The sequence below is a fragment of the Sphaeramia orbicularis genome, chromosome 6, assembly GCF_902148855.1.
Source record: "Sphaeramia orbicularis chromosome 6, fSphaOr1.1, whole genome shotgun sequence".
Classification (NCBI taxonomy): Eukaryota; Metazoa; Chordata; class Actinopteri; order Kurtiformes; family Apogonidae; genus Sphaeramia; species Sphaeramia orbicularis.
In genome coordinates this window covers 53,191,374-53,335,552 of record NC_043962.1, presented here as the reverse complement: position 1 = coordinate 53,335,552, position 144,179 = coordinate 53,191,374, and the positions used below count along the sequence as shown (strand labels likewise).

At 37.7% G+C, this 144,179-nt stretch overlaps 1 protein-coding gene and 1 long non-coding RNA gene across 2 annotated transcripts; one reads left to right on the top strand and one right to left on the bottom strand.

Moving 5' to 3' along the window:
* Positions 1-24,991: 24,991 nt before the first annotated feature.
* Positions 24,992-29,501, top strand: LOC115420619 (uncharacterized). The gene is made up of 2 exons (XR_003935573.1): positions 24,992-25,042; positions 26,334-29,501. It is a non-coding gene; the product is annotated as an uncharacterized LOC115420619 (long non-coding RNA).
* A 719-nt stretch (positions 29,502-30,220) lies between these two features.
* Positions 30,221-95,155, bottom strand: kitlga (kit ligand a). Its single transcript, XM_030135994.1, has 10 exons — positions 94,770-95,155; positions 48,975-49,085; positions 44,824-44,880; positions 43,838-43,990; positions 42,531-42,711; positions 37,743-37,802; positions 35,227-35,318; positions 34,920-35,029; positions 33,034-33,098; positions 30,221-30,980 (listed from the first exon to the last, which is right to left on the bottom strand). The coding sequence occupies exons 1-9, from the start codon at positions 94,782-94,784 to the stop codon at positions 33,068-33,070; spliced, it is 810 nt and encodes a 269-aa protein (XP_029991854.1). The 5' UTR covers positions 94,785-95,155; the 3' UTR covers positions 30,221-30,980; positions 33,034-33,067.
* Between the last annotated feature and the right edge of the window lie 49,024 nt (positions 95,156-144,179).

The following is a 144,179-nucleotide window of genomic DNA, read 5'->3' as shown; positions in this document are numbered from 1 at the left end:
ATTTATCGTAACACGTCTAAGAACAATAGACTTTTTACAGCCTTCCTGTTGTTTCTTGATAGCAAAGGCATAATCATAACACCACTCACAATAATGTATGTCCTCAGCATCCACAAAAAATGATGAACTGGTTTGTGAAAGTCCCAAACCAAATATAGACCTAACTCCTGACTAATGCAGATAAAGTATGGAAGTAAAGCATGAAAATTAAAAGCCAAAAGTTTGAAGATTTTAATACTCTCAGTACTGTTGAAAGGAAAAGTGGAAGCTGGAGATATTTTTCTTCCAAATGCAATCGTGGAAACTTAAAGATGCTATGAATCCCTTAAAACATCAATTCCAGAGGGCTATAAATGAATCAAAGAGAGCAATACAACAGTTTCTTTCTATTGCAATACAGACCTGATCAAAATCTTAAGACCAGTTGAAAAATAGCTAGAATTTACCTTTATCTACAATCTAAATGAGTTTCCATTGAAGGTCTGTGGCTGTGAATGAGGGACTGACTGACTTTCTGAAGATGCTGTAGAAGTGTAACCCAGGCTTGTGCCCGCATCTGTCACTTCATCTGAGCGCATTAGCTACACCCTTGGTTTGCCTCCAGGTAAGTGTTACTTTGATCATGTGACATTATGTGAAGAAAAAGGACCAATGGCCCTGTATCTCATCGGTATGTTCTTTCAAGAATCAATAACAACTTGAATTTGTGAGGTTGTCAGGTTCTGCTGCTATGTTAGAGTCCTGTGGTCTTGATGCAATGCAGGAGATCAACCTCCCAATAGAAGTGGGTGGTACTTTCACTGGAGGAAAACTCAGCTAATTAAATGAAAGTCCATATATTACTTCTTATCAGTGCTCAATAGTAACTATAATGATATATAGTTAATGGTATTTATTAGATATATACAACTTCCACGTTATAAGCCATCAAAATATTGCCCATTATAAGTAAAGGCAATTTTTTTAATATTTAAAAAAACTCATCAACAATTTAAAATTCTAAATTTCTCTAAACTGTGTGCAAACTTTGTAAACATTGTCCCCAGGAAGGTACATATAAAGTTTGAGAGGAGTCCGACTAGTAGTTTCACCAGAGAAGATGTTTGAAGACATTACTAATGAAGATGAAGATGATGCCGGGCACAGTCCCTTCACAATAACTCATGGCCTATCGGACAGTGAGCTTAAAAAAACAAACAAAAAAAAAGCCATGAATATGGAAGATAAAGAGTGTGACCATGTGCTCACCTGAAGTTTGTTGAAGTCTGCATTGTACTGGGAGCCAGTTGTTTTTAATAGCAGCCACCAACTGTTACCACTGTAGAAGACAAAAGAGGCCCAAAAGAACTCTGGAAATCAATGAATTGTGGCCAGTAGCATGGATGTAGGCAACTGGGATGTTTGGATTAGGTTAGACATGAAGTTAGCTAATATTAAATAACTGGATTCCAACATAAAACTGAATCTAATACAAACTTAAAGTAATAACCATATGCTAATCATCTATTCTGACCTCTATATCTCACCTCTCGTAGGATGATGGGCTCTTACAGGCATGCAAAACCAGACTGGAAAAACTGCAGAAAATGCTTAGAACTTCAGAAAACTGTTGATGAAAATACATTGTGAATTTGCACCTTATCTTCAAACTAAACCCTTTTTCATTTCAGTTCAGATTTATTTGCATTGTGTCCAAAATTCACTGATAACTTGAAAGGCTTGTAATGAGGCTATAGTAATAATTCAAAATTAAAGGAAAAATATGTCAATAATAAGGATGTGCATGTTGATCAATGCGGCCGATGCAATTCACATCTCAATGATTGCATAAATTAAAAATATACATAAAGCAATATGATATAACTCTCCTCTTTTGTGATGTTGTATGATTAAAGTTAAATTTCACTTCATTTTTACCTCACGTTTCTTTGGTACTGTTACTCAGTAGCTGACCTATTTCTGTTTGACTTCACCAACACATTACCTTTTAACAAACTTTGTCCACAAAAAGGTCTCTGATAAAAGATCAATTGAGGCCTGGACCTCACTTGAAACCACTTTTTCTATCTCCAGTTGTACTTTTATGTCACACCTCAGCCTCTGTATCCCCCACAGCTTTGTTTATACTCAGGCAAGTCTTGGTGATACTGTTCACTGACAAGCAGAGATGACATTTTAGAGATCAAGCATCAATCTGTTGATTTAACATTAAATTACTGCTCTCAAATGAAAAAGCATTTCTAATTTAGAAAGGTTCACTGTTCAAGGTACTTCATTATCCCCTGGGGGTAAATCATTATAGCCATCAAAAACAAAAGTCATATAATACAAAAGCATAAATCACACACTATTGAGAAACCTCATAACCAGGATAAAAGAGTTGTTATGTCTATCGGTTCTACTACATGGTTAGCCTGGCCAGCCATCTGGTTTTCTTAGTGAATGAAATACTGAGAAAACAGTCTGGAATTCAATCACTGTGAAATATGCAGTCACTATCCTATACCGGCCAATCACAAGTCTGGGGGTCAGGTGTTTTGCAATGCATCATACTCACCAACTTCTTTTTGTCGTAAATCAAAGTCAGTTCCAAGTCTACAAATCTCTTTACAACTGTTGTCGCTTGTTTACTTGATTCAAAAATAAGGACTGAATTAGAGATTTGATTTGATTCCATTTGAGATTACACCCTGTAGTCTCAAGTTTCTCTGACAAAAGCGAAAATCATTCACTGAAGTTTCTACTCCACCACCACCACCACATGCCATGATGGAAACATGCTGAGGTTTACTGACATTAGGGATCTGCTCATCGCATAAATATGTCACATCCATTTGATCTGTGATTGGTTTACTCTGTGCCTGTTAGTCCCACCTTCATATTTGGATTCAAGCCCCACGATTCCAGACGGATTTCTCATTTAGAAAGATGGACGGCTGGCCAGGCTACTATGTGGTAGGGCGTATGTGAGACCAGACTGAAGCAGCGTGAACGCCGACCTTAGAGCGTGGCCGGGGTCATTCGACCGACCTAATGGAGGAGTATGATCATTCAAGTTCACACTTGCTGCACACCTTCACAATACCCAGGAATCCGTTTTTATTTGAACATTTTTATATAAAAAATCTTTATAAAAGTCCTGGCAACATTAAAACTCCAGAGCTCCTGATAAAAGCACATACATTGATGTACTTTTTTGCAAACAGCATCCACATTGGCCTCAAAAGACAGTTTGTCATCAATGACTGTGCCGAGATATTTATACTGTTCTACATGTTTCAACTGTTTGATCTTCGATCAGGGCAGGAGAGGTGACTAGGAGTCTTCTTAAAGTCCACTGTCATCTCCTTGGTTTTTTGACACATTTATGTCCAGAAAGGACGCTTTACACCAGTCAGCAAATTCATCGACCACCAGGCCATGATCAGGGACCTCATTCTGTCTAATGTAAATATGTTCAAAATAATGCATCTGGATTAAATCTGAAGATGAATCAGGTGCATGCCTTTTCAGTCAGGACAGTTACAGACATGCATTGATGGAAATCGGTGAATTTTACCCTCCCTAATACATATCCAAACCATTTACATGTCAGGATCTATGGGGGGGGGCTAAAGATGCAAATCCATTTAAGCATGATGAATTCTGCCTGTCTACAATGAAGTCCATATTAATGACAATTGTAATTGATCCCTTTATTATACCATATAAAAGCACATTCATTATCATTCATTATACCTACTCCAATCCAAGAGTCAGTCATTTTTGTAAAAATCCCATTTTTGATAATAAAGAAAAGGTATAGGTTCATTATAGCTCTGGCTACTGACTGAAGAAGCATTTCAAACTTTGAGAAATGCCAACTAAACTATTAGTGTTTCATTATCAACCCATGTTTTCTACAGCTAGAAATGTGTGAGAAGGGTAATGTTTTTCCAGCAACAACAGGGAAAAAAAAAACTCAGCAAAAATGTGAACTGTGGCCCTTATCAGACCAGTTTTAAAGCCATATGTTTCCATTTTACAAAAGGAAAGATTTAAAAATGATATTAAACATATGTTTGTAGTAGGTCATTATTTATTTGGAGGCTTTCAAGTCTCCCATGAACATCAGCACTGAATGGACCTAACACAAAACCTACAGTAGTCAAAAAGATTTGTGGCTTGAAATGTACCACCGTACCTACAAACAAAGAAGTTCTAAGTTCATTATTTTGTGCCAACTGTAATTTCAGGTACAAACAAATAGCTAAACTGCTAAGGAAGCAGGTTCAGTCATGTCCTGAAATGAACTCTCAACCTTCTTAGCAGCTTTGAAATGCCAACTGTCAAGATAACAATGAAACATTGGGACAGAATCAAAACACAAATCAGTCATTTGTTGCTCAACTGCAAATCTCTTCATTCCATCTCATTATGTTTTAAAACGATATAAAATGAACTGGATTATTTTAACTCTGTTCTATCAGATGGAATAGTTTCAATCAGAAATGAATACAGTGTGTACATGCCTGGCCGATCAGGTTGGATAAGTTCTAGTGACAAAATACAGTAAAATCCAATGTGAAAAGGAAGAAAAAAATACATACTGGTCTTAAGTTGATAAGTGACCAGGAACAATCAAACAAAGATACAGCGGAGTCATAAAATTTAAAGATCTAAACAATGCAAGTCACGCCATGTAACATTGTAGGTCTTAATAGAAGGCCATGATGTGTATTTATTAGCTCACACAAATATGATCAAATCTGCCTACAAAAAGTCAAGATGGCAAGAGCTAAAATACATACATGGAGCTGAAAATGGAACTTTGGGTCTATGATTGTAACAAAGAGACAGGACGGAGCAAAGGCCGGTCTATTCTATAAACTGTTCAGTTCAATTTTATTTGTAGAGCCCTATATTACAACAATATGGAAATGTATTGCATCCACATGAAAAAATAAAATTCAGCTGTTTTTCTGAATTAACGAGATAATTATCTTGTAATTACAAGAAAAGGTAAGTTCTAAAAAAAAATGTGCCCTGTTTTTCTGAATTAACGAGATAGTTATCTTGTAATTATGAGAAAAAATAAGTTATAAAAAAATTTTTTTGCTCTGTTTTTCTGAATTAACAAGATAATTTTCTCGTAATTACGAGATACTGTTTTATGAAAAAATTTGTGCAGTGATCTACACCTGACTTTTCTGCCTCCATCCAGAATAATATACATTATATAGATGAAATGTTGCCTGAAATGAATGTTTATTTTCAACATAGTACAGCAAACTATTACATGATCAAAAACAAATTAATTTTAGCAAAAAAAAAAAAAAAAAAGTCTCTGTTTTGAAGGTCTGAGGTCACCAGAAATAGTTAAAATGGGGTCATGAGCCTGAAAAGGTTGGAAACCACTGACTTAACCCTTTCATACTACCCCTGGCCTCAGTAAATGATCTGGTTTAAATCTGAACAAACCCCCAAAAAAAACAAACCTCAAAACAAGTATCAATACCAAACTATCACAATATTTGTTTGTATTGATATGTTTTGATCTCTTCATTTCATAGAAATTTAAGTCCCACTCCTTTTGCGCTAATATATATATATATATATATATATATATATATATATATATATATATGTGTGTGTGTGTGTGTGTATACAGACCTGATCAAAATCTTAAGACCAGTTGAAAAATAGCTAGAATTTACCGTTTGCACATTTGGATCTTAATGAGGTTTTAAGTAGAGCTACAATATACAAAAGCAAGAAGGGGGAGTGAGACAAAAAGCACTTTGAAAAAGTAATTTATTGAAAACAACAAGTAAACTGAAATAGGCTGTTTATCAGCTGATCAAAAGTTTAAGACCGCAGGCTATAAAAGCCAAAATCTGCTCAAAATTCTCATTTTCTGTCGGGCATTCACACGGTCATGCCCTCCTGATGGCTAAAGCTAAGAAGCTTTCTCTTCTTGAACGAGGTCGCATCGTCGAGCTGCATAAGCAAGGCCTCTGGCAGCGTGCCACTGCTGCTGAGGTTGGACGCAGTAAGACAGTCATTCTAAATTTTTTGACAGATCCTGAGCATTATGGAACAAAATAGTCAAGTGGTAGACCCAAAAAAATTACACCTGCGCTGAGCCAGAGGATCCCACTGACTGTCCGTCAAGACACAGGGCGGTCCTCGACCCAAATGAAGGCCCTTACTGGTGCCGACTGCAGCGCAATAACCATCAGACGGCATCTGCGAGAAAAGGGTTTCAAAAACAAAAAACGAATTCAAAGACCTCGTCTCCTACAACGCCACAAAACTGCCCGTTTAGACTTTGCCAGGAGCATCAAACATGGGACATTGAAAGGTGGAAAAAAGTTTAATTCTCTGATGAGAAAAAATTTAACCTTGACGGTCCAGATGGCTTCCAACGTTACTGGCATGACAAGGAGATCCCACCTGAGATGTTTTCTACCCGGCACAGCGGAGGGGGGTCCATCATGATCTGGGGTGCTTTTTCATTCAGTGGAACACTGGAGCTTCAGGTGGTGCAGGGTGGTCAAACGGCGGCTGGTTACGTGCAGATGTTGCAGTGGGCGTCCCTCATGACTGAGGGCCCTGGTCTGTGTGGTAACAGCTGGGTTTAAAAACAGGACAACGCTGCAGTTCCCAATGCTCGCTTGACCAAGGACTTCTTCAGGGAGAATAACATCACTCTTTTGGACCATCCCGCATGTTCCCCTGATTTAAATCCCATAGAGAACATTTAGGGATGGATGGCAAGGGAAGTTTATAAAAATGGCCATCAGTTCCAGACAGTTGATGCCCTTCGTGAAGCCATCTTCACCACTTGGAGTAATGTTCCCACCAGCCTCCTGGAAACACTCGCATCAAGCATGCCCAAACGAATTTTTGAAGTGATTAACAAGAACGGTGGAGCTACTCATTACTGAGTCCTACTGAGAACATTTTTTGTTCTGGTTTGGAGAGTTTTCTGTAATCTTTTGAGTGATGGTCTTAAACTTTTGATCAGCTGATAAACAGCCTATTTCAGTTTACTTGTTGTTTTCAATAAACTACGTTTTCAAAGTGCTTTTTGTCTCACTCCCCCTTCTTGCTTTTGTATATTGTAGCTCTACTTAAAACCTCATTAAGATCCAAATGTGCAAAAGGTAAATTCTAGCTATTTTTCAACTGGTCTTAAGATTTTGATCAGGTCTGTATGTTAAGTAGAACATTATGTAGATTATAAAAGCCAAGTGGCTTCTGTGTGCATGTGTGCATATGTGTCCGGGATTCACATAAACTTCAGAAAGAGCTGACTGCTGCAGTTTGGCACGCTTGTGTAGTTTTGGTCAAGGAAGACAGTAGTGAAAATGGCAAACTGATAAGACCAATATTTTGGGAGATATTAGTAATTTTGGAATACAATAGCCTAACAATCATGTTGGGCAGAACGCTTTGGCAGTGGGTGATGGACAAATGCAGTACAGCATGCATGAATACACAACAGCATAAAAACTACCACATTTAGAACCTGTGGATCCCCACGGGTCAATGCGCTAGTGATTTTTATAATTTTTTATACATACATATATATATATATATATATATATATATATATATATATATATACATATATATATATATATACACATATATATATATATATATATTTGAGCATGACACATCACTACACTTCATCATGACTGAAAATGCCATGCAGCATGTTGTGTGAAGCAGTAAAACTCAGAAAAGTTGAAGAAAAGCCACAACATGTGCAGGAGGAGCGTCTCTCTGAAAGACCTACTGCTTTTAATCAGTAAGTGAGCCAATAATTTGCTCAAACTCTGTTGTTTATATCAAAGGTTACAATTGCTGAGTGAGTTTAATGCCCAATCCATGCTGATGCTGTCACAGTCTGCTTCACTGCTGTCTCCTCCCTCACCTTAATCGGCCACAAGTAGTTCGACTGGGTGCTCCCAGCGGTGCCTAGTCAGCTGGCCAGTATATCAGCAGCTCTGGTCCGCTCACTCATTGCCAGATTGTCTTCGCAGTACGCCTGACTCTTCAGCATTCTGCTCTTGCCTGAATTCCCGGTTCCCACTTTGATTGATCCTGACAACATCTCCTTGTCTTTTCCCCCCGTTAAACCAAACAGCCGTCTGTCTCAGACCACAAAATCTGCCTCTGTGAATCCTGCTTCTCATCTGTCTGTGACGATGTGGTGTTTGTCGGCCCTGGTTTCCCCAAGCTCTGCTTCTCTTGTTAGTGTCTGTGCTCCAGTTCAAGCTAGAGCCCAGTTCCCTTGGTTCAGTTTCCTTGTACCACTTGTTGACTTGAGCTCTTCCTCAACTCAGTTTGCTTCTGCTTAATTCCTAATAGAGACCATTTTTGATTGTTACCTGTGAGTCTGAGTTGTTGGGTCCAAATACACAACCCGTTACAGATACAGATATTTTGCGTTCTTTATATTTGAGCCTCTTGGCCACAAGGTGTTTTGAGTCACGACTAAGATTTGTAACAATCCATTTTTTGTGAAGAAAGAGATATTTTATAAAATTAAGTATGAAGAAACTGAGGCATAACATAACAGAGAAAAATATGTGTCTAAGCGACATAAAACAGAATAATGTCAGTTACAGAAGTAAGTGTCAAACACTGGTTAAATAAATGTCTGTCTCCTGTAGTGTCCTGTAGGTCGACTTGGTTCTGATTGATTGCAGTTTATTGGCGGCACTGTGAACCTAACAGCTTTCTACAAGGTCCGGCTGTGGCGCATTATGACAGCACCATGGCCTCCAGAGCTGATCACAGCCACTTTACACCATGCTCCAGTTTCTGGCAATGCAGGTTAGAAGTGTCTCAAAACCAGTTCAGCACTGTGCTACCTGCCAAGGCTTTTTTTATTATTATTATTTTTCTTTTTTACACACTTTCTTCATCAACAAACACAAAGCAGATGAGACAGATAAGAAGCCTGATACACAAAAGGCAGAGAGGAACAATCAATTGTCAAAATAAAACACATGACAGCATCAACAGAAATTTATCAAAAGTTGTTTTGCCAAAGTTCAATAGATACAGGAGCAATTATTACCTTTAAAGCTGAAAAAGTAGTTATAACAACTATTACCAGCAGTGGCAGAGCTAGAACATGGATAATGCGTAGGCCTGGAAAAATCAGGCTGGGCCTGATTATTTTTAAAGCTGATATGAAATGTGAGTACAAGTTTTATCATTTAACAAAATCTGTTGGGCCACTTTAAATTAGTCTACAGTATGAAGAATGTCTAGACCTGTTAAAATTTCACTGTTAAGACGTGAAGGGGAAAAAGTGGGAGAACGAGAGAGATCGAGTTTATGTCAGCTATTTGATGAAGCTTTATTGTTTTGCTGCTATTCAATGAGAGACATGTTTTGTCTGTTTACTTAATAGCACAAAACTTCACACTTCTGTACATGGGAGACAGAGAGCTGCTCCACTCCAGACACAACTTTAGCACCTTGGACAGTTCAGTGAGCACAATCCTGATACAGCACAGCTCTTGAAATTGAATAAGTTTAAGTTCAGAACTTCCTTACACAACCACAATCATAACATTCCATGGCGGGCCAGAATAAATAAAATAAAACCTCTGTCTTACCGGCAGTTTTTACACAAGGTGGAGTCTTCTGGGATTTGAGTTAAACACATTGATTATGTCATCATAATTCCAGCTGTCAATCATTTCTTTTTCAAATGACAAAAGTGTCAAGTTAGTGAGGCCTCCAGCCAGCATGGATGATCTCAGGCACATGTGGATCCTGTTTGTTGCAGAGAAAAATCTCTTGACGCTGCAGGAGATCGAAGGGAGCATTATGATGGCCCTCAAAAGACTGTTCATTTTGGGAAAAATGTCCGAAGGGCAGCTGTCCATTTTCCTTCTGATATGCTGAGTGAACACAGTATGTTCGGCATCAGTTATTTCAATTAATACAAGTTGCAAGGAGCCTTTGAAATATCTGTCACCAAAAATGGCAGATCCAGGTGCAAAAGAAGCTGATGCTCTCATAACTCTGTATGTGTCCTCTTTAAATCGGCAGTTTAACTCTGATATCTGCCCATCCAGAACACAGTTCCAGAGTTTTTAAATCATTGTTACTTTTGATAGCCGATGTTTTGTTGTGGTGACATAAAGTATTAAACTTTGAAGACAGCTTGCGCTCATGAGAGGCAGCCACATCCCACTTAGCTATCTCATGCTTTTCCATTAATTCTGTGGTCTGTCTTAGGACATTTTCAAAGTCACTATCTGAATCATCCCGGAAAGTCGTATAGCTTTCAGTGTTTCTATAAGGGATACGCAGTCTGTTACAGTGTTGAGCTCTGCATCACCTTTATGGCAAAATCACTGCAGCAAAATACGAGCAGCATAAAAACAAACTTTTTCATTTGCATTAGTTGCAACAGTTGTTCTTCTTCTCTTTTAGCTTGTCCACTCATTTCTGCACATTCAGCTACAGTCTCCAGTTAATACATCCTACAATTTCAGTATCCTGTGCACTGACCCAGATTTTGAGCTCCATCTGATGTTTGCTCCTGAAGGATTCTGTTGGGTTTCTGTAAATTAGCTTGAGAGTCTGGTTTCAACTGGCTCAATATGTAAAGTGTCATGAGATAACTTTTGTTCTGATTTGGCACTATATAAATAAAATTAGATTTTGATTTAGTGTCATTTGGTCACTCCAGTTCCATGCTCCGACGGTCAGGGTGCTTTTCCTTCTGGATCTCAGTAAGTTGAGCGTGCCAGTGAGCCCCCATGAAGAAACAGTGTATTCGATTCACAACGTCAAAAAAGGTGTTTACATGCCTGGATTCTTTGGCTGCACTGCACAACACTAAGTTAAGCTGATGAGACTTACAATGAACATAAATGGTTTTCGGGAAAGTTTCTCTCAGGATAACCTGAAACCAGTGGCGATTTCTCACAGACTGCAAGGGAAGCCCGGCTTCCCCTAAAATTACGAAAATTAAATGGTTAAATATGTACGGTTGTGTTGACATTTTATTGACTACAAATATGTTAGAACACGTTCATCTCAAAGATGAGTTTGTTCAGAATCAGCTTTATCACAAACTAACGGACTCGATGTTGTTCACTTCTCATCCATTCCCGTTGCGCTGTTTTCTCATACAATCTCTGCTCAGTGCATTTGTCCGTAGACTGCGGGCGTCTCTGGGCTTCAATGGGACTGAATGGAACATTTTTTTTCATTGCGTCAAAACTGGACGGTAATTGGATTAAATGCCACGATGTTGTCCCGCCCCCGGACGCTGGGCGTCTCTGGGGGTGAATGGAGCTGTGGGCGGAGCTCGGCCTGGCTGGACGCCAGAATCCCACGTGCTGATTGGAGGATCGGTCGAAAGGCTGAATCCTGTTTGATTGACAGCTGTTTCCAGATCTACTCCTTCACTGACACAGTTCAGGTTAATAACATTGCGCATTCTGCTGTGAAATCAAGAGAGAAACTACTACGAAATTACTCGTTCATTTCTTGCACTGTATATAAAACACACTCATTGTACTTCCTTGTTTCAATTTAACATAATTTCAGCGTTTTCTTGTTCTTGTTTCTTGTTACATAATTTAATCATTTCTTGTTCAGTTTAATATCGTTTTGTAGATAGTTAAATCAATCAAACTGTCGGCTAGGTCGGAGTGAAAGGAGCATCTGTAGTTTAAAAAGGCTGAAGTCTTTCACCCACAACACAATGGGCCAAGGCAATCTAAGCAGCGCAGCTCTGCTGGACATTGAGAGGACACTGGTCCAGTCCCTGGGAAAGACGCCTACTTGGTACGATAAGGTCACTGAGCATTTTCTTAATTTTTTTTTTTTTTTTTTTTAACGTAAGCCGACAATGAGCTTCCCCTGTCTGAAAGATGAGCAGCCGCCACTGCCTGAAACCCCCCTGTGCCCCGACATAACAGATGCTCCATCAAAACAGAACCCGACACAGACAGTAGGATCCAGTTGAAGTAGATGAAGGATATCCAGGATCTTCTGTGATAGTCAGTGGGTCAGAGCTGGTTCATTAGCACAAAAGCTAGCATGACTCACCTGGGATGGCGATGACGACATTTTTCCCTCATTTCCTGAGCTAATAAACACCTTGTGATGACCACCATCTTTGAGCACAGCCTGGTCCGAATTTTCTTCAGTCTGTTGATGTAGTTTTTTTATAAAGTGGCTCAAAGGTAACTGTTTAGCCATTGTTCAACAGCTGTATCCACCTGCTCCACTACCATAGTAACCTGCCTTCTGATCGCTGGTGAAATTAAGTGTTGTGCGACAGCAGTCAATCACATGAGAGATGAAGTTTGCTTTTATTTTTTGTGTAGATTAAATTCTAAATGTTCAAGAAAAAAAAAACACAATGAAATTTTAAATCAATTTTTTCTTTTTTTTCATGAATCTCACTGGGGGACAAGCTGTCAATCTATCAATCATAGCTCCGCCCCCAATTGCCAATCTCTTTTAAGACTCCTCTTTGTCCAAAACTGATGGAAACTAACACATTTCTCAGAACCAAATTTGACTTGATCATATCATATCATTTTACATACTCATGTCTATCTTTATTAAACCTTGACACTGTGCTGCTAGAAATGGCTAGGATTGTGCAAACATTTTTATACTGTTTTACTAATGGGTGTGTGCAATATGGATTGTGCTCAGTGTTTTTTGTTATTTTTTTCTATGGGTTTGTGCAATCGCTGTGAAGCATATTGATATGATTGGCACAGCTGCTGCAATTTTGCGAAAATATTTGTTGAAATTACTCTTAAGCTCAGTATTAGAGTACAAGACAAATTTCCCTAAGGGGACAATAAAGTATATTGCATTGTATCACATCAATCACCCCAGAAAACCCCAAAGACTTCAGTGTGAGGTCAAAAAAAATAAATAAGGAAAGTCGCAGTGAGAGGGTCTGTAAGGAAGGAAAGACCAAACAGACCATTGTATTGGCAGATATCTTAAAAATCCTACTGATTGCAACATTTCAGAGCTGTTGACACTGACAGGGAGCCAACAGTATATAACAGCTTGAAATCTGTTTTTACATTGTCTTTACTAAGAGTTTAACAGCACCACAGTTACAGCATGAAGAGTAATGCTACAATTGTATTAAACATTTTAAGCACAAATCTGACAAATAATTAAATGTAAAACAACTTTTATTTCCGTAAGATTCATACCAAGATGCATTGTCAGGCTTGTGATGAACCGGCGAACTGAGGAAAAGGGAGATTTGGGGGATATACTATACTATATTGCTGTCGGCCCCCGACATCGTTAGCCTTGTTTGTGTTTGTAAATTTGTCATATCTGTTTTAAATTATAGTTTATTCTTGTGAGAAACATGCAACTCTAGACCTGTCCATGTTTAGTATCAGTCCCCTCGCACCAGTTCAAGCTCCTTTTCAAACACAACCTGGCTGAAAAAAAAGTACCTACATGGATTCAATGAAGCAAATACCTCAGATCCTTCCATTGGATAATTATTATGTTTCATCTGCAACAAGTTTCTTTAACCCTGACTGTTAAAGTGCATAATTTCTTATTTCTTTAAAAGAATATTGATTTGCCCGACAGCATCAAGTTTGGACAATGCCAGGATTCATCATGAATGTGGCACTTAGAGAATGTTTTCTTCGTTAAATCAGGAAACAGATACTAGCTGGGGATACTAGCCCATGGCCCATGGTGTGTCAGACACCAGTGCCAATGAATATAGTTTTACCCCTAAAACAACATCTTCCATCATGCAGGAAAGCTGACTCTCCTAAACACCTGTCATGGGTGTGTACGTTATACATTACATTGTGCACATATTAAGTGCTGAAGCTGAAGGTCAGTTGGACACAAATATTCAAATTTTTTAAAACTCTTTCTTTTTCACGTGTGGTCATTGGCAGAACTGTCTGCAGGCCTTCAGGTAAGTTAGAGCTGACACAGTTTTCTTGCCTCTTCTTTTATATTTCCAAAATGTTGATTTTAACAACCCAACTGAAAATAGTTGTGAATTACAGAAGTCTTCAGATTGTATGGGCAAAGTCAGTACAATAGAAAAATATGGAGCAAATTTGTCTTTGGCAGATAGAGGAATTCACATGTCATGTATGTGATTAAACAAAATAGAACTGCAAAAGTCGTAAAATGTAAAAGTTTAATGGTGCAAACAAAAAGAATTTGGCCAATTATTGAGCCTTGTGGTACACCACATTTATTCAGTATCTAAGAATGGACTGTTGAGAATTCCCTGTCCAGTAAAATGAACTCAGGACTGTCTTTGAAGTAAAAACTAAATTACAAAATTCTATTTGTTCTATTTTATTTCTTAATGCATAATGATCCATCTTTGTATCTATTGTTTGTATAATGTTCCTTAGTGAGTTATTTTGTGTAAGTAGTTGGTTCTGCTTTTACAAAAATGTTATAGATGAAGGTTTCCACATTGAAATCAACAAATATTAGGTGTTAAGCCTAACAACAAAATGTCTCTGACCTCAGACTATTTGCCAAATATGACTGTATGATTTAAATCAATTGAGCAACAAAGCTTTACAGCTACACAGGTAACTGTAAAACCTAAACAACTGCCCTCAACCAAAGGCATCTACTTTTGAACCACTAATCCTATCATCAATATATGTGCTGGCGTATCATGCACAAAGTTGCCGACCAAACCCACGCTCGACAGTTGTATGGACACAGACCAAGACCAATAGTAGATGTCACAGCTTTCTAAAGGTGTTTTTGAAAAAGTGCCGCAAAGATAACTGTTTAGCTATTGTTCAACAGCTGTATCCACCTGCTCCACTACCATAGTGACCCGTCTTTTGATCGCTGGTGAAATTAAGTGTCGCGCGACAGCAATCACTAGAAGGATGAAGTTTGTTTTAATTTTTTGTGTATATTAAATTAAATGTTCAAGAAAATAAAAACCACAATGAAACTTTTAAAGCAACTTCTATAAAAAAATAAAATAATTTTTTTTCTTCTTTAATCTCACCGGGTGGGCAAGCTGTCAATCATAGCTCCACTCCCTGATTGCTAATCTTTTTTAAGACTCATCTTTGTCCAAAACTGATGGAAACTACAATATTTCTCAGAACCAAATTTGACTTGATCATATCATAGAGTTGAATAATTGTTTTAAGGATCATGGGAACATAAGATATCTACACTGAGAAGATTAAGACTGGAAATCATCCCACTGAATGTTCTGTGTGGGCAAAAAAAATCAGTATCATGCCTCAGCCTTCTAATGAAACATATGAGGTCAAAGTGTTGTTGCTTTGTAGTCAACATTGGAGTCTATGGGTGGCTTGAGTGTTTGTTCTCAGCATCCCATACTGCTGCAGATGGATTAACATTGTTACTGTTCTATATTTTTCACTGCATATTTTACTGTAAAGCACTTAGTGAATTCTTTCTGTGAAAAGTGCTATATAAATATACTTCACTTACTTATATTTCATGTGGCCTGGGAGGGGTAGGGGATCCCCCAGGAAAAGCTGGAGGAAGTTGATGGAGACATAGAGGCCTGGGCGTGTCGGCTCCCCCTTTAAGCATGCAGTGTGTAGAGTGGATGGACAGTGGAGTCATTGAAAACCAGGAGCCTGTATCAGAAAGCAGGACATAAGGGGCTTGTAGTTCAAGGTAAATTGGTTTAATCTTAGTTGGTGCTGGTTTACATCTGATTGGGGCAAATCTTCACAGAACTTAGCTTGCAGACATAGCCTACACCGGAGGAAATGATGATCAAGATATTGGTTGAAATCATCTAAAAGCACCATTTACAGATCAATTAATCACAGCCCCAATAGTTAAAGGTGGGGTCTGAGATGTTTTCCTGGAGCATTTTTTACTATATTCTGTAAAATTCCCTTCACACCCCGTTTACAACTAATTAATTAAATACTATAACACACACACACAAAAAAAAAACAAAAAACTAGAAGCACTCGGAGAGCGCAGACCTCTGCCAAGGCTGATCAGTGGCCCCCCCCCATGTGGCCCCCCCACCCCCGATCACCACCAAAATTTAATCATTTCTTCCTTATCCCATTTCCAACAAACCCTGAAAATTTCATCCAAATCTGTCCATAACTTTTTGAGTTATGTTGCACACTAACAGACAGACAAACAGACAAACAAACAAACAAACAAACCCTGGCAAAAACATAACCTCCTTGGCGGAGGTAATAATTAGTCAGCTGTGGAATGGACAGGACTGATTGAATGAAATGATTGAACAGTGATATGTCTATCAAACTCAACTGCCATTCACCCCTCCTCCCTTCCCCCTCTTCAAGCATGAATCATGCGTTCCCAGAGGCTGGAAGTGCTTGTACAGGAAGCAAAGCCAGAACCTGGCTATATTAGTTATATTAGGATGGAAAGTTCACCGGCAAACTGTTTTGTCACTAACATGAATCACTAGGAAATGTAACGTTAGTCAGATAAATCTGAACTGGGGCTGTTCTGTAAGAGCGGGGGTGTTAGAGGAAACTGAATGAGGTATGCATGGTTACGCGAGCCAGAGCCTAAGCCAGGGCCGTAGTTGGCGTTGGAGCCTGAGGCGGGGCTGTATGGGACCAGAGCCGGGGACGGAGCCTCAGGTGGGGTCGAAGCCGGGGTTGGGGCCGTAGTCGGAGCCTCAGTCAGTGTTGGAGATGGAGCTGGGGCTGGGGCTGCGGCAGGGCCGGACCGTAGACTACATCAGGACCCAAGCCAGAGCCGGAGCCAGGGATGGAGCAGAGCCTCAGCCGGCGAATTGTTGCTGTGCAGCGCTCGTGAACCCTCGGGAACAAGCTTTGCGTGTGCCAGTACTCTGGAGGCGTGGCTTCGGAGGGACATCTGAAGAAAGGGGCTCGGACTTTTGAACTGAGTATTTTCAAAATGTAGCTTGCTCAAACCATTTTTCTAAGATCTCATACCCCACCTTTAAGAAAGCTTGTCCAAATATAAAGGGTAACAAGCCGACTGGGTCTGCCTGGTTACCACTAAATCTATTACGTTAGCAGAGGGTTTCCCCTGTTGTAAACGACAGGTAGGTCTGGTCACAAAAGGAACAAATCCAGTAGTGGTGGCAACCGTGTACATTCTTTAACAATTTGAATAAAAGACATTTTTCTACTTTAAAAGCTTAAGGGGAAAAAAGGCTAGTCTAGTAAAAAACAAACTGGTATAATTTGGCTACAATAAACGTGAATTTAAGTAGATAGAAGTAACTAAACAACAACCACCACAAACCAAAGTTATGCTGTGTTCCAGGCAACCCGTAACTCGTGTTTTTCCAACCTTCTTCTGGTGAAAATGCACTGGAATGGCAGTCAAACCTGTGACTTCCCACCCGTGAACTCGTACTAGATCGATATTCTCCCAGTTCTGAGTTCTCATGTCACATAGCAATGGCGCCCCCCCCATGGATGCTGTGTTTATGCAGATTGTTTATTAAAACAAGGCATTGCTCTGATATTATTTATCTGCAAACGTTCTGCATCATTAGCAGCTACTCTAGTGTTTGCTAGTTTTCAGTCCAAAGAGTGCAAGAATAAATTCATACCAAATACGTATCCAAATATACAAATAATATAACATAAAAGGTATAACAGCTTCTCTTGCCTTATGCGCCATTTTTCCTCCTCTGTTTCACTCAAATAAGCAAAGAGCAAGCACCTTTGGCAATAGAAATGATTGTAAATGAGCCTAATATACGGTCCACCATACTGGTTTGTTTACATCTAGCTACCACAATTCCTTGCGCTCAGGCAGTTTGGAGTGACTTGCCTGGAACATTACAAATAAAAGTTGTGAGTCATGGTTTGAAGTCGTGTCTTATGGGCTCAAAAACCGGCCTGGAACGCAGCATTAGTAACAAAACCAAACATTAGTAGAGAAAAAGACTTAAGCTCAAATCCACATTAAACTGCCCACCAAAAAAAAAAATTGAAAAAAACATATTGCTTTGACCAGGAATCAAACCCCTCTCCAACATGTCAACAGTTGGATGCATTAGTTATTGAGCTAAACCCCAGTCATCTCTGTGGTCCACCTATGTACAATCTGTTTGTCTTGGTACTTTTCGGGATGTGACGTTTATTCCTGTGGGTGGTGCTTGGACACTAACTTTTGCGCTCTATGGTTCTCCTATCTCTTGTTGTTTATAACAAGTGTTTTTTATGGTAAAGGGAGTTAAATTTGAAATAGACTAGCGTTTAATAATCATGAAGAGACAACTGTCTATTCAAGTAGCATTTGGGTCTGCGTGAAAAACAAACGGGCAGCCACAGAAGGTGTGAATGTATTATTATACAGTCAGAACTATAGAACTGCATGGCACAGAGCACAGCCAGTGACTGAGTCACACAAAGCTGTCAAACATAAGCCTGTATCTAACTGGTGTGTGTAGTTCAGTTTGACTACATGTACTGGCTGTTGGACATGTGTCAGCATTTTGTGAATCATTACAGTGTTTTGCTTGACAGATAGTGAAGTGCTCTACATTCCCACACACATATTTCTGTATGAACTACTAGTAGGCCTACTACCAAGTAGAAAAAGCCTCAGGGTCAGTTAAGATTAAAATGTATATTGTGCTGTAAGCAGTGCTGTTGAGCAGGAATATGACAAGTCGGAGAAAGATATTATGTACAGTGTGTGTGTATATATATATATAGTATAGTATTAGTATAGTATTATAGTATTCAGGGTATGTGTTACATGTAATCCTGGTTACTGACTGTTGCAACGCTGCACAGGTACAAAATGATGAAACAGAAATACCAACATGGAGGCAAAGAAATCTCTCTTCTGGAGATAAAGAGACATAAAGTGTTGTCTGTCAGTCAATTATATCAAATGGAAAAAAGCATCAAAAGATGTTACAAGTCAATAGTAAAAGAACAAACAGATTGTTGACTTCACCAAGATGAACAGTGGAACAAGTAAGGTCACAATGGAAAATACTGCAGAAACACAAGTATGTAGACGAACATTAAAACCAGTGCGTAAACATGCATCAGCCATGGCTGCAGATCTTCATCCTCCTTCTTTTTCTATGTAGTGATAGTGGCAGAATAACTGCTGGGGACAATAAAGTATATCGCACTGTATCACATCAATCACCCCAGAAGACCCCAAAGACTTCAGCATGAGGTAAAAAAAAACAAAAACAAAAAACAAACAAACAAGGAAAGTAGCAGTGAGAGGGTCTGAAAGGAAGGAAAAAACCAAAAAGACCATTGTATTGTCAGATAATATCTTAAAAAACATACTGATTGCAACATTTCAAAGCTGTTGACCATCTGACAGGGAGCCAACAGTATATAACAGCTTGAAATCTGTTTTTACATTGTCTTTACTAAGAGTTTAACAGCACCACAGTTACAGCATGAAGAGTAACGCTACAATTGTATTAAACATTTTAAGCATAAATCTGACTAATAATTAAATGTAAAACACAACTTTTATTACAGTAAGATTCATACAATGATGCATTGTCAGGTCTGTGATGAACTGGCGATACGTCCAGGGTGTACCCCGCCTTTGCCCACAGGTAGCTGGGATAGGCTCCTGCACCCCAGCGACCCTCTCAAGAATAAAGCTGTTTAAAAGATGGATGGATGACATTGATACCATACAATTCTAATGAGAATATTAACTGTCATGTTCACACTGCATGTTGTCAGCTTCTGCCCTCAGCTTTGGCTGCAGCAGTGGTTTCTCATAGCTATATCCCTGAAATGGAGTTTTAGGGATATAATGGTTTGACCCTTCGTATGAATGCAATAGGACAGATTTGGTTGGATTTCTTCTCCCTTGATAATCAACATAGTGGACCCCTGGCGGAAGAACCCTATTGATTTCAGCTCCTCTATGAGTATTATAAGTCATCCACATGGGGGTGCTTTAGCTCAAAATGTGTTTTTTGGACATTAATCAAGCAATAATAGGCCGATTGAGATAAAATTTGGTTCATATTGATCGTCTTACAAATGTCCATTTTCTGTCTACCATCCAGCGTTCACATGGGGTAATTTTCATTCACTAGGTGGAGTTTTGTGGGGAAAAATTGGTTCTCTGACCATTATTCTGCCACTATCAGGTCAATGTAGCTCAAATTTAGTTCATATTGATTGTCTAACAATTATCCTTCTTCATGCCACTACCTTGAGTTTACATGATATCATATTTTGATACCAAGTGGTGTGTTTTTTCCAAATGGTTGGGCGAACTGAGGATTGGGGGATTTGGAGGATATACTATACTATATTGCTGTCGGCCCCCAACAGTGTTAGCCTCAGTTGTGTTTGTAAATTTGTCACATTTGTTTTAAATTATAGTTTATTTTTGTGAGAAATATGCAACTCTAGACCTGTCCATGTTTAGTATCAGTCCCCTCGCACCAGTTCAGCACCTTTTCAAACACAACCAGGCTGAAAAAAAACAGTCCCTACATGGATTCAAGGAAGCAAATACTTCCAATCCTTCCATTGGATAATTACTGCAGTGATTAATATGTTTCATCTGCAACAAGTTTCTTTATCCCTGACTGATAAAGTGAGTAACTTCTTATTTCTTAAAAAAATATTAATTTGCCCGACAGCATCAAGTTTGGACAATACCAGGATTCATCATGCATGTGGAAAAATATGAGAATATTTTCTTTGTTAAATCAGGAAACAGATACTAGCTGGGAATACTAGTCCATGGCCCATGGTGTGTCAGACACCTATGCCAATGAATATAGTTTGCCCCTAAAACAACATCCTCCATCATCCAGGAAAGCTGACTCTCCTAAACACCTGTCATGGTTGTGTACGTTATGTATTACATTGCGCACATATTAAGTGTTGAAGCTGAAGGTCAGTTGGACACAAATAGTCAAATTTTTTAAAAAAACTCTTATTCTTTTTTCACGTGTGGTCATTGGCAGAACTTAGAAGGCCTGCAGACTTAACTGTCTGCAGGCAGTTGAATTAAGCAAAAAAAAAAAAATCTTGAATTCAGCAAAAAATCTGCCAATGGAACAAGTGAAAATTATCTTGGTAAGATTTCTTGAAATAAGATTTTAAATATCTACTGTCTAAAAATAAGTTCTTATATCTCACTTACAAGTTACTCTTTATGTGATAATGTCTTATTTTAAATGTGATGAGATATTTTGACTAGAAATGAGAAAAATACACTTGGTAAGATTTTGATTTTTGCAGTGCAAGGACTGAAGTTGGTAAATGCGTTGTTCCTGTTTTTAACTTCATTTCCCATCATGCACTTTGGTACTGCACTTCTTGTCAACCGAGCAACTTCATTATAAAGCTATTGTATTCCAAAATGAATAATATCTCCTAAAATATTGGTCCTATCAACTTACTGACATATTTAATGTGGAGATTGGACTATTCCTCAGATGTAGGTACCAAACTGACCAGTTAAAAACATCTCAGTTTCTCAGAACTATGCAGATACACACACACACGCATGCGCACACACACACGCGCGCGCACACACACACACTCTGAGACCTTCCAGTATTATGATCTAGATTTTACGTTCTCTGAATTCTCACTGTGAGATTAATGATTTTCCTTTATTGTCATTGATTTGAACAAATGCATAAAATGAATGTGATCGTACTGACTTTGGTCTGCTTACTGTTTGGTCTACTTTCTTAGAATAACTGTCTGACATAAGGCTGAAAATCACCCCATCAGAATGAGATAATATGGGTAAATTATACATTTCCTGCATCCTTAGAGTAATGCCAGTACTGCAGTGTTTGTATTTTGTATCTCTAATGCTTCCTGATGCCACAGGACTAAAATAAAAGAGATGATTTAGGTGAAAATGGATTAAAGTTTGAAGGGCTCCAGTGCCTACTGTATGTGTCAAAAGTATTCACAAAAGAGCTTGAATGAAAGCTCAGCATGTCTCCTTTAAAATGATACCAAACATATTCATATAAAAGATTGAAACATGTCCATCACAAGGGCCAATACCAAGATATGCACCAGTGTCAAAAATGCATTTTTTTGTGTGTGGGGTAACTTTAACAGCAGATAACGCCAATTTAGCTGTTACTCCAGAAAGGTTCTCATACCAAAATGTTGACTACAGACATGTATCTTTTCAAAAAGTATAAGCAAACTTTGCCACCTTGAGTGGTACCGACATCTCGTCTGGCCCATGGACTAATTATTACAAGGTGGAGAAGCTAATTTTCTCTCATTTTTCAGAGTTTGGTAGTAGCCTCTGGAACAAATTACAAAAACAAGTGGTGCCAGGCACAACAGACCCCGCCCCTTGCATGTATTGTAGCTTATTTTGGCATCGATCTAGCTGATGTCATCATGTCTATTGAAACTGAAACAAAACTGATGTTTTTATAAACATTTGAAATTTCACCCATTATAAGTAAATGGTAGAAAAAAAATTTACAAATTTCTTTAAAAATTTTAACTTTGACCTACTTTTCCTAAAATGTAACCACATCTGTTCTGTGTCACTGGCAACCTATAAACCCAATTTGGTATGAATTCAACCAATAGTTTTGCTGCTAAAGAAAGAAAGAAAGAAAGAAAGAAAGAAAGAAAGAAGAAGGAAAGAAAGAAAGAAAGAAAGAAAGAAAGAAAGAAAGAAAGAAAGAAAGAAAGAAACAAACAAACAAACAAACAAACAAACAAACAAAATCAACACCCTTTTCCTCCCCCTCAGGGGTCGGGGTAATAAATGGGGAACTAAAGATGGTAAATACCTGTAGTTCACATTTCTGGGCGTCCCATTTCACACTGACCTGTTAAAATTCATCAGATCCGGGTTAAGGTTAAGTACAAACTAATTAGTTCACGTAAACTTTGGCCCACAGGTCTAAAGTTGTACAGATCGGCTCATTTTAGGCATAACGATTTTGGAAAATAGAAAAGTGAGCATGGCCGTATACATGCTATTCAGAGATACAGACCTTGAGAAGATGGGGACCAATAACAGAATCCATCATGCCTGACAAAACAGAATATGTTGCATGTATGCAACATATGCAACATATGCAACATATGCAACATGTATTTTGATCATATACTGCTTCTACTGTCCTTGCATGTTGACTTAATCGTTTGATTGGAATGGACTTTCCTTAAAAACAGACAAAAGGACAAAAAAACATGCAAATTCCACTCAAAAAGACAGATGGGAATATTCAAAAGTTTGGTGGCAGTAACTGGGGATTATTTTTGATTTTTGTTTATTTTCTATTTTATTTTATTTTATTTCTCTCTAGTACTACTCTTCTTTGTCTTAATGTGCTAAGATGTTGATATACACCTATTCATACAACTTTTCTGTGACAACTTAACACCTCTGCACTATGTTCTGAAAAACAAATAAAAAAAGATTTTGATTTAAAAAAAATGTATAGGATGTAAGTGCTGCACCACTGTGCCTTACATTAAAACTAAACTAAAAACTACAGTGCCTTCAGAAAAATAGCATGTGTGCTTCCTTTCAAAGCCACTGCTGGTGTGGTGGTGAAACTGCTCTTCAAAGAGTTCACATTTTAGCCTTTGAGGCATGAAAGCAATTACAGTCATTCTTCTTGTCTGCACCTCAGCTACTTTGCGTAAAGCAAGGTTTCAGAGTCAGTGTGATCAGTGGTGATTCTAGCGTTTGAAGCCTGAGGTTAAAATTCCAGAATGTCTCAACATTTATCATTATCATGTGACAAATATTAAAACACCATAATCCAACAACTATTTTCCAACTCTGACGTTGACTTTGAAAATGTGAAAGAAACCATGTAAATAAGTAAATTCAAGTTGTCCAGGATGTTTTCCATTTCTTGCTAGAATTTGAAGTTATGATGACCTCCAATAGTCCCCAACGGCCCCCAATGGTCACAAGCTGAAACATGTCATGCAACCATGTACAAGTGCTGCTGGAGTTCATGGTTTGCTTGAGTGTCCTAACCAAAGCGCTTTTATTGCTTGAACCTGAAAAATTTTATTATTTTGTTATTTTCATCTTGGGAGATCATGGATTATATTTTTTCCCAGTTCTCCAGAGGAACATGTGATGTGAGGGGGCGTTCATGTGCAATTTTCAAGGTTGTAACTAGTATTTACTTTAATTCTCATATCATGTGAAGGCAGGATTAGTGTAACATATTAACCACAACAGTTGAGCTAGCTATAAAAAAATAAAAAATAAAAAATAAAAAGTTTTATTCAATAAACAGAATCTGAGAAAGTTTGACTCAGCTGATGAACAAACTGTCAATCACATCTGTCAATCAAAACCTGACGCATGACCATCTTCTATTTGATGTGACAGAGGACCAGAACATGCATTAAGGGGCTGAAAAGGAAATGAATGAGACTGGAATCATTTAGTACTTTTTTTTATTAGAACTTCACTGGAAGTCAGATTCAGGACTTTCTGGTCAAGCATCCAGTGGCCATGTCTTTTCATCTACTCTTCATCTACTCCTCTCAGTTGTGTTGTCAATACCACTTAAATCAAAACCAAGCAGTATCAAGATCTAGACACGACAAAGATTTTGAAGGACCGAGACCAAGTTGAGAGCAACACCAAGGCAGGGCAGGTCCAAGACCAAACCACATAAATGACAAATGTGTTTAAATATAACCCTGAGTTTACCATAACACTGAAATAACAATCATTTTAAAGGTGCTAGGATTGCAGTTTTTTCTTTTTAGGTATCTGGTGCGTAGCCAAGTTAAGAGATGGCAAAATGTTTTGCACTTCAAAGAAATGTTTGTTTTTCATTGTTTTATTGATGTTTTTCATTTTAATTTTGTTAAATAACAAATAAATGCGAAATAAATGTCGTTTCAGTAGATGTTGTCTTGACCAGTCTTGAAATAAAACCCTGTCTTCTTTTTTCTAAGACTAACACCTTTAAAATGTAGTGTTATGGCTGTTCTGAAAACCCAACCCAGACATACTATATCCTGAGTACTGTTCAAGTCCAGGGACGAAACAAAAAAGACTATTGAAGGTCCTGTACATCTGCGTGATCTTAAAAAAGTCTCATTTTTAGATATATACCTGACTGTAGTTCGCAATTTAAAATGAGATCATTAGCACCGAAATAGGTTATTTCCAAAAGCTATTTCCAGCTTCCCTGGTCGGGTCGGACAAGACTGGACTGCTTTACAGCAGACTTACGTCACCGTGACAACACCACACCAACTGGCAGAGTTTAGCAGTAAGAAGTAAGGTGGACGAATGAGGAGTAAGATCTGTCCTTTTTCCTAAAGAAAGGGATTTCTTGGATTTATTTAGTTGTGATGGTGGACTCTGGAACTGGAGCTGGACTGACAGATAGAAAAAGAAAACTAAACGGGAGAGTGATAAAGCACAGACTAAAATACTGGTAAACCTCTGCATTGAATGGATGGATAGAATTAAGGGAGTTAAAGGCATGAAAACAGCTGGAGTTGTCCCTCTTCCTTCTCCACAGGTATAGAATGCTTCTGTTCTTTCTCCATACGCATTGGAACATTGGATTGGACTACAGTGGTACAGTTGGTAGCTCAGTCAAACACTTAGTAAACACTTGTGTGTTAGCCACAGGGCTAGCTCTGTGACGTGGGTAATCTGTTTTATCTGGAGCATTGTTTCAGTCCAAACTAAGGGCTTTGGAAGGTCAGACTGAAATGGTTCTGTATGGGGTTGAATGTTCATGCTGGGGCCTGGATACTAAACTGTCCTTCAGGAACGAGGCAGTTCTAACAGTAGAATACTGTGAATGCAGAAGGCAGAAGCAGCTAGCGCCGAACTGCTAATGCAGAATGATGAAGATGTTGAATGACTGAAGTCATTTATGAAAATGACTGAATACTTTGTGGAAAAGCTAGTGCAAATATATATTACTGGGACATGTCTTAAACACCGGTCTGTGTGTAACACTACGAAGCTCCGGAGGAAAAGAGACATAGAAGCAGGAGTTGGACTTTCAAAGTTTGGTTTCACTCATTTTTATGTTTTCACACCAGTTACTAAACTATGATACAAACGGACTTTATGAAGTTTGCTTGTTGTCTCGTTTCAAATGTTACTTTGCACCTGCAAGTTACTGTCTTGAAAAGAGAAATGCAGAGTTGTAAAGAGGATCTGCTCTTCAGTCATTAGCTTCAAAACGCCTTGGCCACAGTTATGCCCTCACGACAGTAGGTGCTAGTACGCATGGGAAGTGGAGTCTTTGTCCCTTAAAAATACCAACGATTCTGGCCAAAGGTATCGTTGCAATCCACTTTAAACAAATTCTCTGTACAGGACCTTTAAAGTAGTTCTAAACATCAAAATAGAAAGAAGTACAGAACTGTTGGATACGTGTACTTTATTCATATCTCATATGTTTGTTTACATTTATACAAAAATACAGAATACAGTAGAGTTTTCACCCAGAATACCAACCGGGCAATAATTATATTTGCTTTTTTGGCACCCAGACTTATTTCCTGCCTAGAGCCATTTGATCCACTCTCTCTGAACTATAATGGATTGGATCACTCAGGCCCAAAAGCACTGTTCATAATCCCCTCTGACCATAATCCAGACCCCTCACAGGAACAGTGTTTAAGGGCAGTCATTCTCTCCACTAATGCATGAACATACTCATCTTCTATGCATCAGATTAACTGACTGTTTGTGGCTCTCAAATAGACAGGAAAATGGGAGACCATGTTATTTTATTCTTCACAGCTTAGACCTGTTGCAGCTCATGATACTCATAGACTAGGTATAAAACGCATTTTATTTATTTTTTCATTTTTTACTTTAACTTGTTTGTGGCTAGACTGTCTCTGTCAGGATACTGGGCACTGCACATAATCTTCATGTAGAAACCTAAAGGTGATCGAAGAGAAGTCTCAGGTCTAAACTGCCGTAGATAGTATATTCCAATATTGCTCAAAAATGCACTTTTGAATGAAAAGACTTGTAGAAATGCTTACTTTACCGCACCACTAATTTCAGGTATTTATGCTAAAGGTACGATTTCTGACTACATGAACACCAATGTGGTTTACGTTTTCCAACACAGATTCAGCTTTAAACAGCCATAGCGATTATGGTGCACAAAATATGTCATTATTGATTTAGTGTTGTTCAAAAATGCATTTTTGACTGAATAACATTATCTTGCAGTTCAACACAACAAACAATACTTTACCACACCAAGAATTCCAGCTATTGATGCTGAAAGGTACTGTTGCTCTGAACTATATGAACACCAATGTGGTATACTTTTTTCAAACACAGATTCAATTTTGCACAATATACTCTCATCTCCTATTAGAAAAAAATCCCAACATGAAGTCCCAAATACACATGAAACAAGCAGAGATACCTGGTGAACTGTTTCCTAAAGGTTACAAAAGCTAAAGTGTGGACATAAATGTCGCAACCACTGCAGTTTAATCTGCCAGTAAAGGTTCACATACTGAAGCACTGAAGTTTCAGAGAGCTATTTTCCAAATCATGACTGGGCACAGGTCAAGCCAGCTAAACTGTTTCAACAACAAGAGAGATCTGGCTGCGTAGGGATTAGTATCTGCTGGGTTTTTTTAGGTTTGGTAAGTTTGTTGTCATTTTGGTAATGATTTCTCCACTTTCTGCTACCACACAAAATCACAGACAGGCTTTACGCATGGAACCAGTTGCGCTAATCAAACAAGGCACAAAACCCAGAATGGACATGGTACAATGTAAGACCACAAACATGATAGAAATACTCACACTAGATATAGAAATAAATGTTTGTGTCCTGCCACTCTCACTGTCAGCTATTCGCAGCAGGGCGGCCTGATGGGAAAGGTCACAGCCAGCGTGCCTTGTTCAAGCTCCTAACTCTTCAATGATTGTCAATAATAACCATAAAAATGTTCCTATTAACACTATTTGAGCAACCTTTTTAAATCTACTTTACTTTTTACTTAGGCAAGGCCTTTTGGAAACAAACCTGTTTAGATACTTCCATTTCTGAACAGGTTTTTTTTCTTTTCGCTCCAAGTCAGATAAGATCTGATATATCTGAAACAAAGAGCACCTCCAGCTCTTAACTTATCAGATTTGAGGGTGCATAACAGAAAGGAGGCTGGGACGAGGGCCTTTGCTTAACATTTGATGGGGCCTGAGGTTAGATACACGAGGAGTGGAAAAAAAACTGGTTAACTATGTCATTTCCATTACCTTTATGTGGATCTTCATACACCGAAGAGAAACAACTATAAATCTTACCACAGAAAAAAAGAAAAAACAGAAAACTTTCTGAAAGTTACACCACCACGCTACAGTTCAGTACATGGAGGAGATGACAGTGCACTTCCATTAACAGCGAATTTTAAGGCAAAATTAACATTTAGGTTTGCATGGCATTACCCTGTGGCGTGTTTAATGGACTGTGAAAATACCTGTGAATTTCAAAAGCAGTGGTATCGTCCTTCAGCATTTTATCAGCATTTACTTCTTAATAAATCCACTAACTAGCTTTATCAGGTTGTCCAAAAGGTATTTTCTTTATTGAGTAGATTTTGATTTGCAATCACAAGACTAACACTAAACAAAGGCAAGTCAGGAAAAAGTCAGTAATGACAAACTCAGCCTGATGAGTGAAGAGCCGAGGCTGATCGCTTTTTACTTGCGAGTATATCTGGTTGATAAACAGTCAGATGATAATTTAATTTAAAAATAACTATATAGCATTTGTTTATTTAATGGTATTAAGTCTTTATATTCTCTCTTTTACTAATTTTTAAAGTAGTTTGTTTCCTTTCAACGTACAGTGACCGTCAGTAATCTCTCCTATAACAGTATCTGCCTTCCTTGCAAGCATAGAGGTGAGATAAGTAAAAAATAAAGGCAATGATTAGCTACCATTTACTCTGGTAGGCCCATTGGTGTCCTATGTGTGTCTGATCAACCCAGTAGCCACAACAAAACACTGCCATTGTATGTGCTTGCAAAGTACGGATATGTATAGTCAACATTTCTGAACCAAAAATACCTTTCCTATCAATATTTCTAGAGACATAAGGTCTTTAACCACCCATGGGCTTGTAGTCTTGTTGGTTTAATACAATAAAAAGTCCACAAAGATGATGGAAAATCGGCTCTGAATTTATTTATTAGTATGTAAACCAAACCACAGCCCTTTCCTAACCCTAACCAAAGTACTTTTATTGCTTGAACTTAAAAACTCCCTTGAGTCGGGATGCACCTCTATTTAGGATTTCACACTTTGTCCCCCCACTTCCTGCCAGCTGAGGTAAAAGGCAAAAAAATCGCAGATACTTCAACAGCCAAGGCTCCATGTAAGTCATCTCAATTTGTAGCGATGTTGACCCCAGTGAAACTCCCAAGCCAAAAAAATGTCACGCAACAATGTACAATTGCTGCGCAAAGAGCTCCTGGCTTGTTTAAATGGTTTTGAAGGGAAATTTCTGGAAAAAAAATAAAAAAACAAATGGAAAGTGCAAGCTAGGGTGGGTGGTGTCAGCAGAAAATGGCACCACTGGCTATGTTTCACATGGCTGTCATAAATAGAGCAGAGGACAAAGTATTAATTATTTGGCTTCATCTAAAACTGTGGTCAGTTTCTTTAGTCTCCTCCTCTTCTGCTGTACTACCAGCCATGTTACAAAGACGGGCATCAGATGATCATTCACATGTGCTAAATGGCATTTTTGCCTTCTGTTATGGATAGTTCTTTTGCTGTATTTCACCATTTCTATCAACCTTTTCTAATGCAATGCCTCAAAATACACATAAACTATGTTACTAAAACATAGATAAAGAAAATTTACGTTGACATTATACATATCTTTTTGCAAAAACCCACAATGGCAACATTTCATTTTAGCGACTGGGTTTATCTGACATCGTTGATCTGAATTGACCTTTTGTAAAAGTTTCTGGATCCACAGAAGTCATCCCTGATACTCAATAACAGAATGTCACTGCAGATTTTAATGGTCTACATGTAAGTTAGTCAAAGCAGCATAATTTGTTTGTATAGGTGTTTTTTTTTTCTTTTTCTTTTTTTCTCCATGTAATCCATTCACACAACCTAATCACCCAAGTCACTTATACCAAAAGCAACAAAAACAAGATACATGGAAACAAACATCACTTGTCCAGGAATGTTTTTTTTTTTTTTTTTTTTTTTTTGGGGGGGGGGGGGGGGTACGATGTGTAAGTATACAGATTGTTCATTAAATGTGACCCATTAGTAAAGGTGCTCTTAAATGATTGCTTGAAACATCATATCAGCGGCAACAGCTCTGTGCTGCCACCAAATAAATAAATACATCACACACCCCCACGCGTACACGGCTAAACCAGACAATGTGACGACACCTTTGAACTACAATGTTAAACATTATTTTCTTTGAGAAACCCTGGACTAAGAGGAAACAAGAGCTGTTGAGATTGTGGTCAACGTTAGGGTCACCGGAGGTAGTAAATCATGCCTCAGTTCATATGAGATAACCAGTGTCAGTCACTCTCTGCTTTGCGGTGTAAGGATGAACTGGTGGGCCCAAAAACAAAGGCAGACTGTAGCAATGTGCTGATGGGGATGCAGTTTTCCCCAAAGAGTCTGTGATGCAGCAGGTTTGGATGGAATAATTTGCAGAAGCCGGAAAATCCAGTGGAGTTTGGTGATGTGTGTGGGGTTCCTCTCTGCAAAATTTTCACTTTCTCTCTGTCTTTTTCAAAAGCATGGGGTTAACGCAGTCTTACAAGAAAGGCAAGCTTATCCATATGGTAGCAGGCATGGTTTAACCAGGAAAAATCGTGGTCATGGCAAATGTGAAGCCATTGTGGAGTCAAAGCAGTCAAAAACAGGCCTTTCATCTGTGAGATCTCTCTGTGGAATTCAGCTTCTTTGTTTTTCATCACCTTGGACACCAACAGGAGAAAAGGGTAGAGCCCTGCAGGGAAGAGAAAAAGGAGGAGAGGTTTTAAATTCTACTTTCTCTTTTCTTACATAACGTGGTTGCATCCTCACCAATATGTTTTCAAGAACATTTCACAATGTCAGAAACAAGCCATGTCCAGTCTAAGTTCAGTTCAGACCAATCAGTCCCAGTGAAAATGCATCTATGTGCAACGTCATGAAAACCTGTCAGTTTAACCATTGCACATAAATGAGATGAAGGATCATTTCCATAGCAATAACTGTATAATTCTGTTTGAACTTTATGCTTTTAAGGCTTTTTGTAGCTATATATAGTAGTGATGATGAGTTACCTGTTGTTAAATGATAACAATTTTTAAAAAAAACCCAAAAAACAGGAGGAACAATAATTTCCCCCATCTACTTATGGAGAATAGTCAATTTGTCAGTTTCACCGAAATCACATTGCAATCAATGTACAGGCTGTTATTGTGGATGTAGGCAACAAAGACAGTCATTGGTGAAGACTGTGTATGTTTTGTGCTGGGTTATCCAACTCCATTTCTAAATCTAAATTCTGATGCTCTGTGATAAGGAAAGCCACCCACTGAGGACCCCTCCTATCACTGAGGACCCCTCCCATCCCCTCCACCACTCCTTCATGCTGCTGCCATCAGGCAGACACTACAGAACCCCACTGGCCAGGAAAAACATCTACAAAAAATCTTTCATTCCTTCTGCAAAAGATGCTCTTAACACAAAATAGACTGTACTGTGTTTTTAGCCTTTTATAGATTTGTTTATATGTTTTACTTGTTTTGATCTGTTGTACTGTGTTTTCGATGTGTGGGGGTGTTTTTAATGCCTGAGAGAGTGTGGTTTTTTTAAACTTTGTCTTACAGCTGTGACAAAAGAGGAATATCTGTTTTTACTTGCAACAGACAATAAAAGTCATCTGTTCATATGTCTATCTGTCCGCCCACCCACCCACATCTGTCTGTCTGAGGGTAATGACGTTCATTTTGTCCTCTGTTTATGCAATTATACTTTTCTTTTTTTCTTTTGTTCAGACAAGGTATAGTTTTTAGATGTTACCTGCTTGACAGTTTCAGGTAACATCTAAAAACTCTGCCTTGTCTGAACAAAAGAAAAAAAGAAGAGTATAATTGTCTGTCTATCGTAGAGACAGGAACTTGTACCATGTTGTTTGAGTGACCTGACAAAGGAAAGTATGTAAATGAATACAGTTTACTCAGAGTCAATGTAAGGTCAGTTACAGTGTCTATGTCCACTGGTTTCACTTTTAAAGATAAAAAATGACTGTGGTGGATTGTGTCAAGCACTGAAAAATGTGTGTCTCTGTCACATATTACTTTGGTGTCATTATTTCATAACTACAGACACAGTTAATAATCCACATAAACACTGGCCTCTGAAGCGCTGTGCATGATACTAACAACTTACACTCACATTTCTAAGAAAGGAAGTCTGACGAAAGACTAAAGATTCTAAGCTCCAGTTCTAACCATATCACAACGTTGAGGTCCTTAAAGAGAGACCAGAGTATGATCTGTTTGAATGGAGTACTATGGGAGAAGTGATTCACTTCCAACAACCCAATCTGATGTTTTCACAACATTTAAATGACCTTAGTGATGACCTTGAACATCTTATCCAAAGATCAGCAGATCTAACATGAAATAATTATCATTTTCTAAAACAAGTAACAGTTTTTTTTTTTTTTTTGTGACAGCCAAGGTCCATCAGCTCTACAGTCAGTCATGAAGCCAAACAATGGACCAAACACAAATCAAATCAAATTAATAAAGCAAATCATAACAAAAGTTATCTCATGACACTATCTATCTATCTATCTATCTATCTATCTATCTATCTATCTATCTATCTATCTATCTATCTATCTATCTATCTATCTATCTATCTATCTATCTATCTATCTATCTATCTATCTATCTATCTATCTATCTATACTACACCATCACTTGAATCTTACACATTGAACCTTTACAAGGACATATCACTGCAGACCAGGCCTTAATAGATGAATATAACATGAAAAATCTCACCAACTGTGCTGATGAACATGAATAGGTTGAAGCATTACACTGTTTCAATGACGTTCAACTTGTTTCTGTGAATGAAAAGAAAGATAAATGTTAAACATGGAGAACAAATGAACTTTCACATAACTTTCACTGGCAGCTCATTCAACAGTCTGTAGCAACACACCAGAGCTCTGGTTTGTCTGAAAAGTCAAACAAGGCCTGAGTTCACTGCTTAAACGCTTTTTTGCTTCTCCTTGAATAAGGCTGCACTGGTGCTTGTTGCATAAAAAATGAATAGTTTTGCACTGAGTAATGCGCTTTGATGCTGATCATGTGAAAGTAGCTTGACACTGTGAAGTATTTTAACTTTCAACACAGATGATTGATCAGTCAGGACTGGCCTGTGTGTGCACTGCCAACAAGCAGGCTGCTGTGGTTAAACCTCGGATTTAACCTTTTAACGTCCGCCCTTTTCATGGAAGCTTGACTTATGTGAAATTTCTGTGAATGGTTGAAATTATGAACGCAAAGACATGAAGGCTTTACTTTTAGAATTAATAGGTTTTGACCTGATAGATGTTCAGAGGCTTAATCAGAGCATCCACAGCTGCACAAAAATAGTAATATTAATGGAAAATCCATTTTCATTAAGCCTGTAAAAAGTTTTGCGGCTATGACAGGAGTCACAACCAAGGATTTATTACTGCACATTTGTACTTCAAATAAGCATCCAAATCTGAGTGTTGGAAGAAATGAATCTTTTTGAAATCGCATTTTCCCAGAACTCAAGAGGGTTTTTGTACAGTTTTGACAAATGAATGAATGAATAAATGAATGACCCTGAACTTACACTGACATATGTGAACATCCGTGACTGGCTGTTTCTAACTTCAGGAGTTGTAGATTCTACCTCAAAAATTTTGACCTATCTTCAAGATTATATTTATCTTATCTTCTATTTTGGTCATCCTATCAGATTAATACACTATGATAATGTGCATTATACAGCACATTCCTGTTTAGCTTTTATTAATGGCTGATTACATGACAAGAATGCTCTATAAAAACTACTGTGTAAATATTCCATACTACATTCATAAAACACATTTTTCTAATCTACTCTAGTCTAACTCAGAGCAGTTATTACCTAATTAATATTCATTAAATAATTAACAAATCTGCTCTGTGAAGAGGCAATGAAATACACAAACTCCAGCCATAAAGAGCCATAAAGTCATATGTATCTTGTTGAGAGGATAGATAGATAGATAGATAGATAGATAGATAGATAGATAGATAGATAGATAGATAGATAGATAGATAGATAGATAGATAGATAGATAGATAGATAGATAGATAGATAGATAGATAGATAGATAGATAGATAGACAGACACTTTATTGATCCTTTGCAGGAAATTATTTGGTTATGACAGCAGTAAAAAACAAAACAAAACAAAACAAAAAACACACTGACCCATCCCCACAGACAACCAACATTAGAAACACAAGGTAAGAAGTAATAAAAAAAAGAATAAAAGATATATGAAATATATAGCATGTACAGTAAAAGTAAGGTTAAAAAAAATATAGGATAAAACACCTGTAAGAATGCACAGCATTCAATAATTTATTGCTCAGCAATATTAAAAAGTCTGATGTCTGCTGGCAGGAAGGACCTCCTGCTGCGTTTGGTCCTGGGGGGAATCAGGCTGAAGGTGCTCTCCCTGAACACCTCAAGATGGTGAGGCGTGTGAGACGCATTACTTAAAATACAGTTCAGCTTCCTATTCCATAGAATACTATGCAATGCAAGAATCTGTGTCAATAATTGTCATTTTACACTATCAAACTAAAATACAGTCAGAGACACCAGTTCCTTTAATTTAAAGAGAAAAAAGTTCTCACTTTTCTGATATTTCAGCATCTAGTGGAGGTGCAGTCCCTTCTGTTGCCGTGAAGAATAGATCTTCTCCAGGATTTGGTTGAAGATCCTCCTCATTTCTACGTGATCTGAGCTGTTTGGAGTCGGGGAATAATCTTTAACAAAGTTCAACCACAAAAGTCTGTAGACACTTAAAAGCCAGATGCCGGCTGTCATAAATTCGATGCAACAAAGCACTATCTTCTGACAATAAAAAACAGGCCAGTAACAGTCATATCTCATCCTTGAGATGTTGAACAGTCTAGTGCTGTGGGTTAAGGGTCAACTCACCTTCCACACAAGCAGGAATATGATGGCTAGGAGCGGAATGAACAGTAAGGAGAGGAGGCTTCGCTCCACAACCTCAGACATGAACCTCGTTTCTAAATTTGGGGATAAAAGAAAGAAAACAAAAATCAATTTTCATCCAACGTTATGAATAAAGAAAGAAATACATAAGAAATATAATGTGTGGGATTAGATAACTTTCCATTGTGAATTTTGGTAATATAACATGTTCAATGAAGAGATAATATACAGTTATCCTTTATTAACATCAGCTTTTTAAAACGAAGTGTTAACAAATATTCTCAAACATTCTTGAAATTACCATGTTGATATTAATCTGTGCTGACAGTCGCATAAAACTCTGTTCTGTGAGCCAAAAAGAGTTAACAACAAGCAATGTAAACTCACTACACACGCTCCTACAAGCTTTTAAAATCTTCCATACCTCCAGGCTTTAAAGCATGAACGACAGAACCTTCACACGCCTTCACTAACAAAAGCAATTTACACTGATCTCTCTACAACAACACTCTGTCTGGGTACGAACACACAGCTTAAAGCATTTGTAGAATGTGAAAACAAATTCTCCTCAGGACAGTAAAGACACACATTAAAGCATACTTTTTGGACTGTAATCAAGTTGTTTTATTGAAGCATTGCACTTTGAAGTACTTTATACTTAGAGCTTACACTTCGCTAGTACATCCAAATGTGTTGAGTTTAAACGTTTGATGATGATGATATAGAAAAGGATACATTGCTTAAACCAGATAAGGTAGTGCTCATGAGCTCAATCATTAACATGAGCAGCAGTAAAATGAAAGATACACATTCATGCAGCAGTAAAATTAATCCCAAAAACATCATGTTTAATACTAAAATACTGAAAGGCTGTTTAAAGGCAGTTTACTGCATGATAGTGATTTCCATTTTTCATAATTTTCTTTCGTTGATGTTAGCTAAGTCCATTTCCAAGCTAATGGCATCTATTTTTGCACACTGTTGCAGCTTTAGATACACTGGAGATCTTCAGTGCAAGCATAAGGATTTTTGCAGAGAAAACAACCTCTACATAGAAATTAGTGAACAGGGATGTCATTATCTTAGAAAATGAGCTGTCAACAAATGACAGGCTATTAGCGCACAAAGCAATCGACTCCAACATAAAGTTGACTTAAGCAGTGAATGACGTGAGTCTCACAAACTGAACCTTTGAGGACATTTAAATAGATTGGCTTGGTTTATTAATCTTTGCAAAATTACCTTTTACAAGCTGTTAATATTGGTAGAATTCATCTCTGAAAGTAGTTGTTAGCTACTATGGAACTTCTCCACTGGAATTACAATCTTTTCTGGTTTGATGGGTGATGGAGCTTCAGGGTGGGAAGGGAGGGTTTAACTGATATTTAACTGATTTAACTGAGGGTTTATATGGGCTTTTTTCTTACTCCAAAATGCCATTATTACAGTGTTTTTCAACCTTGGGGTCGATTCAAATGGAGTCACTTGAAATTTCTAGTAATTGATAAAAATAAAAACTTACTAATAAAAAACATATGGTGAGTTTAGACTGACAATCCCAATCCATAAAAGACATGACAAACTGTGAAGCTGAAACTGAAGCTCTGTGGTACTGTTTATCTTTCAAATGTTCATTGTGGTTGGTTTCAGATGCTGCAGCTCTTTCATAATTTGTAGTTTGGAATATTGTTTGTTCAGTACTAATTGTCAGCCTTGTAAATCCAAGCTGGACTGACTGTACATATCCTGACCGAGGAAAAATAAAATTCTCACTTTGTGCAGTAATCTACACCTGACTTTTCTGCCTTTGTCCATAATAATATACATTATATAGACTAAATGTCATCTAAAATTAACATTTATTTGCAACATAGTAGAGCAAACTATTACATGACTAAAAAATTAATTTTAGCAAAAAAAAACGTCTTGTTTTGAATGTCTGGGGTCGCCAGAAATTTATGATTTTAAAATGGGGTCACGAGCCAAAAAAGGTTGGGAACCACTGTTTTATTATGTCACTCTTATGTAAGGTTCAGCTTTTACTTACTTACTGTAACTTAAATCAAACATATGAATAGTTCTTCCAGCACTGTCATATTGTTGCATGCAGACTTTGCAAGTATTTCCCCACAGAAAAATAAACCCCAAAAAACTATAAAAACACTGTAGTTCAAGCAACATGGTTGGCACATTGAATAACTGACAAAGACATGAAGAATAACTCTGAAAATGTAGAAGCGTGCAGTGTTTTCAGAGAGGAGCAGAAACGGTATAGGAAAAGAAAGGCGTCTTTGCAACCAAACAAGATGAGAAATGAAGAGGAATTTGCCCTGCAGAGCATTAACTGAAGCCTGTCTGAGGAAACTGGACAGATTGCTTTAGAACGTGGTGGAATACTGTTGCTGACAAAAGTTGCCATTTTGACACTCCAGCTGGACTGGTTTTGCAATCATACTCCCAAATCTGACACTTGCTTTCGGCCAGAGCTACAAACTTACGTGTTTGACAGTTTCTCTGCAAGTCACAGGTCGTGCCTTTACTGCTGGACATGGTGGAGCCTAAAGGAGGGAAAAGAAGAGAGATTTATGAGTTTGTGGACACTGTGGGATGAAAGAAGGAAAAGGGTGGAGTGTTACTATCCAAAGATGAAAACATTTCATTGTCAGGTGCTAAAATGTCACCTCAACGCAGCCTTTTTTTTTAACCTACACCCCCCCCCCTCACACATACAAAAGATCTGATCCGACCACTCTGGCAAAGAAAAGCAAAGCGCTTGGGAAGATTGCTCTGTAATCAACACGTATACAATCAGGTTTCGGGCCTTTTCTTCCTTTTCACATGCGCTACCTGGGGACATCTTCCCTCGATCCTGTGACTCAGCCAGGTCTCAATGGGCCGTCTACGCACTGAGACCGTTTGAGTTTTTATCTCTGCAAAGCTCTTGTGAAGAATTAAAAGGATTAAAAGCTTCTCAAATCTGCCACAAGAGATCTGTCCTACATGTTCACAATGGTCCAAAGAGGGTGGCGGTGGTTTTACAAGCAGATATGCGCTTGTGACTGGAATGCTGCTGGTTGGAGTCTGTAGAATAGCTGAGAAAATGAGTGTGGGAAGTGTGATCTGTATCATCAACTGCTACAAATGGTTTCTAGACTGAGATGCTAATAAATCGTGAAGGCTTGGTTAAGTTAAACCACAAAACCACATACTTTCTGGCCATATTAAGAAGATGGAGACACTTTGGATTGGTTTGCTGAGGTTTTATCAAACCTACATCAAAGATTTCAATTCTTCCAACCCAGTCAAATAGTTGTGTATGGAAATATGATTGTGGTGCTGGAGAATCAAACTGGTATGTGTTTTCACAGAAACTGTTTCTCAAGTATTTCATATTATCTATAGACTTTGATATTTTCTGCCAAGGAAAACCTCTAAAAGCCTATTGATGGTGTGGAAACTGAAACACTGTGCACTAGTAATAATAATATTCATCATGTGATGTCAAAAAACAACAAAGCATGTTTCTATTTAACGTTTTTCTTTAGACACACACATTTAGTTCTTTTTTTTTGTTTGTTTGTTTTTTAAATGCTGCTGAACAATTGGCTTAAACGCCTGCAGTTGAAGAAGAATAATGATCAGTGACTGGCTACTGACCACCTTAACACACTCAAGTCATAATCAAGACCAGATTCTGTTGAAATCACACAGACCAGAAACACAACAAGGGTGTTAAGGCAGTATTAAGGGTATCTGACATATTCTTTCCATTACCATGACAAATCAATTACCTTTAAGGTTATTAAAAACAAGGTAGATGTGGATTTTTCTGTCAAATATCTACCACCCAGTGGACCCAGTCTGGGGCGCTGATGGGGGTGGGGGGTGGGGGTGGACATGACAAATTCATGGGGCCCAGCATTTGTGGGGGGCCCATAGAGCAGTGGAGGGGGTGCAGTGGATACAGGCTACAAGTTGTAAAGAAGTTTATTTAAGATCTGCTGCATAAGAGAGGCACAGAAGTCGGTTTCATTTTCACGCTAGCGTAAGTGATGTTATGTATGGACAGCAACACCCCCCCCCCCCCCCCCCCAACTCTGAAAGCTCAACAAGATACTGACTTTTATGAAAGGGTCCACAACGTTTACCTTTCATGGGGCCCAAAATTCGTAGCAGCGCCCCTACGAGTTCAGTATTTGAGTGAGCCACAGCTGACATTAGCTAACATCAGTTTAATATCCTGTAATGTTGGGTCTGTGCTGTCATTGTTTAACATATTCCAAAATGTAATTTAGGAACAACAGTTTGTCACATGTCCAATCCCCTAAACCTCTCACAAAGCTAACGATGCCTCAGTTACATCTCTGTGTGTGCTAACTACATTTAAGCACCTAGCTAAGTGAAAAATAATGAAGGCAAAAAATCAGTGGTTGCAGCCATTTTGAAAATGAAAGTTTTATCACAAATTTCAATAATCAGACAGTTGTGGTCCTGACTGATCTTGAACTAAAATCTCAAATCCTCTGTAGGTGAGGTCAAGACAAGACTGGAAAAAAAAAAAAAAAAATACAGTTTCAACTCAGACCTTCAAACAGAAGTTGGTCTAGAAACAGTTGCAAAGACTAATCACTGTCAAGAACTTGTGGGAGGAAAGAATCAGGTAAAAGTTCCAACATGGCAACTCAATATTTCTACAAAGGCATCACATCAGCACTTTTAAGTTGTTGAGGATGTAATTCACAGTTAAATAAGAAATAGGCTTTTCCATGCATACTAATATGTGACTTTATTGTGATGTGCTTTATCTGAATATGCAATTAAATTAATTGGGATTTTTGTGTGTTTTCACAACACTTAAAGAAACATATCTCACAAGCTTGACATTAAAACAAAATTTGTTGCACAGCCATACACAAGTAGATCCAATTAACTGAGCATATAAAAATAAGTAGACCTCTGACTGCTTTACTTAAGGGTCTCTCTGCTTCACAGTAAATTACACACTTTACTTGAAATGTGAAAGAAAATGCTGTGCAATTTTTATCAGAATTATCTAAAAATAAATAAATAAATAAAAAATCCATAAATCACATGTGGTGTCTGGCTGGCAGACATTCAGATGATGTTATCATCCTCCTGACAGAATGATGGGCCAGCTTCATTCCAGAATGATTTCAGCGGTGAAAATGAAACTTACTGACATGATCATCAAACCCACTGTTAAATGAATCACATTTCTTTAGCTCTGTATTGTGGAAATGTGTTAATGTAGAATGGTGTTGTTCATCATCTTAGTTGGTTTTTACTGTAAAATGGCACCTGTTTATTACAAAGTAGGGCTCCTTTCCCACTTTTCAACACCCTGCCGATACAGTAAATGTGCCAGTATAAATGTTGGTGATAAGTCTTGACCCTTCCCATGCCACATGAAGAGTGAAACCCAAACTGAGAGTGTGAAATCCAGACAGACTTGAAAACATCGGCTTGGTCCAGAGAAAGCTGGACTGACTGTTAGATGTTCCGCCAGGTTTGCCCTTTTATTGGCGTATCCTCTGGCTTGAAGCATCACAGACCAGATGGGACGAACAGGAGTGCACAGCACGCAGCTCATTGTGGTGATGTGCGTTAACGAATGAACCATTTAATATCAATAAGCTGAGGTTAATGTGTGAGGTATAGTATGTCAGTTCACACAGTTAACCTCAAAGCTTTGCTCAACGAGAGGCAGAAAGCACACCGGGGAGTGATTGTTGTTTTAACTTTTACCCATTTTAAAAGAATTTCTCCTGTGGTGAGGAAATATGCAGCCTGATGACCCATAAATCACCACTGACAGGTTTTATAGAGATATGGTGAGTTTGATAAATGCACACATTCTGTATTGGCAATTGGCAGTAAAAATATTTAAGTATTATAAATGATGTATGCTCTAAGAACCACCCGCTTAGAAAGAACGTCATCCAAAAAATGGTCTGATGCATGTCCTTCTTCACTTCAGGTTCGTATCAGGAGATCCTCTCTGAAAGCAACATATTCTTTTTTATTTCTATCAGCAACTGATGGACTGACAATGCAAAGAAATTACTGGGGCCAGAAGTGATATCGTCAGGCTGCCGATTGTATCTAACCCTAAGTATACTGATTTTGATCATATTCAGACTATGACTTTTACATTGAATGTAGTAATATCTGCTTCTCCATATATGCATGATAAATATTACCTGTGAACTGCTCTGATCTAGCAACTTTGAACAATCCCACTCAAAGTTACTAGATCAGAGCGACATATTAATATTTCTTCAGTTTTGTGCGCTCACCTGACTTACTTTGGTGTACATATAAAATAAAAATACATTTCAATATTTGTAGATATACTTGAACCACCAATGATGCTTTTCAATCATGTCTAGTCAGAAATGATGTTTATACCTAACCATATATGCACATTTTTAAAGGGAAAATTTGATGACTTTCAATATGTTATGATGGAAAAACTACAGAGTCCAGGGAAATTAACAAACTAGTATTTAGAAGGCAGAGTCTATGAGGTGCCCCTAAATGTGACACTGCATCCAAAAACCTTTCATTCCTTCAATGGTAGAATGCCCCCCCCCAAACAAAAAATACAAAAAAAAAAAAACAAAACACTGACATTTTAACTTAACCTTTCAGCCACAGATCAAATTAAATAACTGCTCCTGCAATTTTTAAGGCACTGACAATCAAAATATATGTAATGTATTATCTTGGATCCCCTGGTTAAGAGTTAGGAGGCAATATTAAGGATTAGTTAAATTTTGACTATTAAATTCTACTGATGCATGAATTAATACATACCTACAGTATTAAACCACAATGTAGTCAGGTAAAAACCAGGAAAATATGAGTGATTTACAAAGAGTTTTAAATTAGCTTCTTTTTTTTAAGAGATCAAAACTTTATAGATGCTTCCTCTATCACAGTTAACTGAATATCTTTGGGCTGTGGACCAAACAAGACATTTGAGGATGTTGTGTTTGCAATGTTCAACAACTAATCAGTAAATTGACATTGAAAACAATCATTAATTGTTGCACTAATTTGCAGACTTTTATCAGGTTTCTGTCAGAGTACTGAAGCTACCATCATTAGGTTTCTCAAAACCAGGACAAGGGGAATACAAGATATTATATTCACATGTGAAAATGGGTTTCTTCAAAAACATGATAACTCTCTTACTCTTAACACTGTCACCATGCAAAGTTGGCCAAACAATCAATGAACAAACCTACTGTTTAAATATTCACCTGTTAAATATTCTTCTGTTGTTATCATTTCCTCTGTGGTGGGACAGGGAGGAGGGTCACAGTCATCTGAATCTTCTTTATGCTGCGCAGCTATAAGGAAGTCTTTGACAAAGTCGAAGTATCGTGCTGTTGGCCACCTCTCTTCCCTGTAGTGGCACTGAAAATCATACATGATCGACTCCTGCAAGTACACAAATACAACAGAACTTAATTACAAGGGTGTGTTTGGTCATTAAAGCTGAAATCTATCGCTAAACGTTAGGGGAAAAAAAAAAAAAAAGATCCCTCTGGTTAGATATAAGTAGTACTTTTTGATCTGTTATCTGTACTTTTACTGTGAATAGACCTGCTCTGTACGTCAGTGATGTGTTGTGTTTTAATGGCAAATACAATTCCAGATCCCTGAATCACCACTAACATTTTGCTTTTGTGCAGATACTCAAGAAGCTGCAACGTTTTGTTTTTTTCACCAGAAACAGAATCACCAGGACAATCAGAGCTTTGAGATTAAAAGGAGAAATGTTATCCTCTGAGTTGGATTCATGAAAATAAATAATAAAAAAGTAAATAAATAAAAAAAAAAAAGTCGCACTGAGTGGAGAGCTCAGAATTGACACATTTAGATCTCTACAAGTTGGGTATGTATGTTTTAAAGGTTAATGAAATGGTTTTTTTTTTAACCACAGTTTTTTCACACGGTGATGACAAATCAGAAAATGAAGGAAACATTTCAGCTGCTATACTCACAACTGGTCCTGATAGAAAATACTGGACTGGGATCATTTGTTTTTAGATATTTTAACCATGTCAAAAACAAATTTATCTCAAACTTTTGTTTTTTAAATCACTTACTGTTCATTGTTGTTTTCTATTATGTGCAGCCCAGACATATTTTGTGATATCAGAGTATAATAAACTTTGACTTGACCTTGTTCAAATATGATGAACGGAAAGAAAGCCTTTTGATAGAAGTAAAATGAAATCAAATGCCACGTCCTGACATGACCAGTACAAACTCAGCGTTAGGTTTATGAAATCCAAGAAAAATTATAATGAAACATTCAGTCTGATGATCAAGTCATGCACTGAAAACAAGTTGTTCTTTTGTCTGAGTCTACACTATGTGATCATTTTTCTACAGTTTCATAATGAATTCAGCAGCCTTTCACTACGGTAAATAAATACAATACAATAAAATCAGATTTCACTAAAAAATCCAAATTGTGCATTAGGACCTGCTGTCTGAACATCGTCTAAAAAGACCTTTTCTCATTTTTCCATTTTGCTTGATCACAAAATGTACTTACCAGAGACCCCATGTTGAGCCGCAACTCTTGGAGCATTTGAATGAAAATGCTAATATCTTTTCTGTTGGATGAAATGTTGCCAAACTTATGCGCTAAATCTTGTAAACTCTCCTCCAAGTAGAAGACATTTAATTTTACCCAACACATCCCACCCTGGAATGAAGAGAAAACAAGAGAAAAGATTTAAAGACACAAATTTAACAAGACTGCTCACAACAAAGATAGAAAAGAAGTCAACCAAAGTATAATCCATAGTAAACTGCTGCTTTCAGAGTGAACACAGATGACATAATATTTGCACATTCCACTTCTGATAAGGTTAGCCAGAGTTTGGTCTGTAGGTATAACTCAGGAACAGGTCAATAAACTCAATGAATTTCTTCCTCTTTTGAGGTTGAATACGCACACTCACAATGTTTGTGACACTCATGCTGATAAGAACACATTTCAGTATACCAATATGAATGTTAATGTTAAGTTTCATCCAAATCTGGTGATCCACTTTGGAGAACAATGATCCCAAAATGATCAGGAGCTGATGGCTGTTTGCCAAAAGCAGATAAAGGTAGGGTAGGAGATCCTGGAAAAACGGTTTGAGCAAGCTACGTTTTGAAAATACACAATTCAAAATTCCAAACCCTTTTCGTCAGACTTTCCCTGAAGCCACGCCTCCAGAGTACTGGATTGTACTGGTAGAGGGAGGAGGGGGGAAGACGAATTGCAGTTGAGTTTGATAGACACATCACCGTTCAGTTATTTCGATGGGTCGGATAAAATTATTGGATAGTGTTTTTTCAGTCCTGTCCGTTCCACAGGTGACTAAAATTTTTCATTTTTGTATTTGAGCATTTAATTAATTGGTTGCAATCAGTATCTGAAGGGGATTTTAAGCAATATAGTAAAAAATGCACCAGGAAAAAAATCTCCTACCCCACCTTTAAGACTCAGTATTATACTGTAGGAAGTTCGAAGCACACTAATCTTACCTCTTCTCTTGGAACAAAATGCACAGGAATTCTGTAATCTTTAGGAATATTTTGTCTCTGTAAAAACAGGAGATAAATAAAGTAAATAACAAGAAAATTACTTTGAACTTGCTTGTTAACCCTTTATAGGGCCCTCATAGACATAGAATATACATTTCAACCTTAGTGTGTTATTGGAAGACATAAAACGTTATTACTGTTGGGAAATTTTTCAATGTTTTTTTTTTTATTGTCGTAGAAAATGATGGTCAGTGAAGTTACCATTTTTGGTTCTTTGCCCATAAGTGGCAAAAAAAAAAAAAGTCCAAGAAGTATGTTTATAAAATACAAGAAAAACACATGAAAGGTGAAAGGAACATGTATTTTAGAACATTAGAGCATCCCTTTTAGAACATTAGACCAACATAAGTGCTGATCCAGACACCTGCCAACATCCACATTATCCCTGTGAACATCACTCATTTCATTCATTTATTTCTTTGGAGCAGAAGACAAAATTAAACATTTTTTGTGTATGAGGAACTAATATCGGAGCAAATACATTAATAAATAAAGGTGATCAAGACAAAAGAGCAATTGCCATGTACACTAGTAATAACAAAATAAATTCAGTATGTACTGCTCAAAAAGGAGTGGGAAGAAGAAAACTTATTAAATCCCACCCACACATCGTTCCTTACATAAGTACCATTACTTTATGGTACCTAACAAAGCAGGTCCACTCACTGTTCATGCAGAGGTGGACCTTACAGACCCTGGAGACCACATTGGACCTGAGATTGTTGAATCACTGTCATCACTGAAACTGTTGCTGTCACTGTCTTGTAATGTGTACGGAAATTACCAAAAATAGTCACTTGCCTGCTAAAGGGTTAATATGAGCATTGCACAAATGAAATTAGACCCTAATAAAGTAGATTATAGAAGGAATTTACACACGTATTCAGTACATGGAAGGTCATATCTGCTTGAAAAAAGTAAATCTTGACCTAGCATCTTGCTCAGTTGTCCTATCATTATTAGAAAGAAGAGCTGCTATGATTCATTGACTCATTATTGTTGACTTAGAGTAACTGGCATCATTTAAAAAAAAAATCAATACTAAGCCTGAATCATATTTTTAAAGAAGAAAAGACTCTGATTCCATCTTTTTAAGCTTGAATTATTATTTTTTTCACTTATAGCAAACTGAATAACCTAAGGTCTTGGGTTGAACAAGAACTTTAAGGATATCTTTTGGATTTATGGGAAAGATTTTTTCACCCCCTTCTAACATTTTGTACATACAACTGATCAATCATGAAGCAAACTGACAGATAGGTCAACAATAAAATAATTGCCTGTTTAAGTCATAATTGAACTCTTATCTTAAGAAAGAAGATTGCAGAATACTTTTTTTTCATCCTAGTGATGTAAATAGTTTTCCATAGTTACATGTTACCCTAAGTTACAGCATTTAATCAAAAGAACTAAACATTTATTATCATGTATGGATTGTGATCAAAACTATGTTGATAATGATGATAATCTTTTGACATTTCCCACCGACAAAATAAACAAGAGCCCTGGAAGGCACCATATGTACACTGCAAGCCTGGATAAGTTGAGTTGACTTATAAAAAACTGAGAAAAGTGGTTGCCTTAGAAAAATTAAGTAATGATTAATGAACATTTTAAGTACATTTACCTTAAAATCTTTTAATATTTTTCGTTAAATCAACTTGGAATTTAGTGCATTGAACTTAATTATTTAAGTGTAATAACTATGCAAAGCAGTTGATATTACAAAAGATTTTAAGTTAAATGTACTTAAAAAGTTCATTAATCATTCAAAATTTTTTTTTAAAGTAACCTCAATTTGTCCGGGCGTACAGTGTAGTGGCATTTTTGATTATGCAGGTTATTTTTTATTTAACTATCTATTTATCTATTTAACACAGTTTCATCTAATAAGTCTACATCAAAGGTTTCCACTGAGAACAGTAGAGGGCCAAGTATTGAGCCCTGCAGTACTCCATCATTCATAGTTTTTGGGGATGTTATTTGTGATCACTGAATACATTTTATTGCAATGTGGCTAGGTTGTTTCTTTCTCCCTTGAACTGAGGGTTAAAAGACAGATAGCGTAGTATTTTCTGTCGATGGTAAAATCTAATTTTAAAGCAAACCTCTGATTTGTGATAAAGGGCTGAGCTGAAAAGATGTTTTTGTGTGGAAAAACTCTGCCATGAGTCTGGCCTGTGCTTCATCTCATTTACAGATGAGCTGCTGCTGTGTGTGTCCACCTTGGAAATTATAAAACTTCAAACATTTTCTTATATTGCTTTGTGAATATATATTGTAGTGCATCTGTTATTGTAGTGAGAGTATTAAAATGTTTCACCTTGTAATATTTAAAAATTTAGCCAAACAACTTTAAATCTACGTTCTTCAGATATTATCAATATTCTTACAACTTATAAAAAAAAAAAAAAAGTTGCACATGCAATATTTGACAGCACCACCTTTGGTTTTGATTCTAGGAGACATTCACTGTCACATCTTTTTTGCCACATAATGCTTATGTGGTGTCACAATAAGATTCATAATATTTTTTCCATCCATTGTTTCATTTTTTTTTTTTTTATTATTGATGATGGAGATTCAGAGAATGCAACAAGTCTTCATCACATCCCAAATTAGAGTCTGGACTTTATGGAGGATAATCCATATATGAAAATGATGCCTGAACCATTCTGTCTCCAGCCTGATGACCCTGATGAGTCCTAGCACTGTCCAATCTTTTTGATGTTAAAGAAATGAGAGGCTACTTACTGCATCAGTTAGAGTTAAATAAACAGCCTGGCCAAAAAAAACAAAACAAACAAACAAAAAAAAACCCTGCCTGGATTTAACTAAGCAAATAATTCAGATCCTTCCATCGCTACGTACTGCAATGGTTAAGATAAGATAAGATAAGATAGGATAAGTTAAGATAAAATAAGATAAGATATGCCTTGATTTGTCCCACAAGGGGTAATTCCAGGTTACAGCAGCAAAGCACACGAGAGCAGAAGAAGTGCAAAATCAAAGAACAAAAACAAATCGATAAAACTATATATATTATTGACAATTGTGCGTATGTTGATCATGCTACAGGTTGAACAGGGATATGATTTTTTGCACGGTTTACCACACAGACTTATTTGGAGCAGTTTTAATAATGTTTCAGCTGTAGCAAGTTATTTAACTCTGATGCAACTAGAGGTGGTGCAGTCAAATATTGCAGGTGCGCCTTTTTTTTTGGCCAGGCAGTGTATAATGCAAGGATTTTCTTCTTTAATGTAATGTTCTTTTGTTGGTTGTTTTAATCTTGTTGACCTCTCCTCTGCATTTCACATAGCTTTGATGCAGTCAACGTGTATAAATTCTTCTATCTTAATTTGGAGAATGAATATACGTATCATATTATTCTCATTGCATTTCTCTCTGACAGTTGACAACCTAATAAAAACAGCTCCACTGTGCATTTTGGGTGATGCTTGGGAAAGGCATATGTAATGTTTTCTTTTGGTTATGTTGTAATAGTGCTGACATACCAAGTTTAGATCACTTGTGAGCATCCTATTATCTTGTCAAAGCTAGAGGTGTATGTTTATCACTTCCACCCATGGCTGCACGAACCACAACTATCAAATATCATCACATATAATTACTGTAGACTGAGTCAAGCAGGATGCAGCATTCTACCAGAGTTCAAATAAGCACATGTAATCACAGGCAGGTTATCAGGAATGGGGATTATGTTTGGAAGCAACCTAACACTGCTTCTATTTCTAAAAGGTCATAAAGTTATTGATAAAACAGATGAACCTGATAAGAGCAATAAGAACTTCATTGTTGGTAGGATTAAAGATGTCATTGTATTTTCACTTCCGCCTTTATATAATATAACAGTGTAAGAGTTTAATCACACAGCTTATAAGGAAAAGAGACACTTATTGGGGCATTTTTGTTTTTCATTTTAGTTTTGTAACCATAAAAGAAGAAATTTGACATGATGATGGCAGAAAAAGTTACCTCCATGAAATGACTGAAACATAGCATTTCAGAGTATTATCTCTTCTAAAATCAGGTACATTTTTATGACTTGACGCCACATTTGTTCTTACCAAAATCGAGAGTTTAGAGATGTCATCCGTCACTGGGTTGACGTCAAATTTACTTGAATGTACCCCAAGCGTGATGAACAGCAGTAAATGGACACAGAGGCGTATCCAAATCTGTAGATTAAATAGAAGCAAACACAACATTAGAGTCACATCCTTTGTACCAACACCTCTACAGGGCTTTAGAAGAAGGAAAACATCACAATAATGAACTTCAAAAGACACCATGGCACAGAAATAAACCTTTGTCCAGAAATAATATTAAGTAATCGGATACAGTATTAGCCTTCTCACCTCCATGAAAACACAAACAGCCTTATGTTATAATCATATTGCATTCCCTCCTCTTATGCAACAAACAACCATGTGGTTTTTATAAGATTAAAAAGTGAAGTAGAAAAGACAAATTGTCAGATATCATGAGGGATTGTTTTTCCCGACCGTTTAAAAAAAAAAAGTATTCAACTTAATTTAAATTTTCACCTGTGTCCTGTCTTTGTTACAGCAAAGAAAATGTCATGAACTGTCCTTCCAAATTTGTTAATTGAAAACATTTTGGAGTGTGTAAGATAAGGTTCTTCGACAGGGAAAAATAACATTGTATTCACAGAGGTTGTCCACTGAAACTGAACCCAATTACCAATTATTTCTGAGAAATTCAAAACAGCAGCCTTTTTTTTTTTAGATGTTTATGTCCAGTAAACCCACACAATTAGCTGTCAGAACAAATGTACAGCCCGGAAACCCTGACTGACTAAACAACCCATCTATGTTGTGTTAATTTATAAGTGTTCAGAGCATTTTGAGACCAAGGATTACTAGGTTTTTTCTTGATCTGAAGCTTGTGGAGTTGTGGGCAAGTCATATTCCATGGGTTGGGTAAGAGGAAGTCTGAGAGGTTGGTAGAAAGAAAGAATGTGCACTGGGCAGAGAAACAAAACCCAGTGCTTGGTGGTGGTGGTGGTGGTGGTGGTGGTGTCTTTTGAGTTTCAGGAAAGGCAAAGACAAGAATGACACAAAACGAAAATGGATGAGAAGGAGTCAGCTTTATAATAAACGAGTTTGGTTACACTGACAAACATGAAAGCAACAAGCTGAAACAACTTCAGAACTAGCACAGAAACTAAAGAAGTAGTTGCCCAGTGAGGTAATGTGAACTGATGTGCATTGCATTGTGCAACACTCTATTAATGGCTGGAAACTGGTAAAACACCAGCTGGATGACACCAAGGACTGACAATTCCTGAACAGAACTGGTTCAAGATAACTTCATCATTTTGCAATAAACTGGTGTTTTCCTGCTTTAAGGAAATGAGCTACATTTATTACCTTGTAATGTTAAAGTACGGTATGAAAATTTCATAATCTCCTGACGCCCAGTAAGTAAACATTTTCGCCATTTTACATTAAATAATTGCCCTAATTGGAAACAGCATGATACAACAGTTTTTTCAGATACATTTTTTTTAAAATATAATGTCCTTATAGGAGGTTATGTTTTTGCCAGGGTTTGTTTGTCTGTCTGTTTGTTTGTCTGTCCGTTAGTGTGCAACATAACTCAAAAAGTTATGGACAGATTTTGATGAAATTTTCAGGGTTTGTTGGAAATGGGATAAGGAAGAAATGATTAACTTTTGGGGGTGATTGGGGGTGGGGGGGCCCACGGGGGGGCCCACTCATCAGCCTTGGCGGAGGTCTGCGCTCTCCGAGTGCTTCTAGTTTTTTATTTTAAAGTAAAGCTGTGAAACTCTTGTTCACTACAGAGGACAAATATGCATTGCTGGGTCTCAGGAGGATATCACGGTTAATGTGGCCAAAATTATCACGATTATCATTATTATCGCGGTATTGTTGAAATGTGCTCAGAATGTTCAAAAAGTATGTATACACACACTGAAATAATATAACCAAGTTTAATTTAAAAAACCAAACAAATAAAATAACATGCACAATCATCATCATATCTTATCGCACCAATGTCGAATCCATTCCTGGGCAGTGCTATTTGCTTCCCAAAGGTCTTGGTCAGAGCAATGAGGGCCCAACGGGCACATATGCAATATGTGTTCCATTGATTGGACCGCTGCACCTCAGGGGCATTCAGGCCTGGTGGTGAATCCCCACTTGTGGCAGTTGTCATTAGTTTGGCCAACTTTTACTCTTGCCCTATTCAGTGCGACCCAATCCCTCCTGGAGAGGAATATTCCACTGAACAAGTTTTCTTAGATGCTTGGTACTGCCTCACTTTGTGGCCACTGGTCATTTTCACGCCACTTCTCAAACCTGTAAGGTGCTGCTTGTGATAGCTCTAGCCCCTCCACTGTTGAAAAGCTTTTCTGAGACTTGAGTTGTCATCTTACTTCCTGATGGCCATGGAGTGAGTGTCTTGGGTCAATAGTTTGTTTGAACTTTTTATTTGTTTCTATGGCTTCTCGGTGGATATGAGGTGGTGCTATACTGACTACTCTACATAAGGATGGTAACGGGGTCAGTTTTAGGGTGCCAGTAATTATCCAACATGACCTGTTTAGCTCTGGGTCCATTTTATGAGCATGGCATGGCCTTGACCATACTGGTGCACAGTATTCTGCGATGGAATAACAGAGTGCTATAGCGGTCTGCCTTAGAGTCTCTGGGTCGCACAGTTAGAACAACACGCACATGGCCAATTTCCTTCATCAAGTTGATTTTGATTCATAAGGTTCTGAAGCGATTGATCATGATTCGATTTGATCCGATCTAATATCCATTCGATTCAGTATTCACTGATTGATTCAGATTCATTTAGTGATACCAAAGTACAATTTGAGCCATAACCTGATTATTTGATTACCGCAGCCATGCAACACATCAATACTGGTGTCAATATTGACATTTGGGGGGCGGGGGGGTTTCCTCTAACTCTCTAGGCCCACTCCACTGCTGTATGGGCCCCCTGGGAATGCTGGGCCCCATGAATTTGTCAAATTTACCCCCTCTCTTAATGGTGCCCCAGCTATCACCTATTCTTAGAATGACGGGCTTTTGTGACCCACCTCAGAGAGCCTCCGCCAACCAGACGGCCCGGGCGGCCAGTTCCTCTGCACTGCGGGTTCAAGTTTGAGGCCAGGAGGACCGCCCATGGAGGTGTTTTCCCCATCCTTCCTCTGCGCCCCTCCCGCGCCGTAACTGTTGCGAGTGCGATCGAGATGCCCCATCTCCTCCAGGGGCCCGTGAGATGGAGCAGTATCACCATGAGTTTTTCATAACTAGAATTTGAGACTGTAATACTAACCATCGAGAATTTTACCGCAGCTTATCATTATACCTGTAATTAGAGCCCGACTGATTAATCAGCCGGCCGATTAATCGGGCCGATTGTAGTGTATCACCAATTGATCAACATCGGCCAATATGTAGCCGATATATTAACTTTTTTGCTGTGTGAAGATTCTGCCGCTCGCTGCTCCTGTGTGTGTGTGTGTGTGTGTGTGTGTGTGTGTGCTGCCTGGAGAATAAGAGGAACTTTAAAACGAGTTAGTTTCACTTTCACTCCTGCTCGAACAATGACGCTATCACCCCCCCCAACATAATCACGGAGCTATACCCCCCCCCCCTCGCTCGTACAAGGATGGACTGCTAACCCCACCCCCCGCCGGCGTAAATCACAGACCGCTACCACGCGCTCTGACATACATGAGCCGCTAACACCCCTTGTCTTATGAAGTATTCACCCCCCCACACACACCCATGTCTGTGCACTTCCTATCTACCTCACAGTTTCATTCTGCAGGCAGGCCTGGGTGTTAATAGTGTAGGGGAGACTGGGGACAGTTGTAACATGGGTCAATTGTAACTCTTGCAATTGCTCCAATCAGGAACAACTTAGGACTCACCTAATTCACTCTGCACATGCTCAGTTTAGTCCTTAGTCCACATAAGAAGTTGTAGTGCCGTGAGGCAGACACATCAAAATTTGTGAGTGAAAACAGAATTGTGTGGTAAGTCATATTTTTTGCTCTAATTATTTTTGTGATTGCATAGTTTGCATTTGAAAGTTGTGTAAATTATATTTGTGAGATAAACAAAGATTTATGCAACTGTTAATCCACCTGTCCACAATTATCTACGATAAGATTATCATATTCTGTGTAGATCAGTGTTCTTATTTCATATATCGGCCAATATATCGGTTATCGGCCAATATCGAATAACCGCCGATATATTGGATATCAGCTTTTTTGAGCCCTCAGTATCGGTATCGGCATCGGCCCCAAAAATCCCATATCGGTCGGGCTCTACCTGTAATCATTACATCCCTAACCATATCCGATTATAACCTTCAAATAGCAACAAAAAGGCATTTACAAAGGATAAATACATCGCTGGCTCATACGTTACCGTATTCCGAGTCAAATATCTTACATTTTTCAAGGTTGGGCAGCACAGTTGATTAGACTGCATAATTATAATTAAGGATGCACAATAATTATTTTTTACAACCAATACCAATAACTTCCTGCTTCTCGTAACCGATACTGTAACAAACAACATTAGTTCCCATTCTTCACTTCTTTTATTATTATTGCAAGTCAGTGGTAAAACTCAGTTAATAGTCAAATAAAAGCTTCTACAGATTCAAAGCATATTGCTGCTTGAAATGGACAATAGGCCAAGCGTTTTCAGTTCCTTACTATTTATGTTCACAGACATAATTTGGTGATGACTGACCACTGTTTTCAGACATGAAGCTACATTAAGCTTTTTCCCTACAATGTGCGCCTATGGAGAAGAAAATGCTTAATGTGGACAACATCCATAAAATTGAGGTTGTCAGTGATTTTTGCAGATTTGAAAGTTGGCGTGACTACAGATGTCCACACAAACTTTAGTGATGCTCAATCACTGTATTTGGGCATTAAGCTACATTAAGCTTTTTTTTTATGATAAGCGTTTTCGAATATCCCTCTTCATCTGCTACTGTCGGACCAAAATAGCCAAAACAACCGCTGGATCTTCCTCTTGCTCTTACAGCTGTAGCAGAGAGTAAGGAACTGAAAACCCTTTGACTTACAAACAATGGACTGATCCACACCTCCTCTTCTTCTTGTTTTTTTATGGCAGTTGGCAAGGCAACAACATGCACTATGTACTGGGGAAATGTGCCAAATCTAAGCAATTTAGATTTATTATTATGGGCTCTGTTATATTGGTGAAAACTTTCATTATCGGAATTATCCGAATGATGTCATTTTTTTCAATATCAGACTGATAACTATCGGTGCCAATAGTTATTGAGCAGTCCAAATTCTAATATTGCAAAAGGCTGCAAGGTCAAGTTTTAGGGGAATTAGTGGTGTTTTAATTACAGAAACAGGAGAAAAAATAATATTTTGTGACACTGAGCAGAGCCACATTATCAATGGCTATAGGATAGATAATAGGATGACCTGGAAAGATGTCATGTAAAAAGAAATGTTTGAGATAACCCTGATTATGTTGGAAAAATCAATTAAAATGGGATAGTCAAGAACTATAAGTGTGATAAAGTGATAAATATGTCATACATTTGAAATTACTGATTGTACATCGTAAAAAAAATTGCAATTGAATACAATATTTGTCACCCATCTGGAAACACTGTAACAGATTAGCTGTCGATGAGTAGGGGTAGAACTGCTGCAGCTAATGCACTCTCATTTTTCATTTTTTATTTCAGGGCGGTGATAATGATAAGTACAGCTTCAGTGCAATATTGAGCCATGATTTCTGACCCACCCCAAAAAATCCTGCAGACTAAACTGATGGACTCAATCACACAAAAATTCACTCTTTTTTATGTAAAATACTTGAATCTCCTTTACACAGACAAGTAAGTGGGACTGTCATTTCATTTCTTCATGCTTTTAGCGCATAGCAGTAAGGAATAACCCAAAACCATCTGAAAACACACCTTCAGTGTTACTCTTTTCCCTAGGTAATAGGTCAGACGTACCATGAACTGTCTATTATCAAATACTGACTGAAAGAGCAAAGTTATTTGTCAGATAACATGTGATCCACAACTATCACTGAACAACGTGATATCATGACTCATGTAAATATACTTTTAATTGGCGTGTGTGTTCACACCGTTATTAGCCCCCTGTCCAACCTGAATCGATGCGTCAGCTACCACGCACTGAGGGTTAGGGTTAGGGTTATGTGAACTGGAGATCTTGGCATAAATTGACATGCGATCAAACAGCGTTGAATAACTTGCAAAAGGTTGAAAATGCGTACATATTGCACACCAAATGCCATAACAACTGGTGTGACATACAAAGCCATTTCATGTCTGGTTTTACCAACATTGTCTTTAGAATCTGACACCACTGAAAGTTGGTGCCAAGAAAGGTAAAAACTGATAAGTGCATCAAATAACCAGTAAGTTAAATTCAGTTTCATTTTGGACTTGAAACATTTTGTGTGTGTAAAACCTTTTGCTAATTCTTCCGCATTTTACTACTCACTGCTAACAAGAATCATCTTAAGCCTTAAACCTCAACAGTCTGTTATGTCTGGCAAATGTTTTCTGTAATGCCATTTTTGTGACTAGTCTGGTCTGGTCTTGGTTTTGACTTGGTCTTGATACACACCATCACCATCACTTTAGTGTTTTTTGACTACAATATGGACAAACCACCTTGATGTTTACACACTTAGGGCCTGATTTACTAAGATCGCAAATTTGCTTGCTTGCGCTAAAAAATCCATGTGCTATTGATTTGCATGTCATGGGTGATCAACTAAGATTGCCTGTGCAAATGACAACAGGTGCAAAATCTTGGAGATCGCACTATTTAAATGAGGATTTTGTGTACGCTACTGGTTGTCGTCTTGGAGACAGTATACTTGAAAAACTGCTCTGGGAAATGCTAACACTAATGCACTGGAATGATCCAGATGCAAGGAAATGTAATGTTGTGAGGAGTTTAGTCACAGAAGGTATTGCATGACTCCTCCTTGTGACTGGACCCAAATCATCCCCTAGTTCTAGAAGTTCTAAAATGATATTGGTGGGTAGGCCATACATCTCAATTATTTTTCCTTCCGCCTCTCTAAAAATGTTGACGTGAGCAGAAAAGATTCATTTTCTACATTGCTTTCAGTTGTAGCTATGCCACAACAACTGCAGCTAGTTTAGGGTGAAGCTGTGTGAGTTAAAACCTGCCTTTCAGATGCAAAATCAGACACCGCAATCAGTTTCAGGTTTTGTTAATTGCATTCCATGCGTTAAATAAATATTTGCATCTACTTCTCCCAGTAATTTTGCGCATTCTGGTAAACGCCCATATTGCATATTCATCAAGGCAAACATGCCAAATGGGTTGCACGACTATTTTGCTCATTTGAGAGATGCAACCTTCAGTGCGTCCCATTAGTACACAAGCTTCAACATGTTTTTGTGTGTGCAGTCAAGTCTGTGCACGTTTTTACACACACAAACCTTTATAAATCAGGCCCTTATTGTGTTGTTCTTGAATTTTTTATTATTACCTCCGCCAAGGAGGTTATGTTTTTGTTGGCGTTGGTTTGTCTGTTTGTCTGTCTGTCTGTCGGTGTTGCAAGATAACTCAAAAAGTTATGGACGGATTTGGATGAAGATTTCAGGAATGTTGATACTGGCACAAGGAACAAATGATTACATTTTGGTGGTGATTGGGGGTGGGGGGCACTGATCTGCCTTGGTAGAGGTCTGCACTGTCTTTCTAGAAAAGCACTTGTAAGGACAGACAGACAGACAAACATTGGGGGTGGGGGGCACTGATCTGCCTTGGTGGAGGTCAGCGCGGAGGTCTCTGAGTGCTTCTAGTTTTCTCATTTCTTTACTCCTCTACCATAGTAAACTCCTGGATGAACCAAACAAGACATTTGAGGATGTCACATTGGGCTTTGGGAAAAACTAAATGACATTTTTCACTATTTTCAACCCTGGGTGATTTAGGTGCTGTGATGGATTTTTCTTGCTGTTGCTGTTATTTTACAACAATAAATTTTTGGACCTTACAAAACTGCTTAAAGATATATAAAAACTAAATGACGAAAACTGTTTCTTTCTCTCCACAGTGGTAGAGATCTTCTGTTTCTGTTTAGAGGCTGCATCTGTTCCTGAACTATTCAACCAAAAACAATATTGACAATGAAAATAATTATTAGTTACAGATGTGAAAGTGTCAATTTACCAACTATCTGCTGTTCTTGCATTGAAGTAGGCTGTAAAACTTGTGGCGTCCTCGGTGGTTTACGCTCTCATGAATGACACTGGTTTACGGTACATTACTAGTTGCATTAATTCAACTGACCTCCCACATGTACTCACTGCCAACCCAACCATGTTATGCAATGGCTCTGCAATTCTGCTCTTAGTGGAGATTAGGGCCAGCCAGAGCCTCGGCCCAAAGCGACTCAGCAACCCAGAGAGTGAACCTCAAATAAAGCTTTAGAGCCTTTCACAAATGGATGAGAACACGGTAGCGTGCTGCAGAGCTGTCTAATCTTCATGCACTTCACTCAGCAAAGGAGGTTATACTCAGGAATGCTTCGGATATCCTCACTTGCTCTTTGGTAGTTTATTATTTATTCATTCTCAGGTCATCTTCGCATGAGGAAGATGTTGCAGATTAAAAGGTTGCTTACCATAAAGAGTATTTTTGAGACGACAGATGAGAACGTGGAATTCTAGTCTTTAGTGCCCATTTTTCTTAGGTTTTTCTGGTTTGATTTTTGGTTTCACTTGAGTTTCACTTGTGCTTGGGCAGTTTTATTTTTATTATTTTCAGGAAATCACTAGTTTTCGTCCAATTATTAGTTTTGGGTTTGAGTTTTTCTGATATTTTGAGGAATATGCCTTGATTTATAGAATCATTGGAGCTGACATGGGTGGATGAAATGAATCATACCATCAAATTTGATTTACCAAAGTATTTTTTTATTAAAAGCTATATTTTTTTCTTTTACACAATGAGTCGTTGACATTGAAAAAAAACAAAACAGGATTGCAATTCCATTTCACTTGGAATGTATTGCACTGTTCATTATAGTATTTATTTCTTTCCTCTATAAATAGGGTTTAATTTTTTTGTTAGCAAATGCGATCATTTGCGCCCTTCTAGTTTAAGTCTCAGTTTAGATTCTGGACACATTTTTTACAACAGTATATGGTCTATTCCCTTTCTTTTTAATAACTTACAGACATTGATTCCCGTGTTTAATAGTATCTCAGTTGTTTTGTTTATAAAATATTACAAAATTATGAAATGCTGATCAGTGATTCCCACATCCCAAGTTGATATTCTCAAATACCATCTCTTTAAAAATCCCTCTGACCAATCAACTCATTTTATTTCATTTTAATATATAGCATTGATCATTGTGGGGTTTTTTTTGGTCTCCATTTCAGTAACGTTATTTTTCTTTAACATGAACATTTTTCTCTCCATGTGTGCACATTTATTAACAGCTGGGAGACTCTGAACAGTCCATTCTACTACTGGTGTTGTATACATGTGACGAGCAGAGCCATAACAGGAAGACAGCAGAACAATGATCCATCAACAGCAGGAAAGGCCAAAGGAAAAGCATCTTGTAAAGGTCAGATAGGATGTAATTTAATCCCGTCTAGCTTTTTGTCCTTACAGAAACTAATTGTCTTTACAGGGCAGACAGGGGCAATAAGCATGCAGTGTTTTGGGAGAGGTTAGCAGGAGACAGATGTGTGGTACGTTATAATTCTTTAGTTACAGCTCAGCCTGAGTCATGATGCTCATTCTTCACCCCACATGCAACTATGGGACACGGGGCCAGTAGGTCTGCAAAGGGTTAGGCTGTCATGTCATAAATCCGCCTTTTAAGGTAATATTCCACATTATTTTCATTTAGTATTCATGCAAAGATCTAAAAGGCAAAGACAACCAGTACACAAAATACAAAAGTCAAAATAAACACAATGATTTGATGCCCTAAAGAGGTACATTTTATCAGTTTATTGAATTTGTATATGTCTTAAACTCATGTTTTAATGCTGATACAATTAGCCTCCTCAGGTTCTCGTGAGCTTGCGGTTCAGACAACACTTTAACATGTTCACGGTGTCAGATTAGGTGTGTTGTAGAACACTGATACAAAAGATTATGCATCGTTTTGTCCAGTTTTCGCCATCCTTAATAGCTTAGCAGATGTAATTGACAAGAGATGATAGCAATGACTACAAAAAAAGAATGTAAATGTGCAGTACTTTAACTTAGGTTCAGTTCCGTAGTGGAAGGTAAAGGTAGCTGTAGTTGAAGATGTGTAAAGTAATACACCATGTCATAGTTTTATAACAATCTGAAGAAAAGGCATGATTCCTAACCTTTGGATGTATAAAAACTTTGTACACAAAGAGCTCAATATTAGCTTCAATTATACGTCAATAACCCTCACACCAGTAGCATAGTAGATATAACTGCCAACATACCACATCTCAAATCAGTCCAAATACTTGAGAAAATTGATTTCAAACATAAATGTGATCCACATACCTTCTTGCAGAGATATATAGACACACTAAAAAGCTTTAAAAAGTAAAATGAAATGACAGCGAACCTGTTCTTGGGTCAGGATCAGTCCTTCAAGTCTAAATAACAACTTTGCCGTACTCATGCATGTGTGCAGCACATACTAGTCTTACTGTCGGGATATTATTAAGCATCCGAGTGTCAGGGTTTTTTTTTTTAATGTAAGATAAAAAATTTAAAAAAAAAAACAAAAAAACAGATGTTCAGGTTAAAGCTCATGTGTTGATCCTAATGCTGTTCATCTACTTGATTGGACCATAATGGAAGTGATTTCATAAAGCAGAGTTTTCTGAGTAATAAATAGAATGTCCAATGGAAGGTCATCACTCAACACTGTTTAATTTTTTTTTATCATTATCTTTTTTTTATTATCTTTTTTTAAAAAACTTACTTTTAGTTTGATTTTCTTTTTCATCAGTATAATGCAACGTGTACATTTTAATACAGTTCAATAAGTTTCATTTCCTTTTTCTCAGCTGTATGTGTATTTTCACAAACCTCCATATGCGATATAGGATGGAAATGAAAGAAAATAATAACAATCATAGCAAAGAAATAGATAATGTCCACTCCAGAATATAAGGCTATAGGAATAATTCCTAGTTAGAAGCAGGAAGACAGCATTTTGATATACAACAGGAGGTTTGGCATCACTAAGAAATATTATTATTGCAGCAATAAAGGTAGCATAGGTAAATGTTCCAAACTTTTAGAATCCATGCATTATATGAAGGAGGTTCTAGTTTCATTCATCTGATGGTTATAGACTTTAACCCTTTATCAATCAAAGCAACTAGTTTTGGTCATTTCCACAAACATTAAATATGGGTCCAATCCCGTACCTCAGTGAGGTCAAGGAGCATGTTGGTTTTTATAAAACTATACAGTGATTCAGAGAGATTTTATAGCAATTTTGAAGCTGTAAATAGTGAATATGAATATTTTTTGTCTGTTTATGACCTTTGAACAGTTGTTTTATTGCATGTGTTTACTTTTTAGCAAGTGCTGCTCCAAAGTTTTATGGCAAGAGGAGGGAGATGATGAGGTCCAATAACATACAAAGGTTGAAATTTTGAATTTCATAATGTTTCAATGAGTGCCCCATAAAGGGTTAATGTGGCCATGAATAACATATTCAAGAGGGATTTATCTGCCCTCCTGTCCAGACCTTTGGGTATTACTCCCAGTATTGCCACTGTGATGTTTTGCTAATCTTTTTTTAGTTGTTGCTATTCTAATTTCATTGTATGTTATATACTCATTAATAATGACTTGTATTTCATGGTGGTTTTACTGTATAAACATTTGCATGTAAATTCTTCTTGAGGTCTGAGTCGTTGAAGTTTAAGGTTTCTACAAATTTTTCCTTTTATTGTAAATTAATCTGCTGATTTTCTTCTTGATTACCAGATAAAATGATATTTTACCTAAAGCTCAAGATGATTCTCTGTCTTCTAAGATATTACTGTCACAGAAGAGGAAATAAATTAGAAAATATTCATATCCAAGATGTCAGAATTTGAGAATTCTTACTGTTTTGCAAAAAAGAATGATTATGAAAAAAAGTTGAGCAGTGAGCAGTAGCTGAGCTTGTCTGGTGCTGTTTTTATGTATGGTTCAGGTGTTCAGGTGGAATTTACAAATCAACTTTGGATGTAATATGTATGAATTGGCATCAATTTATCTGACAAATGTTCTCCTTTATAAATGAACCAATATAATAGATATGAGACAGTTATGTTAAACCTCAGATGGATCACTCCTGGGGCTGTCACATGGTGGCCAGTCTCCCATGTCACTACTGGAAACATGTTCCAACACAGTAATGATGCTTCAACAGACTGTTAGAAGCCTTAGGGCCAACATTCATTTAAGTGCTTTTCCATGTGACTTAACACCATTTGACAAATCACTGGCATCGAATCTCCCCTCAATAAGCTCAGATGCTTGTTTTAGTTTCTAATGAAGACACCAGTTGGAAAAGAGCCACCAGACGATTCACATCCTTACAGGTTACAACAAAGCAGCTTGGCCGTTTACTCATATCTCATAGAGACAGATCATATGGCATTTTCATTGAGGAGGAATTTCACTCCATAATTTCCTGGACAGTGCCCCTTTCATCTAATGCAGAGGTTTCCTAAAGGATGATCCAGTGTTTTGGAAGAAGGCATGGCTTCCCTTTTAAATAATATGAGATGGTAAATGAGGTGACAATCACATACACTATACTGAAAATTAGTCTATACAAAATAGTTTGTTTTGGAGGTTATATTCTCTATACAGGCTCATGTCATTTTGAAACACAACCAAAACCAACTAAGAAAGCTTATTTGGTGTTGCATTCCCACTCCAAAAGTAGAATCACTTACAATACATTGTCTTTAGTGTTAAAGGTTCAATATGTGAGAATTGCACAGAATCATGTGATTACATGAACTTTAGGATGGAGTCTGTTTTGTTTTTGGAGTTTCTTCATGTTATCCACCTCCGTTTCTATGCAACACGTGTTTTTATTGGTAATATCCTTGATAACAGGAGATGGACTGATTTCCATATAGTGCATTCTGGGTGGGTTTTTGTGAAACAGGAGCAACAGAGTGCAACACTAGCTCCTCTTATCTTAGAAAGCATGTCAGTAACATCAACAAACAACAGGTTCCCAGAACAAAGAGAATCTGAAACAAACTTTACATAAGCATACAAGGACATTCAAATCCTGCATAAAAAAACTTTAAATACCAACATATTAGTAAATAGTACGCACTGACTGATAAGGTTTTTGTCACGGTAAATATCATATATTTGGAACTGGTGTACGTTTGCAAACCTCGAGTACCTCCGGCACAAAACCTTGGCTTTAAGTTAATGTACAAAACCTCAGCAACATTTATCGTCAGTCAGTTGGATTCCTGTTGGACTGGAGAGATGATAAAGGATTATAGGTAAGGACTAATAAATTCATCATTCCATCACTAGCTCGAGGCTGGGTGAGAAAACATGAATTATTATTGTGACAAATATCATCACAAATATCACCATTGTTTTAATTGGTGTTAACGTTCTACTTTTTTCAGGTTCTGAAAATAAAGAATCATTTGAATCCACAAAGACTTTTCAGGACAAATCACCCCTAAAAATCCAAAGTAATGATTTGTCATTTATTTTGATAATAATCAATATCACTGACAGAAGATCTTTAGCATGATCATTTCTTACCCCATCACTCACTCCTACTGAAGACCACAAACGGAGAGAGGTGGCTGCATCAAAGAGATCCATTTGTACATTCATTGGTTAGATGATTATTAAAAAAAACAAAAATAGATACTCATAATCAGAAATATCTGAATATCTGATCTGATGTATTCTTAATACATCCAAATTCAGAACCTCCCTCTCTAGTTGTTATAATAATAATAATGGATTAGATTTATATAGCACTTTTCTATGAACGCATACTCAAAGCGCACACAGTGAATCCATTATTCATTCACTCACACATTCTCCCTCTGGTGATGGTAAACTACATCTGTATCCACAACTGCCCTGGGGCAGGCTGACGGAAGTGTGGCTGCCAATTCGCGCCTACCACCACCTAACATTCATATGCATTCATACACCAGTGTGAGTGGCAGCACTGGAGGCAAGGAGGATGAAGTGTCTTGCCCAAGGATGCAACAGCACATAACTGGGACAGAGCGGGATTCAAACCGCCAACCCTTCAGGTATTGGACGACCCGCTGTATCATCTGAGCCATGGCCGCCCCCAAGGTGGAATACATTCTGCACATCTGCCCGCTGCATGCTAACAGCCAATCAACTGCGAATGACCACTTACTGCTATTCCAACACCGCTCACTGGTCTGTTGTTAAAGTGTATGACCATCCCCATGGCTTTTCTGTGTGAGTTGGGAGGGTCAAGCAAACAGAGCCGTGTACGCAGCAGGGTGCGATGTATGAGTGATGACTGGCATTATCACTGGATCTTTATGAGACAGATTCACAGCCCATGAATAACATTTAAGGAGCTGGAAGATCTGATGCAGGTTGGCATTCCGATCCGTCTGGATAACACCAGGTCAATGAGCTGTGACGTGGTTTGAGAGCAAAACACTTGTAAATATGCTTTAATAAGCTACAAAAAACCCCCAAAATAAAACAGTACCTCCAACAGTAATTGCAATTTTTATTGTCTGTTTGAGCATTAAAACACTACAAGATAAATTGTCTTTAGCTGCTAACTCAGTTTTATTTTACTATAAACGATTGTTTTCTGGCAGGATGTCAAGTTTTGCAGTATAATTAATGGTCCCTTTGCTCCAGTGCTACCAGTTTATCCTGTAAATCTGATTATACAGAACTCCATTTATGCATTTAAAGGGACAAACTCTTGGGGATTCACCACTTGCTTTAATGCGTATGTTGTCTGAACTCTTCTTGATGTTCATGAGTTCATAAAAGATGCAACATGGTAAACATGGGCTTGCTGAGTGCTGCCTACAGCTATCAATGTATTGATCTGTCTAGACTGATACTACTGAACTTTATCAAATTTAGTTCAGCCAACATTTAGGTTGTATATCCATACTAAGACCGCTTATGTGCAGTACTGTAAATCGGCTTTACTGTTGTTTTATCACGTGATCCTTTGTAAAATATGAAATAAATGAGTGAAAAAGTCAGCAGAGCTTACTAATACCCCCGGCCAGTCACATCATTTTTTGCCCCTCCTGCTCAATGATACCCTACCTGCCACGGGGTTAATTCTGAGTCTTAACTTTCAATCTTTTCAAAAACTCTTCAAAAATTTATTAAAAAAAAAAAAAAAAAAGGCTCAGAGTGGGAGAAGGACACAAGTAAAGAACGTGTGAAGTTAGAAGAGACTAATGCCAAGAAATTGGTTGGACAAATTGTTTAAGTTGAAATTTTCATAAATTTTTTTAAAAATCCCAAAATTTTTATTCCAGCATTTGCACCTCTCCTAGTGGTAAAGAACATGTGGTGAAAAAGAATTGGGTGAATAGTGTCCGAGAAGTCAGTTTGACAAAAATCTTGTGCAGATGGATGGACAGAAGGACGGACGGAAGGACTGATGGTATTCCTGGTATATCTGTATACCCCCACCCAGGGGGTGTTTACAGATACAAAGGCCAACAATGACTGTCAACATGCTGTTGTGCCACAGTCTATGCTCACATGATGGTCTCCAGTTGATACTATTCAATATCAGAGCTGGTCAGTTGACCGTGTTTTTAAGACGTACCAATAGTCTGGCTCACAGGACACACTAAGTTGTTGCTATTTCAGTTGGCATTCTCTTCCATTCCAGTGTCTCTGGGGTCTGTTTTCTAAGCCTGTTTCACATCTTGAAAGCTGCAACTAAAGACTGTGCATGTCAAAGACTAAGTCCGCTTAATTCCACAGCCACATGCAAATGTTCCACCATTTCCACTGCTTCCCCAAAATACAAACTAGCCACACCACCCAGAGAGTTTACGAGACATAAACTAATTAAAGGCAGATGGGAAAGCCCATGCTTAGCCCCATGTCGATAGATTATGCAGCCTTTGTGTTTTTTCACTATAGAATTGGTTTGCAACATATGAGCAGGTCCTTAGATTTTGGAAATTGATACATTCGCCAGGTAATGTTGTTAAGGTGCATAATTGTTGGAAGGAGATGACAGTGATGGTTATGATGGTTGTCAATGCCTAAAACTTAACAAAACCAAAATAATGGAGACCTGTAGATGTGTTTGGGACCACCTACTGTGCAAAAATTAAGCTCTACAGGTACCACGTGTGTCAAACTGTGATGTCCTGATCAACCGACCGTTACTATGTGAAGAGTTGGGAATGAGAATTGAATTGTAAACTATTGCTGTAAATGCAGGTGAGTCTTCTAAACTGGTCTACCAATACTTCCAGCAGTTATTTGGAGGTTCAACATTTTTTGATTTTAATAAAGCTTCATTAACTTGAACTTATATTCAGTTCAATGGTGACCTATTTTCTGAAATGAAAGAAAAACAAACACAAGTTTCCCTAAAATCCTTTAGGCAAACCTTATATTGGCCAAACCTAATGCATTTGTTGGGCCAGGGTTGATAGATCAGATATATTTCCCAAATATTGGTAATATTTTCACCTTGGTAAAGTTATCACATTACAGAACAGTAGTGGATTTAATCAATATCTCTAGGACTAAGTATGGAAATACATGCAAGACTAAAGGATGGAATTTGGTTTTATTAAGCTTAAACTGTACTCAACTTTGATCCGAGGAAGAATCACTCTCCTATTTTTAACATAATCTATGTTTATATTTTGCAGCTATACATTTTCAAACTGTGAAGGCAAGCTTGTCTTTGCATTTTATTTGGATCGCAGTGTGTTTTTATTAAACTTCTTGTCATGCGTCACTTGTAGTTTATAGTCTGCTTCATAGAAAGTACAAATATACAATGTAACACCATTCAGTCCAAAAAAAAAAAAAATGCATGTACCGTTCAGACATTTGTTCCATATCATCCAGCACTTTCTAAATGGTTGATGTATCCAGACCTCAACAGATGCCATATTTATCATCCTTATTGCAACAATATTCTGTTATACATGGACAGTTGGAAAGGGAAAACTAGACCATAATACAGTCATTAAACTACAAAGGGCGCCTGTATTTAATGGTAATAAACTCAGTATCAGTCCACGAACAGCAGTAGAGTGTGAAAAAGTGAGATGACTCTTTGAACCTCTTTGAACTAAACATGTTTGCATTCAGCATTCCTCTGACCATAGGAGCTGTTCAAAGTATAGTGATTCTTTTAATGGGGGCCTCAAAGTGTGACAACTGTAAAACTGGGTTCTTGGCTAATATATTATATAGGAACTAACATTTATGGGAGGATATTTATCGCCTTCTTGCAACAGATTAGAAAAACAGAGGAGATGTGAAATGACTGGGTTTGGCTGCTGTATCTGTGTCTGCGTGTGTGGTCAGTCTTTACACTGAAACAAACACAGAATTAGTGTACTCTCACTCACCATTTTTAACCTCCTAGGACCCAGGACATGTCAGCAAAGTACAAGCTTTTTTGTTTTTTATTAAGTAAGTGCCTATATTGGAAACAATATGATGCAACAATTTTTTCAGATGCAGTTTTTTAAATTTTATGGAATGTCCTTTGTGGTGGACAGTTTTCTTTTCTTTTCTTTTTTTTTTGTATAAAGTTGTGAAACTTGTCCACAAATGTGGACAGTGGGTCTTAGGAGGTTAAAGCTCAACATGCACTGTGTTCCTCTTTCTTGGCAACACGGATGGTAATAAACAGTTTGAACCATGTTACACTCATGTGCCTCATTTACTGGCGGCATGTTATCATCCAGCTCCAACAGAGATTTGATTTGATTTTTTTTTTTTTTTTACTGCAAATGAGAACGTGAACTTATGCAATACTATGGCACTCAACAGTAAACGAATACATCATGCAAGTTAGTCAAATCATACTGCATAGACATCACATGCTGTTTTCACTGGAGCTCCAAATATTACCAGTTGTATGTCATGTTTTATGCTACATTTTCTACCAACATGCATTAACATGAGGTTTTAATAAGATCTGCATAACCAACATACATTTCTTCTGATCACATACAGACAGACAATAAAAGTCAATTGCTTCAACACAACTTGTAAAATGACTTTCTATGCATGGTATCATCTGCATGGCCATTTGGTCCAGTAGATGTCAGTCACACAAAGTAGTGGGGGTTGAACAATTGATCTTTTTATAACCCTCTTTTGTTCTATTTTAATTCAATTTTAACTTATTTTTGCAGTGAACATATTCTAGTTTGTATGTTTAATTTGTGACTGAAACGCAACCTAAACTACATCTATTTAAACAACTCAAATGTAACAGTAACCCAAACCAAAAGAGACTGGTAGGTGATATGGAATGCAATGTCCAGATTAAAGGAGCAGCAGTTTTTCTTTTTTTAACATCCTGTTAAAACGTACATGTTAGAGAGATGCCCTGATCATATTCTCCAGATATTAGGCAACATACTTGTTTGATTCAGGTACTAGCAAAACTCACTTGACCGTTTATATATTTTTCGAGTGAAATATGAAAATGACGTAGGAAAGAAAGTAATGGCATAGAAACTGCCACTATATTGAGGACTGTGTTCTTACAATTTATAATTTTTAGGGTTTATTGAAACTGTTCAGTTTGTTTTTTTTAAATCTAGTTCAGCTTTAGTTAGTTTTGCATGTTCATTTTTTATTTTCATTTTTTTGACGAAGTGGCTGATTTGGTATTTCCTTATTAACTCTGAGGAAAAACAGTACATATTTTTGAAAAATATGTTATTATGGGTTCCACATTGTGCACAGCCATTCTACTTGCAAATCAATGTAGTTTACTTTGTGCTACAGTACTTGTTATGATTTTTTTTTAAGTTGGTGCGTCTGCAATTGCGAAAGTATATTATTTATTTAGTTTTCTCTAATTACCTTGACTGGGTAACCATAGTGGTTGACCCCTTCCACCACCTTTCTTTTAGCTGACATGAAACTAATCCAATAAGTGTATGTCTGAACATCCCTGCTTATTATTCTAAAAATGTTCTGCACTAAAATCCACTGAAGCGATGCAACACACTGTCATGAAAACAGAACAAAAAAGAAATTCAAACGAGCAACATTTCCCCAAACTACTTTGTTTCCACAAGGAAGACTATGAGAAAACATGTCTGTTAAATAATTCCTGTGTCAAAATAAGCTGAACTTGTTTCTACAAGCTTCAAATATGCTCATGAACTCCCTACAGGACACCAGTGCCAAACATATCAATAAACACCAAGGCTTTGGTGAGAAAGTGAGAAGACTTCAATTCATTTGGATGCTTCTCTGACACCTTCCAAGTGACCCATTACCCCAAGGCTACAGCTGCACTGACCGGATGAAATTGCTTCCCAGCATGCTTCAAACCATCCATACATATAGGTGACACTACACTGGAGGCAAAGATGTGGCTACTTTAAATACCACTTCTATCCCGTGAGACAGGAATGTCAAACATACGGCCCGTGGGGCAAAACCGGCCCACCAAAGTCTCCAATTCGGCCTGTGGGATGAATTGGCAAAGTGGAAAAATAACACTGCAGATGTTAAGACTCAAAGATGTCGAACAGGGGCCACATGCAGATCAATATGATGTGAAGTAAAATAACAGCATAATAACCTATAAATAATGACCCCTAATTTTCTTCTTGGTTTAATGTGAAAAAATGATGTTGCATTATGCCTGTAAATCATGAGAACTCTAATTTTTTCCTTTTGTTTAAGTGCAAGAAAATGACATTAAATTATGAAAATATTTACATTAACAAACTATCCTTTAAAAATAAAATGTAAATAACCTGAACAAATATGAACAACCTGAAATGTAAGTGCAATCTGAACAATATTCTGCCTGTTTGTTTCGTGCCTTTGTAGATCCAATCTGTAATACACATGTATAAATGATACCCGGATGCTTCTATGAAACTGGTCTAAAAACAGGATAGTGGGGCTAAAAATTCAAACCAGATGTAGACTAATGTGATGACGCAAGTTTGGAAGATATAACACATTTTTATTTGACATTTTTGCATATACAAAAATCTGCATGTAAAAATGACATGAAAATTACGCTCTACTACTTTTTTGAATATTTTTTTATTCTTTCACAGGTACATTTTGGAAATCAAAATGTGTTTCACAAAAATGACAGCTGTCATTTTTTTGTCATTGTAATTTATATGTGTCTAACTGGGCAGGTTCCACACGTAACGCGAGTGGACATGATGGGTTATGCGCGAAACCTCGAATGAGACTGAGATTCATGAAAATCCTGCATGTCTGGATTAGAAAAAACACTAGGATTGACAAATTTAACACAGTCTCTTGATTTATAGCGGTATATGAGACCATTTCAAGCAATGTTTTCAAGATAAAATGCACTGACACCTAGGTAGTTTTTCATGTCCCAATTTTAGTCTTATTTTTGGATCCAATATTTGATTAAAAATTTATTAATTTTGGGATGGCTCAGAGCAAGAGAATAATTTTTTTGTATGTATCTGAAGTCATCATTAGGTACATCCTGGGGGGAAATATGTCTACATTTACCTTTTATTATTGGGTCTAAAAAGCTGGCTAAGTACCAGATACCAAAATAAACCCAGTTTCATAGAAAGCCCCAACATGAACAATACTATTGGTAAAACTGCACTTCCTTTTCTTAGGAAATTTCATTTTTTTCATGCTATTCACACCTTTTTTGTTTGGATAGTTTGCAAATGTAAATATTTTCAGAATTTAATGTTTTGTTTTTTGCACTAAAACAAAGAGACAAATTTGGAGTTGTCATCATTTATAGGTTATTATGCTATTATTTTACTGGTCTGGCCCACTTGTGCCCCTGAAAGAAAATGAGTTTGACATCCCTGGCATAAGAGCAGAGCCGAGCAGTCAGCTACCACCGCTGTTGTCCGTCATTGTCAGGTGCCTCACGGCTCTCAAAGCCTGTTTCCCTTCATCATGTTGATGCTGAGAATGATTACACCCATCTCATTTTTCCACCACTTTGAACCTGGGGCATCATTAGCCCAACAGCCTCTCCAGACTGCCAGCCTCGTGGCCCTCTTAACCACATAATCTCATAAAAGCGGAACAAAAGGCCTTACATGGCCTTAGTTCACCCTAGCAACAACATACAGCCTGTTTTGTCAGAGAGAGAAAAATTTCATCATAATCTGCTGTTGAGATCGCTGTTTTGAATTTCAGCATAGGACACTAGTTTCCATCCATGTTTCGTAATAAGGATTAAATCAGGGCAGACGATGAAGGCAGCCCAAGAAATACCAGGTTGCTGCTGTTGTCCAGATGTTCCACGTCATGTGTGCTGCAGTTAGGCAAGTGTTTCAAGTGAACCCTCAAGGCAGACAACCACCCAACCACCAACTATATTTCGTTTGATGTACTGTACATTGTACTGTGCTGTCAAATGACAATAAAGTAATTCCAATTCCATCCTCCAGGAGTCAGGGTCTGCGCCAGGTTTCTGCTGTTAAAAGGTAGTTTTTCCTCGCCACTATCACCAAGTGTTTGCTCCTGGAGGATTCTGTTGGGTTCTGTAAATTGGCTTGAGAGTCTGGTTTCGACCAGCTCTAGAAGTGTCATGAGATAACTTTTGTTATAATTTGGTGCTATATAAATAAAATCTGATTGATTGATTGATTGATTGACTGATTGATTTTAAAAGTATCATGGAGAATGCAGTAAAGGAGGAATGTCACTGTTTTTCTTGATGCCATTATGGTTGAATAGTTGTTATTGTGTTTTATTGTTCATTGTATATCATGTATGTGTTTTATGTGGTTTGGACTTTGTATGGCTGCTACCTTGGCCAGGTCCCCCTTGCAAAAGAGATTCCTAATCTCAATGGGACTTCCTGGTTAAATAAAGGTTAAATAAATAAATAAATGAATAAAACTGACTGACCGAACCCTAGGTTTGAATGTCTGTTATGCTGCCTTTGATCAAATTCGTATTGGTATTTATTTGGTTTCTGTGGGGTTTTTCTAGAAAAACACATTGATAATATATGTATTAAAAGATAAAAGTAGAATATTTAGTGTTCCCTGATAAACATGTGGAAATATTGACAGTATTTTTAAAAAGTCTGTTCCGCTGTGTTTACCATGTTTATACTGGTCACTGATGTGTACTCTTAATCTGAATGTTATGAGCTAACTATAGTTTTGAACATTTTTTTTATTTTCATTTTGGATGCACTGATCTTTCACCCAAATATCCATATCAGCTCTTCATGGCAGTTTTACTGACAATGTTTGATTTTGCTACACATTCTCATTCCCTACTTGTGACATATTGATGTGTGGCCATGGCATCACATTTCAAGGCATTAAGTAACCCTAGTGTGTAATTTCATTTACATTCAAGGTAGTTGCAAAGACAGTTTGACAATGCCTTGGTTGGTTTTGGTTCAGACATAAAAACAACTGAAGCTTACGGTTAGGTGAAAAGGGTTGGGAGAATGGAAAGACAAAAAGGAAACCTTCTGTGTGAATATATTGTTTTTTTATCCGAGGAGGGATCTAAAGAGAATAAACTAAACTAAGCAGTGTTTATCTACCCCACATCATCCATTTCTTATGTCTGTTTTACATTGATTTCTCTCTAGTGTGTCCAATAATGATACTGCATGAGTACCTCCAGTGGTGAGGACACAGAGTCCTGTCAGCAACAGAAACAACAGACAAAAACTGAGTAAACCAAAAGAAATTGTAGTAGTAATACTAGTCCAGAACTTCAAGATAATTGCATTCCCATTTTTATTTTTACTTACTGAGTTTGCTTTGATTGAGTATTTGAGGTTTGCTTGAGTGTTTAGTTTATGAGCTATTATGAGGAGAGTTTTGATTTCTAGAGTCAGAAAAAGTTTGACATCAATCCATTATCTATTCATTGTTTACACATATTGTTGACTAAAAACCATTAGCATGTAAATCATTACCAGTGGATTTGATTAAACATATGATCATTCAACAATAAAAAAAAGAGGTGAAAAGGACGAAAACCCAGACATAGCCTTGCAAAGCAGATATGAAGGCAATGAGTTCACTTCCGTTATGTGTGAATGGAATTAGCATCTGAGAAGTGTTCGGTCTGCTGCTGATGTCTGCTGAGGTGAATTTACAGGCGCCAGCACGAGCCAAACACATTTCAGGCTAATAGATGAGAGAAGCACAGTTACCATTCCAATTCTGCTGTGGTTCTGCTGTGGCTGTAATAAAAGTGCACAAATACCTCTAATTGAATTACATTATGATTACAGAGCCATAAACATCACAGCACACCTATGCATAAATCATTGTGTCAAGAGACAAAACATGTGCGCAGAAATTAATTGTAGGTTTTCCATGAGCCAACATAACAAGCACCAGCAAGACATCGACATATTCTCCAAAGAGTCAAAGTATGTGATCACAACGAGCAAGACGTTTTAACCCTGTAAAGCCTGAACCATAAAATCATTAATAGAAGACTCCAGTTCTTTGAAACTGGTGCCTTTATTGGTCCTTCTGAACAACCAAAAAAATCTTTTTTCAAATATCAATTTCCATGTATGAGTTTAAATTTTGTGTCATATTTGATACATCAGGTTTCAATGCTCAAATATTATTATTTTTATACAAAAACATAATATAACACAAACATGTCTAACAAATTGGTAATTCCTTTTCAAAACTGTCAAAGTTCTGCCTCCTTCCTCATTAGTGACAGTCTTGTAGTGTCACTGGAAAGGCCTCTGGTGAATGAACTCCTCCCTCTGGTGGATTATCCATGCACTGCATGTATCTAATTGTATACATCAGGTTTTTCAAGAAAAAACTGTCACACTGATCATGTGGAGGGCTTCAAAACTCCTGTATCATATATGTTACATTTGACGTTATAGGGTTAAAATCTAGCAGTTGACAGTGACACACTGACACTATGAGTATAATTATGCTGCTGAAAAATTGCCAAAAAATTGTTGCCTGGCTACTCTGGATCCAAATGCCATAAAAATGCTGTTTGTATGATTTTTCTATACTCATCCAAAAATGGAAACTAAAATCAAATTCCATAATTCTACCTTCTGTGTAGGACACTGCATCTGATTATTCAGCTGTTTCACAGTGTTCTCAGTCTCCCATCACATGAAGGGCTGCAACAAACTAAACATGTTCAGTTGATCAGTTATATATTTTCTTGATAAAATGATTTGTTGTTTAGTTGCTAAAATGTAAAAAAATGGTGACGAACTGCACTCTCACTATGTCTTGTTTAGTCCAGACATCAAAAATATGCATTTTTATCAAAGATCATTAAAGAAACTAGCAAAAAGCAGAAGCTGCAATCTGTGATTTTGGACATGATAAAGAGTTTCATATCCCTGTAATTAGGTTTGCCTATTAGTCAGTTCCAATTACATTTAAAAACTGGATATATCAGGAATGCGGGCAATGACATGCAGGATTATGGTGGTCCAAGGTCAAAGGTTAAGGTAGCTGCAATTTCATGGTGGTCAGTTTTGTAAATCTCAAGACATAGTTTATTGAGTTAAGTCATCTAGATTTCACATTATGATGTAAGGATTGTGGACACATAAGACTGAACTTACACTTCTTTTAAAGTTAAAAAAAAAATACTCAAATAAACTTTAGTTCATTATCAACATAGCTAAAGAGTAAGGATTACTCAATTTATTAAAAGGAAATAAATGTAGTAGTTGACAACTAATCAGTTAATCATTGCAGCTCAATTACAACTGAACTAAAATCATCATGGGTAAAATGGTTAGGCTTATGCTTCCACTCGGATTCAAACTCCAGTCTACCACACCTCAGTCAGTAGTGTTACCTACTGAGCTATCCAACCATTAACATAATGGTAGTAGTATTACCTAAAGAGCCATCCACTCATATGTATTAATATATAGTGGTGGTAGATCATTTTGTCTTGGCCATTTTAAAAGTAGCTCACAAGCAAAAAGTGTGGTCAACCCTGCCTTAAATAATAATAACCACATGGTAAATTAATTTTCTGTATAATGGATTACGATACAGACTTAGCTAGAATTATTTATTATATCACTGCACTGCAGAAGTATCTGTATTTAATATGTATCTGATCAATAAAAGTCAGGATTGGGTCGCCTGATTTGCTAAACCACTTGCAAATATAACACTGAAAGCAGGATGGACACTAATAAAAACTATGAAGGCGGTTATTAGACAGGAATGTTCTATGGTAAGCTTATGAAAAATAAGCAACATAAACTGGTGCTTTGAAGTGCTGTGTTCGGCTCCACATGTCTAGAAAAGCTTTTCAGCACCACCTAGACTGACAATGAAATGATCGGGTGGACTGGGATCAGTTAAACCTTGTCACGGGACAACAGCCCACAACAAGAACCAGGCTGCCTGACAACATTAGCAAAGAATTTTACATCAAACAGCAGTGACTCATTACTGCAGCATCAGTATAATTCTTTTTTATGTGCGATTAAGCATTATGCTGCAGAAAAACAAGACAAACAACTTTTTTTTTTTTTCCATTTGAACTAGTTTGAGACATTAGAGGGAACCCCCGGTGTGATAAGCAAAAGCTTTCACATATAAGTGTTTTCCAAATGTCATGGGTGTTAAAGCTACTTATTTATGTGTCACAAGGCTGGAGATAATTAGATATTTAATAGTATAAAACCAAATAAAATGCAACAGGAACAGAGAGGAGACATCATCAAAAGATAACAAGTCCTCCTTAAACCAGCATGGTTTGTCTCCACAGTCTGATTCATTTTATGACAGTGCTCTCACAGGAGAAAATAGAAGTGGCAAAAAAATATCAACGTGTTACAGGACATTTTATCACTCACTTTAGGGATTTTCACAATCAAAGTTGTCCAGGTTTCCAAACATCTGAAAATGAACTATGATCTATCCCACTTTATCTGACAGTTTACTACTAAATCAGTACTGCATCCATAGCAGGTTTAGCCTTGACAGTTTTTTTTTTTCACTCACAGTAATAAACCTCTATGCAGATGACATGTTAGTATTTGTGTCTGTTACTGTTTGCGTAAGTAAACCTGCACAAAATCACACATATTTCAGACTGATCCGTCACCTCCGCTTTTGGCCAGTTAAGGTGGCAGTTGTGGACAACTGATCATTTTGGTCTGGATTGTTTAGCTGCCGCTGCAAAATCAACAACAGACATCAGCTTCCAGTGTTAAAGTCTAAAGCTTTGTTTACACCCTTTGCAGTGTTACAAGCACATCATTAAAATCTCTCCATCTCAAATATACAGTGTGTACTGATACGAAGTGTGTCTAAATCAAATCAATACCAAAAACTATAGCAGTCAGTTATGTGAAGCAGCAAAGAATCACGGGAGTTGTTTTCACCACCATCACTCATGAAAATCTGACATGACTCAAGCAGAAGTCAGGTTACAGACAAGGTAATGCACTTCAGTTTTTATTATATTACCTTTAGGTATATACATTCTCATCACGTAATTTTATTAAATAACTACAACTAATTCCAAACGTTAAGATGAGTAACAGAGCTGTGATACCAATAACAAGGACTACTGAAATAAATGAATAAACCACTATGACATTTCTTTGAATTTGAATGCAATTTGGAAACATTACATTTGCCTATTTTAAATTATTAATCTTACATTAAACCATAGCATGACAATTTAGAGCAGATGTTCCCAAACTTTTAAACTCGTGACCGCCAAAATAACTGTGCCAGAGACTGGCGAGCCCCACTATCCCGGAACTGACTGAAACTTAAAAAAAACTGTGCACACACGAATCACGCAATTATACTGTGGCATATTTGCCGCATTGCATTGTGTGTACTTGATGGGGTTTATCTTAATGTTTATTTAAGGTAATGTATCTGTTTTACAAAGTTTATTGGCCTTTTCATGTTAATTTTTATTTTTATCAGTGACACCATTAGTCAAATCTGTGGTCTGAACAATGCCTTACCTTTTTGTTGCTGACAAGCTGCAGTTCATGCCGTATTAATGAATCATTTGATCTTTCAAAGTAAAAGCACTTTCTACGCACCTTGAAACTCACAATATCAGTATCCTTCCTTCAAAGTACATGTGCAACAGTACTGCCTTTAATCAGTCGTAACCACCTTAGGGATCACACTGAGAGGTTTCTGAAAATCATCTTGCGACCCCTTGCTGGTGCCCTGTGACCCCCGGGGGTCATGACCCCCACTTTGGGAACTCCTGATTTAGATAACAAGCACTAAACATAAAACAACAGGATGTATCTGAGTCACCAGCTGTTCAAAAAATCTTTGACTTTGTTTTCAATATGAAAGCAATCTCAACAAATATTAATTTATGGGAAATACACGAGATTCCTATTTCAGACTTGGAGTCAGATAGTGTCCTTTGGCCATGATGATGATGTTTCCAGATATTTTCTATTGGAGGTAACCACTGCCTTAATCACATTTGTGACTGTCTTGAAAGGTCGCAGTGTAAAGGAGGAAGTGGTGCTTCTTAAATTGAATTTCCGGACCGATCATCATTTTCGACTCTAAATTCTTCATGATTAATTTGTATGCAGCACTGGCTATAACAGTCGACCTCCAAAGACATATGGCTGAACTTGGCAATAATTTACCCAATTAAACTGCTGTTTCAATGGGGGATGTGTTGACTAGAAGTGATGCTTTTATTGTAATCAAGTCGTCTCACTGGTGTCCAACAGGAAATCTGATCTCACTACTGAGAGGCGCTCTGAAAGGGGGAGGATGAAGATGAAATGCATTAGATGACTGTATGCTCTCTGGTGTTTTCCTTGGACACTAAAAGCGCTATTTTATGGCCTCCTTAATGTCCCTTTATTTAGCCACAGTGCTCACTGTGTCAACAAATAACTGAGGAGGTTCTGGTTAATATGCACTAACTGCATGAGGGGAATTTGGCTCAAACAGCAAGGAAGGCAGAGAGTTGAGCAACAGTACTTTTGTTAAATCATATTTTGTAATAAATGTTCTGTCTTTTTAGCTCTGTTTAATCTGTTCATCATTAAACAAGAGGGTACTGAACTGTTAAATAAAACCCCTCTGAAATTTAGATCTTGTGATTCTTCCCCTTATGTGGATGACTGCGTTTGGTAATGGTTGTCACCCTGATGCTAACCAGCTCATTGTACTCACATCCAGTTCATCTATTACACCCTCTGCTTTGATCACACATCATGCAACATCGAAAGTGCAGCTCACCAGCAGAGGCCTGATACTGTAAACAAAAGACAGTAAATTCTCTACTTTAGGTTTTCCTTATGGGTGAAAAAGGGGGTGAATAATGTTCAGTCACGCCCAACAAATTACAGTTTTCTCTTAAACTGTGAGGTCTGTGTTCACAGGTTATGTATCTGACACTTTGTCCTCTTTTTTCTGAAAGAAATGTTGTAAAAGACATCTTCTCTAGACCTATTCAGTATGAGGAAAATCTGTCATGTATGATAATTGTTCAATATTGCAGCTAATTGCCCAAATATTGTCTGAGTGTGAATGCCAAGTGTGTGTAAATAAAATGATTTGTGACTAAGATTGTTGAGCAATCACAGTGATGATGAAAGGTGAGTCATCTGTCAGCATCAGTTCAAACCTGAGGAGATGTGCTCAAGTAATGAAGGTTGCACAGATGGTAAAATTTAAGGCTGGCACCAATACTAGGAGTGTGACAAAATATCCATATGGCGAACTATTGCAATATTTAATCTTACGATGGATTATCAATGCGCTTATCGTTTTTAAAAAATTACTATTATTCAAATATAGCCGCTATAAACTTCTTTCATCGTTCCTCCTTAGTGAGTCGAGTCACCGTTTTCCATGTCCTCCAGGGGGCGCTCCTCACACAAGTGGCTGAAAAGTGGGCCAAAGTCACAGAAGAAAAACAAAACAGCCAAAGTCACAGAACAAAAAACAAACAACAGCCAAAGTCACAGAAGAAAAAACAAACAACGGCACTAATATGTTGGACTCGAGTGGTGAAGTTAAACTGAAAGATGCACTAGCATCGTTTAAATCCAAAGTGAGGACTCACTTTGGATTTTCTAGTGTGGATGGGACAAAGCTGGAGAAGGACTTTGCAGTATGTACGAACTGTCTCACTAAAATATGCTACACAGGCGGCACGACAAACATGCACCCTTGAGAGAAATGAGACGTCGGGTTTTCTGAATGAATTTAAAATAGTGTCACTGTTTGTCAGACACCTAAAAAATCCTCTTTACAGTTATGTTGAACTAAAAGAGTGTCATTGTTTTTGCACTACTGCTGTTTGTACTCTGGTTAAATTATGCTGCAAAGTGTAAACTATGAAATTTATTGATTTTGCTTGTTTTTGTTTCACCCCTATAATCACATGAATATATCATCAGTTATTAAATCAATACTGCACAAAGTGGTACAGTATAGCTTTTTTTTTTTTTACACTTTTCTTTTTTAGTCTTAAAATGCCCCTAATAAGCATGTGTCAAACTAAAATGTGAAAGAAATCCACCAGATTTTGAAACTCAAAAATGTTTAATTTACATATATTTTGGATAAAAGTAAAACCAATTATCTAATAAAATAATTGGACGACCTTCCTGTCTGTCAGTCATCCGTTGTCGGCATCTTGCATCAGATACCGGTGCCTCTGAATCTGACGTTTCACTCATGCTTCTTCTCCTGTCACTGACCACAGTCTCCTGTCTAGGGATGTGAATGGATAGGACCAAATGCACAGTGTTGAAGGGAAAAAACGGATTTATTAACAGAAACAACAAATAACAGGAAACAACAGCAAAACCCAATGGCAGCAGTCAGAGTCCAGTGAATGAAGGATGGAGATAAAGTCTGGGAGTCGGGCGTACTTGACTCCACAGACACGTCTGCACAAAGCTCTGCTTTTATGAACATGTGCACTCCACCCACACGTACTTCAAGTCACACAATGTAGGATGATAAGTGTATGGACTATGAAACCTCAAATGTCCACGGCCAGTGGCGGAGTCCACGTGCTCACAGAACGGCACAGTCTGCCCGACTCTGGGAGCCTTTATTGTAGGTGATGAGGTGCAGTGAACACAATGATCCACAGACCAGACCCTTCAATACAGGGTCTCCAAATGATAAAGGAGCAGCAGGTGGACGATGGTGTGTCTGATTACTGAGGGAGGGGTCCACAGCCACGCCAAAGTGGACCGTGACACCTCCACCTCTACCTCTGCTTCCCACTGTGTGCATTAGTTGAGGAGGGGAGTGTCAGAGCTCAGGCAGGGGGAAGCAGACAGGGCTTTGGAGGGAGGAGGGTTGTTCATGTTCAAATTTTTACTAAGTGCTGTGCGACATACCAGATCGGTAGGTATAGTTTTAAATGTAATATATTGATAATCGCAGTATCGCTATATCAAGATATTATCATGATCGTGAGCCATGTAACATGTATCGTTTCGTATCGTGAGGTACCCTGCGATTCCCAGCCCTGATAATACTGACATTTAACATGACAAATTGACCTACAGCTGATGCCTGTTGATTTCTTTTTTAGTATTTATCCCCTCATGACATTATCACATTTTATGTCAGAGGATATTTTCAGACCATCAGTATTGGCCAATATCGGTGATAATGTATTTTCATACTGCAATCTGAATATGCACAAGAAACATGTTACAAAGCACAACATGAAACGTACATAATGAACATGTGAACATACGGTTGGATGCAACGGCGCATTTATCAACTATTGCCCAGTATCACTCCACTTTTGTCTGCTTTCTCAGAAAAAATGTATTATTTTTTTTGCATTTTTTCATGCATTTACTAAACTGGTTGCTTCTAAATGTTCTACGGCTCATTGTTAGACCAAGATTATCAAAAGTTGAATACGCTTGTTTATATCTCAGTTAGTTTAAGATAGTAAACACTGTGGTTCATGACATGACTCCAGCTATGAATCTGAGTAAAATCATAACCAAAATTGCAGGATATGGTGCAAATTCAGCTGTAAATCAGTGACATTATGACATCACCAAACAAACCATAAATTGTAAAACTGATGCCACTCCCAACTCCTAATGGTCTGTGCTGGACTGAACCTTGGAGAGCATACCAACAGTGTGCCTATTAAAGCAGAAATACAGTCATATCATCATCACTCCTCATAAAGATGACAAATGCACTCACTAACCTTGTAATTTGCTCTAAATGATTTTTCATATGAACACGATGGAAAACTGATCATGTGGAAACTGCGACTCTGCTAAAAATGGGTCCGAGGTGCATGAGACTGATAAAGTTCCATTAATGCCCTCTGGCTGCAACTGCTCTGAGTCAGATGTACAGGAAAAAGGACAATGTGCTTCTAAAGATATTCTTATTGGGTCCAACATGCATAACACATATGAGTCATCCTGCATGTCAAAGCAGCCTAACCCATGCAGAAACCTTTGCCTTACGCATGTGGGACAATGTAATCTAAGGGTGACTTTCACTTTATCTTCGATAAAAGAAATGCAGCAGGAAAAGAAACAAAACCCTTAATCCAGTTTTAACTAATGACGTTAAGCCTCATGGGGGATTCAGTTTATGTCAGTTTTCCCTCAACACATACATTAACACTGACCACAATGATTTACAGCGGGAAGGTGCAAATGTCTCCTTCCTCATCACTTCAACAGACAGTGAGCGGGGGTTAAATCCACAGCTCTCTGAAATATGTTATGGCTACTCTGGGAAATCCACCCCTAAAATATCAACTCCTCACAGACCAACAAAAACAGAACTGTTTGCTTTTGCTTGACCACTGTGAATTTCACAAGACACAGGGGGTAAGAAGACTTTCTCAACCAACAGCAGAGAAGTGAAGTATTGAACTCATTTACAATTTGGGGTGTAAGAAAATATCAGTTCCACAATATATCACAATATTTCATTTCACGATACTGTATCAATATTAAAAAGTACTGCATCAATATTTTTTGGTACTTATTCAAATGCACACAAAGTGGTGGTTTAATTTTTATTTTTATTTTTTGTTTATATTTTTTGGGGAATCCTGTGAGCTCTTTTATTTCTATATTCACATGGATATTTTGCTCTTTTATTTCTATATTCACATGGATATTTTGCTCTTTTGTTTCTATATTCACATAGGTATTTTGCTGTGTTGTTTTTATATGACAAAAGTACTACTGTGATATTGCAGGTAATATATGTAGTTTTTTTTTTAAATTCATTACACTATTTAGTTAAATAATGGTTATTTCAAGCATCCTAAAAGCACTTGTTACTGTCTGAAAGATGCAGACATTCGTTTTCCAGGAAATAATCTTTTAAAAAAAGAAGCAAAATGAACAAAAAAATAGCTCCTTGTTAACAGTATTGTGATATACTGTATTGTGATCCTAGTATTGTGATTTGTATCGTATTGCCAGATTAATGCCAATACACACCCCTATTTACAATCTGAAAGATCATATGAAAAAGTGGGACTTTCGTGGCTGCAAACCACAAAATAAAGCATTTAAATATTCTCCTCTGTTTCTCAAGTGGCACAAGAATATAAATGAAACCTTGATGCATCTGCTGAAGTGGCCACCTGACATTTATGTCTGCAGAATTGCATTCTCTCTTAATTGAATTTCCCTTTAGAGGAGCACTTACTTCCAATTCAGAATAATAGGACAAAGTAACATATTGCACAGACAATGTGATGGTGATAAACTAGACCTGGCTTCAGAGGAACTGGTGACAACTTATTTCTACAGTTATATTCATGCAGCTTGTTCAAAACAACAACAAGACAATGAATAAAACAAATCAGAATAACTGTCTGGTTTAACTGAAAATAAATCTACTTCAACACTTTCTAACTGGAGTGATTCGATGTCTTTAATCCACTTGACAATGATCCAAGGCTACAAACAAAATAATTTACACTCATATCAAAACTGCGAAAATCAGGGATTCAGATTTGGAAAGCTGGAACCACTAGATGTTTTATAATGATCTGTGGAATTTTATTATTTTGTTTTTATCTTGAGCAGAGCGTTTTCCCTTGTGATGCTCAACAATGCTCCACGTTTGTGTCGTTTAAATTAATCCAAACCAAACTAAAATGACTGCTTTACATTAAAACCTGGACTCCGCATTGCCTGTGTTTCTTTTACTGGATTGTGTTGTGTTTGCCTCCATCTCATTATGCAGTTGAGACATGAAATGACAGGAGAGGAGTTAAATATAGTATATTTGATAGATAGGATTTTACTCAGGGAACACTGATTCACATTATGTGCAGTAACGAATCCTCACTGGGTAAAAGACTGGAAAACAGGCTTGGGGGAGGAAAAACACTATCATTTTGTATTTTTATACTTCTATATTCTGTTTGTTATATTATCATGGCATATAATATGAATATACATTTCTCATTCAAGAGCATCATATACTGGTTTCTGGTTCACTTTAAAGCAGTGTATAACTTTCATCACTAATTTTTTTTGTTTTAATTTGTATAACCCCAGTGATATCTAATTATCACTAATCCATTAGTCTGTCTGTGCACCTGAATCACTTCCCTCACGGTGAACAGCTTTGAAGATGACTGCATCATAAACACAGTCCACTTGTTTACATAACAAACCAAAATGTAACAAAGTGCATTGTGGGAATGGTGACCAAGTGAAAGCGTTTTCTCACAGATTCTGCAACAAAACGAGCCAGATCACTACACAGTAAACTTCTCCAGTCCACCAGCATTGTTTTAACAAATAAGTGTAGTCGGTGGATGGAGGTAAAGGCCACATTTGGGTTCAGTACTCACCAAGAGACAGACATATTGCTGCTGTGTGGAATTCCCACTCCCACAATGCGCTTGATGACAAAATTTCCAAAAAGGCCCGAGTGACGTTTCGATGTTTCAAAGTTGTTCACTGTGAGGGAAGTGATTCAGGTGCATAAGCATGGAAAGACTAATGAATAAGTGATAATTAGGATATCACTGGGGTTTTACAAATTAGAAAACAAATTGTGATGAAAGTCATACACTGCTTTAACCTGCACTAAGACACAGAACATCACAACTGAGTGGGGAGATGTTACCTGTGACGTGGCATTACTACCACTTCAGTCTGACACGTTTACATATTGTTGTAACTAGATTGTCAAAAATGGTCATTCATTACAGACTGCTGATTTTCTTTACTGCTATGTCACAGCAACTGCACAGACTTAATTCCAAATCCATTTCCTGTTTCTTTGCTGGCACAAAATAAATGTATTTCTCACTGAAGGATCTACTACTTTAAGATTATTAAATCCACGGTTTTACCAAGACAATGAAATTTGTAGTTAATTCAGTGAGTCTTCTTCAATTTATCCCTCTCCCTAATCATAACCAAGTGCATTCAGTACTAATCTTAAAAGAAAAAGATTGCTTTTCTTTTGTTTTACCATTGTTTTTTTTCTGCATTAAAACCGCAACTGCAAAAAAAGAAGAAAATTCAGACCGGCAACTCTCTACTCCCGTTACAAATCAAGGCATATGAAATCTTAACCTCCTAAGACCCAGGAAATGTCAGCAAAGTACAAGCTTTTTTTGTTTTTTTATTAAATAAGTGCCTATATTGGAAATGTCATGATGCAACAGTTTTTTCAGATGTAGTTTTTAAAAATTTTTGTGGAATGTCCTTTGTGGTGGACAGTTTTCTTTTCTTTTTTTTTTTGTATAAAGTTGTGAAACTCTTGTCCACAAATGTGGACAGAAAACCCATAGCTGGGGCTTAGGAGGTTAACAGTGAATAAAACTACAGAAATATCTCATATTTAACCCCCTCTTGTGAAAACAGAAAATTCTGCAAAATAATGTCAGTATTGTTAAAATGTTCCTACTCATTAGCATTCATGATGTGTTTATCAGCGTGATCATGGTATTTTACAGAGCATTGTACTATGGGTTTGTGAGTTAATTGATTGTGATTCTTAACTGTTTTTCTACACTACACCATTCTGTTTAAGCTGCGAACACTTCTATAGTTTTTGTAACACATTGTTTTACTGCTACTGAAGTAATGACATGAAATGATTACTTCAGACAGTGAAGAATTACCGATATTATGTGATCTGCTGGTCCGATTTCTGCATGCATACATGCAGTGAGTCGGATTGTTTAAGTGTACAATCATTTGGATTCATTATAGAAATGAGGCCACAGTCTATGGAGTTAATGAAGCAGTGCAGCATCACAGATGGATGTACAGATAGGAGCATGTGGACTAGTGTTTACTTCATCTCAATATTAACACATTGTAATAATATGGTCAAAAATAGTGCAGAAATGGAGCTATTTTCTAGTCATATACAACAGCAAAACATTATAAGACACAGCTTACACCTCCAGAAACAGAGGGAAATTGTTATAGTTTAGTTATAACAGAGTCAGTTGTGATTCAAATCACAAACAGTGAAAAAGACTGTGGTTTAGTTTATACATCTATCAATGTATAATGAGTATTTCTTTAATCGCATCTTAACAGATTTTTGGAGCTTTAAAATTAAAACTGTATATTTTCCCATGACTATAATCCATGAAAAACCTTACAATATATTATGATTAACAACCAGAACATTTATCAAATTGATTTCAGTGCTTACATTAGAGCAAAAACAAAATATGTAGTATGTAACTACTTTACATGCATGCTCATGATCAATATTTTTACAGAAACAACAGTCTTTTTTTTTTTGGTCAAATAAAGTGTGATACAGGTCATGGTACATTTGCTGCAGAATGTAAATTGATTTGCAATTTAGCTATGTATCAAAATAATTTCTGAGGTTTATGGAGGGAGGATTTGGAGTCACAAGAGTTTCAACAATCTCATGTTGCATAATTTAGCGGTCTGCATAAGCAGGCAGCCAAATATAAACTTTGAGAAGTCATCTTGTCACAGTAACAACCACCTACATGGCTTTGGGTTCACACTTCCTGCCAACCCACAGAACAGACCCAAAAACTTAGCTCCCTTCATGCTCTGCCTCCATGTGACAGTGATTTCCCATTCGCAGGCTTTAGTCACCAAACTCATCAAATCAGTCATTTCAACTTCGCACGGCAGGTTAGAAAAGGCGTGTGGGAAGTCGGCACTGACTGGCTTCAGATGGACGGTAGTGTCCCGGTTCAGATATCTATAAACCACACAACCAGATTTTTGCACACTTATTATGCATATTTCTCTAACCTCCTAAGACTCAGCTACGGGTTTTCTGTCCACATTTGTGGACAAGAGTTTCACAACTTTATACAAAAAAAAGAAAAGAAAAGAAAACTGCCCACCACAAAGGACATTCCATAAAAATGTTAAAAACTGCATCTGAAAAAACTGTTGCATCATGACGTTTCCAATATAGGCACTTATTTAATAAAAAACAAAAAAAGCTTGTACTTTGCTGACATTTCCTGGGTCTTAGGAGGTTAATTATCATGATAATATATCGTCGAGTACATATTGTACAAATTACTGTTCTAATTTTGTGTCTTGATAGAACAGTGGTTCCCAACCTTTTTTGTCTCGTGATCCCATTTTAACATCACAAATTTCTGGAGACCCCAGACATTCATAACGAGACTTTTTTTTTTTTGCTAAAATTAATTTGTTTTTGATCATGTAATAGTTTGCTATACTATGTTTCAAATAAATGTTAATTTTAGATGACATTTAGTCTATATGATGTATATTACTATGGACGGAGGCAGAAAATCCAGGTGTAGATTACTGCACAAAGTAAGAATTTTATTTTTCTTGGTCAGGATATGTACAGTCAGTCCAGCTGTGATTTACAAGGAGGACAATTAATACTGAACAAACAAGAACTGAAACTATGAATTATGAAGGAGCTGCAGCATCTGAAACTGACCACAACGAACATTTGACAGATAAACAGTACCAGTTTCAGCTTCAGAGTTTGTCAGGTCTTTTATGGATAGGGATTGTCTCTGTCAACTAACCATATTTTTTTTATTAGTAAATTTGTATTTTTGTCAATTACTAAAAATTTCAGGCTACCCAATTTGAATTTCAGGTGATCCCACGTGGGGTCCCGACCCCAAGGTTGAAAAACACTGATAGAGTGTTTTAATATCTATCTATCTATCTATCTATCTATCTATCTATCTATCTATCTATCTATCTATCTATCTATCTATCTATCTATCTATCTATCTATCTATCTATCTATCTATCTATCTATCTATCTATCTATCTATCTATCTATCTATCTATCTACCTATATGTGTGTGTGTGTGTATATGTATATATATATATATATATATATATATATATATATATATTTTTTTTTTTTTTTTTTTTTTCCAGACCTATACATATATATATATGTTTGTGTATTTACAGCTTTATCTATGTATATATTTAGATATTTTTCTTTTTCCGTTGTTTTAATGATTTCTTTCCTGCTACCTTTTTATTGTCTTGAATGGAGCCACTGAAACACATAATCATTTCCCCCTGAGATTTATAAAATATTCTGATTCTAAACAATTTGAAGTCTGAGTTCTTTGTGTCTTGACTGTTTCCTGGCTGGCTTTGCAGGTTTGTGTGTGCTCTCCAAGAGTAATACCCACTCCACCTGCACATCAACACAGACCATGATGGGTTGAGTTCAAAGGTCACCACAAATACCAGTACGTCCACAAAGACATAACTTCTTACAAAACACAACAAATGAAGGACACTCCCTTGGTAAGGTGGGGTTAAGAATGTATGAGAGAATGTTGACTTTTGACAGAAGTCTGCAGAAATGAAACATAAAATAAAGCAGAAGCTCACTCTGCGTGTTTTACAAATCAGAGAAAAAGCTGTTTTATAGATTGAATTTATGTGACACTAAACACAAGCATGAGTTTTTGCTGTAAGCTGCTACTGTGACTTAATCAAGTCAGCTTCTACAAATCTGAATTTTACAGGCAAAAAGAACCTCAACAAACCCCTTTCTATTTTAAAGTCACATTATGGCTGTTTTTTCTATTTCTATTTATGCATTTGGCAGACACTTTTTTTTTCCAAAGTGACTTACAGGGGGAAGACTTTTCAACTCAAACATGAAAAGAAAATCTAACAAATACTTATAATAAAACATTTCTCAACCAGCTGGTTTGTTTCAGAGTTTGGATCTGAACTATTGTGTTCAAATACCATATTAACCCAGCGTACGGACAGTGCAGGCGGACTCAGAGTTACTGTCACTGACAGTGAATCTGGTTTGAAGAGACATATTAGATCATATTTAGATTTTCACAGGTGGAACAGAAGCACAAAAAACCCAAATGAACCCTCTCAGATTGTTCTAGGTGCTAATAATTTGTTCTTATGTCCCTGCACTTCTTGTGTCTATTCAGACCCTTGACATCTTCATCAGCCTCTGGAAGGAAGATGACTTAGCACTTATGAAAACCAAGCAGAAGGTGGGATTTGACTCAGACAAGAAGTAAATTTGCATCTTTAAGAATATCCAAAAATGCTAAAACAAACAAATCTAAAAAAATCAGTCCTTTTTCAGTAAATTAACCCAAAAACCAATGAAAGGAAACAGAGACCACATCAACCACACTGCAAACCTCTGAGTAACAAATATGAGAGAAACAAGTATATCACAGAAAAAGCTCAGTTTTTCAATTTCCTGCAATACCTTGCTCTGTCCTGCAGTTTGTTTGTTTGTTTGTTTTTTGAAGGACTGCATGAAAAAGGAAATAAAATGAAATATACAGCCTTATGTCCAAAGAATGAAGAGGCTCTGAATTTGCTTCTGACCATAAACCCTGACACTGGAGATAAAAATGTTAAAAAAGAAAGAATGTTTAAATCAAAATCTGTGTGTTCTTTGTTGTTACTAGTTTAGGATGTGATGTGATTCTCACAGGAGTCACGACAACATCCTCATGTCCTGTAAACAGTTCTGGTTCAATTTTAGGTATGTTAGGTATTGAAACAATGGGTCTTCAGAATGCATGACAACACATTTGATGACCAAACAGAATGAATTTCAGACATGTGACGGGTGACATCAATGTGACACAACCTCAGGTTCTGGACATTTGATGATCACATGGTGGAGAAAAGTGCAAGTGATGAAGCCATTAATGGGAGCACTGTTCGATTCCACTTAAGTCTGGCTCTTGGATATTTACAGGTGTTGTATGTCAGGTTGAATTACAGGAAATGCAACTGAATGATACCTGACACTTGATTGCTGTGCAATATATCATTAAAGGCACAGTGTCACTGCAGATATGAATGTGTCAAATATTTGGAACATTATGAACTGACATGCACTGAGATAGCAATGAAAGACTTCATTTACAAAGATGTGCTCTGAGGCATGATCTATGATTTACTCATGAGCCGCAGTCAGTTCATACGTACTGCAGCTGTAACAAACACTCATTCATCACAGATGATTTATCTGTTGATAACAAAAGAACACTGGCAAACACCAGCATCACAGAGAGGTTTACTGGCATCAAACTCCACAAAGGTGTTGGAAATTAGTTTGAGGCTCTAAGAACAAATGTCTCTCAGGGTTTGTTTGTTTTTCTTCATCTTTTGAGTTTCATTTTTCCCATTTTTTTTATTATTATTTTTTTATAGTTTTTGTGTTTTTGCAACTTGTCTGTTTCACTTTTTGGCCTTTTTCAGAAATATTTTTCTCACCATTTCTGTGCTTTTGCATCTTTTACTAACAGCCTCAGCCTTTAAACAACAATGGAATAATGATTTGACATTTAACAACTATTGAAAATTTTAATTGCGTTTTAATCCTCAACACCCAGCTCTGCTCTGTAATCACCGCATCACAAGATAAAGTCTATCAACACTGAGATGAAAACAAAACATGTATTTATTTACTAATATATGTCATTGATCCAGTATTACTGAACTATACTGTTTTGCTTGACTTCAGTCAGTTTAAATATTTTGTGTTGCAGATACACATCTGTTGTAAATGCCTGCCTCCCTGATCCCCAACAACCAGTATCAGTTCTAACAAATCCTTTCCTCCCCTGATCAGATTAATGTATCAGCAGCAATCACTCAAGTCTGTAATTCTGACATCCCAGCATCCTTTGCCACACATACCTCCTGCACATTTCCAGTCCATTACACATAATAAATCTAGCAGTGTAGTGCGACCTGTTGGTCCACGTGTGGTGGTCTACACATTCTGAATCTGGTTTTCTAGGATGTCTAATTATGTATTGATATCATTTAATTCAGTTGCTTCATTTGAGTCCAGAAGGAGTAGAGATGGGATGGATTTGAGACACAGTGATGCAGAGTCGGACTTTGGGTCAGATTGTACTTCTCCAATAAAAGTCATGAAATTTATCACCTCAGCATTACCAGACTCCCCCTGCTGTCTTCTCCTAAGCTGCAGTTGATACCTTTAACCCTGACGCAAACAGCTCACAAACTGACAGAAAGAACTCAAAGAGAAACTGTGGAAATTCCATTGACCATAAAGGAATGAAAAGAAGAGGTTTTCTGTTCAAACACACTTGAGCTGCAATTAATGATAAGCATTTACTATCTTGACCTATTGACTGGTCTTCCAAAGGCCTGAGATGATGTCTTCAAATGTTATGTTTGATCCAAAACTCAAAAATATTTAATTTAGTGTCACAGAGGAGGAAAAACCCGAGAATATTCCTAATTTAAGAGACTGGGATCACAGATCGTCCATCATAAAAAACAATCCTTGATTAATGTTAACGTCCTCAACCAATCGATCCATTACTGTTGCTTTATTTGAAGTATGAGGTGTACGACTACATCGCACAGTCATTGTCAAAAGTTTTGGCTGTGACACAAACTGATTTATTTGCCAATGAAAGTCTTTTTTTTAAGTAAAATGTTCACAACAGTTCTTCAGTGTATGTTAGTAACGTGGGAAACAAACCTAAAAAAACACAAACAAACAAAAAAAACTGAAGATGTGAAACTTCAGAAAAAATTCGTCTCACTGCCAACATTTTTGGCCATGACTGTATTTAACTGGAGGAAGTCAAAAAGGAGGGGAAAAAGTAGAATCTTTTGTGTGTGTGTGTGTGTGTGTGTGTGTGTGTGTATATATATAGACAATAGACAATGTAGGATGAACATGACTCTTTACGCTCCTACATATGTTTTAAGTAAGTAGTACATGAGTATTATTGGATGTTGGATAACTATTGGATAACTATTGGATAACTGTGTACATTATACAACAACATTTATTCAACATCATTTTACACTGAACCTTATAGTACTCAAAACTTTCAGTATATTTGTAATGGAATTAAACTGTTCCCATATTCTACATGCTCTTGGCAGCAGAATAAACCACCAGAAATACCATGACATATGGCTAAAACCACAAAAAAAATACTGCAGTGCAAGTTTTCGGTTCACGTTTTACATGTGGAGCCACGTAAATGGTTTGCAGTTTTAATCCAAACATCATACACTTGACACTTGAGTTTATTCTCATTTACTTTTTATGCATTTCACAACCGGTCGCTGATGCTGCGCAGAATAACAACAGAACCTGAACACCTCCTCCTCCGAAACATCATCTGTTACCACTGAGCAAACCACAAACTGTACTCAAAACAATGAATACAGAGCAAGGGTGTCAAACTTATTTTAGCTCAGGGGCCACATAGAGCCAAATATGATCTGAAGTGATCAGTAAAATAAGAACGTAATAGCCTATAAATAATGTCAACTCCAAACTTTTCTCTATATTTTAGAGTGAAAATAGTAAATTACATAACAGAAATGTTTATATCTACAAATCATCCTTTACAAATGTCAATAACATGAACAACTATGAACAAATTGAAATTTCTTTAGAAAAATATGTGCAATTTTAACAATTTTATGCCTCTTCTAATCATTTACCCATGTGTATTACGCCTTACAGACCACAGTGGATCTACAAATACACAAAACATTTCCTAACGGGCATAATGTTGTTAAAATTGCACTTATTTTTCTGAGGACATTTCAGATTGTTTATATTTGTTAAGATAATTCCCTTTTTTTTTTTTCTTTTTTTTTTTTTTTACATTAAAACAAAGAGACATAATTGGAGTTGTCATTATTTGTAGGTTATTATAATTTAATGGCTGAACCTGAACTAAAATCATTGTTAATATCTTCAGTGTAATTTTTGCATTTCACATATTTATCCCTCAGGCTTGCTAGGACACTCTAGCAAGCCGGTTTTGGCCTGCGGGCCATATGTTTGGCACCCGTGATATAGAGGGAATCACACAAGATCAGCCAGTCAAACATAAGCAGATGGGCTCCAAATGAGCTGCTTTATCAATATTAACAGATAACTATTAATTTAGTTCAGTTAATATAGCACTAACTAGACAACCAGGAATAACTTAAAGTTTCACTTCAGCTCAAATACCAACAGATCACAAAAAAAACACCTAAAAAGCCTTACAGTTTGTTTTACTCACAATACATAGAATCTAGAAATGAATTAGACTCATAGACTGAGGTGAGGAAATATGTATTTTTTTTATTCAGTATCTGAAAAACTAATTAATTGCTCTTGTTGATCTCACCCAGAACACTATCAGTAACACAATACAAGTAAAGACAGATGAGAAAATATTTACACATTTACGAGTGTCATTATGTAATTACAGCTATGAGTAATAATTACAATAATAATAATAATAATAATAATAATAATAATAATTTGTTAACTATTAAATTAATAAATGACTATATAAGAAATCTCAGCATTTTTGTTCCTCTGTGACACTAAATTGAACATATCTGGGTTTAGTTTTTCACAACATTCTGACACTTAGTAGACAAAATAATTAATCAAGGAAATATCTGTCAGATTAGTGCACAAAGAATATGATCATTAAACAGCCTGTGTTATCGTCCTTCATTTCAGTGTCAAAGATAATTACATGAAATAATAAAATATTACTCACATAATATTGACTTGTACTTGTATTTGATGTGAGGGTTCAGCTTCAAGTAATTTACATTTCCACTATGAATGTGCATGCATACTGTCTCCAAAGCTCAATACTGAGAAGAAGAAATAAGGTTTAACTCTATCTAAAATAAAAAGCTAATTTCCCCCTGAATATTGTAGTGCTTGGATGCTGATCTCCGGCAGGTCAGAGGCCAGGGCCATAAAGCAGAAGCACACTGAGCCCAAATGATGTGAGCTGTAAGCCTGTGGTTTTACAGCCAGAGCACAGCCCTAGTCTGGATAATGTGAGGTTCTAAATCACCCGGCTCTAAAACACTCAGCTCTTCTTCACCTGGTTGGAAATCTGTAACCTGGACAAATAGCTCACCCAGTCGGGCACCAGCAGCTTGTAGATCACCAGGCAGATCTCACCCCCGGGAGCAATCAGCAGACAGGTCTCAAATGTCACCTCATCTATCTGCCAACTTATCTTGAATTACTGCCACCACATTAACCCTACATAATGCCAAAATACTTTTAAATACTACGTGTGTGTGATTTGAAGGCTAACAGAGGGGGATGCACATATACGTCTACATCCAGCGGCCTAAGGACTTCCACACCCGGCCTCTCCTGCGCTCAGTGCGCACCAGAAAACTAGCGCGCCCTACTGGTGTTAAATGTCCTGTGAAGGCGTCAAAGTCTAGACACGCTCTTCCACTCTCTCTCTCTCTCACATACTGTGCTCATTTCCAGAATCTGGTGAACAGAAAGCATCTCTTGACGAAATCGAATATCCTTAAAAAATATGAGGGTAATATATATATATAAAAAAAAAAAAAAAAAAAGAAAGAAAGAAAGAAAAGAAAAGAAGAGCAGTTTGTCCTTTGTTGGAGATTGGCAGAAACTTCTACACCAGCTGTCTGGAGTTAGTCAAATATTCTCATTTCTTGTCATCAGATCAGACATTTTCCGCTTGTGATTCAAGTACATAAAAGATTAAACGTGTGTGTGAAAGCAGCCAGGCGCAAAACACAACCTCCTGCATGAGTTCATGTCCAGAGCAGGAGAAGCTCTGCGCAAAATGGGATCAACGGCAGCTGAAAATGCCACCCTTCCCTCCACCAGGATAAAAAAAAAACAAAACACTTTAACCTCAGCTGCACACATGCAAACACATCCTAAATGAATAATATGTTCCATGTTATTTTAATTTGTCTTAACTGTGATTTTAAAATAAAGTTTAAACAACTCAGACTGATGCAGAGTTCAATCCAAAGCCTGTGAAGTGCAAACAGCCTGAAGGAAATAATGCAGGAAAAACCTGCTATTTTTACACACCGTGATTGCACAACACGCATACCAGTGTAAACTAAATTCACTTTCATTTCATATTCTAATAAAGTGGAGACGAGATTAGTTTCCAACCTATGAGGGTGTAAGACTTCTATGGGACTTTTCATTTCAGTGCGCAACGAACAGCTATGTCAGAGTTGATTCTTTCCATTTTCTCGTGTAAAATAATCATCCCAGTAGCTTTCGTCATTAATGTTCGTTTTCGGGTCATCCGGGTCAGAGGCTGCAGATGGTGTTTGAGCTGCGCTGCAGAGCTCCTCCACCGCAGACAGTCGGACTGGAGCTGCGTAATGGGTAACCCGAAGGGCCGCCTGAGGATGAGGAGGCGGCGGAGGAGGAGCAGGGTGTAGGACTGAACAACCAAACCACCGTCAGGCAAATAAATAAGGGCTTAAAGAGAAACGTGTTCCGACAAGACTGGAAAAAAACAAAACAAAACAAAAAAACTCACAATAGACGTGATTAACACCAGATTAATGCTGTGATTAACTGTCAGCCTGGAAAAGGGAATAAAATAGGACTGACGTTAAAACCATAAATAAAACCCGCAGGTTCAAAGGAGCAGAGCTTTCACTTCGAGTCAAATTACTCCCAATGACCCAGTGAGAGACATGCTGGTAAAAGTAAAAGGATGTGTTCAGGGTTTTTTTCCTCCCACAGCTACACGTTGTAAAATTCAACTGACAGTTACGCGCAAACGGAGTCTATGATGAGGACACAGTTGGGTAAACTTTTAGATCCAAAAGAGCTCTTCAGATATGACTTCAAGTTGATTATGGAATAATGGAATAAGCTTCATAAAGTCTGGACAAGTGACGCTTTTGAATTTTTCTTTCTTTTCTTTTTTCTTTTTTTGGAAAAGATCATTCCAAAGCAGAATCCCCTGTGTGGTCGTGGTTGCCCCACACACAGGCAGCTCGACCATGAAGCCACGCCACAGCAGAAGAGCTGCCGATCACCAGTATCGATCCTGCTGCTGTTTTTTTTTTTTACACATGAAATGAATAAATAAAAACTAATCAGATTATGTTTTAAAAAAACTGAAAAGCGTGCCAGATCTTAAGAGCTTTCCAGTTAAGTTTGGAGCAGCAGGAACGTGTCCCGCTGCGTGCGTCACACAACCACACACACACGAACACACGCACACGCACACACTGTCCATGAGCGACAGAGAAGCACAGAAAACAGGCACTTACTTTTGACTTCTTCATATGGAACGACAGGAGTAAATCCAATGTGTGCGAAAGCCTATTTTATTTTACTTCTACGGGGAGAAAAGGGGTTGTCATCATCCTGTGTGCACATATCCAATGCTTAAGTCAGTAGTATCCAAGCAGAGGAGGAAAAAAAAACAAAAACAGGAAAGCTCCCCCCAAAAGCAGAGGTGCGAACGGGACAAAATGAAATCAGAGTGTGGCCTCAACCTGTAGGCTAATAGCGTGTGGCATAAAGCCCATCTATGAAGAGCATAGATCCAGACACTGAGGGCTCACGGCGGCGGAGCGGGACAGCGCGCAGAGGGAGGGAGTTAAGCCTTTATAATGATGCGTAAAAAGCGGTCAAAGAGCCGCCCTCTGACGAGCCGCGGTACCGAGAGCTGACACTCCAAAACCACTTCTGCCAACAATACCAGATCCTACACGAAAACAGGTTCACAGCTCTGGGCAGGTTGCGCAAGTGCAACAGTATAGTACATACAGCATTTAACCCTTTGAGTCAGACGGAAAAAAATATAATAATAATAATAATAATAATAATAATAATAATAATAATAATAATAATAATAATAATAATGATGGTCTTCAAACGAGTTTAGTGTTTTTTGTTATGATTTTAACTGTAAGGAAAACTTCCTCCATGGAACTTGAACCCATAAAGACCCAATGATACTTTTGTGGCAGTTCCTAAAGGACTTTTTCTCAATATTTAACCTTTCTTCAAATATTTATCACTATTTATTATAATATTACACTCTGTATTTTGTATTTTTTTTTCAGTGAAAATCTAGTATTTTCTAAAATAAAATTTCATCAAATTTCATCAAAACTCAAATTAACCCTTTCATGCATGAATTATTAGAACGTCAGTCAATTTTTTTTTTCTTGAGTGAATTTATTCCTCTTTAGATATGAAAAAAAAAACAATGCAATTGACATTTTTTATGAACCTATTTTTCATGGCGTTACAAAAAAATCCACTCAGCTGGATACCATGCATTTGATTTTTGAAGCAAAGAAACATGCATTTAAAAACACAATAACAGAAAGTGATATACTGTGTGAAAACTATGAAATAAAAAGATTTTTAATGCAGCTAATCTGACGTTTTCTCACATTTTAATCTACTCTAATTCTAGTTATTACTATCTTCATGGAGATAATATGCAAAAAAAAAACTTTTTTGTTTAAGAATACTGTTAATTACAGTTGAATAACAATTAGTAATTGATTTACACTCAAACATGTTACTGCAGATCAGGTTTATCAAGAACAGCAAAGTTACAGTAATGATATGAATTGCAGTGTATGACAAGGTGCATGAACATCCAATGTGTTGGCTGATATGCAACTAAAACAACGAAACCCATGAATATACAAGAAAACAGCTGTAGAATAGCTGTCCACTGTAGTGACCACCAAGCATGAAAGGGTTAAAGTTGAAGACTATATCAAAAACAGAGAAAACTAAGGAAATAATGACTTTTCTCCACAAAATCTCTCATTAACTGAACATAAACCCAGTGTGTCCATCCACTGTCACTGATCCAACTCCATGGGTTTTACTGGTGAATCAATGTTGTAGAAGGTGACAGTGTTTCCATGGTAACTATAGAGCCTCTGAACATCCAAATGGGTCATATCTGATGACCATGAAAAGGTGACAAACTGTATTTTACACCAATTATTTACATGTATTGATATGATTAGTGGATCAACAGGTATTAATCATTTTAGATCAATAGATGAATTTGGGTTCCAGTGGCTCTTTGGGTCTTTATGGGTTAAGTCCCAACTCAAGTGTACAACAACAGAATTTCAACTATCAAACGCCTCACTTTCATTCTCCATAAGATCCATAGGAGCTTATCACTCCAATGCAAATATTTGCAAAACAGCATGCAAGATGCGACATGGAAGATGTCGTTTTCCATCCAGTGTTTTTAGCTGACAGCTCTGAAGCTTTGACGTGCACATAGATAGAGCAGTAAATTTAACTGAGTAAAATCATGCATTGTAAAACAAGGGGGCCCATCTGACTGCTCAGTGAACACTTTCACTTCACATACTTCATACTTTAAGTGAACTTTACTAATAATACTTATAAATACTTCAGGTTTTCACAACAGAATCTGTACATTTACAAGTTAATCTTGTCACAACAGTAAAATAAATACTCTTCCCTGTAGCTTTTCATAGTAAAATTACAGTTACACAAGGCTTTAATACCTAAAGCTGTGTTTGTAGCACAGTAAACTATTTGAACTGATTAAACACAATGACCTTTGACCTGTGAAATGGTGCCCTGCCCTGCGTTACTTAGTAAATGAATGACTCAGTAGCTGCATGAGTGTGTGAATTTAGCCACAGGACAATGGGTGTGTTGAGGAAAAAAAAAGAACACAAATCATACAACTGAACCGTCAAAATGTACAGGAAGTAGTATTTAATGTCATTCTGTCATGGTTTTACAGTTTAAAAATCCCTCTGGACATAAATGAACATTCCTCATAAAATGTCATCTTTGTATGTACAAGTTTTGGCTTTTTTAAATTAAATAATTGCCTATTTTGGAAACATCATGATGCAACAGTTTTTTCAGATACTTTTTTTTTTTTTAATGGAATGTCCTTTACAGTGGACTTTTTTTTTTTTTTTTGTATTAAGCTGTGAAACTTTTCGACAAATGTGGACTGAAAACCCATAGCTGGGTCTTAGGAGGTTAAATTTATGAAATTAGACCATCCAAATTCTAAAACTAAGATGATCTTTTTTTTCATTGTATTTCTTAGGGTCTATAGAGACTGCCCCCATGTGGTCTGGAGAATATTGCCTTTATAACCCTTTGGAAAGCGAGTTAAACTACGCGTCCTCAAATCTGGATGTCAGCATGAAAGGGTTAACTGATAATACTAATAAGACTGACATATTTACAAAGATGTTTACTGGTGTCAAAGCATGCATTTAACTTTTACAAACAGCAGTGGCTCCCAAACTTTTTTAGCTCAAGGCCCAAAGAAAATCCATCTGCCTTTATCTCCCTGGGACCCACGTTCACAAACAAATATGAAATGAATCAGTTTGTTTCTACTGACTCACAGACCATCAAAACAATGTTGAATTAAATGGTCTTTGCTTGGAACATCACAGATTTAAAGACAGCATCAAAAATCCCTTTATTCACCACAGTGTTTAGAAGAAAGAGCACTGAAGTTCTGTCAAAGATGTCATTGGATTGGACTGTACAGATTTGAACTGAAGTTATTTACGCCAATGGAATGGGGCATTTATGTGACCACTAGAGAGAGTAGTGAGTCAGTCTGCCATCATGAGCAAAACTAACACCACAGGACCTTTGACCAAAGTGTCAGAAAGTGACTGAATGGGATGAGACCCAACAAGAAACAACTTTTAGAGTGAACTGACTCTAGCAGCACTGTTGTTGTTTTCACCACCTGACACAGCTCTAAATGTAAAAAATGGAGTTTGATGCTGAAATGGCAGCGTTTCATCTATGTGGGTGAGTTTGATTATGAGGCTCATGAAGGTATTAAGTTATTATGGGATGTTATTATCTTTTTACTAAGTTGCCATTTGTTGATTAATGGTTCAGACTAAGCTGTGACAGTTCTGACCTTGTTTGGATGATTCCAAACATAATTTTTAAATATTGTCAACAATATTGTTCGATCATACTGACAACATAAACCATGCAGAAAATAGAGGTGATTTATGGTTTTACCGTGGCTGTTGTCTGAATAAAATCAAAGCTAAGCTAACAGAGCTATAATATAAACTGTCACCTGACGCAGCTCCGCAAGATCAGAACACAATGTTATTTTGATCAACTGTAAAAATAAGTGACTACAGGTTTAGTATGAAGTAGAAAGCTTGATGATACCATAATTCAGATGTGTGAAAACTATGAGCTTTACTTTATTCAGTGAGTGACGCAGTCTGTGTATACATAGTAATAATTTGTCAGTGGTTCTAAGTGTGTTCTGGTACCTGACTTCCTCCTGCTGGTGAGAATATGAAATATTAATACTACATAGAACCCCCTTAACTGACAAGTAATGTTATCTACAACAACACACTTCAACAACTGAAAGACTCTTTATTTTACTATCATCTATCATTGTCTTGTTGTAATTCCTTGTATCCTCTACATCAGTGGTCCCCAACCCCTGGTCCCCTGACCGGTACCCGTCCGTGGATCATTTGGTACCAGGCCGCAAAGAAAAGAAAATTGTGGTTAATATTAAAGCAATTTTTTCCATTAGTCTTGTGGAGATTTTATTTTGAAAGGTGACCGTTTCCGCCCTTGCCTCACAACCACTCTTGCGCCATCTCATGAATCAGTAGAAACACAAGCTAAAGAAATGAGCCAAAAACAAAATTCAGTGGAGAACTTTTCGTGAAGAAACGAGGAAACGATGGGACTGCAGAAGGATCACAGACTGCCTGCAAACAGAAAGCTGCATTTAGAAGGAAATATCAGGATTCCTGCCTCAGTTACAGGTTCATCACAACAGGTGACACACAAGCGCCTCAAAACTGCTGCGGCACATCAGTCCATGTTTGAGACAACTTCAGACCTCTATGCATTCTGGATTCAAGTCAAAGCAGAATATGTGGATATCACCACAAAAGCCCTGAAAGTCCTTCTGTTTCCAACCTCATATCTTTGTGTGGCTGGGTTTTCTGCAATGACAGTTACCAAGTAGTAGACTGGATATACGGAACACAACTGGAGTGTGTGTCTCCATCAGCCGCAGATGGGACTGTCTAGTTGCAGGGATTCTGCATTAGGGTGAGTTGATATTCTACTGTAGAATCAGTGGAACTGCCTGATATACAGTGTGTTTCAGATCACATGCTCTGAACTGACAAAGGTTTTGTTATTGGAACCCCCGCACCTCTACCCGGTCCGCGGAAAATTTTCATGCATGAAACCGGTCCGTAGTACAGAAAAGGTTGGGGACCACTGCTCTACATAATTTTCTTACACTTCCTTTTGTCTTGTTATTTTCATCTACTTTCTGTCTATAATCTTTTCCGGAGAACACCTTTCTTCTTGTCTCCTATTTTAATTAAGAAAATGACTCGACATCTCATATTTTTGCCATGTATGTTAGTCTACCACTTGTGCGTCCAGTAAAAACAGCTCTGAAGTTGCCACCACTGACAAAATTTGTGTGACATCCAGCTCTCTGCAAAACCCAGATTGAGTCTTAAACATTTTGTAGTTGTTGCACAGTTTAACATATATCATTGGTTTGTATGATGAAGTAACACTAGATTAATCTGGTAAAGGTCATTGTCTTCACTCACATAACTTTTAGAACTTGTAAATTATGTGCCAGTTGAAGGTGCAGTACCAGCTTGGTGCTTCCTCAGGTAGCAAAGCCTGTTCCAGGAAAGGCAGAACTCATTGGAGTAACAGCAGGTTACAAGTAAATGTCATGTGTGACTGGAATCATTCTGCCAATACAATGAGTCCAGACTGCTTTAAAAGGTTTGGAGACAGGTCTGCAGCCACGCCGTCTCGGAAGTCTCCTTGCTTGACATTGATGGATTCAGCAGCAGTGAAAATGATCTGTCTAATACTTTGTTTTCCTTCGTTTAATATATTTACACTACTTTAACTCAGAGTCTCCCAATCGAACAGGCTTGTTTTTTCTTTCAGCAGCTCCTCTGCACTTTGCCTCTTGTGTGTCTAATTTGCAACTGTGATTTATTTTCTCTGGCAACTTTTCAAAGTCTGTTCAGTTGATAGTAATGCCACAAAGAGGATGTGTGACTTAAAACCAGGAAATAAAAGGAAAAGAAATATATACTGTAGATCAGTGGTTTTCAAACTTTTTACAGTGGAGTACCCCCTGAAATTTTATGTTTATTTCTACCCGCCTTTCTTTTGCACTGGTGGAAACTGTTAAATTTCCCCATGGTGGGATCAGTAAAGTCTTATCGTAGCTTATCTTATTGTAAATATACTTTTCTAGCCAAGTACCCCCAACTCTCGCTTCAGCGTTTTTGACTGAAAAAAATGAGGAAAATTTGTTCCTGTGCCAAAGGTGTCTGTTTATATTTTCAAAACTTTGTAATCAAACAACATATGTTTAACTGTAATATATAAAAAAAACACATTTTTAAAAGTTAAGTTTGTGCGCAAAGTATAAACTGAAAAGTGCCCTCTTTCATTGATAAGAAAAATAAATAAATTGGTCATTAATTAATAAATGAACCTTTCATCAACAAAAAATACTCAAACTCATGTTGACAAATATAAAATAGAAATGTTCTTCAAATGTTACTAAAGCTTAAACAAGATGATTGACAATAAAACTATTATATGAATGTATTTATTGTGTTTTATATTTCAGCATTAATTCTCATTATTTATTTTGTATTCAGAACATGATGACTTATTTAATGTATTTTCCCCAAAAACATTTTCAAGTACCCCTGGGCTTCTTCCAAGTACCCCTGTTCCATGTGTTTCTTTTTGTGCCCTTCCTGTCAGTCTGATTGTCTTCCCACGCCCTGATTGTTTCCAGGACCCACTAAAAACCAGGCGTTTCACCTAGGGGCGGGGCTCTACATCCTGCGTCGCACATATTGCGTACATGCTGCACGTTCTCATTTGCCTATAGGCTGCCTCTGTACAATGTAGGCTACTGTACACTAAAGAGATAATAATGGTAGCCTTCAGTCTATGGGTACATTTACATACAAACCAATGTGTAAATTGTGTGATCTTGTAGGCTGTCTGTCTACTCTTAAAATTCCATACAGACATATAAGGCGGTTTTGTATATTAATAAATTATGAGACCTAAATTATTATTAATAAATTATTTACGTGAGTTACGCAATCAATATGGATGTTAAAATCGAATTATTAAAAATATCTGGTGACATTAACATCCATAAAGACCCAAACATCCACTGGTGACCAAAACCGTCTACTGATGTAAACAGTTTAATACCTGCTGATCCATTAATCCTATCAATACATGTCAGTAATTGGTGTAAAATACAGTGATTCATCTTTTCATGGTCATCAGATATAACCCATTTAGACGTACAGAGGCCCTGTAGTTACCGTGGAAACACCGTCATCTTTTACAACATCGATTCACCAGTAAAACCCATGGAGTTGGATCAATGACACTGGATGGACACAATGGGTTTATATTCAGTTAATGAGAGATTTTGTGGAGAAAAGTCATTATTTCCTTAGTTTCCTCTGTTTTTGATATAATCCTTAATTATATATTATAAACTTTAATTTGAGTTTTGATCAGCATCTACATGATCAGTAAATTTTATTTTAGAAAATACTACATTTTCACTGAAAAAATACAAAATACAGGAAATATTACAATAAATAGTGATAAATATTTGAAGGAAGGTTAAACATAGAAAAAAAGTCATTTAGGAACTGCCACAAAAGTATCACTGGGTCTTTATGGGTTCAAGTGGCCTGGAGGAAGTTGTCCTTACAGTTAAAAACAGTAAATCAGTTAATGATAGATTTTGCTGGAAAAGTCACTTTTTCTTCTGTTTTCTCTGTTTTTGATATAATAACCCTGATCTTAAATCTAAGCTTTTATGAACATCTACATGATTAGTAAAATGAAATATAAGAAAATGCCTGATTTATACAGAAAAAACCCCAAAAACAACTAAATAAAGAAGATAATAATCACAATAAATTGTGATAAATCACTTAAGAAATGTCAAGTATGGAGAAAAATCCATTTGGGAACTGCCATCAGTTACCTTGTTGTGTGTGATTGTTAATCATTGCTATGTTGAGTTATGAAAATGATTGTGTGCCATTAAAATTAAAATAAAAAGTAATCCCGTTCTGTTAAACATAGCCTACCAAACATTAGCAATGCTTACAGCAGTGGGTTTCCCATCTGTGCTGAGGATCGGTTCTATGGAAATGCACAAGGTTGTATGATAAATCTATTAATTACAAGGAAAGTTGTTTTTTTGGTTTTTTTTAAGAAGAAGACTTCTCTCTTTTTCAGGTTACTTTTATGTACATTCTTTCAATAAAACATTAAAAAGTAAAGAACATTACAGCTTCAAATGAGCCTTATTGTTGTGATCTGTTTGGAGACAACATGAGAACAATGGGATGTTTCAAACCCATCTTCTGTAATGCAGCTTCCGAAATCAAAATAACTGTATTGGCAATCACAACGAGACAATAGTTCTCTGTTGTGGCAAGAAATGGGTAGAATGACAAGTGTGAGCTACGTGGTCCACAACCATGGGCACAACACTTTCAAGAATGTACACAGTGATGTTTCAGTAAACCACGTTCACTCTGGGTGAAACACCTGCTCCCGATTGTTTCCACCTGTTCCCCATTACCTAGTGTGTGTATATATTGTCCATGTCTTCCTTTGTTTCCTGCCAGTTCGTCTTCTCTTGTGCTTGAAGAACCTGTGTTTTTCTCTCCTTACCACATCAGGTCAAGTAAATCATTTTGTTTCACGTGCTTGTTTGGATTTGTTGTTTCTTAAAGCAAGTTTCTTCTCCTCACTGAGTGACTTTAAGTTTTTTCTGTTTTTTGCCTCCTTTGGGAGTGATTTTGTGTTTTGTAATCTTTTGTGCTTTTTTTTTTTTTTTTTTTTTAGACCTTTTGCCTCTGTGAGTGAATATTATTTTTTATACTTCTGAATCAAGAATGTTAATTTGAAGATTCTGGTTTGTGATCGTGCATTTGGGTTTAATTCTTTGTTCAGTCGTGACAAAAACATTTAAGAAACTTTCAACACTGGGGCAAATGTTAAAGGTTAAAATTAGAGCTTCAAAATCTCACTTCGTGGATTTATGCCAGTCACATGTTTATTTTTGATGGATAAGTACTACCCATGGTCTAAGAAGTGCAAAAAGAGTCGGACAAACTGGGTCAGAAACACTTTCTATCCATAGGAAATCAGACTTTTAAACTTTCAAAGCTGATCCATGGATAGTCTGACAATTATCTGACTGTGCAATGTTTTTTTATTATTTTCTAATTTTCAATTGTGTTTTCCTTTATACATATTGTATCATATTTAGTATTTAATGTACCTCGAATGTACTTTAAATGTACCACAATTTCACTCTACAATCAAAAGAAAGAAAACAAAATAAAGGCTATTCTATCACTTTATTTCTATAGCGCTCTTCAAAACGAAGTTATGAAGTGCTTTAGCGGAGGGTGGCCACGGAAGATGGGAATTTCATTTCACAACATGGTGTCGAAGAAAAATCACAAAACATGGTTCAAAGTTTGCTGCGATGAGTGTAGCTTTATTTAGTGTTCTGGAGCACGGTGAGAGTACCGATGCAGACAGAGTCTGTTTCAGTAGTCTGACCCCGAATCTATGTTTTCAGATGGTATTTATACAGTTACTTCAAAGCAGTCAACAGAAAACAAAAGACAAACAAAGTAATAAAGAAAAAGGGGGTTGTACTTTAGGAAAGAGACAAGAGAATTTACATTCAGGGGAAAAGGGGGGGGGGGGGGGGGTTCGCACTCCAGGAAGGGGGTTTCACACCAAGGGAAAGGAGGGTAAGTCTCTCAGACCTGGTGGAGGCATCTTAACATATAGTCAAAACATCACTGGTTAATGCTAAAGAGGTTAGCTCAACAGGGGACATGAAACAAAAGGGTGCCGTCTGTGCTCTCAAACAATAAGGGTGCCGTCTGCATTCACAAATCACAAATTTTCTTCTCAATGGACATAGTATGAAATAAATAATGAAGCTCATAAAGCAGAAACTCCAAAAGCAGCCCATAAAACATAGTCCAATAAATATAAAACACCTATACAAAATGCAATTAAACATGCCAAAGTATAAATGGAAGATGATTATTAGAGGATTTGAGGTGACTATTTCTGGAAGACACCAATAGTAACTTGGGCTTTACCATGACGTGTCGTGTATTTAATAAAATCTTTAAATCAATCCCATATCTGATTGGAAGCCCGTGAAGTGCCACTAGGACCAGAGTGATGTGCGCCCTGCCATTTGTTAAATACCAAAATACTTTATTATTAGAATTTAAAGAAAAGTTTGTCACATTTTTCGCTAACATTTTTTCAGCACTGAAATCTGTTCAGTTTATTGTAATGTGAACAAATTCCCAGAGGTCCATGTCATGCTTTAAGTTCATGGTGATTTTTCATTAAAATTAACAATAACCACATAGGTACAGTTTTTATGTAAAGGATAGACAGATCTTCTACCTGCATTATGCTAGGTTGATGTAATTGCTTCTACAGTTGCACTGAAATCATTGTTAAACTTGTGCTTTATTAATTTTGATATTTGTAGTATATACAGTATAAACAGATGTATTTTTTTTGTGGTGCATGGAAATTGTTCTGTATTTATTAATTGTTACAACTCTCTCTCTCTGCTGCTGCTTGGAAGGGAATATGTAATTTAATCTCAGTAGGTGTTTCACCTGGTTAAATTCAGGTTATACATTTTATTTTATGTTAAATACAAAAAATAAAATGTTTATTTATTTAACATCACAACAGTAATAAGGCAAAGCTGCTTACTGTCACCACTACTGTTCCTCCGAGCAGTAGACTGGATAATGAGGCAAGCCACTTGCAAGAGGCGAAATGGGATCCAGTGGACCCTGCTTAGGGGGCTCAGGGGGTGTTGGGACACCATCGGGGGGCATTTGGAATGAGAAAACTGAGAGGGTGGTGCTGAGACCGGAATGGGGGCCTTAGTCTGTATAAGTATCAGTATCAAGCAGCACAGCATGTTATGTCAATGTCAATTTAAGTAATAAGGAACCTCCAGAACAAGCTAAAAGTCTTTATCAACCACTGCCTCAGATGTATTTTTAACATCAGATGGCCTGATAAAATAAAGAACGAAGGGCTGTGGGGAAGAATTCAGCAACCCGCAGCAGAAGTGGACATTAAGAGACGAAAATGGGGTTGGATTGGGCACACACTGCGTAAACCGAAGAATTCAATCACATGCCAAACCCTGCAGTGGAACCCACACAGCAAATGTGGTAGAAGGAGGCCAAGAAACACCTGGAGGAGGAGCGTCAGAGCCGAGTTGGAAAGAGCAGGACACAGATGGCAAGATCTGGAGAGGCTGGCGCAGGACAGGATGAGGTGGAGAAATATCTTCAGTGGCCTATACTCCTTCAAGGAATAATAGGCTTAAAGGAAAATTAAAAAAAAAAACATTTTATTTTATGCATTAACTTAAATGCTTTCTGAAATTTTCCGTTGTTTTTATTTTTGGATTAATGTGGTTTGAAGAACACCTCCCACTTACTTAAATAGACCCAGAAAGCATCAATTTCTGACTTCACTGCAGTCATAGAGATAGAATATGTATGAGCATCACATGGAATACCACGCTGTTATAACAAGCTGGTGAGGAAAGCCCGTTCCGTTCTGACTCATTTCCTGGCATTTATTGGCCTCAGAAGCTGCTACTAAGTTCTGCAGAAAGAAGACTTTTTTTTTTTAATCTTACCTTCCTATGACCATTTCACTTAATCAGACTTGTTTCCATTCACAGCTGGATAAAACTATTACATTTTGTTACCATTTTCACTTCCCCTTTCCTTCGTTTGATCTTATACTTTTGTCTTCTAAAATGTTTTAATGGTATCTGAGGGGAGAATTAACTCCAGCTGTTTGTCTTGACATACTTAGGATAAGACTTGTGCTATCTCAGTTATATGTATTCAGTTGGCATTGATGGATGTCAACACTTGGAAAGATAAAGTGATTGATCACCACTGATCGTTGAATTGAATTGAATATACTTTACTGATCCCTCAAGGGGGACATTCAAGGGTGTAGAGCTGTGCAAAACAGTATGCGTCAATACAATAGAAAAATGAAGAGATAAAAATATAAACAATACATACAAGTTTGTTAAAGTGGCTAAAGTGACAAGAAGTAACAATATGATAATGCTCAAGTGGCAAGTGTGCAGTAGGTGACTTTTATAAATGTGCAAGTGACATTGACAGATGCAGCGACTGCTTAGAGCAGGATGTAGTTCAAGTCCAGCTGCTGTTTTACAGTCTGATGGCAGTTGGAATGAAGGAGTGTCTGAAATGTTCAGTCCTGCACCTGGGTGGGATAATCTGCTGGCTGAATGAGCTGCCCATCAGCCACAGCTCATCGTGCAGAGGGTGAGAAGGATTGTCCAGGACTGCACAGATTTTGTCCTTCACCCTCCTCTCAGCCACCGTATCCACACTGCCCAGGTCCAGTCCCACCACAGAACAGGCTTTCTTCACCAGCTTGTTGAACCTGTTGCCCTCACCAGTCCTAACACCCCCCCCACACCAGCACACTACAGCAGAGAATAGTGCACTGGCCACCATGGACTGGTAGAAGGTTTTGAGGAGCCCGCTGCAGACACCAAACCACCTCAGTCTCCTCAGGAAGTACATCCTGCTCTGGCCTTTCTTGTACAGAGCATGTGTTGTCTGACCGGTCCAGTTTATTGTTCATGTGAACCCCAAGGTACTTGTATGAGTCCACAATCTCCACCTCCTCACCCTGGATGGTGATTGGTACAGGTTGACTCCGGTTCCTCCTAAAGTCCACCACCATTCCTTGGTCTTGCTGATGTTGAGCTTAAGGTGGTTCTGACTACTCCACACAGCAAAGCTCTCCACCAGTCCTCTGTACTCCTCCTCATCACTGTTGCTGATGTAACTGACTATGGAAGAGTCATCTGAAAACTTTTGGAGGTGGCAAGATCCGGAGTACAAAATTATAAAATTATCCTCTGCATTTAGCATTTTTCAGTGAGAATCAGGTATTTTCCTATTTTTAATTTACTGACCATGCATTGGCTCAGAGTAAATTCAAAGGTTATTACATCAGAAAAGAGAAAACTGACTTTTTCAACAAAATACATTACCAAACCAAATGAGCATGAAAACAAGTGTCTACAACCCCTGCCTTTTGCCCCCTACATATGTGAATCATTGTAGAAGATGATGGTGTTTCCACATTCACTACGGACCCTCTGAACATCCAGTTGGGCCATGTATGATAAGGAAAAGCTGAGAAACTGAATTTTACCTGGATTATTTAACTATATTGGTAGAATTAGTGATTCAACACTTATCAAACCTTTTAGATCAGTAGATGCTTTTGGTTTTTCTTCTCCTCTACATTGAATTAAGTTATTACTGGCACATTGACCCGTGGGGAACCACAGGTCATATTAACACCGATATCTAGGGATGGAAGTTAATAAATGCGTCGTTCCTGTTTTAACTTCATTTCCCATCATGCAGCGTGGTACTGTCAGCTGTCATGGGGATAGCAATGTGATTGTAAGGCTATTGTATTCCAAAAGCACTAATATCTCCCAAAATATTGGTCCTATCAACTTGCTGAGATATTTAATGTGGAAATGGGACTATTCCTCCACTGTAGGTACCAAATTGCCCAGTTAAAACCATTTGAATTTCTCAGAACTGTGCAGATACACACACAGACGCTCTGAGACCTACCAGTATTATAGGTTACATTTATAACTAGAAGCACTCGGAGAGCGCAGACCTCCGCCAAGGCTGATCAGTGGCCCCCCCCTCCGTGGGCCCCCCCACCCCCGATCACCACCAAAATTTAATCATTTCTTCCTTATCCCATTTCCAACAAACCCTGAAAATTTCATCAAAATCTGTCCATAACTTTTTGAGTTATGTTGCACACTAACGGACAGACAAACAGACAGACAGACAGACAAACAAACCCTGGCAAAAACATAACCTCCTTGGCGGAGGTAATCAGCATTTCCATTATGTTTATTTTGGCTTGCTTTTAAAAGACGTTTTCACTGACATTTTCACTGGAACCAAAAGTTGTTGTTTTTTCCTGTATCACAACAGGCATCCTGACTCATATGTTCTCACATTCTTGGCACAGTTTCAGCTGGTTTACTGGCTTGTTGCTGCTCCCACTTCTTTGGAAAGGATACTTGTAACTTCACAAGTTACCTTAATTCACCTGTATGAAAACAACTGGGTTATTGACGGATGTCATCTGTTGCAACCCTAAACAAAACAAAACTAGAGAAACAGACAAATACTAGGGTAGGCAAGTTATTGAAAACTGGATCTAAATTCAACCAGGCTGTTCATCCGCTGATCAAAAGTTTAAGGACATAGCTTAAAAACACCCAAAAACAGAACTAAAAGTGTAAAAAAATGACTCAGTAGTGAGTAGCCCCTCCATTGTTGTTAATCACTTAAAAAGTTAATTTAGGCGTGCTTGATGCATATTTCTCCAGGAGGCTAGTGGGAATGTATGCTCCATGTGAAGACGACTTCACGAAGGGCATCTATGGTCTGGACCTGGCATCTGTTTTCGTACATTTCCCTTTCCATCCATCTCCAGTGGGATTCAGATCAGGGGAACATGGAGGATGGTCCAGAAGAGCAACGTTATTCTCCAGGAAGAAGTCCTTTGTCAGGTGGGCGAGTTGCAGCATTGTCCTGTTGAACTAGAAAAGCACTTGGAGAGTGCAGACCTTCACCAAGGCAGATCAGTCCCCCCCCCATCACCACCAAAATTTAACCATTTGTTCCTTGTGCCAGAATTAACATTTCCTGAAAATTTCATCCAAATCCATCCATAACTTTTTGAGTTGTCTTGCTAACAGGCAGACACCCCCCACCCCCACCCCCACCCCAATCACCACCAAAATTTAATCACTTGTTCCTTATGCCAGTAACCTTTTTACCTTCACCATCAGGAGGTCATGACAATGTGAACGCTGAAACTTTTGATCAGTTGATGAACAGTCTGTTTGCATTAAAATGCAGTTTTCAGTTCATTGCCTCCTCTCCTCTTTGTCTCTTGCTCCACTTTCTTCTTTTTGCATTTTAAAGCCCTACTGACAACCTGGCTAGGATCCACCAAAATGTGAATTGTAGCCATTTTTCCACATTCTTGATTTTGTCCAGGAGGGTACTTTCTGCACCTTATAATTACAGTGTTTTAACTCTGTGTCTTGTATTTATTTTTCTATTAACATTACATTCTTTTGTGACTAATTTGTGTCTGCATAGAGAGAGAAAGCTCAGTGTAAAAGGCTTTAGGATGAGGATGGGATTTGGATTTATGACTAAATTCTGGGGATTGAGTGTAGTGACTGTGTAGTTAGACTTACCAGTTACAACTGATATAAGCGGATTGTTTTAGTTTACAGTAGATTTACTATGTTAAATCTCTTTTCCATGACTAACCTGGCCAAGAGAGCGGCATCGATATAGCTACAAGTCAAGACACAACAAACAAACAACTTTCATACACTACAGAAATATGTACTTATATTCAATTAAAGACCAAAATTAATAAAGTTCAAGAACTTTTCTCAACTTGTGGAATTCAGTGGACATATAGAGCTGGATAATATATCAAATTAATTTGATTAATCAAGAATTAGCCTCCTGAACAAAGTGAAAAATGCCTAAATTGCAAAACTGAAGATTGTTCATCTGGACACCTTTGTTTCTCTTAAAAAAAAGTTATAAATGCAATCCGCTTGCTAATATATTAATTGCTTCTCCACTCCAGTTATAGCAAAGAAAGATTATTTTTCAATCACTTGTCTTCAGTTCATATAGCCAAAAAATCGCTAAATTAAAATCACAAATTGTCCATAATATTGCAAATAAAAATAATGACAGTAGTAACATTATCTAGGCCAATCAGTTGCATCACAGATGCAGAATATCCTCGCATCATAATCTTTTTGTGCTGTTTTCCCCACTAACATCAACACCCATAAATTTTGACGTTTGAACCCCAAAATATTTTCTGTTTATCATGAGTTAAAGTGAACTGTGATGCCAAAGTATGTGAAGCTGTTCCATAAAGATTGCATTTAAAACAGGTAGGTGATTGACATCAGGACAGATCTTCTTGTAACTTTGTAACCTTCTCGCTACCAATTATACTCAACTACAAAAAGGTCTGAAAACCTGGTAACAACAAATGATAGAGATGCTATTATGAAAACAATTCATGGTGACATATGGTGGCACAGTTCAAACAGTTGAAAAATAAAAATCTGTCTCTTGGATTCTGATTTTTTTCTGAAGTTGGGTGCCATGGGGTACAGTGGAAGAGGCTGTATGCTGTTTACATGACACCTGTCAAAATCAGAATAATAGAGGAGTAGAATAATAAAGCATGATGTTGTACTTTATAGCACCTTCACATCACAACAGGAGGCTCCTGCGTTCATTTCCAGAACAGCTGGTTTGAATGTTCTCCTGCATTCTCACTTCCTCCCTCCGTCCAAAGACATGCACCTTGGTAGGTTAATAGCTGTGACGTCCATCACATCCCCACCCCCCCACCCCTGGTTACAAGGGGGGCACGACCTGTGCTACATACATAAGCTCCATCAGAACCCCCCCAGTTTATCTCCTCACTACTTTTACACACTTAAGGACAAAACACTGGAGTCAACTTGTCCAACTTGCCTGGTTTTCTTTAAATTTTGGTGGAAGTAGATATCCTCTCTTACTGCACTTGAGGCAAAACCTCTAACTGTGTTTTTCAGAGGAGCCCTCTGATGCCTTTAGGGGGAACCCAACTGGTTTGCGATCAGTACTTTTTTCACAGGTAATGTGAATGTGCTCTGAGCATTCTTCTGTCACTACCTGCTCATCAGAAAAGACTGAGGTGTGTGTGGGGTTTGTGTAAACGTTGACACGTTTCATTTGCTCAACTATCCAAAGCTTTCTGGGTGTGGGTGATTTACATAACTCAGTGGACTGATTGCAGAGGAATAATAGGATTACCAATCAGGCACATTGTTGTATGCTAAGTGACCACAACATAAATTGAGAAACACAGTCTGACCACTTCCTACATACTACAGCTTCCTGAGAGGCATAATCACATAATCTGCTTATTTGACTAATCTGTCTGTGTGATACGCCTACACACATATTTATCAATGAAACAAATCAGACTTTCACATCTGACAGTCACTAACAGGACATACAAGAACACACAAGAATGACCCAGTTTCCATGATCATCCTACCCCTGTACAATCACTGCTACATGCACAAGGGGAACATTCCTTGGTTATGAGTTCTGCACACATACATCCTTACATACAGTGGTGTAAAATAATTTCCAAGATGACATACATGCACTGAATTTGCAAACACTAAACACCAGCTGTAAACTGGACCCAGAGTCCATAGCACTCACCTCTTATCACACATGTGCTCCCCCTCCGCTAATTTGGCCATCCAAATCTGCCGCTTTGTCCATACTTGACAACATCATGAGACCACTATTAACACTTTTTGACCACAGGAGTTCACTACAAAATAGGATGCACACACAGACACTGGTTGTTTTGAACTCCTTCAAAACTCCACCAGAAAATGCACAATGCAGGTTAGGTCAACATGGAATCAAAACAGAATCATACTAAAATTCAACTGTGCGTAAAATAAATTGTGCACATATATATTTTCAGAATTTACATGTTTTAGTTAGTGTAGGTTTGATACTAATTTGCATACAGATACCAGGCCTTGGTTTGGTACAAATAAGTCTGCAAACGTGATTAAAAAAATAAAAAAAGACTCATGTTTTGTATGTTGTGAACCAAACCACTGCCTCTCCTAGCACAAACCAAAGCACTTGAAATGTTAAAGTTAGCCTTTCTTGTCCTCATAGGGAAATTTGGACTGCATTTTACCCATCCCAATATATAGCTACACCACCTAGCATTAACATCACCTAATAGGATTAGCACTAGCACTGCCATTGCTGTCAATGGACCGGTTCCAAATCTCATCATTACTATAGTTCCGGACTCAACGGGAAACATATAAATGTGCCACAGAAAGACCCCAGTGTCTGCCCTGGTTTCCACAGCATGTAATAGTAAATAAATAATTTAATACAATTAGTTGACAGAAGAACCATGATGTCACTAATTAGTTTCTGAACCGTCATTTTTAAGACAGTACTTTGCAATTTGGCTGTTGCCATACAGGATATTGGAACAGGAAGTTACCAAATTTGAAAGACATGGTACTGCAGGAATAGAGGTGAGCTAATGTTAAATGCTAACTTACTGACTCAGAAAATTGGACAGCTTCATCAAGCACTGAGTAACAAAATTATCAGACTGTAATGTCAATCATTCAATCAATCAATCAATCAATCAATTTTTATTTATTTAGCGCCAAATCACAACAAAAGTTATCTCATGACACTTTACATCACAGGTCTCAAACTCCGGTCCTCAAGGGCCGGTATCCTGCATGTTTTAGATGTTTCCCTCTTCCTGCACACCTGACGGTCGTTATCAGGCTTCTGCAGAGTTGGATGATAGGCTTATCATTTGAATCAGGTGTGTTGGAAGAGGGAAACATCTAAAACATGCAGGATACCTGCCCTTGAGGATCTGAGTTTGACACCCCTGCTTTACATATAGAGCTGGTCGAAACCAGAAAGATATGGACATGGATTTTCATTGGACAAAAATGCTTAATTTAAGGTCTAACTCAAATCCAGTCCTCTATGGCCAGCATCCTGCATGTTTCAGATGTTTCACTCTTTCAGCACACCTGATTCAATTAATGATCACCTCATCATCAAGCTCTGCAGAAGCCTGATAACAATTTATTGCCTTCCAGGTGTGCTGGAAGAGGGAAATATCTAAAACATGCAGGATACCGCCCCTCAAGGACTAGATTTGAAACCCCTGATCTAAATAAAACAATTGACGCCAGAATGACTCCTGGCAAAAAATGGGTTGACTTAGTATTTTAACAGAGAAGTTCAGTGTAAGTCAGTGTGAGTCAGGACCAGTGGTGCTGCTTGCCATTAGGCAAGGCAGGCAGCTGCTTGGGTCCCTAAGCCAGCAGGGGCCCCTAAAGGACCAACAGACTTGACACAAACAGTCTAAAGAATAAGTTCACTACACAGCGGCAGTGAGAAGTTGCAGTAACAACTAGCTGTCTCAAATTCTCTGAAGGGGCCCCCTGAGTCCAAATTGCCCCTCCCCCACCTGTGTGTGTGTGTGTTTATATATATATATATATATATATATATATATATATATATATATATACATATGTAATTTTTTTTTTTTTTTTTTTTGCTTGGGGCCCCAGGGGACCTTTTCTGCGCCACTGGTCAGGACTTTATGGAGCAGCACCTATTGACCTTCAGCAGTATTACACTTCAACATTCTTCCACATTGGCTTCATTGTGGGGCCACGATCCTAATTCCTTAGGCTAAACATAAATCAGCATTGCTTCTGAAAGCTTGTCATCACTTTCAAGCACTTAGCCTGGAGAACCATCACACAGACAGGACATCTTTCATCAGATCTTTGACACGATGAGGCTTCAGCTGAGTCAGCATTAAAGCCACTGGTTTGGAAACTGATTCAGCTAAAGGAGAAAGTAAAATAAGCTTTTTTGATGCTGATAATGGTGCAGTAAGAATTGTCCAGCATATGTGAAATTATATACTTGTCTTTTAAAAACATAATATTTTCTCTTGGTGCTCAGCCCCCATAATCTTCAACAAACTTATAAATGCTGGAATTAAGCTCTCTGAAAACTATGGGAAAACCCAGAGGACACACAACAGGGAATTGGATACCTCTTTCCTTTAGGTTTCTGACCATGCAGGGATGGAAGGAAATGAGATGATTAACATACTGGTAAAAATACTCACAAGCAAATACACCAACGTAAAGTGTTAAAACTATTAAAGAGGGCGTATGTGCAACACTTGGCAGGAACATTTGGCAACACATTGTCATGCCTGAAAAACAGAAAAGGTCCATTTCCACTTACGGTAAAAATGATATATAGATGACATTTCCTCCCAAACTGCTTCCTTCTAAGCCCTAAAGCATGTTCTGTCCCCCTGCACTCACTCATATGACCACAACAGGTACATAAACCACAGTTGTTTTCACTATTTTATCACCAGATTGAATCATTTTGCCATTTTTGTGTTAAATTGAGGCTGGGCTGGGAATATGGAACAAGAACCCAGAAGACAGATCTTTTTAAAGGAATAGAACATGTGTGACTAAATAAACTGAACTGGAGGAAGAAATAGGGGTGAAGAAGTAGGAAAATATATGAAAGTATGAAATACCTGACAGTTACAGGAACAATGTAGAAAATTTGCATATTAAAACCCAAGAAGAAAAAGCTCCTGTCTTTGGTGGCCACATCCTGGATTGTGTGCAACTGCCATCAACTTTAACCACCTCCTGCAGAATGAGGTAAACACCAAACAACATGGGCAGTTCGGCCTATTTGCAACCATCTGACAACAACTGGAAAATGCCTTTAACCCATAAAGACCCAAACATCCACTGTCGACCATAACCATCTACTGATCTAAACGATTTAATCCCTGCTGATCCACTAATCCTATCAATACATGTCAATAATTGGTGTAAAATACAGTATTTCATTTTTCATGGTCATCAGATAAACTACATTGCCAAAAGTATTTGCTCACCTGCTTTGACTCACATATGAATTTCAGTGCCATCCCATTCCTAGTCTATGGGGTTCAATATGACGTGGGTCCACCCTTTGCAGCTATAACAGCTTCAACTCTTCTGGAAGGCTGTCCACAAGGTTTAGGAGTGTGTTCATGGGAATTTTTGACCATTCTTCCAGAAGCGCATTTGTGAGGTCACACACTGATGTTGGACAGAAGGCCTGGCTCTCAGTCTCTGCTCTAATTCATCCCAAAGGTGTTCTATGGGGTTGAGGTCAGGACTCTGTGCAGGCCAGTCCAGTTCATCCACACCAGACTCTGTCATCCATGTCTTTATGGACCTTGTTTTGTGCACTGGTGCACAGTCATGTTGGAAGAGGAAGGGGCCAGCTCCAAACTGTTCCCACAAAGTTGGGAGCATGGAATTGTCCAAAATGTCTTGGTATGCTGAAGCATTCCCAGTTCCTTTCACTGGAACTAAGGGGCCAAGCCCAGCTCCTGAAAAACAACCCCACACCATAATCCCCCCTCCACCAAACTTTACACTTGGCACAATGCGGTCCGACAAGTACCGTTCTCCTGACGACTGCCAAACCCAGACCCATCCATCAGATTGCCAGATGGAGAAGCGCGATTCATCACTCCAGGCGCCTCCACTGCTCTAGAGTCCAGTGGTGGTGTGCTTTACACCACTGCATCCGGCGCTTTGCATTGCACTTGGTGATGTATGGCTTGGATGCAGCTGCTCGGCCATGGAAACCCATTCCATGAAGCTCTCTGCATGAAACTCTCTGAATATTTAGGAGCCAGGAAATTTCACAACTGGATTTGTTGCACAGGTGGCATCCTATCACAGTTCCACGCTGGAATTCACTGAGCTCCTGAGAGCGACCCATTCTTTCACAAATGTTTGTAAAAGCAGTCTGCATGCCTAGGGGCTTGAGTTTTTATACACCTGTGGCCATGGAAGTGATTGGAACACCTGATTCTGATTATTTGGATGGGAGAGCGAATACTTTTGGCAATATAGTGTATGACCCAGGCTCTGTAGTGAACGTGGACACCGTCATCTTCTACAACATTGATTCACCAGTAAAACCCAGAGTCTGATCATTGACAGTGGATGGATACACTGGGTTAATGTTCTGTTAATGATATATTTTACTGAAAAAGTCCCTTTTTCTTCAGTTTTCTCTGTTTCTGATATAATAACTGTCAACTTCTGAACTGATCTTGATCTGAACACCTACATGATCGGTAAATTACATATCAGAAAATACCAGAGTTTCACTAATAAAATGCTAAATACAGAGGATAATATTATAAATAAATGGTGATAAATCACTTAATAAAGGTTAGATATAGAGACAATTTCATCTGGGAACTGACATAAAAGTAGCACTGGGTCTTTATGGGTTAATATATCCTCCATTTTCAGATGAAGGCCAGATTACACTCACAAATAACACAGAGAAGAAAAATTAAAGAAGGTCTTCCACAAAACTGGTGATCCACTACAGAACACAGGAGAAAACTAAACACACCGGACAGGCAGCAGACTGCTGCAGCTCCGCTGTCAAACGGACAGATACAGGAAATCCTTCCTGCCACATTCCATCTCACTATAATAACTCACCTCTGTCTGATGTCTGTGGTCATAAATCCATTTGCACTTAAATATCATTTTGCACCTTCCCACTGGGAATATTTCAACTTGCTTTGCACCTGACAGTTGTATTTCAGCACATTAGTTAGTACACATTAGTAATCCAGATTCTAGCCACATTGGTTTATACTTCTAATTGAAAATGTACAGTGTATAGTGTTTGCTCTTGTGTTGTACTTGTTTTTACTCATGTTTGCTGTAGTACTCTACTGTTATTGTATGCATGTCACGCTATCTATCTATCTATCTATCTATCTATCTATCTATCTATCTATCTATCTATCTATCTATCTATCTATCTATCTATCTATCTATCTATCTATCTATCTATCTATCTATCTACCTACCTACCTACCTACCTACCTACCTACCTACCTACCTACCTACCTACCTACCTACCTACCTACCTAATCTATCCTGTCTGAATGGGGGTTACAGGGGATCTAAATGCCGCATTACAAGATTATCACCCCAGGAATCCAGCAGTATACAGTAATATACAGATGGGTTAACTAACATAAAGCGTCTTAGTGAGGTGTTTGAGTGCCCCTTGGCATTAATTCCACAAATCTCTGGGTTGTTTGGTCCGGTAGTTGGCTTAGTCATTCAAGCACATGTTCAACAGGCTGTGCCACTTTCTACAATGAGCACAAAAACTGAGAATACACTCTCCTCTTGGTTCAAGTATAAAGTGTTGTGGAAAAAACTCTATACATTCGTCCTCAGAATAAAAAAAAAGGTCTTTAGACGATCAATGTCGTTCTGTGTATTTTAATTGAAGCCTCAAGGTACAGATCTTACAGAGGAAACGCTGTCTGCATGAGTGTACAAAGACTACAGACTGTCCTGGTGTCTTATAGAAGAAACAAAAAAGAAAAAAATGTCTTCTCTGTGCAGCTTGGTGTGCTAGATTAGAATATGTGGGAGTTAGGAAGAGATAACTTCTATAATAGCACCTCTGTGCAAGCAGGTGTCCATGTGTCCCTGACCAAACACAGAGTGCAGTATAACCATTCATCTAACAGGATTAAAACCAGTCTCATATAATACAGAGTTCAAACCCATATATATATATATATATATATATATATATATATATATATATATATATATATATATATATATATATATATATATATATATATATGTACACACACAGGGTGGGGAAGCAAAATTTACAATATTTTGAGGCAGGGATTGAAAGGCAGTGTGTGACCAATTAGTTTACTGAAAGTCATGAGAATTTATTTGCCACAAGAAAATTTACATAATACAAAATGTTTTTATTCTATGTGTCCTCCTTCTTTCTCAATAACTGCCTTCACACGCTTCCTGAAACTTGCGCAAGTGTTCCTCAAATATTTGGGTGACAACTTCTCCCATTCTTCTTTAATAGTATCTTCCAGACTTTCTCGTAATAGTTTTGCTCAGTCATTCTCTTCTTTCCATTATAAACAGTCTTTATGGACACTCCAACTATTTTTGAAATCTCCTTTGGTGTGACGAGTGCATTCAGCAAATCACACACTCTTTGACGTTTGCTTTCCTGATTACTCATATGGGCAAAAGTTTCTGAAAAGGTATGGATAATAGTGTTAGGTATGATTATGACATCAATATATGTTTGGTTTCAAAATAATTGACGTAGTGCCTGCTGAGAAAAAACTAAATGTTCATTGTAAATTTTGCTTCCCCACCCTGTATATACACACACACACACGTAAAATTACCATTACAAAAGACATAAATGTAAATAATCTAATATTGTTTCTTGATCTCATGGAAAATTACAGTCATTTTTCCAAGCTTCCATTTTAAGAGCACAATTATGATCAGTCCTGTATTTAACCTTCATGTCACAGTTAAGTTGAAAGCTGTAGCATCATCTGCATCACCTGTTGCTGAAGCATCACCACTGGCAGCTCAAGCTCCTCCTGAGGCCTAAAAATCTAATTCCTGTACGTATTTGGTCATTTGCCGTTTTACTAAATCACTCAATCATCTGGTCTGAATTCGTCCAGATTCAGTTTCACTAAAGCAACGGTGCATAAGTTACCATGAACATTTATTCTGTGTATCTAAACCTGCTGTAGACCAGGCCTTTTTAATCCTGATGTCGCGTCTGTTCAGTCAGCAGTTCACCACTTACTCCACATTTATACTTTTGCTTAGATTTTTACCGGGCTGCATTCACATATCTGCTATTAATTGAACTTTGAGACCATATTTAGAATTATTCATCAAGAGTTGGTGCACCGGTTCACGCCCCCCTGCCCCCAGATAGCTTTCCATCAGGTCCAGGTAGAAAGCAATGGGGGGTGGGGGTGGGGGGTGTGAACCGGTGCACCAAGCCACTCCTCCACAGATCTAGTTCTGAGTAATGCTTTCCATCAGGTCCGACAAATAAATTAATACACATTTGCACTCTTCTGCTGTTTATATTTCCTTTAATGCTGGCGGATATCATTTTATTTGACTTCATTAATGCCAACTCCCATCACTGCGTCGTGTCCTGTCAGGAAGCCGGGCTACAGGCTCCAAGCGCCGGCTCCTGTTGGGCTTGCACACCGGTGAGCTTGGAGGGCTTGATACGTGCGTGAAGCTGGGCTTGGATGTCGGAGCACAGCTTGGTTCTGAGTTCTGTAAATGAAACCAGTTCCATGATCTGTAAACGGAACCGGTTACAAGAACGGAAAAAACTTCATGCTCCCCTGAAGGCTTTTCAGCAGCACAGGTAGAAGGAGCTCCTGCCTGGATCAGGGACCACTGTCCCACTGACACAGAGAAACCGAGCCAATTTAATTTTTTTCAGAAAACAGTATCTCGTAAACTCAGAAAAACAAAGCAAATTTATTTTTTATTTCAGAAAACAGTATCTCATAAACTCAGAAAAACAGAGCCGAATTTAATGTTTTTCAGAAAACAGTATCTCATTAATTCAGAAAAACAGCGCCAATTTTTTTTTTTAAACTTATTTTTTCTCGTAATTACGAGATAATTATCTCGTTAATTCAGAAAAACAGAGCCAAATTTAATTTTTTGTGTGAATGCTATACGCTTCCGTATTACTCTTCAACTGGGTAAAGTTTTTCTTTTCTTCAGACCCATGTTAACGTCCACCGTGGATTCGTGGATGTGTACACTGAACAGGACAGTCTGAGCTCCGCTCATGCACTGTGGCTCGAGCACCGCGGATGAACACTGTAAAGTCTGTATCTGAATCTGACAGACCTAGAAGGAGGTGACCACATGTGGTTAATGAACGTCTACTTTTTTACTAGATCAGCTGTATTGAATACTGCAGTACAAACCGGAGATACTTCCTTAAACTGTCACATACATATCCAACAGTACATCCCATAATACCTTACACAGGTGTCTCTTAAAGTGACAGAACCTTTTTCTGTTTTACCTACATTACAAATACATTACAAATTGATTCGGTGAGGGAGCAAGAAGTTGAGTGTTAGAAACATACAGAGAAACGACTGCGGAAACAAAGGCCTAACTTTCTCACCTGACTGAATGTGAGGCACGTGTTCTGAAATTGAACTAAAGCCACTTTGTAAAAAGTCATGGTCTTATTTGATAAATAAATAATCAAGCTCATTGAATTGAACTGCATATTTTTTTTTTTTTTACCAGAATGAATTTGTTCAATCAGATTGTACTTAATTGATCTGTGGTATCATGATTTGGGTGTGAATCGTATTGCATCGGATCGTGAGATGCCATACATGTATCTTTAATATATGGGATCGGAGATGCTGTATCGAGATGCGTATCGTATCGACCTTACAACTAAGATTCCCAACCCTAGTAAATACATATAGCAACGCAGTCTCTGTATATGGAATGAGTAATAAAATATAACAAAAAACTACACAGCACAATAAAGGAACTGACCATCCAATAGGAAATATATTAAAAGAATTACACTGAAGACATTAAACCTCAAGGGTGTCGAACTCAGGGCCACATACAGCCCAATATGATGATATGAAGTAAAATAATACCATAATATCCTGTAAATAATGACAGATCCAAATTTTCTTAGTGGTTCAATGTGAAAAAATAAAACTACATTATAAAGACAAATTACATTTACAAACTATCTTTCACAATAAAATATGAATAACCTGAACAAATATGAACAACCTGAAACGTCTTAAGAAAAATAAGTGCAATTTTAACAATATTGTGCATGTTAATAAATGTTTTGAGCATTTGTAGATCCATTGTGTAATGTTGATTTGAGACAGTATATTATTGAAATTGCTTTTATTTTTTCTGAAGAAATTTCAGGTCATACATGGTTATTTTACTTTGATTTAAGTTTTTTTTTCACACTTAAAAAGAAAAATTATTTATCAGTTAGTATGCTATTGTTTTATTGGTCCGGCCAATTTCAGATCACACTGGGCTGTATGTGGCCCCCTGAACTAAAATAAGTTTGACACCCCTGACACAGAATATATATAATATATATAATACAAACTTCTGTTATAGAACTGTAAATCGAGTTTAGCATTATTTAAGACAGGCAACGCAGTCAGTACTTGACTGACAGCACTTGGTCTCAATGCCAGCCTGCATCAGCTGAATGTATTTTGTTCATCGTATTGGCTAATCTCATTCTGGGCACCATTTTTTAATCTGCAAAACTATCACTGCTGCTTCAGTTGGCCTTCTTTGCTGCTCTCCTTCACAACCCACCTCCGGCTTTTTATTCTGTAAGCTATCTGTCATAATTGAATTTGTTGTCAATGATGCCTGCTCTGGTCTGTTCCCTATCTGGGCTCTTGTTGCTGCTCTCCCTTCCCTGGCTTCCATGAGGTGTGAACTTCCTGCTTCGACTTTCCATGTCTGCACAGGGCAGGGCCAGACTGCAAAATACACAACGCTGATGTATAATTAACAAAACTGGCTGTGGCTGAACTCTAAAAAGTGAACCCAGCCCTGACTAATAAGGCTTGAGCTGGTGTTTGTGGAATTGAAGGAGAAACAGGTCACACTTGCATTTGCCAGCTCAGAAATAACTACCTGAAGGTACTAGCTCATATTCTGAATGTAAAATATGCGCAGATCTTTCAGGATTATTTGCGAATGTGGCAGTTCTTTAAGATCCTGAGACCCAGTAAAGTAAAAGATTTTGTTTTTTTTTTACATTAAATAACTGCATGTAAAAAAAAAAAAAAAAAAATAACTGCATTGAGAAGGAGCTGAACCAAAAGACAAAGCTCTCCATTTGCTGGTCAATCTACGTTGCTACCCTCACCTATGGTCACAAGCTGTGGCTAGTGAACAAAAGGACAGGATCGCAGATAAAAGTGGTGGAAATGGGTTTTCTCTGCAGGGTGGCTGGGTTCGCTGTTAAGGATAGGGTGAAAAGTATGGACATCCACGGGGGGCTCAGAGTAGAGCCACTGCTTCTCCACATTGAGAGAAGTCAGCTAAGGTGGTTTGGACATCTGGTCAGGATGCCTCCCTGGTGAGGTGTTCTGGGCATGTCCAACCAGGAGGAGACCCCAGGGCAGGAGGGATTATGTCTCTCAGCTGGACTGGAGCATTTTGGAATTTCCTGGGAGGAGCTAGAGGAGAGAGAAGTCTGGGCAGATAGAGGGACGGTCATCTCCAACCCATTTTATATCTTATGTAATACACTTTATTGCAGTGTTTTTCAACCTTGGGGTCAGGACCCCACGTGGGGTCGCCTGGAATTCAAATGGGGTCACCTGAAATTTCTAGTAATTGATGAAAATAAAAAATAAAAAACTTACAAATAAAAAATATATGGTGAATTGAGAGAGACAATCACAGTACATACAAGACATGGAAAACTGTGAAGCTGAAACTGAAGCACTGTGGTACTGTTTATCTTTCAAATGTTCATTGTGGTCAATTTAAGATGCTGCAGCTGTTTCATAATTCATAGTTTGAGTTATTTATTTAGTATTGTCAGCCTTGTAAATCCAAGCTGGACTGACTGTACATATCCTGACCAAGGAAAATAAAATTCTCACTTTGTGCAGTAATCTACACCTGGCTTTTCTGCCTCTGTTCATAATAATATACATTATATAGACTAAATGTCATCTACAATTAATGTTTATTTGTAACATAGTATAGCAAACTATTACATGATCAAAAACAAATGAATTTTAGAAAAAAACAAAGTCTCCATTTTGAATGTCTGGGGTCGCCAAAAATTTGTGATGTTAAAATGAGGTCACAAGCCAAAAAAAGTCTGGGAACCACTGCTTTATTGTAACTCTTTAAATCTGTTGCATATTGAAATTCTGGAAAACAACAGTTTGTAGTTTTTTTTATAGTTCCAGTATGATGGTCATAGAATTTTGTTATAGGTTACTAAAAAATGAGTTTCCCAAAATGCTGTGGTTAATCACAGTTAATTTATGATGTAACAATGGGGGGCAATAACTTTTTCACATGGGTCCACTGTATTTTTTTCCCTCAATAAATGAAATCATCATTTAAAATTGCATTTTTTAATTACTCATTTACTTTGTCTAATATTATAATTTATTTGATGATCTGAAAGATTTAAGTTTAACAAATATACAAAAATCTAAGCTATCAGGAAGAAGGCAAATACTTCTTCACAGCACTGTACATATGTGAAGGTTTTGAGTCTTTAACTACTGCATGGTTCGGTGACTTTCACTAGACCAGGAGACATTTACTGTCATCAAAATTACGTGTTGTCAGCCTTTATATGCCCCTGAGGTGCACATATTTCTGCTCATAAAACACTAATCTTAAATGGTGTCAATCTTCATAGCAAGCATCAGGACACACATCACCCAAAGCTGGTTTATTCACTGGTGAATACACTTCATAGGTTTTAGTCACAGTTTTGCTACAAGTGTTAGCGTTTAATTACTTAAACAAGGTACTAAAAGAGGCTGAAACCACCCAAAGGTATGTCTGAGGCAGTGGCAGCTGCTCGTCTTTCAGAGAGGGGAAGCTCATTGTCGGCTTACATTAAAAAAAAAAAAAAAGAGTCAAGTTATTTAAACATAAATTCGGCCCTCCGTTCCTTTTTAAGAAAATGGTCAGTGACCTTATCGTACCAAGTAAACAAGAAAACGCTGAACTTATGTTAAATTGAAACAAGTAAGTACAATTAGTGTGTTTTATTTACAGTGCAAGAAATGAACAAGTATTTTCGTAATGGTTTCTCTCTCGATTTCACAAGAAGAATGTGTGACAGTATTAAACTGAACTCTGTCAGTGAAGGAGTAGATCTCATAATAGCTGTCAATCAAATGGGATTCAGCCTTTGACTGATCCTTCAATCAGCACATGGAAGCCTGGTGTCCAGCCCAGCTGAGGTCCACCCACAGCTCCATTCACCCCTAGAGACGCCGAGCATCCGGGGGCGGGACAACATCATGGCATTTATCCAATTACCGTCCAGTTTTGAGGCAATGAAAAAAACTGTTCCACTCAGTCCCATAGAAGTACCTGGATGCTAGGCGTCTACAGGCAAATGCAGTGAGCAGAGATAATATGAGAAAACAGCGCAAGAGGAATGTATGAGAAATGAACATCGAGTCCGTTGATTTGTGATAAAGCTGATTCTAAACGAACTTGTCTTTGAGATGAACGTGTTCTAACACATTTGTAGTCAATGAATTGTCAACACAACTGTACATATTTGACCATTTAATTTTTGTAATTTTAGGGGAAGCCGGGCTTCCCTTGCAATCTATGAGAAATCGCCACTGGTCTGAGGACAATTCCACTTTAATGTTAGGGCATCAAACACACTACAAAATGTGTAACTTTTTTAGCAGTGATATTTATATTAAATTGTAATTCCTTTTTGTCTGAGGGATTAGCTAACATTTTCTGCATTTTGAATGATATTTCCATTTACAATGAGTCTGTAATTGCTTGCAAACCATAACTGTTAACTTTTACTGAAAGCTTTGCCATGTTGAAGGTGTTTAGTTTTTTTAAGTCTAGTAAAGGAGGGATAACAAAGGCATAAGACATATATTAGCTGCAACAGACTCACTCTGTGTTTGGAGTAAAAAAAACATCAAAAATCAAATGAACCAACAGGTTTTTGCAATAATAAGAGGAAAATCTGATTATTTTGCTTGGCAACAAAAGAGGAGGATTATTACTGGTAAATACCTCCAATCTCTAACTTTAAAAACCACATATAAAATTCATAACTTTGGCACGCCAACAGACTGAGGTCTTACCTTCAACCAAATGAACCAAATGAGCATTCTGTAGGAGTCCAGCCTCAGCTAAGAGGGCAAAAGAGAACAAGAGGCTTTCCTCCATGCTTTTGTCTCCAGGGTAAAAAGGTTGGAATCACTGACATAATCAAGAATGGAATAAAATCTTCAGATTGGACTTGCAATAAACAGCTTCATTCATGCTGCTGCTACAGTTTTAACCAAGTCAAACAGAGCCCAACACATTATTCCAGTTTACACATATTTCCAGTTCTCTACAGAACACATTTTTATGTGCTGCTGCTGGTCTACCTGTTACTAGAGCCCAGAGTGCTAAAAGAACATAGTCAAGCATCGTTTACCTGTTATGCTGTTTTACAACTGCAACTCAGTGCCAATAGATTAGCCCCAAATTACATGTAGGATGTGCTGTAATGAAGACCACCTAAAATGAGACCAGAGTATGTAAGATCAAAACAAGCTAAGACCGAGTGAAGGCCAAGACCTATGTATGATTTACTTATTGGTCTATCTATTATTGAGGAACCATTTACACACTGTTTCATCATCAGTTATAACCACAGTCATTCACTTTCTTTTACAAATTTCGATATGCTTTAATTTGAATGACTTTACTTTTGTGTTTAAGAACTTTGTTTATATTTTCTGCAGGATGTGCCATTAAATTTCAATAAAGCACACACAATAACCTTAGTGTATGGGTTTGTCTTACTTGTGCACACAACCATTTATGAGTACGTCCATCCTGTCCACCCTGAAGGCATACCGTACAACTGAACATACTAGGCCTCTACAGGCAGGCAACTTTAACCAAAAGGCTAAAACAGGCTGGATGAAGCACCAGCTGGAACGATTCAGTAACCAGGCACACCTCAGGTCTGCATGTGGGTACTGAATTAGATGTTGGCAGCATGTGTGCAGGTGGATGCTTTGTGTTGTCAGTGATAGTGAATCACAGGAGCTAAGTGCAGGACCAGGCAGGTTGTGGACGGTTATGCACTCACCCATAAATGGCATAAACATGGTAAAACGTGTCAAAATAGGTTGATTCCCATCCACTCCCATAAGAAAATAGTTACACAACTACTGGCAGATGCAAGTTCTGTTGGTAGCATTAAAAATACCATGTAATTGTTGCATTGAAGGAGGCTTCCATGCAGATGTATCAACATTTTGACTGAAATTTGGGAAAATGAGCAAAGGGGAGGGGCAAAGGTTCCAGTCCATTCAGGACTGGAACTGAACCAAATCTCACATGCAGTGAGTAGCTTCTCATTTTTTAACAACTGTCAGTTTGACAAAGAGCACAAAGGCTGGACTATGCTTCAGTGGAAAATGGTCATGTGGTCTGATAAGTCCAGTTTGACCCTCTTTCAGAGTGATGGATACATCAGGGTGAGAATAGAGGTGGATGAATATGATTACTAACCATGCCTAGTGCCTATAGCACAAGCCTGTGGGGGCAGTGTGGTCATCTGAGGTTGGTTCAGTTGGTCAAGTCTAGGTTCACAACATTATGCAACCAAAAAATTATGGACTAATAATCTAATGCCATGATGAATCTGTGCTGTGATCAAAGCTAAAGGCTAAATAAGGCTTGACCAGGCTGTGTGTTCAATTGTTGTTTTCCATTTATTAATTCAGCATTCCTTAATTTTTCTTCAAGATATATATATATATATATATATATATATATATATATATATATATATATATATATATATATATATATATATATGTAATTTCCAGTTTCCATTTGTTTTTTTATGCAAAAACTGAAAATGCAAATACATACAGGGTGGGGAAGCAAAATTTACAATATTTTGAGGCAGGGATTGAAAGACAGTGTATGACCAATTAGTTTATTGAAAGTCATGAGAATTTATTTGCCACAAGAAAATTTACATAATACAAAATGTTTTTATTCTATGTGTCCTCCTTCTTTCTCAATAACTGCCTTCACACGCTTCCTGAAACTTGCGCAAGTGTTCCTCAAATATACGGGTGACAACTTCTCCCATTCTTCTTTAATAGTATCTTCCAGACTTTCTCGTAATAGTTTTGCTCATAGTCATTCTCTTCTTTACATTATAAACAGTCTTTATGGACACTCCAACTATTTTTGAAATCTCCTTTGGTGTGATGAGTGCATTCAGCAAATCACACACTCTTTGACGTTTGCTTTCCTGATTACTCATATGGGCAAAAGTTTCTGAAAAGGTATGGATAATAGTGTTAGGTATGATTATGACATCAATATATGTTTGGTTTCAAAACAATTGACGTAGTGCCTGCTGAGAGAAAAAAAAACTAAATGTTCATTGTAAATTTTGCTTCCCCACCCTGTATAACTGTATGGAAACATACCGTAGTTAGGTTTAGGCAGAAAAACCTCTTGTTTAGGGATAGAAAGAATAGTTAAAGAAAGGATGAACATAAATTAGTTAAAGGAAAGAGACAAACACTGGTCTTCTGTCAACCCAAAGTGTGTTATTTTGCCATTTCCATCCCCAATGGATTCTCCCAATTTAATACCATAATTTGTCACCTTTTCTTTACATTTGCCAAATCTCTGCAAGGTACATAAACATAGGTTATTTTAATTCCCTTCACTAAATGACCACTGTTGTAATTTATGTAGTGAGGTTGGGCTGCAATTTGTTTCATTGTGTATGAGCTTTATTTTTGTGGACATGCAGTAAATGTAGTAATTGAAAACCCATGTTTAAAATGTAAAAAAATGACATATTTGTTTTACTACTATTACAAACACCTATAACATCCCCTGGAGTAAAGAGGTTAGAAATGCTCTAATATTGTAACTGCCTTCATCATTTGTCCAAATCATCCAAATGTGACTATAAATACAGTGAAACATGAGTCCCTCATGCTTTGAGTACAGCTTAATAGCAGAAACACAACAGCAGCTTCAAAAGCCTGTGGCCAATTAGACTGCAGCGATGACTTTAAAGGAATTGGCAACACACTCTGGAACAGATGGTCTGTTTAACCACTTTTACAATCCTTTAGAAAGTAGTGAATCATTCAGTCCAAAATTACTGCATTTGTTTAATCTGAAAGAACTAACAGTAACTCAAATGTAAAAATCAGAAATAAAAAAATATAGCTACTTTAGCTGTAAAATTGAGGAAGTTACAGAATTACCTCATAATCTTCCAGAACTATTTGCCTTTTACAGTAGCAGCTTTAAACTTTCCATGCCTTGTTGCTTTGGGGAATTATACTTAAGCACACAGCTTACGGGTGCGTAACTACTTCCATAGAAGTAGCATAAGTTTTTGTCTGATTCCTGTTGTCTGTACCTAAAGCCTGCACTGAATTGGGATGCTGTTTGGTTAAATATGTTACTCGCTGTGTTTGGAATCAATTTAGATGACTTGAATCTGAGGACACTGCTCTCTGCAGATGAATTTAGTCATTGTGAATGACTCAGAGGCAGACACATCTGCCTGTGGAGGTTTTGACCATACACGCTACTAGGAAAAGTTTTAGTCTATTTATGTGTGGTGTTAAAGTATGGAATAGACTGAGGGAAGAGCACAAGGAATGTTCAAACATAAACCAATTAAGAAAAACTTATATGAAAATATTTTTCACAAGATATAGGGATAAGAGTTATTAACTGTCACCATATGCTAACAGTTGTTTATGTATATATTTATTTCTTTAAGTTATTTATTATTTATTTATTTGCCAGCACAATTCCAAAAAGCATAGATAAAAGATTCTATGTGTATTTGTATGCGTGTATTTGTATTTGTATGTTGTGGATATACGTATAAACATATGTACATATGCATGTGTATAAGGATGAATGAGTGTCTCTGTGTGAGAATAGATATATAAATATAAAAGACTAATGTAAAAGGAAGAGGGATATATATATATATATATATATATATATATATATATATATATATATATATATATATATATATATATATATATATATATATAATATTTTATGGAGAAGGGGTGGGATTAAATAAATACCACTTCTTCCCACCCCTTTTCGGGCATGTAAATGGAACTACTGTGTTGTTCTTCTGTTTAAGATTGTTATGATCGTTGATATTTGTATAATCATTTATGTTTGCTTGTTGGGATTTATGTTAAATTTCATTGCATGTTCAAAATAAATCACTAAATCAAAATCAAATCATATAAAAAAACAGATAGGACATTTGCTCTTGGAAGATGTTGCCATAGCAGACTGGTCAATCAGTGAGCGGTAGCTACAAGACAAACTCAGTCTAAATGAGGTGGTTCTGATTTAGTAACAAAATTTGATGATTAATTAATGTTATTCCAAAAACAGGATTATGGCGGGAAGAATTACGTTCTGTCCCAACTGATGATTTTTTCACAACTGTCCTAGAAAAGCGTACCTACTGTGAAAGCATATGCCACTTTCCACAACTCAACCCACAGCTTTTTTGGCATTTCCACTGTGATACAGTTTGTAGTCTCTCTCTCCACCACGGTTCCAAATGGACCAAGGCAAAACTATAATTATAATGTACAGTGTAATTTTGAGGATCATAGATAGGTCAAATCAGAATTGACGCTGCATTGATGATGATGTGTGATTGTGTCAAGAAGTTGGACTCCAAGCTAAGATAGTGGGTAACCTCCTAAATCTTCCAAATTTAAGCCTCATGCATTATTTCCTTGCCCGAAGCTGCAGTCTCGCTTAAGCCAATGTCAAAATATTTAATGCTGCATTGTCATAACACTGTACTAATCTTGTAGTGGAATGTTGTGTGTGGAAATGTAGCCAGTGTGCTGCAGGCTTAACTGACCCAAAATGTGCTAAGCTGAGCTGGTAATTGCAGTGGAAAAACAACACCGGTCATCTCAGACAATGGATGTAGTTGACTCTTACACAGACAACCTGACTTCTAGTCTACAGTTAACAGAAACCTGGATCACCCATTCATTCTGTCCCAGTGCTGTGAATAGGTCTGGCTTCCTCCTCTATTGTTCTGGAGTAGGGGCAAAAGTTAGGTTGTTTGGCCTTTTGGGAATGCAGGATGCTGTGACAGTGCCTTTGTAAAACAGTGCTGGGAGAAAAGGTGATTTGGTGGATCATCCCTAGGAAAGACAACACCACTTAAAATAGGCGTGTCTTTATAAAACCTTGCTGTTTTTAGGACGTATTACAGTTCAAAGGTTCAAATCATTTAATTTAAATTACATTATAGCACCAATCATAATTCATAAAACCTCAAGGCAATTCACAAATTCAGATTAAGACCTTAAAAAGACTATAGAGGAAACCTAAAAAAATCCCAGGAAATGTCCATATGCAAACCTATGGCCTTGGTCATCTGAGATTCTTGTTCAAGTTTTACCTTTACCTCCTTCCCAGACCTGGGATAAACACAAGACAGTGCTGCAGAGGCCAGACAGGGATGCAGGCCACAATCGGACACGGCAGGCAGCCAACAAGGAATTAGACGGCTTTTGTGATCCTGAGTGATGGAAGAAAAATATTTATACAATCAAATACTGGATCCAGTGTTTTGGATTTTTTCCTTGGCAGATGATTTGCTAGCACTGAAAATATAACCTGAACCTCTTGGCTGAGATTACATGCAGACTTACAGTAGCTCCATGAAAGCACTGTGACCAATGCTTTGCATAAGTGACTTAAGGGTGTTATTCAACAGGCAGCCAGTGTGGTAGACACTTTGACCACTGAAATTCATTCACAGATTTCTCACCAAATTGACTGTCAATATTAATTTTCTGTTTTACAGGCCATCCAATAGTACCTTTAAAACCAAAAACTGCAGAAAACACACAGTTTATTACCATACAGTAAATTGACCTACTTTCTTTTATCAACAGGAAGTGGAACTGTCAACGTTGCAAATAGTAGACAGCAACAGGATTAAATGCACCGAAATAGACCTCACTCACTCCATATGATGCTTGTTGTGGCCTTAGGCAGTAGTCCTGAAATCCCAGCTTAGAATCTGTGTACATACTCGTCATTGTTCCCCAGAAGGTTAGGAAGAGGATTTAGATGAATGCTAATCCATATCCTAAACTGAAAATGCATCATTAAGTTGTCAGGTAGGAACCAGTTTATAGATCATGCACCTGGATCAGTTCACTGCTGTTTGAACTGAGACAGGATTATCTTTAATTACAGGGACTAAAGCCAAAATCCACAGATAATCATCTATTTATTGTGCACTAAAGTATCAGTAGAACTGCATTTAATAAGAGCTGACATCAGAACAGAGATGTGTGAAACAGGGAGGTGCCCTATTGTCAGAAGGCCCAATGGGCAGAAAAGGGTTAGGGTTAGATTTATCAACTAAATCCAAACTAATTTTCTGACTAACGGGCCTTCTGATAATAAGGTGGGCACTGTGTAATAACTCAATGAAATTAAATTGCAACAGCTCAAAAATGTGGGAAGATGTTTAATATTTATGTGCGTACACTTAACTATCATGTCCCTGCAATAAATGATAATCCTAGAGATTAATATATTTAGGCAATATATGTGTAAGACTGGATCATGCCAGATAATAAATACATTCAGTGTTTGTTTCATTTGTTGAATTGTTTTCCCTTTATCTGGCATGGAAGTCTGGTCATACTTTAGACCACATTTATGTACAAAAATAAAAATCTAAATGGTTTACAAACTTTCAAACCCCACTGTATATCACAATCGTCGGGATAAGAAATGAGATCAGCTACACTAGAAGACAGCATTGCTATCCAGTATCAGGTAAAAAATATGTTCTGGATTTGTCCACACCTGTAACACAATGGATCACAGAAGGATTCTTCACCATTTGGAGATCATTTTATTCTTTCACTTTCTTGTAAATGAAGGAAAAATCATTCAAAATTAACATGAGTTAACATCATAAACTGATAAGCAAAGATGGCGGCGTGAGTAGTTTCGGCAGCCCAAGGCTCTCCCGTGCACTGCAGCTTTTTGAGTTATACCAATCTCATGGAAATGCACTGTTCGGACTTTGTTCCAAAAGACACAAAATTCTTCCCGATGTGGCAGGAGGATTTGCTCCTCCCTTCTCCCCGTGTGCCAAATCGGCATTGATTGAAGGGAGGCGCTACCTGCCATATATATACGCAGGTGAAACTACTTTCTCTCCTTTCGCTCTTCCTCATCAGCAGCAGCGTTGGCTGTGTGGCGTTTCTTTTTAAAATCCAGTGCAACGCTGGTGGCTGGTCGGCGAGGCTGAAAAGGTAAGCCGCTTTCAATCCACCGTTGGTCGGTTGCGCGAAAGCATTCTAGTACCTCCTCATTTATGTTACCATTCGTTGTAGTGCGACTGACTTCCTGAACAGCGTGTGGAAGCGTGTTTCCTTGTTGGCGTCTCATCGGGTGTGTGTATACCGGTAGGTCGCCGTTGTCCGTCTGTCGGTGCAGTTTTGTCTTTGTTGCCTGGCTCCCGGAGCTAATTATGTTCTTGTTTATGCCGCAGTGTGGTGAAGCCGGGTTTAAGAAAAAGAGTTCCACTCTGCACGTAACGTGACTGTGGAGCCGGCGGACATTCCCAGAGTCCACCACCGCCATTTCCTTCACCCTCCGAAGCACTGCTGTTCTGGCTGTTTTGACCGATTTTATGATTTTATTTTAATCTCGCATCCGTGGCCCCTGTGCGGAGCGACACGGATGCGCCATCCCCCTCTTCGGCGGTTCCTTTTCATTTGGTTAATTTGTATTCCGTTGTGTTAAGTGTTTGTTTGTTTGTTTGTTTGTTTGTGTTATATTGAATTGGTTTTTGTTGAATCTTTGTTACAATATCTTTTGTTTTGTGTTAGTGTATTATTGGGTTGTGTTTTATTATAATTGTATGCATTCCATTTGTGTTTCATTGAATCTTGGTTTATTGAGTTTGTCTATTCTTAGTTTGTTATTGTGCTGTTTAATTTTGTGTATTATAGTCTGATTAATTGTTTTTTTTCTTTACTTTAGTTGAGGGGTTGGGGGCAGCACGTGGCCTTTTTTTTTTAATTGTTCTCTCTTTTCTTTTGAACAGGTGCCGTGGGCCTAGGGTGGCAGCGTGATCCCTGGTGGTGGAATTTTCTTCACAAAGCTTCCAGTTTTGTTGGTGTGCAGTTCACGGGTGTTGGTTTGCGGTTCCCTTCTTTTATATTTTGTTGGATCCCTGCCATAGTGGTAAGCCCCGGCCCTGTTCACCCGTATGGGCCACGTGCTAGCTTTTTAATTACTTGTTTTTTTAATAGCAGTCTTTTTAATAATAATTCATTCAATAAATTGTTTTAAATCGAAACCGTCTACGCCCCTGTGGTATTGTTGTCAATTCGAACCTGTGAGCCTCCTACTAATTTCCTGGGGTGTAATTCCCCAGGTGGCGTTGTCACCAGACTTCATCCTCCAACTCTCTCTCTCTTGCCACACCTATATGGATTATTTGTCTGTGAAAGAGCCTGGAATTACTCAAAACTGCTAACAGACACAGACCACAGAGATACTGGTGTCAGAAGAGATGTAAATGGGGAGGCTGCAGGCCCTGACCATGCGAGGCTCCTCATAGACCGGCTGTCCTGAGCTTACTTCTCATGAACGCTCCCTCTCTCATCAACAAAATGGACGATTTGAGACTCTGCTTTGTGACCAGCAGATTGGACAGCTGTATAACAATAATCTCAGAGACATGGCTTCATGAAAACATCTCAGATGTGGCTGTGGAGCTACAGGGACACAGTGTCTTCAAGGTGGATCGGACATCCGAAGCCGGGAAAAAAAGAGGTGGAGGTGTGTGTGTCTGTGTTCGTGAGAGATGATTTTTGCACTGATGTCACTGTCATAAAGAGACATTCCTGCACTGACCTGGAGTTTCTAAAACGCAGACCTTTCCATCTTAGCTGTGAGCACAGCATGGTGTTTTTACCATGTACACGCACCCACAGGCTAATGCAAAGTTAGCATGAACAGGCTGCATGAGGTTATCACGAAACAATCGGACAGGTTGCTGGACAGTTTCAGCATTGTGGTGGGGGATTTAAACCACATAAATCTGAAGTCTGTGTTACCTAAATTCCACAAAAACATCTGTGTTGGGACTCAGACTGGGAAAACACTAGACCAGGTTTAGGTAAAACATAACACACTAGTATGCAAACTAATACAGTAAGTGAACGAAAACATCCTGCCCTACTAGTTTTTGAATGCCAGGGTGAAGAGGTGGGTTTTCAGTCTCGACTTGAATTGTCCTAAAGGCTGAAAGGACCTAACAGACAGACGGAGGCTATTCCACAGTTTGGGTGCTGCCATTGAAAAGGCTCTTTCTCCTTTAGATTTGAGCCTGGCTTTAGGCACAGCTAACAAGAGGTGGTCTACTGATCTCAGGGCCCTGGATGAGGTACAAGGCTGCAACAGCTTGGTCAAACAGGATGGGCTTATATGGTGTAAACATTTTAAAACAATCAACAAAATCTGAAATTCCACATGAAAGCTGACGGGAAGCCAGTGTAGGGTGCACAGAACAGGGGTGATGTGCTCATGCCGTTTTGTTTTTGTAAGGAGATGGGCTGCTACATTTTGGACACTGTAGTTTCTGAAGGGAGCCCTGGTCTAACCTGATATACAAAGAATTACAATAGTCCAAGCGTGAGGTCACAAATGGATGTATTGCCCTTTCAAAATGAACGCAAGGAAGATATGCCTTTATTTTGGCCATAAGTCTCAAATGATAAAAGGTGGACTTTGTGACAGCGCTGATATGTTTATCAAATTTGAACAAAGGATCTACAATCACTCCAAGATTTCACACAGAGTAGCGGCAGTAAGAGGACAAATGACCAATCACACTGTCCTGTCCATGTAGGGGGTTAGTTTGCCCATAGACCACAATCTTCATTTTATCTTTATTTAAGCACAGGAAGTTAGCGCGCATCCATGACAGCACATCTCTGACACAGTCCTGCAGTGTTTGTATTGTGGACAGGCTGTCACCGGCAGTTAAAGGCAGATATACTGTACATACCTGTACATCATCCGCAAAGCAATGAAAAGCAACACTGTGCTTTTTTAAAAACAGATCCCAGTGGAAGCATATATAAAGCAAAAAGAACAGGCACTAAATAGAACCCTGGGGAACACCATAGTTCAGGGGAGACAGAGAGGAGGAGTACTGGCCAAGATTTACAGAATAACTTATGTTTGACAAAGAAGATTTGAACCATTGATTTGCAGTACCCTTAATGCCCACATATACCTAAGTCAGAAAGATGCTGTGATCCACCGTGTCAAAGGCTGCAGACCAGTTTAAAGCAACAAGACAGCAGATTTCCCTGAGTCAGCAAATAAAAGCAGGTCATTAAAAACCTTTAAAAGGGCAGTTTCTGTGCTATGTCTTGATTTAAAATCAGATTGAAACTTTTCATCAATTTCATTAGAATCCAGGTAGGCCTGCAGTTGGTCATAGGTAACATTCTCTTATACTGTGGACACAAAGGGCAGCTTTGATATTGGTCTAAAATTAGACAGTACATTAGGGTCAAGGTTACTATTTTTAATGAGAGGCTGCACCACAGCATGCTTGAGGACAGAGGGAAAACAACCAGTCATCAGAGAAGAGTTCACTACTTGGACAGTGCAATCTTTAAACAACCGAGTTAGAATAACGTCTGATGGACATGAAGAGGGTTTTATTGTTTAACAATCTTTGTCAAATCAGGGAGAGACACTGGCTCAAAACATTCAAAGGCAGCATGACAAACTGATGGAGGCATGGGGTCCACAACAGAGAAAGGTGACAATCTAAGAGCAGAAATTTTATCTCTGAAAAACCTAAGGAACTTTTCACAAAGTATTGAAGAAGGCACAACAGTATTTGAGTCACATGGACTTATAACAGATTTCAGAATGTTAAAAAAAGCATCTGAGGTTTATGGGAATTTGTAGACACAAGATTTGACAAAAACTTATATTTTATTGTTCTTTCAATATTTGTAAAGAGACTTCAAGACAGTTTTTCTTCCATTGCCTCTCAGCATGTCTACATGAGCATCTGAGTTCATGGGTAGTCTCACTTAACCATGGCTGTGTTATAGGCTTAATGCGTTTAAGCCTAAATGGGGCCACTGAGTCCAAAACCTGCATGCAAGCATTGTTAAAACGAGAGAGTAGTCTGTCCAGAGTGAAGTCATGCGAGGCACCTCTACACATAACTTAAGACATGCTAAAAGCTCTGGAAAACAAAGAGGCAGTCTGGGAATTTATTGTGCGCATACAGTGTGCCAGTGTGTGACTGACCAGACTCTGAGCGAGCATAACAGAAAACAGTACAGCAAAATGACCTGAGAAATGCATTTCATACATCTCAGTCAGATTTATATTAAGCCCAAATGACAACACTAGGTCCAGGGTGTACCCTTTTTCGTGCGTCGAGCCTGACACCGACTGAGTTAAATTGAGTTGATCAAGTTTAAGAAGTCTTTGACTAGAGGTCTGGATTTGCAACAGACATGAGTACTAAAATCCCCTCCTAGTTTAGTGACAAGCTTGTCAAGAAGTCAGTAAATCTTGAATGAAGTCTTTATTGAACTTTGGAGAGCGATATACAAGAGCACACAGGACTGAAGATGTCTAAACTAATGACTAAATGTTTGAAGCTAAAAGCTGGAAAATGAATTTGTCGGTACCTGCCGACAGGTGTAGCAGGATTTGTACATTGTTGCTAGCCCTCCACCTCTGCCGGTGGTCCAAGGTGAGTTCAAATAAAAACATTCAGTGGGTAAAAGTTCTGAGAACGGGGTAGATTCACCGGCTTGGAGCCACGTCTCTGAGAGCAGCATAAAATCCAGTTCACACAACGAGAAGAGATCATTCAGGAGAAACATACATGCATGTCCTAACCCACACTTACAACTACATAAAACACAGAAACTTGAAACATCTTTAAAGTCTCATTTTATCCCATCAGCAGAATGTGAATTGTAGGGTGCTGCAGTAATAAAATAGTAATGCTGGTGACCCAAAATGCAGTGTTTTAACCTCATGTAAAAACACATGTATACGTGTTTTAAACCCGGGATGTCAAACAAATTTTAGTTCAGGGGGCACATACAGCTCAATTTGGTCTGAAGTGGACCTGACTAGTAAAATAATAGCATTAAAAACATATAATCAATGACAACTCCAAGTAAAAAAAAAAAAAAAAATTCCATAATGAACATGTTTACATTTACAACTATCCTTTCACGAAAATCTAAATAACCTAAACAACCACATACAACCTGAAATTTCTTAAGACCAATTTTATGCCTTGTCTTTGGATCTACATTCTATAATTCACAGATTACAGAGGATCTGCAAACACTGTTAACACTGCACTTATTTTCACTTAAAGGAGTGATATTTTGCTTTTTTAAAAAAATGGAATTATGCATTTTCAAGCATTTCCCTGTGGTCTACATAAATTGTAAATGCTCTGCTTGGGTCTGAATTCTTCATTAATTCAACTCCACAGGTCCATCTTCAACCCAATTTCTAAGTAATGACACCAGAAAGGTGGTTTGGAGCGCTGACCCTTTAAATGCACATTAGCCACTTCATGCCACACCCCCTCCAGGTTGTTGGCTGGGCTGCTCTGTCCCATTCAACCAACAACTGAACATTTTAGGTAATCTGATATTTTCAGTATGGACTACAACCGCTGCTGACAAACACTTATGGCGTATTTGGGGAAATGTTCGTGGGAAGTCTGGACTTTATATGTGCAAATGTTGTGATGTAACTAGTTATAGACACAACAAATTAAGCAGGAAAACGATTTTGCCCAAATGAACATAAAAATAGCTTTGCAGCACCTGGAGGGTTCAAATTCAAACTTTTTGAACTATTAGGGTCCAAATACACAAATAATTGAACCAAAGACTAATAAAAGGAGGTTTAACAAAATATGACCCGTTTAAGAAATTTGACACTGATCACAGGTTATTGGCATTTTTTGTTACAGGAGTTTGTAAATTTAAACATGCTCATAATGTGATATTACTTTTTACATTTTTCTATATGAAAACAAAGACAAACATTTGGAGTTGTCATCCTTGGCTGTTAATATCTTCACTGAAAGTTTTGCACTTTGAAGGAGAAGGCAGGTTGTCCAGAGGCAGAGCTTCTTTTAGAGACTCTATTGTGCCATCAGGTTGTTGGCTGTGATGTACTGCTCAGGTGCGGACTGGGGCAAAAAGGTGCCCAGGAATTTGTACCTGACTGGCCCCCTTTCCAGGGGGCGTGGCTCCGTTGGAAGCCATCAGCCAAAAAAAATGTCATGTCCCATAAAACATCGATATTATTTAAGTTTATGTAACTCAAATCAGCCCACAACAAAATAATTACCATGTACTTTGACAAACAATCTTGGATTTCCCTTGGGATCAATAAAGTTTCTTTCTATCTATCTATCTATCTATCTATCTATCTATCTATCTATCTATCTATCTATCTATCTATCTATCTATCTATCTATCTATCTATCTATCTATCTATCTATCTATCTATCTATCTATCTATCTATCTATCTATCTATACATACAAACCCTAGGCTGTACACATGTGTAATTCTAATAGATGTGCACAGAACAAGTTCCCACAAAAGCAATAATGTTTTACCAAAACACATAATTATGTCTCTGGAAAAGCCTTGCATATATGCATGTACACATTATTGAAGGGATACTGACACATCCTTGTACCCAAGGTCTTAATTATAACAAATGTTTAATATTTTTAATGTAAGTATTTACAAGATGAGTAAGTCACACAATAATAAATAATACACATAATAATAATAATAATACACAGCTGATGCAGCGGCAGAGAACATTTCAGTTATTTTTTTGGCATTTGGCAGCATCTGCCACCATTGCTTGCCTCTTTTTCTCTCAGATTTTTTCTGCACCTCCTTTTTGCTTCTTCTTCATTTTTATCTGTCCGTCACTGCACCTGACCAATGGATCGAGACGATGAGTTACCGATCACTGTGAAAGTTCAATCTGTCATGACTTTTCTATACTATTCTGCGAACCAAGCTTGTGAAAGTGGTTTCACTTTTCCACAGCAGTGTGAAATAATGACATGTTCATCTCTAGTTTTTCACTGGACAGCAGAATGAAGCTATTTTCTAATTGTGATTCCAGTTCTTTCAGCTTTATGGCTGATACAGTCATAAACATGGAAAAACTGATTAATAATTAATCTTCATTTGAACTTTGCCCAGCAAGGATGGGTAGAAAGCAGTCATCACTTTGTATTAAGTGAGGACCATTTTACACCAGATTTTTCAAACTCTGTCTCTCAGAAATTACACTTGTACTACACTTGTATTCCTGTACATTTTTGTTGTTAAATATTATTATATTTGTTGATTTAATGAAATGTGGCAAAAATGTTGATTTTAGACAGAAATGGAAAGTGTCCTGCCCTGGTGGGATCCTAGCAGTCCCCTTGGCACTGGCAGTCTCCATGCTGTGGACCAGGAGTGTCAAACTCATTGTAGTTCAGGGGCCACATTAGGCCTGATACGATCTATTATTTATTTGTTTTATTATTATCCATCTTCTGAACCACTTTATCCTTGAGAGGGTCGCAGGGGTGCTGGAGCCTATCCCAGCTACCTATAGGCGAAGGCAGGGTTCACCCTTGACGTGTCGCCAGTTCATCGTAGGGCTAACATATACAGTCGAACAACCAATCACTCTCACATTCTCACCTATGGGCAATTTAGATTAACCAGTTAGCATGTTAGTCTTTGGATGGTGGGAGGAAACCAGAGTACCCAGACAGAACCCATGCAAACACAGGGAGAACGTGCAAACTCCACACAGAAAGATTATTATTAGTATTATTATTATTATTATTATTATTGGTCTGTACTAAAATTCTTTTAACATCCTTGATTCTTAATTTTTGCAATTCTAATTCTGCATTTGCATTTTTGTCAAGTGTCATTTTTGCATTTCATAAATTCATCCCAGGAGCTGGATGGGACCCTTTGGCTGTATTTGATTGATGTCCTGCCTCTTGGCTGTCTCCAGCAGAGCTTGTTACAGCATGAAAAGTCTCACTGTTCTCGATACAATAACATTTGACTTCAGGAGGCCATTCTAATGAGCTCTCATGTGGAAATGATCCCTTGAAAGAAACCCACCTAAATGGAATGCAGCCTTTATTGGAAGTCACTTACATCTGAATGTTTTATGCCTCAACATGCCAAAAAGTGCTGCAGGTTGACATTTCTCTGCTTTTTCAGGTACGTTTTCTGATGCTCTGAACAGATGTCCCATTTGTCTATCAGTCTGACAACAGGCATCATCTGTAGTGCATTAAAACTGATGTTTTCAAACATCTCTCAAAGGTGAAGATCCATGTTTTCCAAGTCCAAATCACAGCATGTACAGGTTCAGAACATGAAGTTACCCTTAAATGAATACATACTGCACAGATGACCACCTTGGTCTGATGCACATTTATTTCTGTTTTACAAAATAACTGCCCTGCATTTACACTAACTGCTTAGTAGGTGAAGTAAAAGAACACAAGCACATGTTGTTTTTTTTTGTACCCAAGTTTCCACCACAGAAATGTCAACCAGGAACTAGGAACTTTTGGAAGAAGTCAGTGGATTCATTCATCCACCAAGGCAGATCAGTACCCCCCCCCCCCTCCCCCCATCAAAAAAATTTAATAATTTGTTTCCTCTGCAGTATCAACATTTCCTGAAAACTTCATCCAACTCCATCCACAACTTTTTGAGTTATCTTGCCAACAGACAAACAAACAGACAAACCCCAATGGAAACGCTGTTTCTTGGCAGAGGTAAGAAAAAAAAAAAAGAAAGAAGAAAAAAAATAAGTGCCCAGTGCAAAAACAGGCATACTGTGTGCAAACAAATCAAATTGTTGTTATTCATATTTAAAAGCTCAACAACAAGATGGACATTGTTTAAAAATCTAGACTCTGTTCCAGCATTACGGTTACACATCCCACATTGTCCCACACAAACACACTACTTGTCCCACATGTGGCTCATAAGCACCTGGTCAACCTACGCTCGGGTGATGATGTAAGGGTTTGTCGTCTTCTGACTTCCACGAACTTGGGTACATAGTGTGAAAGCGTCCTTAAGTTCCCTCTTGGGAGACAGTAATTTCTTAAGAAATATAACAGTATGATAATAAAACAAGTTTTATTGGTGCATATCAGCTAATCCCATAAAAACCGACTGCTGTTGCCCTGCATTTATTTGCTTTTAAAATGGAGGGACAGCATACATGTTGGGGGATCGTACTGCAGAGTGGTATGATCTGTGAGTTGATCATAAACAATGAAGAGCAAAGCATTTTTACTGTTTAAAAAAGAAGAAACAGAAAGGTAGCAGGTAGGTACAATGTTGGAAAAAAAAAACATGTAACAGAATAATGTTGATTACATTCCTATACATTATCAATATTAGCATCCTGGTTATTATTTACTACATGCTGACTGCTTAGGGTCTTTGCAGAATCAATCAATGTGCGATGTGCATATCAGCCATGGTGAAATGCATGGTCAGAAGAAAAGAAAAGGTGAAGAGAGAATGAAAAACAGACAAAAAAATACACAAAATAAAGTAAATGCAACACTAAGCAACATGTTAACTAGTAAAAGGCTAACTCAAAGAAAATCCAAAAATCTGATCTTGCCTTTGCAGTTTTTTTTTTTTTTTTTTTTTTTTTTGCCTTGGCCTTTAATGGTAATTGTGACTTGTTTAATTAGACACTAATACAGAAATAAATTACACGGCTTTGATTTTATACTTTTACACTGATTTTACATAAGTCATGCATGAGAACAGCATCCAAACCCAAAATAAAATCCAATGGCAATACATAAAACAGTCAAATTATTATAAAATCTATATATCCATTCAAATGTAATTAAAGTTAGAGAAATGCTACAAAATATAGAATAGAACGATAAATTGATTGATTTATTAATCCCCAAATGGGGGAATTTAAATGCCATGGACTCATAACACTCATCACACAGTACAAAAACACAACATCATTATAGACTCTGCTACAGACCTTTGTAACATCAGTGCAACAGCCCCATAGCAATTTCAATAAATATTTAAAAAAATGGGTTTTAAGACAACATAAAACTCTCAACTGATTCTCATTCTGAAAGCCTGATTTCTGTGGAAAGGAGTTTCACAGCTTAGAAAACATGAACTGAAAATGAACAGTCCCCTTTAAGTTTTAGGTTGGACCTTGGAAAACAGCAGATTAGCAGTTGCTATTTCTCGTACACAGCCCAGCACTAGAAATTCAGTTAATCTTTTACATTAAGTGTCCTGTGTATAATTAATAATTAAAATCAATCCTGCATCTGATGGGAAGTCAGTGAAGTTGCAAAGGGAAGTGGTTGCAAACTAAATAATTGTAAAATTAAACAGATTACCTATCTTTTTGTCTTATTAACACAGGTGCACAGTGTAGATCTATACATATGAAGTCAAATGCATGTCCATGTCTGGCTCGACTATAACATTAAAATAGCTGAGTCGTTGGTCAGTCAAGTAGTACCGTGTCCAGCTGCACAAACTTGTTTGTTATCAATAAAATTCTATAAAATCATTGAAAACGTTAAGTGCTGCTGTAACTGTGCTGTGTCTTTTTCTAAAACTAGATGAAAGTCAGATAAAATACTATTCGCATTTAAAAAATCCTTCAGCTGGTCACTAACCAGGGACTCAAGAACTTTGGCCAGGACACATAGCTTGGAGATGGGCCTGTAATTGTTTAAAACTGTGGGGTCGCCCCCTTTAAGCAGAGGAGTGACAAGGGCAGACTTCCAGATTGAAGGTATGGTGTCAGCAACCAAGGACAAGTTAAAATGTCAGTCATGGGTGGGGCAATAAAATCAGACGCTAATTTTAAAAAGTACGGCTCCAGTTATCAGGCCTGCAGCTTTTGCTGTGTCTAAGATCTTGAGGCGTTATGCACCTCAGTAACTAACATAGGATTAAAATTAAAAGAATGTTTTTGACTGGATGTGATTATCAGTTTTTAGCGGAAAAAGACCTAAGAGTGGAGTTTACTTTGTAGGGTCCTGTCTGCTGACAACCCTGTCCTTTCAGTTTTTTAAAAATAATTTTAATGCACCTATTTCTGTGGGAAATATCCATTTTTTTCCCCATGGTATTGGCGTGATGTAGTTAAATATGTATTTGTGTGTGTGTGTAATGGAATCTGTACTCAGGTAAATCTGTATAAAACACATTAACTTCTTGTAACATAGCTGATCTGGATAACCAGGTGTAGATGCATACATACGGCCAAATAACACATTACCAATGAAACAAGTAGATGGATTTATTTTTATGCTTTTTACTATATGGACACCAAAAGCTCTTCATAATATTAATACAATATCTCTGACCATAGCTTGTAAAAAAAAGATAGATGGTGTTTCCTCACACCGTGTAAAAATTAAGCACCATCATCTCTACTCCACTTCACTTTTGAAGGATAATCACCACTGTCCTACTTTACACACAATTTACAGCTTCAAATGGTATAACAAAACCTTCTCACATACTGATTCTACATACGAACTTGCTTTTTCCACCTTAAGAACATCTCCAAACTCTGTCCTCTCTCAGTGATACAGATGCAGGAAAGCTTGTCCACACCTTTGTCTCCTCAAGGCTGGACTGCTGTACCGCCCATTCTTTATGGGATCCCCCAGTAACAGCTACAAAACTCCAGTCCATCCAAAACAGCACTGCCAGAATCCTCAAACGAACCCATAACCTGGAAACAATCACTCTGTTCTCCATAACCTCCACTGGCTACCAGTCCCCTTCAGAATTAATTTTAAGACAGCCCTCATCAACTTAAATGCA

Coding starts and splice junctions, on each gene's coding strand:
- kitlga (XM_030135994.1), bottom strand. Junction 44,881..48,974: donor TCTCTAAACTCTCGATTTTG/GTAAGAACAAAT, acceptor CTGTTTTTACAG/AGACAAAATATTCCTAAAGA. Junction 35,030..35,226: donor TATTCCTGCTTGTGTGGAAG/GTGAGTTGACCC, acceptor GACTCCAAACAG/CTCAGATCACGTAGAAATGA.